Below are 144,179 nucleotides of genomic sequence, written 5' to 3'. Positions count from 1 at the left end.
CTTAGGATTCTCTCCCTTTCTGATCCCTCCTTTTCTCTCGCTCTCTCAACTTAAAAAAAAAAAAAAAAAACACTTTCTCTAATGAGGTTAAAGTTTGAATCATCCAGGTATTAGTTCAGCCCCAAACAATTCTTCTGGGTTGTAAATAAGCAGAATAAATCCCCCAAAGATCTAAACTATGGTTTAAAAATTGTGGGTCAGTGATTTCTGACTCTGACTTTACAGATATCTGCCTTTAGCCCTGCGAAAATTCTTGTTGTTCATCAATTATTTAGTTTTCCAAATCTACCACATGCATACATGATGCTATTGGATTAGATTTAACGGAAGACATGGAGAATTGCAGAATCAAATTTCTACCCTCCAGGAAATTATAATCCATTTATCATAGTATTATAATATAAAAAGAACAAATTCGGCATTCATACATGTTAAGACATACAGGCAGATGGAAAGAGTAAATGATACACTGACATTCCTCAGTGGCACCATTGCCCCTTCCCATGCACGCATATCTCCAAAGAAGTACCGCTTAAACAAAAGATACTGAGGATGTTTACCATGTTTTCTAGTATTTATATTTTTTTCCCCTTTTCCTTGGAAAGGCTCTGTGTATCACCTCTCCTAGTCTCTTAGCCACTCTATTTTTAACCTGGAAATGGTGATGAGGAGCAAGGCCCCTGGAATGTTCCTGGCTCTGTCTGTTGGGAAGCTCTGTGACCTGGAACTAGTTATTTACTCACTCTGCAACTCAGCTTCCTCCTCTGATAAATGCTGTTAGGATTAGAACTTATGGCATTTTCGTGAGGGTTAAATAAATCAATAGATATTAGATAACAGTGTTTGATATGTAGTAAGCATTTAATAAATGTTGAGCATTATCATTAATGTTGCAGTGGCTTGCCACCTCTATTAATAATTGCTTCCTTGGACTCAGGAACGAAATCACCACCAAAATGCACCGTGTTCCTGCAGCTAGATGATATGTCTTAAGGCAGCAACAACCAGATCCCTGTCACTACGCTCTGGTAAATGGACATCTAGCCATTCAGAGGGAAGAGAAATTGCTTTTTCAATGTAGGAGAGTCAGGTAAGACTTCACAGCAACACAAAATGTGTTACTTTCCCACACAAATATGTAATTACATTGAAATTCTATTTACAGTGCTGGCTTCAAAAATTTAAGATAGACGTGTTTTCAATACAGGGTGAAATGACTGTGTGTTGTATTGGTCAATGGCTCCTCTAACGGAAATAATTCTGATATGTGACCAATTTTATACCTTGAAATTTGACTGAAGTTTAATTTTGTCTTGTTCTTTATAACTCCCTTTAAATACTACATTTGGTTAACTCTTTGTTCTGAGAGCCTTATGTTGGCATTTAAAGGCAACCTCAAATTCCTAACCAGAGAAAGATCTCACAGTGGACGAGAAATTTGAACTTACAAGAATTCTTATCTCTTTAAGCACAGCCATCAGCAGCAGACCATGCACAAAAATATAAAAGAATATTATTCTACTTGTAAAGAATTTAAGTGTTTCCAACATCTAAAATGAAGAAAAGCTGCACAAAGGAGACCACAGCCTTCTCCGAAGGGACAGCAATCATTTGGCTTTAAGTGACAAGGATAATTTACATCAATTTACAAATTAACTACCAGTATGACAAACACTAAGCCAGTCTGTATTCGACGTGGGGATATTATTAAATAACTGTCATCTTGTAGTATGTTTAAATTAGTTAATTTGTTTCAATTCATTAATTTTTAAATTAATCAGTTCTATATGTTCTTTTACACAACACTGGAAGGATTTTCCTGCAGCTCAACATTGCCCTCCTATGGACTAAAAGCCATAATGTGGTATTTTGGATATTTAAAAAAGAAATAGGAAAATTCTACTCCTATAGCACAAGTTTTAGACTAAGCAGTCAATCTCGGAAAACTGAATAGCAGCATCGCTAACGTGACCATATCATATTTGAACTCCTCCTTCCACAGATCAGTTCTGCCCTGGGGTGGGGGGGGGGGTGGATTTCCCAACTTCAGACTACCCTGTGGTCTTGTGGGCAGGCAATCATTACAGAAAAATGAGCGACATCATGACAAGTTGGTTATTTCACTGAATCTGGCCAATAACTACAAAGACATTCCAATGTGATTTCGCTTACTGGATATCAGGTATTTTCTAAGCTAAAAATGTTTAAAACCTGGTAGATTTCTGGGAGGTATGGTGAGCTTAAAAATAAAGATACCTTTCCATTAATTAGGATCAGAATCAAAGTGTTTGCCAGTTTTACATAGTCCAGGCTGCCGGAAAGAAAGAAGCCCAGTTCTGCAAGGAATTCATCTGGACTGAGTTTGTGTAAGTGAGAGAGTCCAGCAATCGGGAAGGCTGGAAACAACCAGTGAGTCATCAAATGGGATCGAGCTGGATGAAGAAAAAGAAAATGGGAGGGGGTGAGACGATGATATTTTTAAAATAAAAACTAGTGGATTACACTCTCCTTTTTTTGAAATTACAATATTAAGAAAATGTGGTATACATACACAGATGGTGGAAAAAGTGCTCCAACAGCAGTCACTTTCATGCAAAGTGCACGAAAAGAATATTCCTAAGTCATTGTAAAATAATTACAAATAAGTCCAGGATAAGTTGTTTTGTTTTATTTTAATTTTTTTTTAAGAAGGCTCCACGCCCAAGGTGGGGCTTGAACTCATAATCCTGAGATCAAGACTCACATGCTCTGCCAACTGAGCCAGCCAAGCGCCCCACAATAAGTTCTTTTAACCTTTATGAGTGTCAGTTTTCTCATCTATAAAATATTATTTTCGTTCCTATTTTGCAAGTTGGAAGATATAGATAAGAAATAACCCAGGCAAAGTCCCTCACTTAGCACATATATTGGTACAGAGTAGCTGTTTTACAAAGGGCAGTTGATTAATAAACAGTAACCATAATCTTCACCTTAGATTTTAGAAAGCATATATATATATATATATATATATATATATATACACACACACATACATATATACATATATATATACACACATACACACACACATATATACATATATACCTACATACATACATATATACATATATATACACACACACACATATATACATACATATATATACATATATATAGCATATATAATTACTTATATATTAATTTATTGTATTAACTATAGTACTATCAATGCAGTCACTACTCAGGGGCATAGCTTCCCTAGAGTCTTCAGAGTAAAGAACAGAGAGACCAATCTAGCTCAGGAAATTTTAAGGAACTTAAAAAGAGTAAGCCCCAGATTCATCATCTCAAAACTGACTCACAAGAGCACAAACTTTAACCAAAGCTTTATGATTAAAAACCCACACTCATAATTGTACATAATTCACTAAATCTCTTCAAAACAGCTTTCAAAACCTGCATTCCTAAAAAAGTGGTGGGAGTCATTTGCAAGAGAAGCTAGAGAAATGAGTCTCTCTGAGACCTTCATCTCCGGGTCAAAGTGCTTGTCCTCAGGAGTCTTTTCTGGAAATCATCTTTTTTTTTTTTTTTTTTTTTTTTTTTTTTTACTGTTCTTATTGTGCCAGGATATGAAGCTTCAGCCACTCACTCTACAAAGCCTTCCTTAAGCTTAAAAATCTCAAATCACCTTGGTCCCAAGGACTATTTATGCCATATACATCCTCCTCAACACGTAATATGTTTAGGTAAGTCAAACACTAGTTACAAGCAAAGATGGGGAAGGTAGAGGTAAAGAGTCCAATTATTTAATTACATTCCAGTCACAGAAAGGAGCTGAGCATGTCTTCTGAGGCAAAAGAGAACAGAGTATGTTACTTGCAGCACTCCCCATAGATAAATTCAACATATTAGTGGGTATTAATGATCTGAAAGGACACTGTAAAAGAAAACAGAAAGGAAATGCAAGCCTAACCATCAAGTGGTTTGATATAACAAGAGTTAGTATTTAATTAATGCTAAGACACTGTTCTAAGGCCTTCACATGAATTGGCACATTTAATCACTACAGCAAACCTATGAAATATGAATGTATTATTATGCACATTTTACAAGTTTGGAAACTGAGGTCTACAAAGGATAGGTTCCTTATTCAAGACTACACATGTACTAAGTGGGCATACTCATATTAGAACCAAAGATAAAGCCAATATTTAAATCAAAGGTGTCCAATTCCAGAGCCTGAGCTCATACCACTTCCTAATATTGCCTTCCTAAATTAGTAAAATCGTCTATACATATTTTTTCTCATAAAATAGTCTACAAATCAGAAATCTTTGTACTGGTTAGAAGACCTATTAAGATTTATTGAGAGTATCTCCTAACATGAAGTAAAGCTTTCAGCCAATGTAAGTAGACTTGTACCTTATCAGGAAATGAGGCAATGAAAAATCATGTCTTCTGCTTAGGGGAGACAAGCTTATGAAAAATTAGTTTTCTCCTGACGGCTATAGTCTTTTGTGGGAGCAATATGGAAAGCCTGATCCTGAGTCACAGACCAAGGTTGCTTTGCATGACATTACATTGTCCCTGATTAGATGCTGCTCAGGGATCCAAATCTACCCTGCTTATCTCTCCGAGACCTGAAAAGGTAACTCTGTGTCCCTGAGCCACGGCAAGAGGGCATCACTTTCCACAGCTATGGAAATCAGTACTTGTCCCAAGGAAAAGAATGCCTGCCCCCTAAAATTAATGTATGCTAGGAGAAAGACAATGAAAAGATTATGCTTCTTTTATGTTTACTTATTTTTGAGAGAGAATGGGAGAGACAGAGCATAAGCAGGGGAGGGGCAGAGAGAGAGGAAGACACAGAATCTGAAGCAGCCTCCAGGCTCCAAGCTGTCAGCACAGAACCCGACACAGGGCTCTAACTCACAAACCATGAGATCATGACCTGAGCCGAGGTCGGACGCTTAACTGACTGAACCACCCAACGTCCCGAAAAGATTATACTTGACACTTTCCTCTTTGTTTTTAACACCCAAATACCCATTGTCCCTTAGTAAGTACCTGATGTAAAAAGTAATTTAGTTGATGCTTTTGTTTGGGGATGGAACAATTTACATGAGCTGGCAGAAAACTCATCACACTGGGCTGGAAGAGACCCTTAAACTGAGTCTCCCTAAGAAAATGCTTAAGCAGAGTGGGACTTGTCAGGGGTCAGACTAGTTAAATTAAGAACTGACTTTCCACAAGTAGAAAGTTAAAATCAGTTATAGCATAAATAAATGAGAATAAAATGAGACTCAGTTTTGTTCAAAAGAAAAGGAATAAGCATGAGAAAATAGCTTTTCAAAATCTTAAAAGATCTGGCTCTTATGGAGAAACTCCAAACCCCATCCGAAAAGTAACCAATTTCAATATAAATTTGTTATTAAAGACCGTTCTTGATGTCAGAACAATAATGAGGATGAATCAACTATAATCAAGAATTTTGTTCAGGAAGACAGCACAATGCCAGAGAAGGAAACAAAGCAGTAAATTAGAAATAATAGTAAAATTCAGGCCTGTTAGCTTTGAAAAAGACACATCTATTTCAAAGATCAGCAAAGGACTGAATGATACAGGGGAGGGGATATCGATTGTAGTCCGATGTCACAAGGTAAGTATTGCATAATAGCAAAGAGGAACACTGAAAATAGTCATGTATCCTAGAAGGAGAAATGGACAGTTTTCACAATGCTTCAAAATATTACAATTAGAAACAAAGAAAAGCCAGTTAGAGGATTTGAGCCTCAAACACATTTATTTTAAAAGTTCCCATAAGATTCATGATCCTAAACTAATCCTGCTTCTAGGAAGCAACTTTATATCATGGTCATGCAGATTCCTTTTATAAGTTGCATTTGAAAAAAGTTAACAGAGGGGCACCTGGGTGATTCGTCAGTTAAGGGTCTGACTCTTGATTTCAACTCAGGTCATGATCACATTGTTCCTGAGATCAAACCCTGTGTCATGCTCTATGCTGACAGTGCGGAACCTGCTTGGAATTCTGTCTGTGCCCCTCCTCTGCATGCACTGTGAGGCACATGCCCATATGCTCACGCTCTCTCTCTCAAAATAAATAAATAAGGGGCGCCTGGGTGGCTCAGTCGGTTAAGCGTCCGACTTCAGCTCAGGTCACGATCTCGCGGTCCATGAGTTCGAGCCCTGCGTCGGGCTCCGGGCTGATGGCTCAGAGCCTGGAGCCTGCTTCCGATTCTGTGTCTCCTTCTCTCTCTGCCCCTCCCCCGTTCATGTTCTCTCTCTGTCTCAAAAATAAATTTAAAAAATAAATAAATAAATAAACATTAAAAAAAAGAAACGAACAGAAAATGTTTCATCTTCAATAATACTGGATATAACTCCAATTTTGATTTTATATATATATATATATATGTATATATATATATATAATGATGTTGCAAGATGCATTGTCTGGTTAAAAAAAAAGAAAAGAAAACAAGTTAAATGTACCTATGGCCCTGAACTTAACAGGAAACATGGAAAAGTATTTGGAAACAGGCTCCAGGTGCCTGCCTTACCTCTTTGCTTCCTAATTCTCCTTCCTGTCACTTAGGGAGATGAGAAGGCAGAATGGAGATGAGGGTTGGCAGGGAGGCAGATAGTGCTTAGGGAAGAGAAGGGGAATGGAAAGAGGGAGACATAAATGGGGATAAAGGGAAGAATGAGGAAGAAAAGGAAGAAGTGTGTATTGGGTTGAAAACTGGGTGTGGAAGAAGAGAAGTAGATGGGAAATGGGGATGGAAAAAGGAAAACGGCTACCGATCTATTTCCCTAAAAGATTAGATCATCTGAGGAGCTATCTGAGCCGGAGTTGGTTAAATTATCAAGCAATGGCATCGTTAAGTTTTAAAGTTGTGTGTTTTGTAGTTCAAAAAAAGAATCAGGAGAACAGGAGACCGATTTTTTTTTTAAAATGCATCATCTGGTTATGAGGATGCGGCGGCTAAAGAGAAACTCACTGTGTTCAAAGGAACATGTGGAAAGATACATGATATAGAAAATCTGCCACCTACAAGGAAAATCTGGAGGAGAAAATATTTCTGGTTATGCTAGTTAAGTCTGGTCTTGTACTCAGGTTTTCCAGCTTATTCGCCAGGCTGCTGAAGTGGTGATATAAATAAGATGTAATTATTGGTTTGCCCTTGAGAATTACAGACTTTCTGAGATGAAAGGAAAGCATCAGAGAGATCATAAACCTGAAATCCCTTAGGTCACAAACCCGAGTATGTAGTGAGGTCAGAGACATTAATGTATGAAGGGGGCCCAGTGGGGTAGTGTGGTGATCAGCAAAGGTGTGCCCGCGTAAAAGGGATGGTTTAGCCATGCGAGAACCCAGGCTCCGCATTGCCAGATCTTCTATTTCGCATAAGAAATTGGAAACACAGATTTATATGTAAAATAACCTACTTTTCTCTTTCTCTCTGCCCCTCCAGTGCGTGCTCACTCTCTCTCTTTCTCTCTCTCTCTCAAAAATAAATAACCTAGTTTTCTTTTCATATTTACTTACTTTTCATACTTATTTTTAACAGACTGTTTTTAGAGCAGTTTTATGTTCACAACAAATTGAACAGAAGGTACAGAGATTTCCCATATACTCCCACGCATGTATAGTTTCAAATAATGTTTGTCTGATCCCGAATGCCATGTTATTTCCAATGCGCCACATGGCTTCTCAATTCCAAATACCCACCAACATTTTTTTTTTGATGTTTATTTATTTTTGAGAGAGGAGGGGAGAGGGAGCAAGCAAGGGAGGGGCAGAGAGAGAGGGAGACAGATCCTAAGTGGGGTCCGCGCTGACAGCAGAGAGCCCGATGGAGGACTTGAACTCACGAACTGCGAGATCATGACCTAAGCCAAAGTCGGACGCTTAACCGACTGAGCCACCAGGTGCCCTGGCCACCAAAAATGTTTTAATTAATAAACTTTACTTTTTGTAGCAATCTTAGATAAATGAAAGCTAAGCAGAAACAGAGTGGAAAGTACAGAGTTCCTGTATATTTTCTTCCCCCACACATGCCTAGCCTCCCCCAGTATCAACATTGCCCACCAGAGTGCTACATTTGTTACAACTGATAAACCTACATTAACTCATCATTATTCCCCGGAGTGGATAGTTTACACCGAGGTTAACTCTTGGTGTTGCACATTCTATGGGTCTGGACAAATGTATGACCTATTGTTCCCTCCCTCCAATCCTGACAACCACTGATCTTTTTATCGTCTCCATAGTTGTGCCTTTTCCAGAATGTCATATGAGTCCATAACCACACAGTAGGTAGCCTTTTCAGATTAGCTGCTTTCATTCAGTAATATGTATTTAAGACTCATCCATTTCTTTTTATTGCTTCATAGCTCATTTTCTTTTTAGCACTGAAAAATATTCTGTTGTCTAGATGTACCGCAGTTTATTTATCCATTCACCCACCGAAGGACATCTTGGTTGCTTCCACATTTAAGCAGTCATAAATGAAGCTGCTTAAACATCTGTGTCCAGGCTTTTGTGTGGATATCAGTCATCAACTCTTTTGAGTACATACCAAGGAGCCCAACTGCTGGGTGGTATGGTAAGAGTATATTAGGTTTTGTAAGAAACCACCAAGCTGTCTTCCAAATCGCCTGTACAATTTTGCACCCCTACAAGCAATGAATGACAGTTCCTGTTCCTCCACATTCTCACCAGCATTTGGTGTTTTCAGTGTCCTGGATCTTGGCTATTCTGGCAGGTGAGTAGAGGTATCTCTTTGTCGTTATGAGGAGTTTTTAAATGCTCCAGAATCTTTGATTAAAAGCAAGAAGAAAGGGAGGCAGGGAGGGAGAGAGGAAGAGCCCTGTGTGAATCAAATAAACCGCATCTCTGGCCTACCGGAATTCTGATCCCATGCAATATTTCAGAGACAAGGAGATAAAGAGTTTGACCCGTGAAAAGGCAAGGGTTCAGTCAAGATCACACAGTTAGTTGTTGGAAGAGCAGAGATCATCTTAGGATGCAGGCTTCCTTTCTCCCAGCTCAGAGCCTGCCTGGTTTGTGCAGCTTCAGATATTTTCACAAATTCACACTGAAAGTTTTATGTTTCTTCAGAGCTTGGCAGTGGCCTTGCTTGTATGCTTCCCTCAACTTAACGGCTTGGTTGAAACGTTTCCAGATAAACTCCAGCTCCACAGCCAGTGTTGCTCTGGCCCATCAAGTAAGTCTTCTCTCAATCTGGGAGGCAAGTTGGAAACAAAGGTTAAACACTGATGTTTTATGGAGGATCTCAGAGTCGGAATCGGTGCAATTGAAACCTTCACTCCATGCTGGGCCTAATGTTTTGGAATCTATGTCTTTTCTTTCTACTAAGCATTTCCAGTGTGTTGGTGCTGAGGTGAATATAAAAGCTATTCCAGGAATAAGGATTTAATAAAGCTTTTAGTTTAGGTTTATTTATTTATTTATTTATTTATTTATTTATTTTTAAGTACTCTGCCTTAACTTATGCAAGTAAACCTCGGAGCCAAAGATTCCATGAAAGAAACTAAGTTCTAAGGAGTTAGAAGCATAAAGATGGTGCAGAAAATGATGACAATAAAAGCCAAAAGGACAGAAAGGTGACAAAAGATGAGAGGGAAGAGCTGTGTGCTGAGAATAAAAAGGAAGTTAACACTACTAAGGAGTGGTATTATTTTATTAATCTATAAATATGGCCCACACGGTATTTTTTAGGAAAGGGATCCTTCAATGCATCTTCAATGACACACAGGAAAAAGAAGCTTTAAGGCAGTATTTGAAAAGTAATTATGTACAATAAGTGTCTACGGCTTATAGCCCCTTCAGTGTCGAAACTCACTCTTACAATCATTCAGCACCACATGTGTTTGATTTTTTTACTCTAAAATTGGCTCTGGCACAGAAACTTAGTAGACTTCTAGAGATTCTCACATAATCATGATTATTTTAGGAATCACGAGTACTGTGAGTTATAAATATTTATATCATATCTTCTTTTATACCAAAGCTGTTTACTATTTTAATGTGTGAGAGATCTGGGGAGGGCAATTTTTTATATTTTATAATACTGGAAAAGACTTGGTGATCCCTAGAACCCAGAGCACTATTTTCCTCTGGTGTATTGACGTCGCTATTGTCATTAGAAGCCGTCTTCAAAGACCTGGCGATTTTGATAAAAGCAATATAGAGCTACCCATACAAGAGAAATTCTTTCATGTGCTTTCAACCAATAGAATTTAATAAAACATGGTTCGTCTGTTTTGTGTTTTTTTATCCGAATCTTCAGAATGGTCTGCTATTGCTGATAGCTTTAGTCAACAAAAACAAACATTTTGGGTGGGAGGAGATGCATGCCATAGTATTTACCATTAAAATTGAGGAAGGGAGGAAAATAAAGGTCAAGGTAATTTGGGTTTCAATTATTTTTCTCTACTAGTATTAATAAAGACACAACTTTCCAATAATCAAATTCATTTCCATAAATGTCATTATAAAATTCAGAATACCTTTTATCACACCTCTATAGCAAAGTCTTTTCCTTCTCCCTTGCTTTCCTACCGAGGGGGCCTGTGGTCAGCCTGTGTGGGAGGAACCGAACATCCTAGGGTAACTACAAACACGGGGTCCTCTCCTCAGTTGGCACATCATTGAGAAATTTGACCTCCCACCCCACAAGTCCTCAGATTGTGTCATTAGCCCTGAACCCACGGAGACTGTTTTACGTTTTACTGTTTATTTACTTTTGAGAGAGACAGAGACAGAATGCGAGTGGGTTAGGGGCAGAGAGAGGGAGACACAAAAGCAGAAGCAGGCTCCAGGCTCCGAGCTGTCAGCACAGAGCCCGATGTGGGGCTTGAACTCATGAGCTGGAAGATCATGACCTGAGCCGAAGTCGGACACTCAACCAACTGAGCCACCCAGCGCCCTGAGACTGTTTTATACTCTTAACAATCTTCTTGGGGTCAGGAGGGTTGGTTCTCATCTAACATCGTGTTGGGAAATACTACCTTTATGCTGAAGACTCCCACATTTACCTCTTTTTAGGCCTCTGTCCTGAACTTAAGATCGTATGTCTAACTGCCTTAAAGTTACCTCAGATACAGCATATCCGAATGAGCTCATTATCTTCCTCTGAATCCCAGTGGACAGAACCATCCATCCAATTGCCTAAGACATAAATCTGGTTGTAAGCATTGGCTCTTCTCTCTCACTCTTTTCCCTGTAGCCAATTAATTACTCATTTCTGTTTTCTTCAGCAGTCTCGTTTGCCTCCAATTTGCCAAATTTTCTACTACTCACAATGAAGGACTCTATGATATGTTTCCTGGATTATTGCCATATCTTTTCAAATGGGATCTGCTCCTTCATTTTTTGAAACCCCCTACAACTAACTCATTTCCGTAGGCAGACTGACCTTTAAAAAAGTCATGCTGACCATACCCATCTGCTAAAACACGTAGGTAGTTTCTCATCGCTCTTCAGGTAAAGTCTGAGACATGCATGGCTTATGTGGTCCGTGCGACTGTCCCTCGAGAGTCTTTAGCATCCCTGGTTTTCCACATTCCACTTTATTCGGTCTCTTCTCCTGACCTAAACTGTCTAATTTATCACTCTTCAGAATTCAGCTTAGAGTATTACTTCCCTTGAAAGCTTCCCCTGAGATTTCCTACGTGCTTTTCTAGCAAACTGGACTTCCCTTATCTTCAAACCTATAGTACTGTACTTTAATTACATATTTCTTTAGTCAAAAGAGGTTTATTGAGTCTCCACTATAAGCCACGTGCCAAGGGCTATTCTAGTTATGCTCAGTATAGCAGTGAACACGACAAACAAGTTCCCATTCTCCAGGGCTATACTTCAATGGGAGCTATTAAATTAACACATAAATACATGTCAGAGAGTGGTGAGTGCCATGAAAAAGAACAAGGCAAGGTAATAAGATATAGTGTACTTGGAGCAAGAAGAAATTTATAGTTCATGGTAATTAGGGAAGGCGTCTCTGATAAGCCAGCAGAGTCATGAAAATGGGGCGGGGGGAGCAAGTCATGTGGATTTCTGAGGAAGAGGATCCCAGGTAACAGAACAATACACACAGACACACTAAGAGAGGAATGAGCGGAGCATAATCTAGGACAAGGAAAGGTCCAGGAAGGTTAGAGCCGACAAGGCAAGGAGGACAACAATAAGGGTGAGGCCAGAGTAGGGGGAGTCAGGGGCAGACGGCAACAGTCATTCGGCCATTGAGAGCCCTCATGTACACTTTGGGTGTTATTTTGTGTGGAATGAAATCCATAGAGTCTTGAACACAAGATTAATGTCACCTGACTTAGAAGGATTACTGACTGCTGTTTGGAAAAGACTAAGAGACACGTGTAGGGGAAAGAGAGTATTTGGAAGATTATTGCAGTCAGTAGTCTTGGCAAGAGCCAATAGTAGCTTAGACTGCTATGTAGTGTTGGAGACAGTAGGAAGTGATGTTCCTGGAACATGTTTTGAAGGTAAAGTCAAAAGTATTTGCAGATGTTTTGGACACAAGATGTAAGAGAAAGAGAGGAGTCAAGGATTATACCATAGTTTTCATCTAAACAGCTAAGAATATAGTTACTATTAGGGGCGCCCGGGTGGCTCAGTCGGTTAAGCGTCTGACTTCGGCTCAGGTCATGATCTCACGTTCCGTGGGTTCGAGCCCCGTGTTGGGCTCTGTGCTGACACCTCAGAGCCTGGAGCCTGCTTCGATTCTGTGTCTCCCTCTCTCTCTGCCCCTCGCCTGTTCACATTCTGTCTCTCTCTCTCTCTCTCTCTCAAAAATAAATAAACATAAAAAAAAAAAAGAATATAGTTACCATTATATGGACATGAAGAAGTCTATGCCAGGGCCAAAGTTAGGAGGCAGAAATCAAGAATTCAGTGTTGGGCGTGGTAGGTTTGAGATGCCCATGAGAGATCTAAGTGGAGACGTAGAGAACAAGTTGGATATTAATCAGAATGGATATAGTTGCCGTGGCTTAATCACATCCTGAAATTTTTAAAAAGTGAGGATGGAGACCTGGTTTTTGGTTTTGGTTTTCCATCTGCTAAATTCCTATCCTTAAGACGTCCTTGGTACAAGTAGGCATTCCATCAGTAATTGATATTTGATTTAAAAATGTATAAATGAATTTCTAGTTTCATGATTTGAAAAGAGCCTCAGATATTTTTAGTGATTTCTGAGACACGACCAATGATTCTATGATTTCATTTGTTTAATAAGAAACTATGTGAATCGAGTATGAGGAATTGTTCACTCCAGCAAAGTGTACTCTGAAATGACATCAACAAGACAAAACAATTCTTTTTCACTGGACAAACCATCAGGGGATTGCTTACTTGACAAATTTCACCTGTTCAAGGCTTAAGTGTCTGTGACATTGTATCCAAGAGATACTTAATCGGCTTTGTTTACAGAGTCCCCCTTATGATAGCCTAATCACTTTTTCTCTGTGACAATAAGGAAGTAGGGACAACTGCCTTCAGACTAGAGCTTGCAAACCGCCCTGACAATCTCAATCTGAGTTCATTCAGTGTTGGCCTATAGAGGGATAAAAGAAAATTAATTGGCAACAAATGAACAATGAGAGGATTTTATTTACATTTGGATTTCTGGGTGGTTGTTTTTTTTATCACAAAAATGATTAATATTGAGCCATACTGGCCCAGCTGTCTGGCAATGTGTTAACTGGCTGGTACCAAGGGGCTTCTCTAGGATGGCTGTGTGCTCATCGGCAACCCCACTTCAGCAAGTGATCTAATTAGCATTATATTAGACAAAGGTTGTAGACCACCCAGAAATTCTCTTTCTTAAAAATTAATTGTGAAAAAAAAAAAAAAAGAATCAGTATTGTCTGGGGGGGGGGGGGGGGGGGAATGAACCTCAACCCATATCTCACACCATAGAGAAAAATCAGTTGAGAAAGATCACAGACCTAAATGTAAAAACTACAAGTACGGAGTTTCTAGAATATTCATAAGGGTGTAAGAATATTCATAAGAGAATATTTTCAGAAACTAGGGGTAGGCAAGAATTTTCTAGACAGACTCTAAAATTAACTATTCTAAGCTATTTAAAAGACTATTTTTAACTATCAACTATTAAAGTATTAAAAATAATGTAACAGACTTTATCAAAATTTTAAATTTCTGTTTATTAAAAGATATTATGAAGAAATTGAATAGGAAGGTCATGGACTGAGAGAAAATATTTACTATACATATAAGCAACTCTAACTCAATAAGAAGTAGAAAGGGGCACCTGGGTGGCTCAGTCGGTTAAGCATCCAACTTCAGCTCAGGTCATGATCTCACGGCTTGTGAGTTCGAGCCCCGGGTCAGGCTCTGTGCTGACAGCTCAGAGCCTGGAGCCTCTTCAGATTCTGTGTCTTTCTCTCTCTCTCTCTCTCTCTCTCTCTCTCTCTGCCCCTCCCCCACTCACACTCTGTCTGTCTCTGACTCTCAAAAATAAAATAAACATTAAAAAAATAAAAATAAGAAGAAGAAAAATAACCTAACCTAAACATGGGCAAAAGGCTTATACAGGCAGGTCACAAAGGAAGAAATAGAAATGGCCAAAAAACACATGAAAAAATGTTCAACATCCTCGGTCATTGGAGAGATGCAAATTAAAAGTCACATTACATGCCCATCAGAATCGCTAAAATAAAAAAGCCTAATACTGCCAAATCTGAGTAAGGATATGAAACAACTGGAACTCTCACACATCGCTGGAGTATAAATTGGTAAATGAGTTTGAAAGTTAGTCTGGCAAGTTCTTATACCATTGAACATGAACCTATTCTGTGAAAATTCCATTCCTAGGTATTTACCCAAGAAGAATGAAAAATATATCTCCACAAAACAACGTATACAAAAATGTGTACAGCAGTTTTATTCTTAGGTGCTAAAAACTGAAAACAATCAAACATCCATCAGCTGTGAATAAAGAAATGGTGGCGTATTCATTCTAGGACTATTACAAAGCTCGTAGTACTCAGGCTCGGCTAGGAAGAATTTCTAGGGTGATGAAAATGTTTTACATCTTGATGATATTGGTGTATGCAAATATCCAAACTCTACACATTTTATATTTAAATCCATGCATTTTGCTGTATATTGATTTTACCTCAGTTAAATGTTTTTTTTCTTTTTTTATTATCAAAAAAAGGATTCTATTCAATTAACTAAATGTAACTATCTCTACCAAGCACCAAATTCAACATAAATGCCCCCTAAGCAAACGTTTAAAGAAAACAATATAGTTGCTTTCTGCACTTAGTATCACTTCCTCAGATATCAATTTAACAAATATACCTCCTTGTGAATTTTGAATACACTATTATGTTGTTTTAATAAGCTTATAGGGGCACCTGGGTGGCTCAGTCTGTTAAGCGACTGCCTCTTGATTTCGGCTCAGGTCGTGATCAAAAAGGTTTGTGGGATGGAGCCCCCTGTTGAGCTCTGTGCTGACAGCAGGGAGCCTGCTTGGGATTCTCTCTCTCCCTGTCTCCCTGCCCCTCTCCTGCTTGTGCTTTCTCTCAATACATAAATAAACTTTAAAAAAAAAAAAAAATGTGAGCTTATACTTTGTACATAAGAAAACCAAATTTCTGTGTAAGAAAACCAAACTCTGACAGGTCCAGGGGTTACTGCAGCTAAACACAGCTTCCATAAAGCCCCAGCAGAATTCCTCCTTCAGCGACAGAGGCGGGGGCATCAGTGAAAGCACCTACTCTTGCCAAACATCTGAAGTTCTGCTTCCATCAGTATTTCTAATCCACAACTCCCCACCTTCCCTTCCCAACTGGCGGAAGTTGACAGAAAATAACGAGGATTACTCACTATGTAAACCGCCCCCCTCCAAGTAAAAGCATCCCCCACCCCTGCGCCCCACAGCGTCTTAGTCCATTTGAGCTCATCTAACAAAATACTAATGACTGGGTGGTTTATAAACAACAAAATTTCTTTCTCACTGTTCTGGAAACCGGGAAGCCGGAGATCAGGGTGCCAGCGGATTCAGGGCCTGGTAAGAGCCCACTTCCTGGTTCGACCGGGAGAAAAAAAAAACCAACCCTGACCTTGCAGGGAAAAATTATGTTCTAAGATGGCCGACAGGACTGATAGGGAATTCCGGTCCCCGCCGGAAGACTCCCCTTCCGGGTTCTTCTTCCTGTCCCACTTCCCTGGCGCGCCAGATTGCCTCTAATGCGGAAGTAGTGGACTATAAATTGTCCCTCAGGCTTACGCTCGGGCAGTCAGATCTTTGGAGAGACCAGTTCCCCTGAGCCCGTCGATGTAAATAAACCTCCGATCCTCCAAGATCTCTGAGTGCCGGTTCTTCTGTCAGCGATCCAGCCTGGTTCCATAACAGGTTCTTCACTGGCTGTATTTTCTAGCCGTCCTCACCGGGTAGTAGGGGAGAATCGTTGTCTCCTCAGCCCCTTATAAGGGAACTCATTCCATTCATAGGTTCCATCCTCATGACCTCATCACTTTCCAAAGTCCCCACCTCCTAGTACCATTACATTGGGGGTTAGATTTTAACATGAATTTGGGGACCTACAATTATTCATTCCTAGGACCTCGTTAGAGAGTTCCCTGAGATTTTCCTGCTGTTTTCTAAAAAAAAAGGCCTAATCTATCCAAGCCTCGGATTTCTGATTCCTCAGGAAGCCTCTGAAATAAACGAAACTTGAAGTGCAATAGCACTTTTCATCTGCTGTCCTGAGGAGTGAATTTAACAGCCTGCAACTCTTAACAGCTTGCTTTCTGATGCAGGCACTTTCTGAAACAGCTTGTGTCTCTTATCACAGATGATTACCTTTTGAACAACGGTTTCAAACTAAAACTAAATGAGATTTTAAAAACAGATATGAAATGATTTTGTTTTTAAAAAATTGCTATATTGACTACCCAAAGAAAATACAACCTTTTTCTTGCTTACTTTAATTCTCAGAGACTAAAACCCCATATATTTTGTTCCATAATAAATAGAGGTACCATTTCACTGGAATCCAGGGCATCTCCACAATCTTTTAAAATTCCATTTTTCCAAAATATAAGTTTTGATCCAGAGGCCACTAGTCCTGGGTTGATGTGATGTCCCACCCAGGGAGGGTTGAGAAATTGACTATTTCCACCCCAGCTTTGATAGTGGAAGGAGATGAGAAATTTGAATGGCTCAGAGGCAGCCGCAGTTTCTATCTGCCCATAAACTGACATTCTGGATGATTTGATGAGACAAATGAGGCACCAAAATTTACAATCGGAAATGAAATTCTTTCATATGAGTACGGAGTGCATTAGCCTTTTGGAATTCAGTCTTTCACAAAAGTTTTGACTCTTCTAAGAAAAAGATGGGCTATGTAAATTGCTTAAATAAACATAAACTGGAGTGTTTGCAGAGTGCCTTAAGATAGTGTCCATCAAATGTTGTTTAGAGAGTACAGTTGATCTCTCAATAACACAAGCCAGATGTTGGTCAGATGCTAGATATAGCTAGACTTGACCCTAAATGTGACTTTGCTATTACTGTGGGTAAGTTTGAATTACTGCTTTCTATGCTTTATTTATCCTAGGCTTGTAAATTCGTAAGTAATGGTAGTCTGTGCTCTCAAAATGTATGCATGGAAAACCCCAGTACTGTCTGCGTGGCACAGACTACAAGCATATGGGACTGATAGATTTCCCTAGGGAGAAGTAATGGTGAACTAGGGCCATAATTAGAACTGGATTATAATGTGATGAAATGCATAATGATTACCTTTTTAAAAGATAATACTTTTTTTTAAGCTTATTTATTTATTTGGAGAGAGAAAAAGGGAGGGGGAGAGAGAGAGTGGGAGGGTGTCAGAGAGAGAGAGAGAGAGAAAGAATCCTAAGCAGGCTTTGCTCAATCAGTGCAGAGCCCAACACAGGGCTGGATCCCATGAATCATGAGATCATGACCTGAGATGAAATCAAGAGTTGGACGCTTAACCTACTGAGCCAACCAGACACCCCTTGAAAGGATGATTCTTGATCAAAGTTCAGACCTTTAGTAAATATAAGTTCTTCTACTTATTACCTTTTAAAGTAAAAATACAGATCAATAGATTGGCATTTTAATGACCCTGTTCTAGGATTGGATCTCTTTGTAGTGAATTTGAGATACTAAACATTCATGAATGAACATCCATGCTTTACCTTCAAAATATCAAATTCCTCTTTGTCTAAAGTTACACTGTCTTCATTTTCTCTTTTAATAAGTATCTCTTCTGCTCGCATTTTTGTTTACATGAACTTATTTACACAAAAATCTAAAGTGAAAGAGAGAAATGATTTTGAATTATGTCCAGTTTGACCATTAAGGGTAAGAAACAATTAGGAGTCCAACAAGAAAAATGAAGTTACATACATAAAATGTATTATTGTGTCATGTTCCTAAATTCTTCAAATTATATTTTAACTGAAAGAAGCAGGAGTTATAAATAAGGATTCAGATAACACTTTTCTAAGCACCTGGGCTGTGTCTCTAGTATAAAAAAATTGTACAAGTACACAGCCTGGATTTTCACTGCAGTACCCAGTTCCAAGAAGGTCTTCTGATTACTCTCACATGATAGCCCATGGCTTGAAAACTAAACCCTTGAACGGAACTTCAGAAAGATATCCAAATACACATTATTTTGTTTTGTGTCTGTTTCTTTAAAGCCTCATGTTCCCCCAAAATAACTTCTCTGTCTATAGCCACATGTCAATTGCTGAGCAAGGCTTTCAGTTTGACAGGTAATTAAAAAGGAGTAAAGGTTTTGCCAAAGCTCACAACACTCTTATTCATGTTAAAGATCCCACAGAGAAGAGTTTTCTAAAATGTGCTTATAATACATAATCCTGCATTTATTTCTGTTTGAAAGACTACAGCAAGGAAAATAGCTGGCAGAGAAGTCCCTAGATCTATTCAATTATTTCCTGGGAGTTCAAAATGTGCAGTAACCTCTCAGAGACTCTAAGAAGCCCTATTGTAGGGAAACGTGTTTAGCTTTGTTTAACGTGGTCCCAGCTTTTCAGGCACTGTAATATTTATTAACGTGGCAGGGTGTGTTTAGGGAATTGCCAAAAGCAGTAAAGTTGAGACGTGATGAAATGTTTTTCAAATTACATGTCTGTATTCAAAGGTCAATATATCACTATCATCACAATCGTAAGGTACCTTACAGTTTACAAAACACTTTGAAATACGCCATTTCATTTCATTTCTGTAAATATCTAAGGAGTTAGAAAGAGCAAGGACCCACCTTGAAGCTGAAATAACTGAAGTTTAACACAACTGAAGTGAGGGTTCCAGTTCCGGTGATGATGAAGGAAGCTTCTCCACTCTCTCTCTCCAACTGAAGACAACCAGAGCCTTCCACAGACCACATGGAGTGCATGCTCTACGAGAACTCTAAGTAAATGGTAGCAGGTGACTTGAGGAAGAAAACCAGAAAATCAAAGTACAAGAAATCAGCGGCAAGTTTCCTCATTTCTTCTTTTTTCCACCCATAACTTTTAGTTTTTGAGTCAGCACAAATCCCAGAGTGGTGTGGCAGGCACGGACAAAAAAGAGCTCCAAAAGAAATTCTTTTTTTGTTTGTTTGGTTTTTTTTTTTTTTTTTTTTTTTTTTTTTTTTTTGGTCTTAAGTACTAGAAAGTGGAGCCTTTAAAAGGAGGAGAGAGCGTGGGGAAATCCATGGTCTTTGTTTATTTCTCTCTCAGCTTTATCTCCAGCAAGCCTCACTCCTCACCCTGCAACCACGTGGTGGGTGGCGGTGGCAGTGGCAATGAGATGATACTTGAAGGAGTTGCGGGGCGGGAGGGAGGGAATCCTTTTCTCTAATCAGGGAAACTGTGTGATCCAAGGACCACGGAGGAAAATGTTCGTTTTTACTTTCCGACCTCCGGCCACTTGCATCTGGCAGCAGAAGCAGGCTCGAGACATGTATGCCGTGTAAGGAGACAAGCAGGGGACCAGGAAGCAGGGACCCTGGGAGCCAGACAGTCTAGGGGTGACAGTGGTGAAAGTAAAGGAGCCCAAAACATTTTAAATTCTCTTTAATGTTTATTTATTTATGAGAGAGAGAGAGAGAGTGCATGCGCGAGAGCCTGCACAAGTGGGGGAGGGGCAGAGAGAGAGGGAGACATAAAATCCAAAGCAGGCTCCAGGCTCTGAGCTGTCAGCACAGAGCCCGACGTGGGGCTCGATCTCAGGAACCACGAGATCATGACCTGAGCCAAAGTCAGGCACCCCAACTCCAAAACACTTTAAATGAACCATTTGGCCCAACCCTGAGATGAGTAATGGATCTGACCCTAGCCAGTATACCAAAAGCCTTGAGCACTAAAGTTCGAGGTAGACAACAACTACCCAGGCCTCAGCCTGGCCCCCCGGCAAGACACACGCAGAATGCTGAATAACATAGCAAAAGCTTTAAAAAGTATATGGACATTTGAACCACAATCCACATAGGCATTTCAGACATTGCAGCCAACTGGCTGGTAAACTGGCTACTAAACCAAACTCAACTGGCTACTAAACCAAAATAAAACGACAACAACAAAACACTCTCCATAGGACTTAATCAAGACCCAGACTCTCATAACTTCCTATTCAAAATGCCCTGCAACCAATCCCAAATTATTCAACTTATAAAAGAAAAAAGATCAGGAAAATCTGACAAATTACCAATGGAAAAGAAATCAACAGGCATCAGTTAATATGAGCCAGGTGGTCAATTATTAAAGACTTTAAAGAAGCTGTCACAAAATGCTCAAAAATGTAACATCCTTAAAACCAATGGAAAGATAGAAAGTTTCACCAGAGCAACAGAAGTTTTAAAGGAGAACCAGACACATTTTAGAACTGAAAAATACAATCCCTAAAATTTAAACCAAAAAATCACTGAATGCGGTACACAACAGAACTGGGGACAGTAGAGCAAAGAGTTAATGGACCTGCAGATCTATCAATAGGAATTATCCAATTTGAACAACAGGGAAGAAAATGTGTAAGGAAAAAATGAGCAGTCTTAAGACTGAGGACACATCAAAAAGTCTAACATTTGTGTTTGGAGTTCCCAAAAAAGAAGAGAAAGGTTATTGTTCAGAAAAAGATATATTTGGAGAAATCATGCCTGAAAACTTTCCAAATTTGGGTAAACACAAACTTATAGACAAGCAGTTCAGCAAACCCCAAACAGGAAAACTCAAAAGAATCCATGCCCATACACATCATCACCAAACTAATAAAAATCAAAGATGAAGAAAAATCTTGAAAACAGAGAAAAATAATGCATTATATATAAAAGAATACGTATTTAAATGATTGTAGATTTGTCGTTAGAAAAAAATCAGTGGGGCAAAAATGATATTGTACTAAAAGAAAAGAACTGTCAACCTAGACTTCCCTATCCAGTAAAAATAACTTTCATTCAGAAACTAACATGAGATAAAGACATTATCATATGAATGAAAACTAAGGGGATTCATCTCCAACAAACCTGCTATAAAAGAATTCCAAAGGGGTTTCTCTAGGTGTAAGGTTAAAGATATGAGGGAAACAGAACTTTGGGAGTAAGGGAAGAGCTACAAAAATCATAAAAACCTGCATAAATAGACTATTTTTCTTTGAAGTTCTTTAAAATGGTAAGTTCTTTAATTAGTTGAAAGTAAAAATTATAACATTGTCTGGTGAGTTGTTCAATAAACATAAAGTTAATGAATATTACAGTTGAAACATAAAGGGAGATAGGGTGGTAAAGTTTCTACATTCAACTGAAGAGTTAAATATTAACTGAGTGGACTCTGAAAACGTAAGTACATTTATTGTAACACTTGGAAAATATTCAAAGAGATATATTCAAAACTTAATTGACAAATTAAAATGAGATATTTAAAATATTTAATTAACCCAAAAGAAGGCACAAACAGTAGAATGAAAAACAAAGGAGACAAACAGAAAGAATAAAATGGTATAAACGTATCGGTAACTACTTTAACGATAAATAGTTTAGGCATACCAATTAGAAGACAGCATTGTCAGGTGAGAAGAGGGAAACAATTATATGTGGTCTATAAGAAACGCACTTTAAATATAATGATAAAAGTGGGCAAAAAGGAAAAGAATACAGTTATACTAGTATACCAATCAGAGGAAAACTGGAATGGTTATAGTATTATCAAAGTAAACTTCAAAGCCAGCCGAATTACCAGAAATGAGAGACACTGCATCACGATAAAAGGGCCAATCCTTTAGGAAAATGTAACAATGCTAAATGTATGCAACTCACAACAGAGCTTCAAAATATGTGAAGCAAAAACGGATACAATGGACGAAAGAAACACGCAAATCCACAATTGTATTTGGAGATTTTAACACTCCTTTCTCAACAATCCATAGAAGTAGCAGATACGAAACCGTTAGGAATTGAACTGAAGGACATCATCCAATAATTAGGCCAATAGACTACTTCAGCCACCAGCAGAAGAATTCCCATTCTTTTCACGTGTACAGGAAACATTCACTTTGAGAGACCACACCATGGGTCATAGCACCAAGCTTAACAGATTTAAAAGAATGGTAATCATACAAATCATGTACTGACCATAAACTTATTATATACTTACCACGTAATATAGCCCTCTCCCACTTAGCTAATTCTCTGGAGAAATGGAAACTTGTGGTGATGCAAAACATGTCCATAAATATTTAGAAGTTTTATTCATAGTCACCTAAAACAGGAAGCAACCCAAATGACCTTCCATAAGTAAATGCAGTTTAAAAAAAAAATGTAATTCATCCATACAGATGACTCCTCAGCAATAAAAAGGAACTATATGTATACACAACACTATTGATGATTCCCAAAGGCATTACAGTGAGGAAAAGAAGCCAATCTCCAAAGATTACAAGCTGTATGATGCCACTTACCTAACAATCTAGAAAAGGCAAAACCGATGCAGAAGAAGAGATTCATTGGTGTCAGCCATTAGAAGCAGGGAGAGGTTTTAAGTCCAAAAGAGCAGCTAAAGGGAATTGTTTGATGTGATGCTGCTATTCTATATTCTGATTGTGGTAGTGGTTACGGGAATTCACACACATGTTAAAACTTACAGAAGTGTACCTCAAAAACAGAAAAGGTTAAGAAAATAAACCTTTAAGTGAGTTGCCCAAGATTATGTGACTCTGATATGATGAGTCAGAAGAACGAGTGTTTGCACTGGGCCTTCAAATATTTGTGGAAAGAAATGAATTGATAAATGAACAGTACTCTACTGTCAAAATAGTAATTTGGCAATAAATGAATTAATTGTAAAAACTGAAATCACAATTTGTAATGTATTTAAATAACACCTGATACCTTTCAACAATTCTTCCTGCTTCAACAATCTCTGCCATGTGAGACTGCAGTTTTTCCTTCTAAAGGTTCCACGTGTATTTCTCCAGGCCTCCGTCTGGTTTCAGCTATGTGACTTGCTTTGGCAAAAGTATTCGGTAGAAGCGATGATGTGTCCGTTCAAAACCTAGACCCTGAAAGGCCTTCTATGTTTCCATTCGCCCTGTTAAACCTCTATCAATGCCATGAGAAACACCTGCTGGGATTAGCCCACCAGGCCTGGGGAAAATAAGATATTTGTAGAGGAAATCCCATGAAACTGAGCCCAGGAGACTCACAGATCCATGAGTCTTTTGTGTGGCAAAGGCTAACTCGTATCTTTCTAAAGCACAAAATGACCTCTAGTCCCTGACAGGATCCCAGTCTTAGGGTGATAGCAATGAGAATTAAGGTATCTAGGAAAGAATTCAAATAAAAGGAACAAGACATATCCAGTTCTAGCAAATGGAGTGCATGATTTCTCCACAGGCTCAAAAAACCTGGTTAACAAATCTGAAAGGAAAAAGTCAAGGCAAAATAAGCATCAGTGTTAACTTGTTACTTGATCTATGTGGGGCTCTTAAGCGCAGACAGGATTAGAACTGAGTTAAAAGAAAGACTGAATCTCTAGGTGAAGGTCTAATAAATACAGAGATAGGAAAAAAAGATGAGTAGCTAGGGAGAGAGGAATGCCTTTATTGCAATATAAAGAGGCCACTGTATGAGCATTGTGTTTCTTCTTTGGACTTGGCTAACATGGGAGCTTAATGATAAGTTTTATGTGCAATTACAGTAAACTTCTCACCACTTCTTCCAAATGATTCTGACCTTTCTTATCTCCATTTTAATAGTATTAACACTATTCCTTTAGGGAAAAAAAAACACTATTCCTTAGAACTATCTGTAATTCATTTTACAGATGGGTATGACAGATATAAATATCAATGTATGAGTTCTTAGCCTACAAACTAATGCCTTCCAAATTGTACATTATAGGGGTGCCTAGGTGGCTCAGTCAGTTGAGCTTCTAAGTCATCGTTTCAGTTCAGGTCATGATCTCAGAGTCATGAGATCAAGCCCCTTGTCAGGCTTTGTGCTGGGTGTGGACCCTGCTTAAGATTCTCTCTCTCTCTCTCTCTCTCTCTCTCTCTCTCTCTCATTTTCTCCCTCTGCCCATTCTCTCCTCACATGGGTGTGTGGGCACTCTCTCTTTCTCTCTCTCTCTCTCTCAAAAAAAATGTACAATATGGTCATCAACAATGTGCTCAATATACCAAGAATAATGGGGGATACTGCATAAGGGCTGCTCCTTATCTTTTAAATAAAGGGCCAGTAACATTGACTTTTGTGAAATTCTCATTCACTATACTGCAATATTCAGGCAATCATCAGAACTTGAAAAAAAAAGTCTTGCCAAATGCTTCAGAGATGCAAATTTAAGTAATTACAATTGTTTCTCTTAACTCTTACCCAATACTGTGATTAATTTCAGATGTCCAGACTGAAATTTTCTGTTGCCAAACTTTCTGAGAGAACACTCCTTTTAACAGCTGAAAGATCTCAAAAGCAAAGGAATAAGAAGTAGTTTAATTTGGATATGCCTTAAAACCCAGTGTTTTAAATAAAAAGAGCCAAGTAGCATAGCATTAATGCTTGTTTTATTTGGAAAGACCTTGAATTTGGAAAACCATCCTTTTATCCCATGCTTACTGGGCCATGTCATTTGCTATCAGTGATCATCCAAGTTTATTCGAAGTATGATCGTAAGATGTTCTTATATAGAGTACAAATTATGTTGTGCATAAATTCAGTAAGAACATTAAATTAAAATGAATTAATATTTATACTTTTTCAAAATCCTTTCTAAACTTCTCTAAACATTTTATGGACATCAACAGCAATTTTAATATTCTAATTTAGTTGAAAATTGACCTTATAAAATTGCATTTGGAAATTTTGGCAATCCTATTATTAGAGATAATTACACTGGAACAGAATAAAATCTGATATTTACATTCAAATAAAAAATTGCATTTACATAAAGGTTGAGAGAAACCTCATTTAAGAGCAAAACTCATTTTGTTACATATTAGAACAATCGCAACACCTTACAAAAATACCTACTCCTGGGCTTTTACCTCCAGAGGTTCTGGTTTATTTCATTAGGGCCAGAACATTAGACATCGGTATTTTTTAAAAGCTCTACCGGGTGATTTTAATATGCAGCCTGGATTGAAAACCACTGAGCTAGTATTTTAAGTCATTGTGGTAGTGATCCCTATAAAACCTGATAAAATCTTAGGTGATCTTTCTAGAAGTACAGTGACCAGACCAAGGGAGGCAATCAGAACCACTGCGGTAGTCTATGTCCCACTCAGATGACACACTGGGAAGTGTGATGTTGACAAAGGAGAAAGAAGCAGGGAGTCACAGAGGACAGGGCGGTGACATGGTTGTTAAACCCTGAAATGTTTACTTTGGAGAGCAGACTTAGGAAGATGATAGTCCATTTGCATTGCTAACTCATGGAAAAGGCATTCAACTTAGTCTGTGTTCCTCCAGAAAGCAGAACTAGAGCCAACAGGAAGAAGTTAAGAGGGCAACTGGTATCAGCTCGAGATAGGAGAATTCTGATAACTACAACATTTCATCCACAGATGGGCAAGCTGCAAAATCCTCAAGTAGAGGCCAAGTGATCTGTCATCTAAATGGGAAGGAGGTTGAACTAAATGATCTTTTCTCTCTCTCTCAACCTGACAGAACATCTTGAGACTTCATGAAATTTCTCAAACTGTGTTCTAGTATTTTGGGACATGAAGCAGAAGAAACAATTGACTGTGGGAACTTGGCTGGAACCAAGGCTGTCTATAATCATGAACTGTTCCCTTGTGTGATCACACTGGGTCCAACGTGGCCACCTTAGCACTGGTCAAGTCTCTGGATGTAGTAACCGAGGGAGAAGTTGGTTATTTTTGTCTTCCAATATAGAAGTTTTTAGATTTCATTTAGATTGCCATTCAATGATTGATTAGACATTTTTTAGTCACCATGGTTCCACTAATTAGCTGGAAATCCTCATTCAGTAAGCAAAGCATAGGTTATAAATGTTGTGTAGGGATAGAAATAACATCTTTGGTAAAGAAAAATTATTTGATGACACCTATTCAAGCACAGTAAGGCAAACTTTATTCAGGACCATTACAACAGGTATAGGGACCACTGCAGTAGGATGTTGCATTGAGTGGGAGAAATTGGGCTCAACTTAGAATATAGCGTGGGCCGTGGGAATTTATAGCCAAGGAACAGGGTGGAGATCAGCTGATGGAAAATTCCTAAAAACGAACATCAGGGAAAGGGGGAATTCTGGCTAACCCAACCTAACAGGATTCTTGCTGAAGTCTGGCCAGAGTGATCAAATACCCCTGGGGAATGGTGGGAGATGAGGATCTCAATCAGAAATCAAAGGTGATCAGATATCAAGCATCTGGTGGAGGGTGGGGAGGGGTCTTGTTAAACTACACTTTTTTAAGCTTATTTATTTTGAGGTGGGGGAGGGGCAGAGAGTGAGGGGAGGAGAGAGAACCCCAATTCCAACCAGGCTCCGCACAGACAGCACGGAGCCTGATGCAGGGTTCGTGAGACCATGACCTGAGCTGAAATCAAGAGTCAGAATTTTAACTGAATGGGCCACCCAGGCACCCCCAAAACTGCATTTTACAAGGAAGGGCACAGATTGGCTTAGGAGAAGTTTCAGGAGCCTGACTAAAGTTTGGCCAAGCAAAGCATCTTTGTCACTTTCAGGGGTTAAGCTAGATCCCGTCTTCCCAAACTTTGCTGTATATTAGACATATTTAGGTAGCTTTTAAAATTAGCTCACTCCCCCCACAAAGGTAATTTTATATTAAATTATATTGACAAAAATCTAAAATATGAGCACTCTTCACTTTGTTTCTATAGCACTAATACTTTACCTATTGAATTTAGATCTGGGCACCACCATGAATATATGGACACATGTCCGTGGACATACTGACAAATCATTCCAAGAGGAAAGGAGAGTGTATGTAGTGATATTAACACTTTGTAAGATCAGGAAGCCACACTGGGCAGGACAGAGGTCCAAAGGTGGTCATTTATACAAGGACTATGAAGAATCTGATACTTTAAACGTGGAAAAGATGAACATGGTGAGCCAGAGGGGGTGGAGGGGAGAGAGGGAATGTTTGTGATTACTGCTTTAAATGTTTGAAAGATAGGCCCATATTAAAAGACATTAATTTTTTTCACATCATTCCCAAATGTACAAATATAAACTTTAAGTAGAAATTACAAAAGACAGGGGAGCCTGGGTGGCTCAGGCAGTTGAGCGTCCGACTTCGGCTCAGGTCATGATCTCACAGTTCATGGGTTCAAGCCTCGCATCAGGCTCTGTGCTGACAGCTCAGAGCCTGGAGCCTGCTTCGGATTCTGTGTCTCCCTCCCTCTCTCTGCCCCCTCTCCCCACTCATACTCTGTCTCTCTCACTCTCAAAAATAAATAAACATCAAAAAAAATTTTTTTTAAGAAATTACAAAAGACAGATTTTGACACAGTTAAGATAAAGCTTTGCTGTCTCTGTCTCAGGATTCAGTGATGAACCCATCACTGGATTGTAATGGAAGGACAACATCTAAGTCATTTCAGGTACAAAGATGGGCATGTAACAGGTACTTAACAAACATTCACTAAATGAAATTTTCAAGTGTAGTCTTGGATAATCATCAACCAAGGAAGCTTGAAAGGGATTTATTTATGGTGGGAACAAGGCAGAGATGGGACTTCCTAGCTTTTAAGACCACTTCCAACCCTGAGAGCCTATTGTCAGATGAACAAATTAAACCACAAAACCCTACAATGACTCCAGTTTTTTTATTATTTTAAAATCAATACATACCTAAGTCTATAATCTCCAAACAAAATATGTATCATTTTCTCAAATATATGATTGGTTTTATTAGCCAAGTAAAAATAAGTTATCTTATTGAAACTTTAACATATCAAGCTTCATTTCTTTTTCACATGCATCTATTGTGGGCCTGGCACCTGTTAAGGCAAACCCCCTTCCAAATAGTGACTCAGGACCCAGACATCTCAATATATATGCTTCAAGGGTCACTGCTGTGGGCTCTTAAATGGGAGTGCTCTTAAATTGGCCTTTGGAGTGATCATCACTTCTGCTCATAAGTCACTGGCCAAAAGCAGTCACATGACTCCACCTAACTATGAGTGAGAAATCTGGGAAGCATATGAATGTTCCATGAAAAGCACATGAAACTGTCACAAAAGTAAACCATCACTGAAGATTTATATTCTGAGCTACAAGCATCTGAGAGTGGATGCAAATTAATCATGTCACATAGACAAGTACATATTCTGCACTTCTTGTTCTGTCCTCATTTTAGATGTTAAAAAAATAGTGCAACATTGGACTAAATATTTGCAAGAAAGCCTGTTGAAGGATGAAACTGGAAAACAGGGCACACAACATACTTTCCAAAAATAACAGAACAATCTGAAATCTTAACATCAAAACAAATGTCCTAAATTAGTAGCTATAACCCCTCCAATCAATGGCAAGTTAGATGTGGGTTCATGCCCGCTTGTCACATTCTTATTTTGAAATATAATTAGATTGATTATAACTCCTGAACCTCATTGCTCTCTCTCAGTTTTTTACACACTTGAATTTACTGTTCGTTACCTTTCAAATGGCTCAGATCTGCCAAATCCTTTACCAATTTTACGCAGTTAAAAATATCTTCTCCATATTTGTATAAAAATACTGCTTGCTACCCGAGTCTGCTTTATTCAAACTATTACTTACACGCAGTCAAGAAGTTTCTAAGGTCTGGATTTTTCTGACATAAACTCCATTACAGCTCTCCGAAACAATTCATTTTTTTTATCAGATTTATACCGGTCCATACTTCTGAAATTATAAAGTTTTAATTCCATTATTCATTACATTTCTAGGATCACACTGAAAAGATGTTAAAATGGCGCTTGGTTAAAGTCAACAAGCTACACCCAACAGCAGTGTAATCTGTAACCATGGCAGCAACAGTGGTTCCAAGGAAAATACACATCAAGGCCACACTCTCCTTGGAGTTTAAAAATCCACTATTTTCACAGTTTTCTATTTTATAGATAAAATATAGAGATGTTAGTCACTAAATAAGATAATGCTTCTTAAAGCATTTTATTAAAACTGTCTTAAGATAGGTAAAACCAAACTCATGCAATTCAAAATACTTTCTGAAAGCCTAATAAACATATGGCCCCTAAGCAAGCTACTCATAAACTGACCACTCCCTGCCTCAGTCCTTCAGCACAGAACGCTGAGGATAATAGTGATATCAGTTTAATATTACAACACAGCAGTATATCATTCTATCCAACTTGAGGCCACCTATATATCCGTTTATTCAAGAACAAACTGTACAATCTTTCTCAAGTCTTTCCTTGAGAAAAAACACCATAACCAAAGTACACATTATTAAAAGCACAGATTTATTTTTATTTTTGGTCTATTTGTTAACTTTAAAACTCCTATTCCCTTCAGCAATCATTTTGATTCAACTACAATAAAATCTCAGACATAAAACCAAGTGTCCATTACTCACTCACACATAAGTACATATTATATGTCAGGCTGTATGCTAGGGTCTAAAATGGAAAACATTAAACAAGGGCCAATCCCTTTCCTCAAAGAGCTTATGGCCTTATTGAGGAAAATGAAAGGTAAATAAACCGGTGTGTTAAGTGCTCAGAAAAGCAGGCCCAATTAGAGAGCCAGTATAGATGATTATCCCTGGTTCAGTTATCTACACTGCTATGTAATAAACCACACAAAACTCAGTGGCTTGAAACAATGGTAATTTTGTTTCTCATGGTTCTGTGGGTTGACTGGGCTCAGCAGGTGGATTTGCTTGGGGATTCACATGTGGTAGCAGTAGGAAGTCAGCCATGGAGATAATAGCCATCTGAAGGTTTGACTGGGTTCATCATATCCAAATTATTTACCCACACGGTGCCCAATGATACTGTGGATCATCTTCAGCTCTCGGCAAGAGTACTTGTACACGTCCTCTCCTTGTGGCATAGGCTTTCTACAGAATAGAACCTGGATTCTAGAGGGACCGTCTAAAGAATGAATGCTTCAAGAGAACCAAGCCACAAGGTCTCCCATGACTTAGCTTGGAATATGCAGAACTGCTTCCCAGTAGACCCGCCCATATTCAACGTGGGAGGGAACTGGACAAAAGCATGAATCCTGGGAGTCATGGCTCATTGAGGACCATCTTTGGTGACTTGCTCTCACAGGTGCCAAATCATTTAGGTTTCAATAATCCATATTTATTTTTATCTCCTCTCCTCTTAGCTCACAGAAGATCAATAGGGAAACTGTCTCGGGATAATGCGAAAATCATTGAAGTCACTCTAGAGTCAGAGTTAGTTCAGGAGTACCTGAATTCAGCCAAGCAGTCAGAGCACAAGGTGATCCCCCGGGGAGGAAAGGCAATCAAGAAGGATATGTGGGCAACATTTGAATACACGAGAGCTGGAGTAAATTAGCACTATGGCAGTACACCTCCCTTCAACAACTTAAGCAGGAACAAATTGCATTCATCCTCAAAAAATCAAAACAGAGATTATTAACTTTCATAGTTTGTCTGAATCACCCAGTTTTTGCACCACAGGAATCCTGTCCTCATTGCTGCACTTACTGGCCCTTTACTGATTATGAAGAAAAATATTATTATGACTTCTCTTTCCCTACCACAAACACATTTTTAAGAATATATTTATTTTTACAATTAAACTCTCTGGAACTGTTCTAATGTAAGTTATTTTGTCTACTCAAAACCAACTACTGTATCAGTTGTAATGGAGTCTGACCACTTCTGTAGTGATTTTATTTTTAGTTCAGGCCCATGTCCACTAGTGAACACAGATTAGCAGTTTACAAAGTAGATAAAGAATAGAAAACAAATTATTTCCTCAGTACTAACTGGAAATAATGCTAGCTATCCTTTATTTCAGAAATAAGGTATCCAAATCCTTCTTTTAAAATATTATACTATGTTACCAAAATAAAAAAAAGCAATTCCTGAAAAAAACATTCAACGTTATCATTTTTGTTCATATTAGCCTTTAAGAAAAATTTTGAAAGCATGAATTTTTTTAAAAAATTAAAGTTCCTGCTTTTTTGCTTAAAATTTAGACCCTATTAGTTATCTACATTGACCACAAGATGGGGCTGTGATGTCACAATTTGGCGAGATTTATAAAATATATAAACTATGTGAATACAGATGAAAATAATTTAATGAAGCAAAGTTTAATAGGATAATCTCATTTTAAATATGCATATATCTTCAATTAATCATCTAATCATTTATGCTCATCAAGAGAAAATCACACTTTAATTTGTCCGTTTCTCACTTGGAAGTTATTGAGCTTTTTCAAACACAAAATTCTCCTGTGAAGATGCAGAATTAAATATCACGATGTGATTTCTTTAAGGATTCTACCATTTCACATTGCATTTTTAAAAGAAAAGTTACCGAACTTAAATCAGTGTTAAGAAAAATGTCGTTTAAAAGTATTTTTTTAAATTATTTTATAATTAAGCACAAAGAAATTCATTCCTCATCAAAGCTTCATGAAATTTTTTCTCCTTTTCCATCTCTTAATTTTTTTTTGGTAATCTAATATAGTTGACCCTTGAACAACATGGGTTTGAACTGCACGTGGTCACTTATATGTGAGGTATTTTTTACATACAGTACAGTGCTGTAAATGTATTTTCTTTTCCTTATGATTCTCTTAATAACATTTTCTCTCATTTTCTCTAGTTTAATTATAAGGATACAGTATATAATACATATAACATTTTAAAAAGCATGTGTTAGACTATAAGGCTTCCAATCAACAATACGTTATTAGTAAATTCTTAGGGGAGTCAAACGTTATACGGGGATTTTCCACTGTGTGGAGAATGGGGGTTGGAGGGTGGTCTTGGCATCCCTAACCCCTGCATTGTTCAAGAGTCAACTGTATTTACTTTCGAGTGAGGATAATTTGAAAGAAACAGTATATTCTTTATGATACTTATGGCATTCGTGATCTCTCCATTTCATTTGTTGAAACTTCTTTAAGTTGATTACTTCTGTGTTTTGCATCATTAAATAGGCAAAAATTCCTTTCTATTTTGAAAAGATTATAAGGAATCTGATTTCTTAGTCAACCATTTTTCAGTAGAGACACAAAAGCAGGCCAAAATAATCAGTTAGCTGATTTATTAAAAAAACAAACACCACCACCTCAAAAATCAGCAAAGACGTTAATTTCACGAGCATATTCTAATCTATTTTAATGTTAACAATGATACAAAAATATAATTTAATTCTTAAAATTTAAAAAAAAGCTGTAAGAGTTAAGATTTATAAAGTATATACATCCCTCGTGTGTCTCATCTTTCTTGTTCTAATTCCTTTTATTAGAATAAGTTAGCTATGTTGCATTTTTAAAGCATGTCTCCATGTAGTGTTCTACTCTTTTCACTACTTATTTCTTAATGTATGTCTTCAAATTTAATGCAAAACCCATTGTGTTATTAAAGAGTTTTATACATTTTTCCTCTTCTTTTCCCCAAGGGCCTTTTCTTATTAAAGAGCTATTCTAAAAGAAGCATGTAGCTTGCTATTCTGAAAGTCCACAGATAAACGGTGCTGTTTGACAAAGGGTGCTTTCATGAAGCCTCCAAGACTTTAATTTTCCAAAGTAGTTGACATCTAGTCAAAGAGAGCTATTTGCAGAGACTGACTCTCAACTGTGACTAAAAATTGTATTTGGCTTTCCTGCAACTTGAAGAGATCTGTTGAATAGGCCACGCCATATTCCAAATGAATGACAGACCCCTAAAATGTCATACAAGGGGGACTTCACGAGCAGAGAAATTAGTAAGTGCAGATGACAGACAAGAAAACAGAGGAGTGAAGGAATATACAGATTCTGTCATCAGGATGGACAGAATGGACTCAATTCGTATGTTAATTGTTTTCCATACTTTGATTCTGTAAACAGGTATTTGATCTCTCAGGTAAGTTACCAACACAAGTAAATTATTAGTGCTTTTCAAAAATGAAGCAGAATCAAGAAAATTAATATACTGGACTACTACTAAAGTATCTGTATTAAGTGAAAATATTCACATTGATTCCTATGCACATGAAGAATTAGAAAAAAAAAGCCACTATGATGAGCATTTAAAGCTTTTTGGGAATATATGTTATACACACACACACACACACTCACACCTGTAAACACAAATAATTACTATTGATATCAATACACTTCCATTCAAATTAAATCAGTTATGAGAATTCTCCCCTTTTCTTTCTACTGGTTTTTTCTTTCTATTAAACAATTAATACACAAATATATATCTACAGCAAAAGATTTCAGTTCCACAAAACAGTAAAAAGAGCAGTGATATGATCTAGCAATTCCACTTCTTGGAGTATATCTTATTTGAGATAAAATCATTATCTCAAAAAGCAATCTGCACCCTTGTGTTCACTGCAGCAGCAGGATTTATAAAAGCCAAGACACGGAAACAGCCTAAGTGTTCACTGGTGGATGAATGGATAAAGAATATGTGATATGTATACAATGGGATATTATTCAATCTTAAAAAAAGAAGTAAATATTACCATTTGTGATAACATGGAAGGGCCCTGAGGGCATTACAGTAAGTGAAATAAGTCAGAGAAATTGAAACACTGTATGATATCACTTACATGTGCAATTTAAAAATAAGAACTCAGAGGGGTGCCTGGGTGGCTCAGTCGGTTGAGCGGCCGACTTCGGCTCAGGTCATGATCTCGTGGTTCGTGAGTTCGAGCCCCGCGTCGGGCTCTGTGCTGACAGCTCAGAGCCTGGAGCCTGTTTCAGATTCAGTGTCTCCCTCTCTCTGACCCTCCCCCGTTCATGCTCTGTCTCTCTCTGTCTCAAAAATAAATAAATGTTAAAAAAAATTTTTTTTTAAATAATAAATAAAAAAATAAAAATAAGAACTCAGAGAAACAGAGAACAGATTGGTGGTTGCCAGAGGTGAGTGTGCTTCAAGTGACAGTTTTCCGGATCCAACCAATCCTGCCTATTTCCTGTATCTTTCAAATTTTCTGACCTACTTGGGAGAAGTTTTCACACCTTCCCTGATTATGAATTATTCTTTTTAAAAGTACATTTCATATCATTTCATGAAACCTGAGATAAGAGGGAAGATAGAAAATGCTCAGTTGACTGCCTTGGTCCAATTTCTGAAAACATGGCACGAAATTAAAAGTTACTATAGTTGCCGTTCATGTATACAACAACTAAAAAGAAACAGGATCTTGTAGATGTCTTTCTTCTGAAGTGTATCACAAGGGATATTAAGCTGGTTTGCACCGGTAGATTCTGTTTTTTGTAACCAGAATCTGCTCTGATTGGCTGGCATCAATACCAGTTGTTACATATTTAGAATACTATCCCTGAAGTACAGTAATGTAATTCAGAAAGAATTACTAACATGTCTCTTCAACAAAGTTGATGGACTGTAGGAATTTACTTTGAGTATTAAGTGCCACCAAAGAAAAGAGGTAGAACCCAACTGCCTTATTTCCTCGGTCCATCTTCCAGTATTTATATTATCTTGGTTAAATATTATAATATTTATATTAACTATTTCCTCAGTGCCTGGAACAGTTCATGGCCCATAGTAGGCACTTGAAAAACACCACAGAACAGATATATTGAATATATGTTTTGTCTCTATTTCGTCACTTGTAAAATAACTACGTCAATCTCTAATCATTTTCAGATTGAAGATAATTACAATTCAATTCATAATTCAATAAATAGAGTTTTCATTAAGTTATTATAATATCAGTAAATGTACCAAGCAAAATGAAAAATCACAGCCTTTTATATCCAGATATTTGGATACCCCATCATATATTCTCTTCTAAAGATAAATCACCAATAATAAAGAGACCAAGAGAAACTTATTTTAAATTACTTTATTTTTCATAAGTTTCTAACACATGGTGTTAGAAAAATGAATTTTGGCACCATGACTTAGAACTTTTTTTTCAAGTTTAACCTTTAAATTAAAAACAGTAGCTACAATAAGTATATTTAAACTGCACTCAGAAAAATGGTGAGAACTCAAGACACAAATTTTTTTGTGCTGGGGAATTTTTTTTAAATGGGATCAAGAAAAGGTAATCAAAAAAGTAAGAAGGAGGATAAAATGGGAACTAGGCTGGGAAGACACAAAGGTGAATAACTCTCTAAAAAAGAATGAGGAGGGAGACAAAGGGCGAGGAGAAGAAGAAAGGCTCACCAACTTTATTTTCCTGATATATAATTCAAGTACTTAACAAAGTTTTTTTTTTTTTTAAATCATAAAATGCTACTACTAATCTCATGAAATTTTCTTTTCCTCATTATTTTCTAGAATTAAAATCAAAAGTCTGTTTTGACTTAAAGACACTTGCTGATCTTAGGTTGATACCTGATATACTTTCAGTAATGGAAAGCTTTGAAAGCTTTCCTAAATCTAATACCGACTCAATATAATCCACCTTGGAAAATTCATCTGAAGGAATAGAGGGCTGGATTTGTAATATAAATGTAACCAAAAAAACTCTGTTCAACAATATAAACAGAAATGTTTTCAACTGGCTCTGTACCTCAATTGTGTTTTATACTAAGTGTCTTGAGGAAAAACATTGTGTGATATTTATTGTTCTCTGTATTCCTTCAGTAACTACTAGAAAAGGTACCTGCATAGGTCATCAAAAAAGTACTTACACAATTAGTTGTATACAAATTCAGTTATGACTCCAGTTTTCCAATGATTCAAAAATTGTCAATATTCATTTATATTCATTTTGTCTACATGTTGATAAATAACATTCTTCCCGAGCTTTCTTAATAATAAAATATTATTAGTCTCACTTGTCACTTGTACATTTGTAGCTGAGTATCTGATCAAATGAAACACGAAATCAGAAAGTTGCCATTATTCTCAGAGACAAAAGGCATAGAAATAAATATTTGCTTTTACTTTTTTTCTTTTCTTCTTCAATCTGTGTTTTAAGGCTCAGAGCAGACATTATGAAATATCAAACAATTTTTTACAAAAAGTTTTTCAAACGTTTGGCCCAAAGTGAAGTTGTTCTGTTGAAGTTATTTAAATATTCCTTTCATCTTCTCAAGCACAACTCCAAAGACATGTTCATCCATTCCAAAAGAAAAATTCATTTCTATGAAAAGTAAATAACTTAGGGGTCTATAAATGACACTGCAATGTATCTCGTTCCATTTTTAACAGGAAGTCCTTCATGCAAATGTGTGAGTCTCCCTGGATGCATGAAGCTCCAGCCTTTTCTGGGTGATTCAATAGAGCAGTTGTACCTCAGAAATTTGCATCCGCCTCCCTAGAAGAGATGGAACAAATAAATGTATCAGCAGAGAATAAAAAGTGGCCTTGGAGAAGAGTTAATAGCACACAATAGCACACAAGTAATAGTACAATAGCACACAATACCATTCCAGCCTGGAGACACTGACCTTTAGAAACTATCCAGTGTAATTGTATACATAAATGAGAAACTGAGGCCAGATGGATTAAATTTGTTTAATTAAATTTGTTTAATTTCTAATCGGTGGCAAAATTCAAATTATGCCCTCTGAGCAGAATTTTTAAAAAATAAGGCAAAAACCTTATCGTAATGACATATTTCTTTTAAGAAATGTAAAAAAATAAAAGCCATAATTACTTGAAAATCTTCTCCCACGTTATTGAGTGCAATGTTGATGGTAAATGTAGAAGCGTCATGATGAGGGCGAAGAGAGCGTTGCCTTTCAGGGGAGTATTTTACTACAAAATTCAATAGTGCAAACCCCTAAAAAAAGCAAAGTAAACCAATGGATTTGCTTATTAATAAAAATATAAAATAGCACGTTTGTGTAAAAACTAGTAGGAGGTAGACGGGAGGAATGGGAGCATAACTACCTTCGTATAATAACCTGCAAAGACCTTCAGTGTAACGGGTGCAATAAACTCCCGGATAAAATGAAGCCATACATTCTCCAGATCAATTTGCTTCATGTGGATATCATCAGTTGGGACATTTTCATAACCACCAGATATACGGCTATCCTAGAAACAGCATTAATGATGTCATAAAGCGTGGTCCACATGCAATTCACATTTATATTACCTTGGAATTTGTTTCAACCACAAGATCATAATAGACAATAAAAATAACAGTTGTTCAATTATGGTGTACCATCTGCTTTAACTGCAAAACTATCAAAATAACTTAGATAACATGGCTTTGCAAATGTATCAATGATGAAGCAAAGTATTGCAGGGTCAATGGACTCCTTTCTTACTTACTAATATACATTTGAGGTCTGACTATCAAGTAAATAAAACTTATTTCCAAAGCCTTCCTATGCCCTCTAAAAAAATTAGTTTTTTACAGTAACCCTTCAGGCAGTCTTAGATACTTGATGGATAAAGATTCTGCCAGTCTGCTCTTTGGATCCCCTATCACTGAAAACAGGCCTTCCCTGCTATGTTCCCCACTTCAATTTTATGACACCTCAAGTCCTTCCATGATTGCTTTTTATTATCCTACAACCTGCTGGCTTCAGGTTCCTTCTCATACTTTGAACTTCGGCTAACTAGCTGGGGTATGAAGTTGAGCAGAGGCAGTAATATTAGAGAATTCTAGAATTCCTTGGTATTGTCAAGGAGCAGGCATGTGCAAATTCTCAGAGGAAAAGAAACACATTGAACCACCAACAGTAATACTTCCTGCCAAGTCTTTGACACTGAATGTAAATCCAGTACTGAATTACACCAATGGCGTTCAAACAGATTTCTTCTTCCAACGTTTACACACAAGAAAAAGCTTTGGCAGTGAACCAGATAAACTTTGTCTTGGTAAACTTTGTCACTACAGCTCACTGTGAAAACGCAGAGAATAAAAAGTGGCCTTGGAGAAGAGTTAATAGCACACAATAGCACACAAGTAATAGTACAATAGCACACAATACCATTCCAGCCTGGAGACACTGACCTTTAGAAACTATCCAGTGTAATTGTATACATAAATGAGAAACTGAGGCCAGATGGATTAAATGCAACCAGAGTTCTCTTGACAGCCTTGGCTAGCCCCTGCGTTGAGGTACATAAGTCAGAGATATCTGACAAAACAGACAAATCTCCTCTAAATTCTCAAAATATCCACCCCCCGCCTCCTATCCAACATACACATGATAGTTCTTTGTGTGAAAGTACAACTCACATGATGTTTCCCCCCAGACCACTGGCCATAATGCTCCATTTCTTCCACCAATTCATCACAGGCTTTTTCAGAAAAGATGGGAAACCAAAAGACATCGGGACAAGGCTATAAAACAAGGGATCATCATTAAGAGAATAATATTTTGTGTCTTTTAACTAATAAATAGATTGCAAAAGTAATTGCATGGAATACTCAATACTCATCTCACTTAGATGCCTTTTTAAGAGGTTTGCCCAATATTATTGACATAACTGTTACAAATGTTAATTTTTTTTAAATGCTAAGACTTTTTCCTTTTTGCATTTTCACATCTGTAAAATCAAGACATATCTTGGACTCACATTTGACCAGGCAACCACTATGATGTAGCTGTAATGCTACAGTGTATGTATACTTGATCAAATTTTCATAGTTTCACCTTGTGTGTATGTATATATCAGTGTGTGTGGATGTACATGTGTGCATTTACCTGGTGTTGCACTTGAGTTGACTTGCCCTTTAAAATTTTTTTTAAATAATGTACACTATGATTTGCCATTGAAACGGAAATTATTATGCATACAGTGCCCTACGACATATGATAACATCTATACCTTGATAAGTCTAAAACAGCTCTTCCAATATGTATAAAATTAAAAATTCTAAATGAGTAGAAAACGTTATGTTATAGTTTAATTGGCAGTATTCTGGTCATTTCTTACAGTACACAAAATAACAGAGCATCTCAGAATCAAAGATGCCTTACATTCTCTGAAATAAGGTATTAGCAACAGTTTGGAACACTAACCTAAAACAGAGTTCATTTTTTAAAAGACATGTTTGAGAAGAGACTCTTAAAGATCAATTTCTTGCAAAGATACACTTTTATTAAATGAGGGCTACCTCAGAGATTTGCCAAAGGTTCCTTACTTTTAGTGGTTTGGGACAGCTATAACATTTGAAAGTATGGCCAAAAAAGGGAATGATCTTAAAATTATGGTTGATCTTCATGTTCTATATTTTTACAACTATATGATCCTTAAGGTTAATTAAGCCACATGATTTTTATCTACAAGATGGCTTCTCCACTTTCACAACACCTCTGATAAAGCAATATTGCATTAATATTGTTCCCTTCTGGAAAACATAGCAAAAGTACTCTACACATCATTGAAATTATTAATACAAACCTGTTCAACTATATTTTCAGTGAAAATCTTTGAATAATCCCGGTTTATATATTTTTCTTTCCAGTCCTATCAAAAAAAAAATCAATTGCACAAATCAAAAGCAAATACCTTTTAATAAATAATAGAAAATATAAAGTGTATGCATTTTAGAAATTGCTCAATTTATAAATGACTAGTGTATTGGACAAAAAAGGAATTTTCAGAAACCACAGGTTATGCTTGTTAAACTTTGTCTGACTCTATATGTTCACATCATTCTATGAAACATGAAATTTTTATTTATGAATTTTTAGACCTCAGGATTTTAAAATTTGTATGCTGTATTCTATGCATAAACACAGGGATAGGTAAATATGGGCTTAAAAGTTAATGGTAAAGAACAAAATCCTAACAAATATTAGTAAAAATAAGCAAATTAATCAACTAGGGTCTTATATATACAGGACTTTGAGAGTGAATTACTCTAAAATAGTTATGATATTTTAAAATGTATTTAAATTTTCTCTCTTCACTTCTGTTTTTATTATGTATCAAAGAATGATCATGGATTACTAATACTTTCATTTCTTTTAGTTACTGAAATTAAGGTATAGAACCATACATTAAGAGAAAACTTGTCTTCATGCTAACTCAGGAGTCTGATTCTTCTTTGACTAAGCTCTGATACATAAACCACATACTAAGGTATCTCAAGTTGTGTCAGTATCAGCTAAGGAATTCTCTTCCTGAGTCAAGTGTTTAATTTAAAAATCACATATTTAGAGAGTATAAATGAAAATGTGGAGACATTTCGTATCAAAAAAAAAATCTCTTGTATTTAGACATGTTTAACAAAATTCTTAATTTTCTCTTTACAAAGTATAAACATGGGGAACCAGAAGGGAAGGCTTGAGGTATAGACTCAAAATAATTCCAATCAAAATATGTTTCAAAAAATATTTGTCTGAAATACATCTTTTAAGCCATATTTCAGAGAAACCCTGATAATGTGTATGCCATTCTTAGATTTTGCACATCTCTGCTTATATGTAGATCATATGAAAGAACCAAGGTTATCTTCAAATTCTTTAAATAAATTTCATTTATACTTGGTATATAATTGTAAGAATCAAATTATTTTATTATCTCATTAATCCCTTTAATACTGATAAGTTCTCTGATTTCAGAATATGGAGGAAATTAGAAAAAATCATTTATAACATTTCAGAATCTTTAAGTATTTTTTATGCATCATTATCGATTTTTTGAAATTAAAAAAAAAATTCCTAAGATCTCACATTAAGGCATTAACGTCTCATTTTAGGCCACCTTTCAAATATCATTTAACAAACTCTCACTTGACTAATTTTTTAGAAGTTCTGATAATAGGACAATGGTTGAATATTTTGCTATGGGACATCCCTCATGAGGCGCATTGATCAGGGTAATCTACCAAAAACAAAACAAAGCCATGGAAAGAAAAGCAGTTCCTACTTACTTCTGATGTTTTCATTTCATATTCTCCAAAGTTATGAATCCTGACACAAATGTCTACAATTCAGGATATAATTTGGGACATTTTTTCAGGAGCTAATATTACCCAACAAATATAATAATTCTATTCCTCAAAATAACCAAGAGGCTCAGCGCCAAAGTAAAATATGTAATTCCACCCTCACCACTTAAAAAACCTCTTTTTAATTACACTCTTGTGAAAGATGAAGATATGTAGCTTAAATGAAACAAAAATCCTTTAACATACAAAAATGTCAAAAAATGTTATTTTTCTATTCAACAGAGTCTTCAGAGACTTTGAATTTACTATTCCTGGCTGTCAACTACCCCTACGAAATAAAAGGCAATTCTGATCAGGTGGATTGAGTCTTTGTAATTTAAAACTTTTACTATTGACAAGGGGAAAGCTGTAAACAGCATTCCAGAGATGAATACCAAAGAGAGTATTTTCCCTGGAATAAGCATTCCAATTTGACTGAAGAGAATAGCAAGACAAAAAAGGAATGAATTCCTTGAGGATTCAAATCTTTAAGATAAGAAATAATTTTAGAGTTTAGAAGGAAATAGTTTCCTCAATTTAAGACTTTCTATACATGCTGAACCCACTTACTCTGCAATTTTCTCTGGCTGTCTTTGGTGTACATTCAAAAAATTGTTATAAAAAATAAGATAAAATAAAATGTATTTTCTCAAACTAACTCCTTGAATTCTCTTCTTGAGCTACTTGTAAACAGTTTTTCTGAAATTACAATTAAAAATCTGATGATGCTTTTGAATATATAAAATAGAAATATTAAGAGAAACTGATCATTCCTTTCCCCATGCATAATATACATCTATATTTTAAAAATTCTTGGTCAAGAAATATAATCAATTGTAGCTTTTAAAAATATTTATTATATTAAATTATTATAATTAACAGAATATTAATTATAATTAATATTATTATACTAAATTATATTATTTTTGAAAGCTACAATTGATTATATTTTTAAACTGTTTTTTAAACTTTAACTTTTTAAAGCTTCTTATCACATTTTCGTGTTATTAACCCAACTGATTTACATCTGAAAATAAGAAATAAATGAAGTTGAGTATGAAGTACATACCACAGGATTTTCAAAAATCTGCCAGAGGTCATTGTTATAATGTGAAGTATTGTAATTAGCAGTTGATAAAAGTCTTCCAAATTCATGTCTATTAGAAATGTACATAAACACACCCTATGTGCCAAAGAATAACAGTATTAACAATCTTAGAGGAAAGTACAAGAAAATAAACTTAACCATAGGAAAAATATATAGGAGATATTAATTTCAACTTTTATATCTCATTCCTGAACATGCATTTTATTTCTCATATAAAAACATGCATGATTTAAAATAAAAGAGATAAAACTTTTATTAATTATAAATTCAGGCACCACACAAAACTAATTGATAGCACTGACACTCAACTGAAAAAAAGAAGAGGAAGAATGACTGTTTTTGTCCCTTTCTCATTGATCCTAGATGTAGACATCAGGGGAAAAACAATTCCTGTTTGAAAGCAGAAATATTTTTGAGACACCAAGTGCAATGAATTGTACCTCTTTCGGCTTCTTTCCCTTTCAAAGAAGATGTCACATTTTTAAACAAGATTTCAAATGTCAGTATTTTTACATCAGACTATTTCATTCTCTTATTGTCCTGATGTTTAAAAACTGAACACAGAAATTATTTGTTCATTAAAGGCAGCTAAAGAAAATCAGTCTCGTATCCTTGCCTTAAACGAAATAAACTTGGCAAAAACCACCATGGTAAGGTTGTTTCTTTTTGTACCTGTTTTAATGGTAAAAGAGTTAGTTATTAATAAAAAAAAAATAATGATGAAGGGTACCCAGATCTCATTTTAATCAAGATATACTTTATACTTACACCTATTTCTTCTCTCCCTTTAAAAAACAAAACTAGAAAAACCAGCGAAAGAGATTTGGGTTTAACTTTCTCATCTGTCAACCATAAAATGTACATCAGCCTGAAGAACTAAGAATTTAATATCACACGATGCCCATCCCCAGCACACAAAATATACATACACATACACTAATTAAGAACCAATGAATACCAACATTTTACCATGCTAAATGGAAAGAAGACTGTTAAAGAAACTTTACTGCTAGGCAATATACCATATCTAGTATTAATTAAACAAACAAAAATAAATAAAAATAAATAAAAATAACACCTTTGGGGGGCTGAGCATTTGGAATGTTTCCGGAGTAGGGGAGTCTTTTTCCCTTTGTAAAGTCTAAAATGAAGAGAAGCATTGGGTAAGTTGACCTGCACACCCATACTCTCTCAGGTATTCTTAGGTAAATAAAATTAGCAGCCCTTGATCAAAAGCTGACATTCTGAAATGTCCTTCATAGACAACATGCATAACAAGCAAAGCTTATAGTGCACACAAAGAAACAACTCCAGCCCAATTTTTTTTTTTTTTGGTCAAACATAAATCCAAGCTCATTCCTTAGTAGAGTTTTCATTAGACACAAAATTAAGACAAAGGGGAAAATGTGTAAGACAGGCCATTCCAGGACACGCTGTTGAGTCAAATTAGCAAAAGATGAGCACAAGTTATAATCACAAGTACTGAAGATACTCGATATAACAATGCACACAGGCTTGTAGGAAAAACACATACACTCCAACAATACATGCCTTATTAAACTAGAAAAAAATACTTGCCAACTTTTCTGATTTTTTCCAAAATCACATTTGTATATATAAATTTGAATAAAATAACCCAATCATTTCTAAAACAGAAAACTATACAAACAGGCTTTACAACATTTACACATTTTGAAAAACAAACTATTTTCCACGATCATTAAAATTCTACAATGAAAGTGTATTTGTAGAAAAACAATGTATCGTTACTTTTCACACAGATCAAATACACTCCGTAACTCAGTCCTTCTCCTAGTATAGTGGTGAGGAGTGCCTTTTGAGCAGTGTGCAGTTTGTAACAACAGAAATAATGGAGACATTGATTTCAGAACAAAAGTGTGTTCTTCTTAAATGTGTAAAGGATTGTTTCACCCAGACTTATCTAATTAATTTAACTAGGTCAGGTTTCCACTATAAAATTTTGAATGAAAGTAAACATGATTTCTTAGAAATGCAAAGCTGATTTGCAACAAATCCATGTTTGTGACTGAAATCTTTTTGTTGTTTATGACTTAGCCTAAGCACCAAAGCTAACATTTTTCAAACTGTTTCTACAGACAAATGGTCACAAATTATGCTCTATAACTGCTCCCAGTTTTTTCAACACAGAACCAAAAAAATTGGCTAGTACTTACAAATTAGAAAGAAAAGGAGCATCAAAACAATGACACATCAACTGGTAAAGCAGGCCACTTTATAAGAACATTCAAGCAAGCCATCATTGTATACCCTACCATTTCTCTAGCATTTCGGCACAGAGCCATATCAGGATCCAATTTATCACGAACAAAATAGTTCCTTTCATTCATCTCTGATCGGAGCGTCTTTCCCTTAATTAAGTACACGTTAGCCATGTATGGGACATTCCATATCCCTCTGAAAGTAAAGACAAAACATTCCAAAATACCAGAAATTAAAAAAATATATATATATATATGTATATATATATTTAAAGGTTTATTTTTATGTTTTTAAAATAAGTGCCCTGTATGTTTTTAAATTTTGTATATATAAATTACTGAATCAAATTACATGCAAATGCAAACACATTTTATGATATTTAAAATATACACACACACATCTATGACATTACTTGTTACACACTACATGTTTATTTGACAAATACTAACTCCTTATATAAACTTCACTTTAAGACTATTATCTGTTTAGCATTTTGACTATAATCCTTCATGTCATTGTTAGAGTATAACACAGAAAGTATTTCCACTTAGGATCAAGCAGAGTGATAGCAAAAATAATCACACACACACACACACACACACACACACACACACACACACCCCCTATGGTGTACTACAACCAGCTCACACTGGCTCCCAGAACACTTAGCTTCACTTCCCAAGTCTAGACTCAGTGACTTCATGTTGGAAGCTTGAAATCAGCCATGGCAGGGGCATTTACATCACAGAAACTGGCAAACACTACAAATCAGGGCATCCCTCAACCCCAAGACCCAGTTGTTACACATTCACCAGCACGCCACTGAATACAACCGAAAATTTTCCTAAAATATATTCTCTTGAAATTCACTAAGCCAACTCAAATTTCTGTAGAAAGAGAAGATAAGAAAAAATATATCTAGAAGTACATGAGTGTTGAGAGACACTATTTTGTCCTTTATTCTTCCCCACATTTGTCTTCTCATTCTGAACATGACTCATTTCCTAAGAACAGCAAGTAAGGTTTCGCCTGAAGGCATATGCCTGTTGCTTTTAGAGAACAAAAAGGAAAGATCTTGACCAAGGAAATGTAGTTAGATATTAAAAGGAATATGATTTCACTTAGTCTTGCTAGATGAGCCTCAAAGGAGACAGCCATAAAAATATACAATGTGTCATCTGATTTCAGAAATTTATCACTGGCGGAGTAGGCAGTGTCTCAGTTTTGAAGAAACACACACACACACACACACACACACACACACACACACACACCCTTACACGTGTACGTGTCATAAGATGTCATTCCTTCATGTAGCTTTTGGCCATGAAGTGCATTCTTGTATTAACTAGATCAAAAGCCTCTCCCATATTCTTTTTCTTACACTTTAAACAACAGTGACAGGAAGCTGCACAAAATATCACCAGTGCCTAAAGCAACTTAAATGAAACATAAATTCGCTATTCCACTTCTGTGAGCCCTTATTTCTGCTATACCCACAGACAGTATCAGGCATTTGGTCTATACAAATCCTCAGAGAAACAATAAAAGTACTTTGAAACAATAGTATATGATCTGAATAGTGTTTTCTCAGCTATCATGCTCCTTAACCGCAGCTAACAAAAGCTTTTATCATATTTGTATTATTCAAATGTATTACTATTTTCACAAGCGAAACATCTTTTTCATACTCAACTGTTCAACAATAAATGTGTGGGGTTTTTTACTCTAAATTTAGGGGCACGTATATTTACTCATTAAAGAATGTTTTAGCTTTTAAGTGGGTGGATGCATCTGAGAAATTAGGCAAAGCCCTTAACACTCAGTTAAGATGGCCTCTGGTCCATCATCTGTAGAAAAAATAAAAGATAACATGCCTCTCTATATTACCTTAGCAAAACCACACTATTACATTTGTGATATTTTTTAGTCTAAAAAATACCAACTGTTGTCTCTGAAACAGGTATCAATCATGCACACACTTTGTAGCAAGCATATTCTTTTCAAACTCTAGAAATGGAAACGAGGTATTAGTGAAGAAAGTGATCTTTAAAGTAGAATACTACCTATTTCACACAAAACTCTTGCAGTAGGAAATGTGGGAAAGTTATGGCCTTTGGTATTGTTTTTGTTGGTTTACTTGTAAATTTTAAAAGCTATCAAAACAATTTTCATCCTGGGTGCTAGAAAAATCAGCTAAACAAAATTCCTTTTCTAAACTTTGAACTAAATACTACCCCTCCTCCTACAGCTATCTCTGGCTGCCCCTATTAACCATGTAGTGTCTCCTACATTTCCCACAGCAGTAAGTTTGTTCCTGTGAAGATTTAGAATTTCAAAAACAGATTCTTTTAATATTAATTTTACACTAGTATTTCAGGATTCCAGGTTTTCAAATTTCCATTAATCACAAAGTAAAGAGGAATAAAAATTCAGGTGATGTTAACAAGACCACATTTTGAGATTATGGCACTTTTACAGTAAAAGAGTAGATCAAGTAACTTACACTCTATTCCCTTGAACAATATCTACATAATCTTCCGATCGAGCATAGTATCCATCAGGACTCAAAGCTCCCCAGAAGTTGGACCACAGTTTTCCATGACGAGTTACAAGAGGGGCAATAATCTTTCTAAAGACAGCGTGAGAGAAAAGCAAATCCAAGAAATTATTTATACTTAAGTTACCACTGAATTGTGTGTTTTGGGCTTAGCATGACACCAAAACACTAAAGTTCACTTAATACACACATAGTAAGTCCAAAACACTGAATTCTACTCCTGAAACCAATATTGAACTGTAAGTTAACTAACTAAAAATTAAATAAAAATGAATAAGAAATGAAGAAAAAAATAAAAGAAAAACGAGAATTTCTTTCCACTTTTTCTTAAGCACACTAATTTTCTTAAAACAAGTAACAAAAAAGAAAAATTGAAAATGCTAATGAAAGTCTAAAAACGACTTTTAAAATAAGTCAAACTACTTCCATTATTTAATTATGTTAAGTAGTTCAGAAATTACGCTAAATGAAATCAAATATTTCCACCGTCACTGAGAAGACATAACAGTCCCTGGTATATTCAATTATTCAATAAATATTTGTTGAGTGAAAAAATGAATAAAGATGAGCTTAGATTTTTATAAATATGCCAGTTTTCCTAAAGTTAAGTCCTGAATCACTTTAAAGTACGTTTCTTTTTTAATTTTTTTTTATAACTTATGAAATGGGTTGTGCTCGCCTGGGAACACTGAACATTCTTCTGGTTCTTCAACTACTGTAAAAAACAAAACAGGTGGTAATTGCCATAGCACTCAATCTGACTACCTACCAGAAAAGTAGTCCCTTTGAGAAAAGCACATATTATAAATTCAAAATAAGTCATATTTTTCTTAGGAAAATCTAGTTTATAATGTGTTAACACTTTCCAAATGAGGTAACAAAATCTGAGGCTGCTCTAGAATTACTTTTAAAATGAAATGAACTATAGTCATGGCCATTTTTTTTTAAGTTTATTTTGAGAGACAGAGAGAGGGTGCACAAAGGGGAAGGACAGAGAGAGAGAGGTAGAGAGAAAATCCCAAGCAGGCTCTGCGCTATCAGTGCAGACCCTGACGTGAGGCTGTATCTCAAGAAATGTGAGATCATGACCTGAGCCAAAACCAAGAGTCAGGTGGAAGCTTAACTGACGAAGCCACCCAAGCACCCCTGGTGGTGTCAGTTTTTACCAAAATCTCACACGTCTTTATCCATTCAACAGTTGATGGATATTTGGACTCTCTCCATAGTTTGGCTATTGTTGATAATGCTGCTATAAACATTGTGCTGTATGCACCCTTCGAATCTGTACTTTTGTGTCCTTTGGATGAATAACTAAGAGTGCAATTGCTGGATCATAGAGTAGTTTTATTTTTAGTTTATTTAGAAACCTCCATACTGTTCTTGAGAGTGACTGCACCAGGTTGCATTCCCACCAACAGTAAGAGGGTTTCCCTTCGTCCCCATCCTTGTCAACACCTATTGTTTCTTGTGTTATTGATTTTAGCCATTCTGACAGGTGAGAGGTCATATATCATTGTGGTTTATTTGTAGTTCCCTGAAAATGAGTGATACTGAGCATCTTTTCCTATGTCTGTTAGCCATCTAGATGTCTTCTTTGGAAAAGTGTCTATTCATGTGTTATGCCCATTTCTTAACTGAGTTGTTTGCTATTCAGGAGTTTAGTTTGGTAAGTTCTTTACAGATTTTGGACACTAACCCTTTATCAGATATGTCGTTTGCAAATATCTTTTCCCATTCCATAGGCTACCTTCTCGTTTTGTGGATTGTTTCCTTCACTGTGCAGAAGCTTTTTATGTTGATAAGGTCCCAATAGGTCATATTTGCTTTTGTTTCCCTTGTCTTTGGCAACGTGTCTAGTAAGAAGTTGCTGGGGCCAAGGTCAAAGAAGTTGGTGGCTGTGTTCTCCTCTAGGATTTGATTGTTTCCTGTCTCACGCTGAGGTCTTTCATAAGCCATTTTGCATTTATTTTTGTGTATGGTGTGAGAATGGAATATTACTGGGGTACCTGTGTGTCTCAGTTGGTTAAGCATCTGACTCTTGATTTCAGCTCAGGTCATGATCTTACACTTCATGAGATCGAGCCCTGCATCAGGCTCTGAGTTGACAGCAAGGAACCTGCTTGAAATTCTCTCCCTCTCTCTCTGCCCCTCCCCTGCTTGTGCTTTCTCTCTCTGTCAAAATAAATAAACTTTAAAATATATTTAAAATTTAAAAAAAGAATGGAATATTACTCAGCCATCAAAAAATGAAATCTTGGCATTTGCAACGATGGGGATGGAGCTAGAGTGTATTGTGCTAAGTGAAATAAGTCAGAGAAAGATAAATAATACATGATTTCACTCATATGTAGAATTTAAGAAACGAAACAGATGAACGTATGGGAAGGGTAGGGGTAAGAAGACAAAAGCAAACCACAAGAGACTCTTAATGATGGAGAAACACCAATGGGTTGATGGAGGGAGGTGGGTGGGAAATGGGCTAGATGGGTGATGGGTACTAAGGAGGGCACTTGTTGGGATGAGCAGTTGGTGTTGTACATAAGTGATGAATCACTAAATTCTACTCCTGAAACCAATATTGCACTTTACGTTAACATTTAAATTTAAAAAAAGGAAAAAAGAAAAAAAAGAAAACCTCACACAACGCCTCCATGAGGAAGTTTATGAACCAGGTATTCTCAACAAAAAAACTATTTCATAACACTCCAGTCTTGAGAAGACCAGGTGTGCCCTTTCTCTTACCCACAGAAAAGTGAAACACAGTCTATAAAGACATATCATACAAAATGGTTATCTTGGTTTATTTTTCCTGGTTCCTTTTAAAATGAAATGTTAACCAAAAACACTTATATTCTGTTTTGTTTAGAATATTTACAATATTAGATATATTGTGTTGATTTAAGAACATATATTATGTTGATTTAAGAAATAATTCAATGGTAAAAAAAAGAAATAATTCAAAGGTAATAACTGACAAGATCAAATATATATTTAAAAAATCTTGTAATTTATAATCCCAGCTGCCTCCCAAAGAAGGCTGGGCAAAGAAATGGAAATCAAACTCTGTCTGCAGTGTGCCTCAATATTTTTGAGTATTGAAATACAGTAGGCCCCCTTACCCATGGTTTCACTTTCCATGGTTTCAATTATCCTGGGGTCAACCATGGTCCAGAAGCAGATGATACTCCTTACGGTGAATCATCAGATCAATAGAAGCCTAACACTACATCACACTGCCTGCGTCATTCACCTCACTTCATCTCATGCGCTGGCATTTTATCATCTCACATCATCACAAGAAGGGTGAGTACAGAACAGGAAGATATTTTGAGAGAGAGAGACATCATTCACGTATGTTATTTTTATTACAGCATTTTGTTATAATTGTTCTATTTTATTGCGGTCATTAATCTCTTACTGTGACTGATTTAGAAATTAAATTTTTGCGTAGGTATGTGTATATAGGAAAAAACATAGTATGCATAGCGATTGGTACTATCTGCAGTTTCAGGAATCCACTGGGGTCTTGGAACATATCCTCTGTGGATAATGGGGACTCCTGTATCAGGATAGCAGCTAGGGGATGCTGAATTACACAATATTACTGAAGGAATAAAATTTGGAGCAAGGCAGTAAATGGCAGAGATAGGAAGAGGAAAGGGAAAAGAGCTGATGAGATGCTAGAAAGCTACATGCCCTAAGATGTGACCCATCCCCATCCCTCTAACCTTCAGTCTACTAAATCTCACAACATTTTTGGTAGATGTGAATTTTTTCTGAAAATTACATGTTTGGATACAGGAGCAAGAACCACAAATGTCATACGAACCAAAACCTTTGATCGGTAACAGAAATTTATGGAATTGGAGAAATATCCTGAGTTTTACTGGCACTTCAAGAACAATGGCCCCAGATGGCAGCTGAGTTACTTATGAGGTAATTTTATTTGTTACAAGGTTTAAAACATTAGGTTAACATTAAAGGGGATATATGTTTAATCCATAGTATAAATTCATTAAATAGTTCACTAAAAGAATAGTAAGTACCTACAAAAGTGTCATATAGTAAGAACATACAAAGATTATTTTGAAAATGTGCATTCCACAATATTGAATTTAAGTCAAAGTAAGAGGCAATTAACACTACAAATTCAAGATAATATTACTGAATTCCACTAGGTTTTAAGAGTTACAAATTACAACTATAGCCCTTCCCTTATCTCTAGGATAACCTAAATGCTTTTCCTTGCCTTATTTCCAAATCCTTATTCATACGTTTTGAAAATTACTTGTAACTTATAGATAGTTATCTTAGATAGATAAACATCTATTGCTAGATATACAGTGGGGCTGTATATAGAGATTAATACTAAGAGATCTTGGATTTTGAAGTAATAACTAAATTCTCAAATTGGCAAATTATATTACATATACAGTAGGTTAGAAGAGCATAACAGATTTCTTATATATTTTACTAAGCAAAATAAAAACAGTAATTCTAACATTTCACTGTTAGCCATTCTATTTGCTAATTGTGTTCATATATACAAACATACTTAAAAACAATACTGATCATTTAATAAGCACATACTGTGTTAATATATATAAACACACTTAAAAACAATACAGGTCATTTAATGAGCACATATTAAAGGTATGCTACGCTACTGATAAGAGGATTAATAAGTATTAATAGGAATAGGGGTAATATAATAAATAATGATTAATATCACTATAAGCTGTTAAAGATGGTGTCTTTTTCATACTTCAGTAAATAAAAATAGGTACTGCTGAGTAATAATTATTAGTTCAATACTAAATAAAATCACAGATCTCTGAAATTTTTTTTCAAATTCTAAGAACTTAGATCTCTGTTTGCAATAACTTTTCAAAAGATCGTAGGTTTTATGAATTCTAATTTAAAAATACCTACAGAGAAAAAAAATTCCAAATTTTCCAAATAGATCATAATTCCATCTAGCTTTAAACCGAAAAATAGTCCAACTATAATTGATAAACATTGCGTTTGTGATTGTAACTAATATTAAATACTTCTAATTTTCATCAGGTTGTTTTCTTTTTGACTCCTTTAAAAGAAAACTAATCAGAATTGAAAGTTATAAGGTATAGAAAATAACTTCATGTGATTCCCCTCAATTCACTAAACACAGATAAGTATAGTGTGCCCACATAGACACAGAAAATGATTGCCATTTTAAATAAATTGACATGAATTTTATGTAGTACCTGTTTTGTTCAATCAAAATTTTTAAGGTCCTTGGATTTGTCAAAACAACATCTGCATCGATACTGAAATAATAATCACAGCTTTCATCCTGACGGCAAAAATCCCTAACATTGAAAAGGAAATAGTAATTAGATAAAATATATATTTGCTGGTTAGAAAATGTCAACATAAAGCTTATACATAAAATAAGGTTTCTCTCACATATTTTTTTCTTTTTTTTTTTTTTTTAATTTTTTTTTTTCAACGTTTTTTATTTATTTTTGGGACAGAGAGAGACAGAGCATGAACGGGGGAGGGGCAGAGAGAGAGGGAGACACAGAATCGGAAACAGGCTCCAGGCTCCGAGCCATCAGCCCAGAGCCTGACGCGGGGCTCGAACTCACGGACCGCGAGATCGTGACCTGGCTGAAGTCGGACGCTTAACCGACTGCGCCACCCAGGCGCCCCTCTCACATATTTTTTTCTAATTAAAATAGTTAGACAATATCCAAAGGGATAAATATTGTCTTAAATTGCAAAATAGTTTGTCAACATACATATTCATATGTAAATCAACACCAAAAATTTTAGGTTAAGTGAAATACATTTTCAAGCCACTAAAAGATTTAAGACATAAAATATCCAGTCAGAATGACAATTTAGAATTTAGTATTTAGTCCTCTCTGAAAAGGAAACACAATTTATCTCCATGTATTTATCAACAACTTTTTCCACAAATCAAAATGCTTTTTGCACACGCGCGCGCGCGCGCGCACACACACACACACACACACACACACAGTGCAAAATCTTGCTTATCCAACAACTTAATTTTAAGTATATTTGGAGATACTAATGTATAACTCTTTAGGTATCAATAATTTTTAATCTTGATTTGCATGGAATTCTAAGATATCTACTCCCCTGCTTATTATCAGGGGTCATGGACTATGATATATGTTCTTCTTGGTAGTGTCTGTAGCATTATTATCAGGAACAACAAAGAAGGAACTACTTGTTATACACGTGAAATGCTTTCAAGTATTATGGTTTTTATATTTGGGGCCCTCTGCTTTCAAGCTCTTCTCCTTCACTGTTAATCCTAGTCCTCACTTTCTGCTACTGTCAGTATGTATCCTTATACCACATTTGTTTCTAAGCAACTGTCATATAGGACCGCAGACATGAAACTTTGCTAAAATTGTGCAAAAATTAGAGAAAATTTTCTTTAAATTTTGTAACTATGTATGGTGACGGATGGTAACTACAGACTTATGGTGGTCATCATTTCACAGTGTATACAAATATTGAATCATTATGTAGTACATCTAAAGCTAGTATAAGTCAATTATATCTCAAATAAATGAAATAAATAAAATAAAAACAAAACAGCCAAAATTATTTTAGAAAAAAAATTGAAGGAAGTTTACTACTTGATTTCAAGATTAATATAAATCCCTGGTAATAAAGTGTGCCATTGGTCTAAGATCAATGAAACAGAAAAAAGAGTTCACAGTCACTCATAAATATTCAGCTAATTGATTTTTGACAAAGCCAAGTCAACTAAATAGGAAAAGAAAAACCTTAAAATAAAAAAAGGGTGTTGAAACAACTGGAATTTCATTTGTAAAGAATAAAATTTGATCTCTACTTCACTCCAAACACAAAAATATATTCAGAATGAACTGTAGATTGAAACATCTTAAACATAAATGCTAAAACAATAAAGCTTATAAAAGAAAAATTCCAAAGAACAGTTTCATGACATTGGAATAAGAAAGACCTCTTAAATAGAAAATAAATTCAATAAGCACAAAGCATAAAAGAAAAAAAGAGAGAAATGGAATTTTATTGAAATTCACATTTCTTCTCATCAAAAGACAGCACTAAGAAATTAAAAGACCAAGCCACAGAATGAAACACATATTCACAAAACATCGTACACATAGACACACACACATACAACCCTCTTCTAGACAGATTATATAATGAACTCCTACAAATTAATAACAAAAAAGACAACCCAATGTAAATGAAAATGCACAAAAAGATTTAAATAGATACTCCACAAATGAAGACATATGAATTAGTCTTCAGGGAATTAAATTACAATTACAATAAGATACACAATAAAGTGGCTAAAATAAAAAAGATGGGCAATATCAACTGTTGACAAACGTGGAGCAGACAGGTCTGTTACACTGCTACCAGGTGCGTACAATGGTACAACTATCTTGGAGGACTATTCAGTCGTTTCTTATAAAATTAAACATACATCTACTCTAACCCTATGTCCTAGTCTACAACTTCATATTTTCCTAAAACATACTAAAGCCAAATAGGTCCACATACACATATACACCTCTTATAAGGAATCTTCATTAACAATCTTATTCAAATGGCTCTAAACTGGACATGACCTAATGTCTAGCAACAAGCAAGTGGAAAATGCACTTGTGGTATATTCATATGATAGAATATTAGTTAGCGATGAAAAGGAATGAACTGCTAATAACTACAATGACATGAGTGAATGAGAGAACACTGTGCTGAGCCAAAGAAGCCAGACACAACAGAGTATATTTTAAAAAAATAAATAAATAAAAATAAGTTCTGAATTTGGATCCAAGGTATTCTCCAGTGAATAAACTATGAAACCATCAGTTTGGTCTTTCTGAGGCTTGCTTTCCTGCCTATCCCTTTACTCCCACATCAGGCACTATCCAGCACTCTGAGCTCTGAGCTTCCACAGCACAAGATGAGAAGTCACCATGACTCATTCACCTTTTTCTCAGCAGGACTTAACCCACTGCTGGCATATCCAATCAACATTCATGGAGAAATCATTTTTTTTATTATTATCAGAATTTTACTAGTAAAATTGCAGTCTGCAGTATTAAAGGGGCTAAACAAAGGACCTAAAAAATTTCTTCTGAGGGTTACAGTATTATCTAGATCATTCGGTGACTAGAAAGGAGGAATACCCTTTTCAGTCTGAAACACACACTTTTACCACACAAACCTTCAGATAGTCAACATCTAAATCACTGTTATATCAGTCATACTATTCATTTGTCTGAATCACTTTTTTATTTCTTATTTTAATTAACCTCTACCCCCAATGTGGGGCTGTAACTCACAACCCAGAGATCAGGGGTCACATACTCTTCTGACTAATCCAGCCAGGAGGACCTGTCTGAGTAATTTTAAAAATCTTGATCTAAAGTCCAGATAATAGTCTGATTAAATATGTTGACCCTTACCCATAATATATCTTTCCATCTCTCTATATATATAATATCCATTGGCTTTTACACATAAATACACACAAACACAGATAGAGTCTAACATTCGAGGTGTGCTCATGAACATACGCAAACAGACATGCACACAAGACAGTCGAGACACCCAAGTTTAGGATACTAATTTTGAAGAAAAGTTGTTTTTCTTTAAGCTTCTTTAGTAGAAATTGTTTAACGTAAATTGATTAAAACATACATTTCTTACTTGACACATCCCCAAAGGCAAGGGAATTAAAAGCAAAAATGAACTACTGGGACCTCATGAAGATAAAAACTTCTGCACAGCAAAGGAAACAATCAACAAAACTAAAAGGCAACCAATGGAATGGGAAAGGATATTTGCAAATGACATATCAGACAAAGAGCTAGTATCCAAAATCTATAAAAGCTCACCAAACTCCACACTCAAAAAACAAATAATCCAGTGAAGAAATGGGCAGAAAACATGAATAGACACTTCTCTAAAGAAGACATCCAGATGGCCAACAGGCACATGAAAAGATGCTCAACGTCGCTCCTCATCAGGGAAATACAAATCAAAACCACGCTCAGATATGACCTCACGCCAGTCAGAGTGGCCAAAATGAACAAATCAGGAGACTATACATGCTAGAGAGGATGTGGAGAAACAGGAACCCTCTTGCACTGCTGGTGGGAATGCAAATTGGTGCAGCTGCTCTGGAAAACAGTGTGGAGTTTCCTCAAAAAAAATAAAAATAGACCTACCCTATGACCCAGCAGTAGCACTGCTAGGAATTTACCCAAGGATACAGGAGTACTGATGCATAGGGGCACTTGTACCCCAATGTTTATAGCAGCACTCTCAACAATAGCCAAATTATGGAAAGAGCCTAAATGTCCATCAACTGATGAATGGATAAAGAAATTGTGGTTTATATACACAATGGAGTACTACGTGGCAATGAGAAAGAATGAAATATGGCTCTTTGTAGCAACGTGGATGGAACTGGAGAGTGTGATGCTAAGTGAAATAAGCCATACAGAGAAAGACAGATACCATGTTTTCACTCTTATGTGGATCCTGAGAAACTTAACAGAAACCCATGGGGGAGGGGAAGGAAAAGAAAGAAAAAAAAAGAGGTTAGAGTGAGAGAGAGAGCCAAAGCATAAGAGACTCTTAAAAACTGAGAACAAACTGAGGGTTGATGGGGGGTGGGAGGGTGGGGAGGGTAGGTGATGGGCATTGAAGAGGGCATCTTTTGGGATGAGCATTGGGTGTTGTATGGAAACTAATTTGACAATAAATTTAATAAAATAAAATTAAATTAAATTAAATAATTAAAATATAAAAATTTTTAAAAATTTAAAAATTTAAAAATAAATAAAAAAGAACATGGCCTGTTTCTGACCCTATCACAGTCAAGGATTGCTTTTCAGCTTTTTCGAATTCTGTCTTCCCATTGTCTCATTTGAAAACTTTCTGTTCTGTTTCGTTTTTTTCTAGGTTTATTGAGATATAATGGACACTTATCATTGTATAAGCATAAGGCAGACAATGTGTTGATTTGATACTTTTATATATTGCAAAATGATTATGACCATAGCCTTAGCTATGACCTACATCCCGTCACACAGTAACCATTTCTCTTTTGTTGTGAGGTCATTTTAGATCTACTTTCTCAGCAGCATTCAACTATGTGATACAGAATTATGAGCTATAATCATCATGCTGTACATTAGCTCTTGGTAGTTTAATTTGATTGGTGCTGATGAATTACTACTTTGTGCCAGGCCCTGTGCTAGGCACTGAGACTTAAAGAAAAATGGGACACAGTTCCTGCCCATGAAGATTTCTAGCTCCTCCACTAGCTGGCTGGGCAGACTTGCTTAACATATTTAACCTCTCTGTTTCCTTGTCTAGAGACTGAAAATAAAAAGAACCAATTCAGGGGCGCCTGGGTGGCTTGGTCGGTTAAGCGTCCGACTTCGGCTCAGGTCATGATCTCACGGTCCATGAGTTCGAGCCCCGCGTCGGGCTCTGTGCTGACAGCTCAGAGCCTGGAGCCTGTTTCAGATTCTGTGTCTCCCTCTCTCTCTGCCCCTCCCTTGTTCATGCTCTGTCTCTCTCTGTCTCAAAAATAAATAAACTTTAAAAAAAAAAAAAAAAAAAAAAGAACCAATTCATAGGTTATTGAAAGGAATAAATAAGATACTACATGCAAGGTATTTACCACAATGCCTCACACAGTATAAGCACTCATATATAGTAGTTACTATCATACGAATTAATTACTCATATATAGTAGTTACTATCATCTGAATACTATCATCATCATCTAATATGGTAGTTAATATTTTATTAAGGGCTCACTGCAATGCTGTCTTCTTTAAAGTATCTTCACCAATTTTGCCTGTTGAAAGTAATTTCTCCTTTTCCTTTTCTTAGTACTTTACATCCTGAATTACTTCTTCCATTCACTTTTGTTAAAGATAATTGCACCTGTATCGTTAATGTCCACTAAACTGTGGGCTCCTTGAGGGCAGAGACTATTTCTCATTTATTTCCATTCATTCATTATTCATCATTTATTCATTCATTTGACAAGCATACATTATAACCATCTGTTATATACCAAGCATTATGCTAGCCACTGGAAATATAGCAAAGAACAAGAAAGTCATAGTCTGGTCCTTGCTATCAAGTTTGGTAGTAGAGATAGAGAAACAGGTGATTACTGACCAGCCTATAAAAGGAGTAGGCATAGGGATTTATTAGGAAAACAGAAAACAAAAAAACATACATTCCCATGTTTCTGGCTTCAGCTTGACTTAGGTTTTCTTCTGGTCCTACTATTTTTATAGTACTGATTTCATGTTTAGCTTTATCAAAAAATACCTTGATGTCCTTTTCATGATAAACTTCCTGTAACATATTTTAAAAGTCAAAAATTAGTGCCAAAATGACAATAGGATGACTGAAGTGTTCATACACAGGGATGGCATCCCATTCAAAGTTGTCAATTCCACAATTCACATTATTTCCTCAATTAGAGATGAAATGATAACCTATATTAAACAAATTCAATTTCAATATCACATGAAAAATCTAAAGTAGATACATAGCAATATTTTTTTCAATAGAAGATATTTCAAAATTCTTCTGATGTCCACTCCTAGACAGGTCCTCGAATCAATATTTAAATCCTGGCTGCTATAAAATGCTCTAACTTAAAGGAAAATGGTTTGTGGCCTGAGAATCTTAGACATGTGCTTTAAAATATCCATAAAAATGCCTACTAAACGTAATAGATATTAATCTAAGTTATAAATACAATCATATTTTATAAAATAAATATTATAATACTCTTTAAAGCCAGAGAGAAAAATTAATGGTCACATATGAAATTGTGTTTTTACAAAAAGAAGGTAAAGTTTAACAAAATTTTATCAATAAGGAAATATAATGGGAAAATTATCAACATATAAGTCATCAAATTAGTGTGATTCAACTGTGCTAAAATTTAGATAAGATTATCTAACATAGATAATCCAACATTAGAGCATTTCAGAGCTTTTTATGTATCAAGTCTCACTAAGTATTTTTGAAAGCTTTCCACAGCTTGTTAAAACTACTTATAAAGCATAAAAGCTACACAGAGTTCATTTTATATATAAAAAAGGGGGGGGAGGCAAAATCCTCTGCCATTAAGAAGGTCCTACAAAAGGAAGAAGACCTAAATAAAAGACACAATACATAAAAACAAAACACTTTAATGTATATAAATACATTACAAAGCTTTTTTTTTTTAATTTTAACGTTTATTTATTTTTGAGACAGAGAGAGACAGAGCATGAACGGGGGAGGGGCAGAGAGAGAGGGAGACACAGAATCGGAAGCAGGCTCCAGGCTCTGAGCCATCAGCCCAGAGCCCGACGCGGGGCTCGAACTCACGGACCGCGAGATCGTGACCTGAGCTGAAGTCGGACGCTTAACCGACTGAGCCACCCAGGCGCCCCAACATTACAAAGCATTTTACAGAGCAAATGCTCAACGATTTACCCTTCTAAACTTTTTTTAGCTATGAAACTTTTTCTATGAATTTAAAATATTCCCTGGAAAAGGCAAATGATAAACTGACATGAACGTTAGGAAGAAAGAACAATATTAAACCAAAAGCATTAGGACAATAGGGAGAAAACAGTATACTTCACACCTATTGCATTTTTCTAGAATATGTTAAGTGTCAATTGTTTTAACAGGAAAGAGACAAATATATGGGAAAATTCTGAGAAAAGGGTCTTTAAGTTTAGATTACATGTGGTAGGGTTGGGGAGGTTCTGTATATTTTTGGAGGAAATGACAGTATCAAAATCCTTTGGGGAGAACATGCCATTGTGTGATTAATCAAAACAATACTGTATCTGGAAGCGATTTCAAGTTCTGATGCTATGGTATTAGCTTAAGTTGCAAACAATTTAATGACCAGTTCCATAAAAGAAAATTCCATAAAACCCAAAGGCAAGGAATACAAGGACCTTTGACATTTCTTCACATATATATTAAGTTGAGCCATATGAAATGAGCTGATATTCAACCATTTTTGATCTACAAAACTGAGTTTCACGTGGCTCATTCCAATATTATGATAGTTTCCAGATTCTAAAATCCTTAGGTTCGACATAAGCAGGACAGTAATTACTCCAAAAATCCCCCACTAAATTTATATAAGTAAATAATAACACATATTTCCAAAGAAGATAAAAAATAATTTTCACATAAAATATTCATCGCTCAAATACTTACTTTATTATGAATAAAGAGTTTAAGTGCTTCTTTTGGGTAATCCAGTGTCAACAATATGTCCAGAAATCGAGGTAGGAAAGGGGTTGGTTGTTCAATAAAAACGCCTATTGTTACATTTGGATGGACCTTTGTTTTAAGGCAAACATGAAAACAAATTATTATTATTTTAGATTTATTCTTAATTTTATTTATTCTTAATTCTTAATCTTAATCAATATTAATCTTAATTCTTAATCAATACAACATAAAATATACGGGCAATATCATTTCAATATAATCTGCTAAATCTGAATTGACTCATGGCAATTCGCTAACTTGTAAAATACAATCTTACGGCCTCCATCAAAGTGATTTTACTCAATCACGTATTGGCATTATGACTTAGGTTTGAAGAGGAAACTCACTATCCTATTTACTACATGGATGTAATAAAGGATATTGCTTACTCTATTATTCAGTGCTTCCTTTATGATAGTCTTTAAAGAAATGTCCTTCAGTTCTGAATCTATTTTGACATCTTCATCTAAGAAGCCATAATGCTAATTGTGTTTCTCTTTTGGTTTCCATGGCTTGGAAGTCCCGCATTTAATTTGTAGCTCAAATAAAGCAACCATGGAGTTCTTGAGCCTTTATTTCTATCCTTGAATATTTCCTTTAATCTCACTTTATGGACAGTACTTTATTTTGCTTCATTATTATACACGAGAAAACTATAGTTTACCTTGTTCTATTTTTATAGATTTTCAAAAACCTGTTTGGGTATGTATTATAGGATAGTTTATCTTTCATTCATTGCATGAAAATTTTGAAATACTCTTTATATTTGTCAGTCCTTGTGATAAGTAACATTTAGGACAAAGAGTGAAAGTTCCTGTCTTGAAAAATTTACAAATGGTTGGGGAAGACAGAAACATAAGTAAATGACCATGTAATAGTGTTATTACCAAAACTATATGAAAGATTTCTTTACAATGCCTTTTTTAAACATGTCTTGAGGCAGCTGGATGGCTCAGTCAGTTGGGCATCCGACTTCTGCTCAGGTCATGATCTCACAGCTTGTGAGTTCAATCCCCACATCAGGCTCTCTGCTGAATGCTTGGAGCCTAGAGCTTGCTTTGGATTCTGTCTCCCTCTCTCTCTGCCCCTCCCCTGCTTGTGCTCTGTCTCTCTCTCTCTCTCAAAATATAAATAAACATTTGAAAAAATTAAGAAAATTAAAAATAAACATGTCTTAAAACCTGAATTTAAGGATTAAAGTTTTTTAGAAATATCATATATGTTAAGTGCTGAATGAGGTACCTCATTTCCCATCTTTTCACACATGATGCCTCATATATTTCTGTTATCTGGATTATAAGTTAATATTTGTTTGCACTGAAGTATACCTTGTACACTTTTCTACTTCTTTATAAATTCATTCACTCACCCAAATATTTATTATTGAATAAAAAAATCCAAACAAATAAAGACAAAATATCTACCCTCTGGGAGTTCTCAATTTAATAGAGGAAATAAGTGAAAAGTAGATCACAACTCTCCCTTATCAAATGATATAATACATTTCATTTACATTTCATAATAACCTTAAAAGTTATTTATTATTCCAAATTTACACATGAGGAAAATGGGATTTAGAGAAGTTGAGCAACTCAGAACACATAATTAACAGGTAAAGACCTGGGTTTCAACATGCTACAATTTCATTATCCATCTAAGTTGGCTTTATATACTAATGATAATACAACAGTTAACACTGATTGAAGGCTTAGCACTGCATATGTATATACAATTTATAAATATAAATATCATTTATATATGTATAAAGGTTCATTTAACCCTCCCTTTCTTTATATAGAAAGAACCTTACCTATGGCCCACATCCAATAATATGGTAGACCTGAGATCTTAACTACCCATATAATTTTAATTTTTATATCCTTATTGCATAGTAACTAATATGTAAAACATATAAAAAATCTGTCTAGCAAAATATAATAGCTTTCCTTTCTAACATATTTTATCAGTCTGTCAGACAAAAGAGCTTAAGAAACAAGTGATTTACTCCTATATGCAAAAACTAATAGTGATAAGATAAAAAATTTTAAAGTAAATATTTTTCTATCTTTGCACCAGAAAGTTTATGTAAAAGGAGACAGAACAGATAAAAAGCATTAACCCTCCCTCCAAAGGACAACAACACTACTTTCTGCAGAAAAGATCAGGTTGAATTTTTAAACATCATGATGCAGCTTCATTCAAAAATATTCTGGCATTCTTTCCGGATAGGAAACATTCAGTTTGTTATTTGAGAGACCGGCCAAAAAGTCTTATTTTCAAGGAAAGTAAGGCTCTATTCAGAAGCTCCTATATATGCACAAGTTACTCTTTGTCCTCCTTTCAGACAGTGATAAGCATAGAAAGTAGTTAAATTCAGGAGCTTTGGTTCTATACAGTGAGAGTATTTTATATTTGCATGGACCCAGGAGTTGCCAGAACTACATTACTGGGAATTTTATTTTTGCTTATATTGGTTCTACTTATCTGGCATGCTGTAGAGACTCAGTAAACCTATGATGAATGAAGGAAAGAATCAGCCTTAATGACAAAATCATCCCTAGAATCCAACTGCTCATATATGTAATAACAGTTTTCTAAGTTACAAGAGCAATTTTTTGGAAGAAATACGTTACTATAGAATACACTAGAACTGCTCTGGTGGATGACAGAAGAAGAATGCATGCAAATGTTCTACAGATAAATATTATTTCTTATTGCTCGTTTACCCTCAAACTAGTTATAATTCTCTATGAAATATGCCTATAAGTAGCACTGTGTCTGGCATATAATGTGTATATGACATCTAGGCGAAATTGCAGTGGTCAAGAATACAGGGTCTAGGGCCAGGCTGCCTAAATTCAAATCCCACCTTCAACGCCTAAAAAAACTGTGTGCCCTTAAGCAAGTTACTTAATCTGTGTGTCCCTCAGTTTTTCATTTGTAAAACTGTGTCAACAGCACTACCTACTTAAGAGATTTTGTGAAGTTTAGTTGGAGTATTTTATGTAAAATACTTAAAACAATTCTTAGTTATATAATCATATATTATTTTTTAACTCATCAAATTTAAAAATCAAGCACAGATAACATTAGTCAATACAAATGCTGAAGCATTTTTTTCCTCGATGCTTTGACTAAGTTGGCAGACTAAAAACAAGGGCAGCCAATCATAATAAGATTAATACTAAATATTAACAACCAAGCTCCTTTTATTGGGATCAATTACTAGCCAGTTTTACTCTCAAAAACAGTTCAGAAATACAAAACTCTAGCAATTTTCTGTGTCATCCTGTTTTAACCATATAAATGCATTATCTACCATATATCAAAACTATAAGCTAATGTTCTTTCAACAAATCACTGCACTTCCTGACACTATACTTTTTATTTCTACATTTCACACATTTCCACTCACATCTACTGTAGACAAGTCAATTGTATCCAAGTCACAAAGAGTGCAGCCATTATCCTGTGTCCATGCATTAGGTACATAGTTTCCAAAATAATTCAGGAGAATCTAGTAAATGAAGGAAAACTGTATTAAAGAAAGTAAGCCTCTCCCATCAATGTGCTTTCATTCTATAAACATCTAACTTCAAAGCAGGTTTTCTGCATTAGGTATATTCTTTAATAGTTCTACTAATATGTAAGACCTAGAGGTTTATACTGAACTAAATTCGTTCCAGACAATGAGTCATAAAACCAGGGCAAACTTTGTCTAGAAATGCCAAAAACTGCATTATAAATCATAAAGGTCATTGTATTTCATTATGTAAGAAACAATACCAGATGAGACACAATTAAAGAAATATGTAAATAATGAAACACAGAGATTTAATTGAGCTAATGAGACTTACCAAAAACAACACTAATGAGAACAGTCACATGAATAGTAATTTAGTAATAAGACATATATGTTTAGGGGCGCCTGGGTGGCTCAGTCAGTTAAGCGTCCGACTTCAGCTCAGGTCACGATCTCACGTTCCATGAGTTCGAGCCCCGCGTCGGGCTCCGGGCTGATGGCTCGGAGCCTGGAGCCTGCTTCCGATTCTGTGTCTCCCTCTCTCTCTGCCCCTCCCCCGTTCATGCTCTGTCTCTCTCTGTCTCAAAAATAAATAAAACGTTAAAAAAAAAAAAAAGATAATATATGTTTAAAGGCCCAGGGCAGACACCTATGGTGAATGGGGCAGTGCCAGACGATCGTCACTCAAAACAAGTTTTATATATACTTTATCACCAAAAAGCACTAACCTCTTCCAGGAAACCATGCTACCTACCATAAACTAGGCTTCTGGGCAGTGGTTCGGGGGGCACTGACTTCAGGAAAAGAAAGTCTGCAGTTTAAAACAGATCTACAACAAGGCCCTAATTACTGCCACCCCACAATTATTAACAGTAAACTGAAGTACACTACTGCTTTTCTCCCCCCACCCCCCGCCCCCGCCCTCTGCTACCCCTTTTAGGTCACTCAGGGCATCTCCTTTTTAACTTTTCTCCCTCTGCCCTTAGGCATCATTGGAGATCATTTCACCTGTAAAATCTAAGTCCCTTTGTGTGTTTTGGCTGAAGAAGAAAGTGAGGGAAGGTAGATGGAGGAGAGACATAAATACACTAAAATATGCTCTGAGCCCTCAAACAAATCTTGAGTATCCCCAGAATGTAAACATTTTCAGGAAACTTGTGCGGATTTACTTATAGGTAAGATGAACTCAAAAGGGAAATGTGTTAATACATTAAGTATGATGGCCAAAAATGTACAGAAGTGCCTACTGGATTTTTCTAGCTTCCTAAGTCCCTGAAAGATCTTATGGTGCAGAATAGATGAGGTAATTAGTACCATTTTACCAGATTCCTCTCAAATATATGGGATGCCATCTAAATATCTCTATTGTACTAAAACAAATGTTGTTGAAATGATACAGTATTAATTGCAATGGGAAAATCTTTGTACTATGCAGATATTGTAGATATAGTTACATTCAATTTGTAGATTACAATCATAAGACATCGAAAGTAATTCATTCACATCTCTTTTGAACTACATGATAATTCAGGAAACAAATTACAAGGCAGGAAACATGTACTTATTAAATTCATTAATGACATTTCAAGAGTCAATGTGGTCATTTTAAGGTGCCTCTAGCGCAAAAAAAAAATTACTGTTGTCAAATTACAAATGCAAACATTAAACATTCATATTCCATACAATAATATGGTTTTGAAGGAAGAAAACAGATTCATGTGAAATTGGATCCTGTCCTAAATATTATTTCTAAAAGAAATTTTAAGAAATTTAAGGCTAGAGAAAAATATAACTTATTTTAAATGTCCTGGAAAAGAGTTTTTCTTTAAAGGGAGAAAAAAAATCCCCCATAGTTGGCCATATCTAAAAGCCCCATCTCTGTGTAAAGGCTGGCACTTTCCTCATCTCAGAAATCTCATAAAAATTAAATATTTATTTCATGAATTATTGATCAGTCTATTAGAATCCTTATGTGAATATGAAAATGATCAATATCTTTTCAAAGGTTAGAGCATAAAAGGTATTACTTTTAGTTTTCAGAATTAAAACTTTATTTTCTAACCTTTCCACATTCTACTCCTTACCTCAATTTAATTTTCATAGATAATTAAGATATTTTAAAAACATTACTTTTGACTGGAAACCTTTCTCTTTTGGATCGCTCACTACACAGGCAGAAGTTATCCATCGCCAACCCCCACCTTCCATTTACATCTGTTTTCTTCATTAAAATCTGCAGACATTTATGCTGGCAGCTTTGGAAAGTGCAGAAAACTGTTTATGTAGTTAGGCTGTTCCAGGCAGTCCCCAGCTACTAGGTGGTAGTACTTTCCTGATCCTTCTTTCACAATATCAAAATGTTTCCAGATATGATGTCATTTCATTGGCAGAGAAACTTTTCCAACCAAATCTTTTCTTTCTTTCTTTCATTTTCCCAAATCATCCAATTATTCAAGGTCATAGTGACCCAAGCATTTGTGTTTTTATGTACAGAATTAACATCCCTATTTTTATTGTAAATCAAATTAGTTTCAGAAATGTTTGTTTTCACGTGCAAATCAGGTGATCCGATCTTCTGTTCAATTTTAGCTTGTATAAAACTACCACCAATTTCATGATTACCTTAACAGGTATATTATCTGATATGTAAAAGAAAAGGTTAGGTGTTAAAGTAAGCATCTTTTAATGTGTTATGAACAATAAATGAGCTTCAAAAATAAAAAGTAAAACTTCAAGCCAGAAATCATAGTTTCTGTCTAAAAATTTATTAATATTAGATTGTGTGTATCAAGTGAGAAAATAATTATGTAGAATACAGAAATATATTGTAAATAAAATGTTACTTAAGAAACACAAAATTATTTACATATCATTATGAAAATAAATGAAAAGTATAAATGCTCACAGATATAGACTAAAAAGACAAAAAAACCTGAAAGCAATCATGAATAAAACAGTATCAAGGGGTAGTGAGATTATAATTGATTTTTTAAGCTACTTATAATTTTTTTTTAGTGTTTATTTATTTTTGAGAGAGAGAGAGAGAGAAGAGTCCAAGCTGGGGAGGGGCAAAGAGAGAGGGAGACACAGAATCTGAAGTAGGCTCCAGGCTCTGAGCTGTCAGCACAGAGCCCAACATGGGGCTCGAACTCACGAACCATGAGATCATGACCTGAGCTGAAGTCAGATGCTTAACCGACTGAGCCACCCAGGCGCCCCTAAACTACTTATAATTTAAAAATTACTCTTACTAACAGCATGAGATTTAGAGAAATTAACTTTAATAACTTTGGTCTGTAAACATATTAAAAATAATTTATCATTTCCAGATTATGCATATATTTTTAAATGAAAAAAATGGCTTAAATATTATCAGTTAGGTCATTGTTATGGTTCAAAGCCACTGGCATTATAATCACCCCTTAGCTAAATAAAATAGTAAGTAAAATAAACTTATAAAAATTCATAGAAAATATCCTTTTGCCTTTAATGATGGTTTAAAAAAAAAAGTTTCTATCTAGAGAATAATCTGCTTTCTTTCCCATTAGCCTGGACACAGGGGAAAATGTAATACATTCATGTGCCTTTAACTTTAACATAATATTATTAAATTAGATATTAGCGCTAAATAAATGCTTATTTACATAATCTTTTCTCAAATGTTTATGTTATCACAAGTTTAATTTTTATAATAAAAAACTTGCTTCATTCTTTGTTGTCAAATAGAATCACAGGAAGGTAGACCAGATAGGATCATGTCAGAGAAAATATAATAGGATCATCACACTGCTTGAAATTCCAGAAACTGTGACAGCCCAAACTGAGAATGTTTCTTAGAAGACCTAAAACAGGTCTTTCTAAACGGACTAAGGATTAGGGCTCCTTTTCTCATGAGAAGTCCTAAATTAATCACTCTGTAAAACTTTAGGCAGTATCATCCTGAGAATTCAGGAGAAACTGGTGATGACATCACAACCACTGAACATCAGGGCTTGCCCACAAAAGCTTAACGCTCAGGGCCATGCCCCCTCTTTAAAGACATTTACATTTGATTTAGAAAATTACCAAGAAGACACAGCACCCTATGTGGTTATAGGAGATGTCTGGTTGAACAAGCCCTTGTCTAAATGGCACCAAGGATATCAGACAGAGGGCTAAAATAGACACTGTGTGCATGCACACGTACAAACACGTACGCGCACACACATGTATTGCAAAGGACGCTTCATAGACAAAAGATGTGCATTTATCTGCTTAAGGAAAAGTTACAGGGATCCACATCAGTTTTATGACTTTTTTTGCCCTGCCAAAAAATAATCTGCCTTACCACTCCCAAGAATAATGCTAGGTCATTAGATTGTTTATAAATTCCGACATTTACTGAAAGGTTAATATATGCTAGATACGTGCTGGAGCCTGCGGAAACAAAAAGTAAACAGGATAGGTATGGTTTCTATAATTCCTAGGCTAAAGGCCCAGTAACTAAGAGAGACAAAAAAAAAAAAGTAAATCCATACCTGTCTAGCGTGTGGTATTAGATATTGTGATGGACAAAGTTCCAAATACTATATAAAGCATGCAGGAGATCTGAGAAGTAAAGACTAAGCTGATGTCTACAAAATGAAGAGGATTTAGTAGGTGGGTAGAGCAAGTGGGATTAGGGGCAAAGGATTCCACGGTTCAAAGTTCAAAGGAATTCAGTACGTAGGAGTGGGGGGAGAGAAAGAGGGAGAGAATGAGTATGAGAAATGTTCGTGTAGATATCTGTAGTGTCAGGAGTGGGGAAGTAGACGGAAGAATGGACTGGTGATCACTAAACCAGGAGTGAAATTTTAAAAGAGTTTTACAAGGCAAGGTGAGAATTTGGCTCTTTACACCTAAGTCTACAGAGGGCATTATACAGGTGACTGATGTGACTGACTTTCTGCTTCAGCACAATGCCCTAGGTTCCAGGCTTCTGGTGCGTGGTTTGCTAGGGGTGGCAGGGTGCAGGTGGCCTGAACTAAGGAAGCTGGCACTGGCACTGAGAAAATTAGACAAACCACCACGTACAGGAATCAGAAAAAAACAGCTCTTGGGTTGGGAGTGGGAAGCACTTAGAGCCAAAACAAGACCCACGTTCCCATGAACCAGCTGGCCAAAAGAGGAGGCAGAGCTGAAGGTCTTGAGTTCAGGTCTTCATATGATACACAAAGCTACCAACTGGGTATTCAGACCTGGAGCTTGAGAAAGATACAGGAGCTAGAGCAAGGATTTGAAAATCATCAGCATCACAAGAGGATTGGCTGACATAGGAAGGAAGCAAATTAACCAAGAATTAGTGTAGAAACGAAAGGTGTCTCAGAGAGATACCTATGGAACACTTAATTCAAACAAGAAAGGAAAAAGATCGCTCCCACCACCCTTGAGCTACCCCACCCATACGATGTCTTAGTTTGTTTTTTTTTTTAATGTGTATTTAAAAAAAAGAAAAAGAGAGAGATTTAAGAGGCCAGAAAATCAGTAGACAAACCAGCAGAGAATGGTGCAAAGGGAAAGAGTGTTTATTTCAAGTAGGATCAAACGGGATCAACATGGTCAAATGTTATCTCTGAGTCAAGTAAAATGAGGGCTAAAGAGGATGTCTCAACAGACCTTGGCAGGAGCATTTCTTGGTGTGGTGGGAAGAGGAACAGAGGTGGCAGTAAGTTGCCTCTACTTTAAAGTGTGTGGCTGTGAAGGGGAGGAAAAAGGCAGGCAGGCTCGAAGGCAAAAGGATTGAGGAGGATGGTTTAGTTTGTGCTGCCTTGGCTTTGTTTTAAGATGGGAAAGACTTGAGGGTCTTTACATTGCTAACGAGTAGGAGAGGATAGATCTGGGAAAGTGATACAAGACAGAGAAAGGAGTGCCCCCAGCCAGACTGCAGGAGGGCTGGAATGGGACAATACGCAAGTTGTAAAGATTAACTAGAGGGGAAGAGGAATCTTCTTCTTCCATTTTGAGGGTGAACAAGCTGCCAGTGTGAGCTTTCCCTTGCCCTGCTTCCCATGCATATAGCTTTTACTGGAATTCACACTACTCAATCCTCTGAAACAGCAGAGGACATCTCCCCATCCCCTCTTCCCACAGTGCACATCTGTTCATCTCTTTTCTAGGTACTTACAAACTAGGCATCTCGGTTTCTCAGAACACTGTTTCAAGCACACATCTGTATCTCAAACTTATCTAAACATTTTGCAGTCAATAACATTCTCAGCAAGCTCAATGATGTATATCTGAAAAGCATCTAAAATTTCATTAGTCGCAATATGTCTTTCTCAACTATAACCCATCAACCTTGGTATTAAAATAAGTGCAAGAAGAAGCTTCCAGCCACACAGTGACACCTCAATATTTAACAGAGTTGTTAACTCAGAAAATGGTGCATTGGGGCGCCTGGGTGGCTCAGTCGGTTAAGCGTCCGACTTCGGCTCAGGTCATGATGTCACAGCTTGTGAGTTCGAGCCCCGCGTAGGGCTCTGTGCTGACAGCTCGGAGCCTGGAGCCTGCTTCTGCTTCTGTGTCTCCCTCTCTCTCTGCCCCTAACCCACTCACATTCTGTCTCTGTCTGTCTCAAAAATAAATAAACATTAAAAAAAAAATTAAAAAAAAAAAAAGAAAATGGTGCATTAATGACCTCAGCATCTCCTATTCAGATAGGATATCCTGTATGAGGAAAATATGGCTCATTCTCAAGTTTGCTGTTATTCTTAAATGGTAATGTGTCAAAAATAGAACGAAAAAGTATCACTTTGCTCAAGAAAAATCATCATTTGATTAATCTGAAGGAAACCACATAATACACAGTGTAAAGATGAAGCCAGTAGATTGCTGGCACTAAAATAGAGACTCTTAAAGATACTAAAAAAGAGAAGTAGAAGGAGGAGAAGGTAAAGGAGGGGGGAGAAGAAGATGACACACTACATACTGCTCTGTAGTAAGGAAACAGGGAAAAGTCACTGTGACTCACCTTGGTGGGTCCATTTCCATTAAGTGCCACTGGTAATGTTTCATAAAATACATTCTTAGCTCTGGCTTTGCCATTTTCAAATTTTAAAACAACTTCATCTGGGTTAAAAAGGAAAAAAAAAACAGATTGTAGTCATTTAAAATGTGTGTGTATTCATATGCACATATACATGTCTACATCTATCTATACCTTCTTGTTGTTATAAAATTTCTCACGAATGCTATTCCATGTGCTACAACACTTTTAGAAATTTTGCCTACTTTAGGTCCGCAGAGCACCTCAACCACTCCAACCCGGCACCCGCAAACTGAGGTGCTAAGACACTGACCGGGGTGTCTGGCCGGAGAAAAGTATCTTTGCCATCCTGCCTCCAAGGGCTCTTGATAGTAATGTGATCCCAGATGAGCTAAATTATTATCTCAATTTATTCAACTATAAAAATGGGATCTTTGCCTGCCTTTCAAAGTTATTATGAAGATGATAACAATACAAATATGGCAAATAGAACACTGCCAGACATAAGCAAGGTTTCTGCAGTTGGCCATCATTGATAGTATTTCCAGTTCTTGAAAATCAGGCCTAATGCAAATACCAGGAATACACAAGTCAGATGGGAGCAGGAACAGCTGTTTTTTTGTTGCTGTTTCCAGTTCCTTTCCTCACATTTCCTAAGCACTTCAAACTAAATGCTTTCCATTCTGAGAAACTTTTTAGTGCATGAACTGCCTTGAAGAGTTGTACTGAATTACAATGTATTTTTAATCTTTAAAGTATTAATGCATTAGTGAATTAGTGTATTTTTATTTTCAGTATATTGGTTAATTTAATGGATTAATGTATTTTTACCAAGAAATATGTCTATCTAGGAAAACACACACAGGCATACCCACACACACACACACACACACACACACACACACACACATACACACACAAACACACCCCCCCCCACACACACACACACACACATACACACACACACACACACCCCACAGTATGTGTGCCTGGTTACCAGTTACCATTTAAGCTAGGTAAAGTACTCCAATACTCTAATATTCCTCATTAATTCAAAACACAGAGAACTTACACAGAAAACTGTGTAATAATAAGGTATCATTAAATTAAAAATATATCTCCAGATGGTGAGACACTAAATTCTAAATTACCTAAAGCTAGAAGCTTATCTTTTTTACACTAGTCTTAAGAAATGATTTTCAGTAAATGTATTTCACGATGTCAAACTAAGCTCAAGTCCATTGTTTTTTAAAAGTTGTAATATCTACACAGTAAACCTTAACCACAGCCCCAAAATGGATATAATACAGGACAGACAGTTGAAAACACAGGTGTTCGTTTGTATTCATGAACAATTCTGTATTTAGGAAGCATACCTACAGCTCCATTTAAAGTCTGGAAAATTTTGCATTTGTGATCCAATGTGATGTTAATAGCCTCCTAAAAATGAGAATAAAGATACTATTGAAAATGAGAACAAAAATAGCAAACAACACTATCGTGGTAATATAGTTTATTCTTTGGGGGAATTTAAGATCCTATTTGTAAATTATTCCAGCAATATTCTTCAGAAAGACAGAAAGACTATAGAGAGTTGACTGAATTAAAGGATAAAGGGTATGTTAAAGCATTCATGCTATTCTCCTAGTATTTCCACTTCACTGCATTATGACTAATTCTGACAAGTGGGTTTTCAGCAGAAGTAAAATGAATCACTTCTAACCTGGAGCATGGAACTTCCAGTTTGAGACCCCAAGTGGCACACAAACTAGTAAGGTCTATGATGGCTGCTCCATCAGCCGGGGTCCCCAAGTGACTGCAATAGGCAGAAACCCTCTGCTGACCTATCATTGACATGTAGCAGGAGACACAGACCTCTGTTGGGTTAAGCTCTTGAGGATGGGTAATTATTGTGGCATACTCCCCTACCTGTCAGCTACAATAGGCATGTAATCAATCAACATAATTATAAAGATTAAACCACTTTGCAAACTTTATGATTCTCAACGTACCAGTTTTTCAGCTACATTTCTCTGTCATAATAATATTCCTAAAATTATCTTTGTGTATTGCTATAGATTGAATGTTTGTGTCTCATCAAAATTCATATGAAGCCCTAACCCACAATGTGATGGTATTTGGAGACAGGGCCTTTGGTAAATAATTAGGGTTTAACTGAGGTCATGAGAGCAGGGACCTCACAATAGAATTAGTGCCCATGTAAGAAGAGACACCAGCGTGTTTGTGCATGCTCTCTGGTATGTGTGCATGCCTCTGTGTCTCTCTCTCTTTACTACGTGGAGGACACAGCAAGGAGGTGGCTGCTGTCTACAACCCGGAAAGAGAGACTTTGCTAGAAACCGACCATGCTGTTGCCCTGATCTAGGGTACAGGGTATGTCAAAGCATTCATGCTTTTCTCCTAATATTTCCACTTCCCCACCATATGACTAATTCTGAGTTCTTCCAGAACTCTGAGAAAATACATTTCTGTTATTTAAGCCACCCAGGCTAGAGTATTTTGTTATGACAAACCAAGCAAACAAGGACATGTGCTAACCAGATAAAATCTTACACTAAGAGAAAAACTTAAACAGGATTTACACAACTAAAAACATTACAAACTCAGTAGTGAGATTTCAGGGAAAGCATCCTGAAGCACAGACAGCTAAGTAAGACTCAAAGTACTTTCACAGTTGAATTACACAAAGGCAGACAGACATCATGCTGCACAGGCTAGCACTCATGCCAAGAGCAGGCTTCTCCTCCTGGATGAAAGAAGTCCTCAGGCTTGCTATGTCAGACACATAAGAGGGAAAGCAAAAAAGGGAGCCGAATAAAAACAAACATTTTAAGCATAAAGTTTCCTAAGTATTAAATATCTAATGAAAACATTTAGATAAGTGAAATGTTTATCTAAGAAACAGAAACAGCTACAGTTGCAAACTCGCTGTAAAATATACTTTAAAAAAAAACTTGTTTCTGGGGTGCATGGGTGGCTCAGTCGGCTAGGCGTCCAACTTCAGCTCAGGTCATAATCTCACAGTCTGTGAGTTCAAGCCCCACATTGGGCTCCATGCTGACAGCTCAGGACCTGAAGCCTGCTTCGGATTCTGTGTCTCCCTGTCTGCCCCTCCTCTGCTCATGCTCTGTCTCTCTCTCTCTCTCAAAAACAAATAAACATTTAAAAAATTTTAAAAAAACTTGTTTCCAGTAACAGCACCCACAAATTATATAAATTCAGTACATTCTAGAACGATTATGTTACCTACGGTGAATTTATGAAACATTAACTTACATTATGTAAATATACTAACAATTTTCTAAAATTAGAGAACTTTGGTTTTACTTTTCTCCAAAGTTTCATTTAAATCAATCTCAGGAATATTCTCTTTAGGGTCCATGCCAGACAGCTATTGTTCCCTGCATTCCTCCTCCTTAATAATAGAAATCCGATTTTTTAATAGGACACTTACACTTGAAACAAAGGACAACATTTTCTTTGCATATTATGCGTAGCCACATAAATATGTTCTGGTCAAAGAAAAGTAACAGAAAGTTTTTTCTAGAAAGATTATTTAAAAAGAGGTAATGTAACTCAGATGGCCCCTTATTTACCATTCTGTCTGTTAACTGCCTAGAACATGGATACAATGGCTGGAGTTCCAGCAGACATCTTAAATAAGGAGGTTATGTTAAAAATGCAAGCTATTACATACCCTCTTCAGTGGATCAATGTAAATTTTAGTGTAAAAGAGCTGATCATCATCATTATCCTGGAGATTCCACTGCTGGACTATACGGTTGATATATGGAGCATAGCCAATAAATCCTGCAACATAACAGAGAGAGATTAGAGAATTTAGTAATCAAAGACCAAAACTGGTTTCTATTAATTCCATTCATCAGTTGCACAGAGGTGTAAATCCATCAGGCCTAATACTTAGGTTAGAATTTTACAGATTACCATGGAAGAAATGAGTTATTGAGCATCCTTTATTTTATATATAAACTACGAGAGTGAGTTTTTACCAACTGCAAATCAAAGACTTTTTTTGAATAAACACATTCCCAAAATTAATCGACACAAGAGAGGGAATAATGTTTTCCAAGGCTCCTAAGGGAAAAAGTTACTAGGAAAAGAACAGAAGAAGACAGAATTTTCTTCCTGACCTTCTAAAATGATCTTTCTTGGATCCTTTGAAGAGGATTCACTGTTTCTGGAAAAAAAAAATCTCTACTATGGTGATTTAATGTCAGTGCAGGATGCTAACAAAATCAAAGGAATGTTGGAAATGTCACTGACTGCAAACATGTCAAAGAAATTTTATATCTAGGACATTTTGGGAATTTTTCCTTTACTTGAACTGGTCATAATTGTACCTGCTAAACCATTTTCTGGCTAGATTTTTTATGTCACAGTCTGGAGAAAGGAAGTCTAAAATTGGATTGTTCCCCTTGGCCTTCGAGCATAAGCATTAAATTTGCCAATAACAGTTGTCTATAAAAGACACAGACAACAGTATCATTTTTCTCCTGTCTGAATCTTCCTCTGACTTTCAGAAACGTAGCCAAGCTGTTATGTTTCATTGACCTGTAGTACTTTTAAAAAGGGACCAAAGTTACTCTTGTGAATTGAAAGAAAACCTAATTTTTTACCCTCAAAATTAAAATTTCCTCATAGGAATAAAAGAATGAAAAGAAATAGGTCCAGAAAAATTACTGTTATCTAGAGAAATCAAGAGAAAATGAAAACATGCTTAAACCAGTCACTGGTTGCTCCTCATTTGTTATTTTTATCAAATTAAAAAAATCTTAAAACACTGAAATATAGTCAATTTTTTAATTCCTATTACCAATATACTACAATGAAAAATATGTCCAAGTAATGGCATATGACATTTTCCAATAGTTTACATTACTCTTTTTCAAAATTTATGTTTCCTTATCCTTTTTATAAATCCCATTCAAAAATGAAGAGAAATTTCATCTATTTTCATAGTATGTGATATATACTTTATATGATTTATATTTTTCTATTAAATTTCCATATTATTTCAAACCAATAAAGTTTATAATATTCTGAAATCTTCCTGATAAGGAAACATGGTTTCTTTCCATAATTTTTTAAAACTAAATGATATAATCATAAACGAAACTCATGTCCCTTAAATAACTCTCAATAGTCCATTCATGAAATTATATAATCTTTTATTGAATATATTTAGATTTTCTAGCATCTCTTTAATAATTATGACTACAGAAGGCATAGGAATCATGTTTTGATCTCTTTCCCACTTAAAAACACCTTTTCCTTAATTAAACTTTCTCACAAAGGCACTCACTTGCTGGGTTTTTGCTGTTTCCACAGCACTGTGCATCTGTCTGAAATTTAGATTCTTAAACACATATACTCCATCTAGATGAATTTCGCCATCTCAGTGAATCATTACATAATTCGTATATAAATTACATCTAGATGTTTGACTATATATATGTTTAGAAAAATTAATAAATATAAAATAAAACTTCTCCCAGAGTCCCTCAGCTAAGTGGTTTTTAGACTATCTAGGACTTCAGATAAGTTAAAAGCCAGCCATGTGCAACTGACAGGCTGACAGTTTGGGGGTGCAAGTGGCACCAATCCATAATTGAGGGTTAAGACAAAGAAGTAAAAATTGGGAAACAATCTTAGGGAGAGGCTTTGTCAGTGCATAAACTATAAATCTAAGAAGGAAAGACTACTAAGGTAATGAGGTCAAGTGACTAACATGAGAAAACCTAGGTTGTAACTTGATTATGGAAGTAAAATCCAAAGGTGGTAGATAGATTAGGAGAAAAATAAAATGGTCAAGAAATCCCCGTAACTATGAACTGCAGTTGGACTGAGATAGAGAGAAAAAGTGAGCTGAAACTAGGCAGTGCAAACTGGAATTTAAGGTTTCAGAAGTGCAATATTTATATGGGCTGACAAAATTCCAAGGCATAACTATGGGAATATATTGCATAAAATACATTGCAGGTAAATAGAGCTGGAATTGAGGCCTCCCAGAGAAAGTAAATTACTTGCGAAAGGTTTCGTTGCCATAAATGCCTTGATCAGAGCCTAGAATCCAAAAACGCTGCTGCTGCTACATCAAGTAGGACTTAACCTGAACGAAACTAAATAGTATCAGTTTTGTACATGTGAATCATCCAAAAAAAATTTGTTTTCCCAACGTGGCTTGGAACTTTCACCGAACTTATTTCTCTAACATGTCTCCCATCCTATTTGGTTATGTCTTCGGGTCATATGTTTATATTAATCTCAGTCTAAGGAAAACATTTTGGAGTCATCATAATGTCCAAAGTCAAGTTTATTATTTTTTTTTGAAAGGAAAGGGAAAATGTGATAATTTGTTCCTTTAATCCATGGTGGAGTAGCTAATGCAGCACTTTACATCCACTCAGTGTTGAACCTTTTTGACTAGTGATTTCAAGACAAAATCATTCACTTACTGATATATTTAAAACATAGATAAAATTAAGTAATGCCTATATTTCATAGCTCCATGATTACAGCTTACACTTTTTCCTAAGTAAGGGAACTTACTTAGAACTTATTAGACAAACCCATTATCTAATAGCCAGAAAATTGTCAATGAAACTATAATCAGACCAGAATCCATGCTGTTTTTCCTTGAACAACTGAATGTCTCTAGGAGAAGTCACTTAAATTTGGGGAACATAGGTTTTCCCACTTATATTCTGGAAACAATAACATTTACACGGCTTAGTTCTGTTAGGAGCATCATATGATATAATACATGGAAAATATTTTGTTAACTAAAACACACCATGGATTCTAAGCTGATACAATTTTTCATAGTAATAAGAAGATAATGGTTCATGTCTATAGTTACCTATACAAAAAAAGGTTGTTTCATCAATATTTATAATTTTCTATGACTAGCATTTAACTTCTCTGCCAGTATCTTACCCACCTCCCGAATTCAGGTAGCGTTTCCCAAAGTGCACAACGGGATACTTGTCTGCTAGTCTTTTGTCTGGCCACAGAATTCCATCGGCTGCAAAGACCACTTTATGGTTTGACTTTTGGAACTTTTTCAGAACTTCTTCTGGACCACCAGCAAATATGACATCAAAGCTGTTTAATGGGGGGGGGGGGGGGGGGGGAGAAATTTTAAAATACACTTGTCAGAATTTAGGCATGTAAACCAAGAAATAGTCACTAATAAAAATCAGAATTTAGAATCCAACATAAGATTAATACCAACTATTTACAGAATATTCCAATTTTCCTTCAATTTAAATTATATGGGTTATACTAAATTATTAATGTTTACATCACATCGGCAGATGAAGTCCAAATAAAGACAATGTTTTTTTAGCGCCAGTCTTGATACCTTTTTTCAATAATCACATATTCCCAAAATCAAAATGTTCAATCAGTATTGAAAGGTTAAAAAAATCAATAACTTGGGTGCCTGGATGGCTCATTTGGTTAAGCATCCAACTCTTGATTTCGGCTCAGGTCATGATCTCATCATGGTTCATGAATTCGAGCCCTGGGAATTCAGGGCTGACGCACAGAGCCTGCTTGGGATTCTCTGTCTCCCTCTCTCTCTGACCCTTCCCTGCTTGGTCTCTCTCTCAAAATAAAAAAATAAACATTTTTTAAAAAGTCAATAACTAACTATATATAACAATAATATAGACATAGTCATTGACAGAAGCTGCCATTATAACTGCCTAATGTTTCAATTTAATTTGTATCCAACCATTATCTGATTCTGAAGATTTCTGATTCTGAATTCTGAAGATTTCATTATCTTTGATAAAATGTGTTCAACTACTAAAAATCACCATTATAAATTTATACTTAAATCACTATTTAGCCTAAAATCCTAAAATAAAAGTTAGACAAGTGCATCTTTTTTTAAAAATTTTTTTAATGTTTATTTATTTTTGAGAGAGACAGAGTGTCTGCCTCTGCATAGCTTTAAAAAGATGCACTTGTCTGTGCATCTTTCTTTTAAAGCTCAATAAAATTGAAAAAAATTATCTAAAAATTGACACTATAGGACACCTGGGTGGCTCAGTTGGTTAAGCATCTGACTTTGGCTCAGTTCATGATCTCAAGGTTCACGGGTTCAAGCCCCGCATCGGGCTCTGTGCTGACAGCTCGGAGCCTGAAGCCTGCTTAAGATTCTGTGTCTCCCTGTCTCTCTCTGCCCTTCCCCCACTCACGTGCTTGCTCTCGCTCTCGCTCTCTCTCAAAATAAATAAATATTTAAAAAGTTTTTTTTTTTAATTGACATTATAATGTCAATGGTTTCATTGAGTTTTCTGAGGACATTATTGCTCATTGTTCATTCACAGAGTAACAATGACTTAACAAAACATGAAGTGTAAAAGCCACAACCAGATATGCTTCCACTCTGCAATAAATTCTTTATCCTTGTTACAACCATAAATTCTTTTGCATCGTTTTTGTTCACATCAGAGTACTTCAAGACCAAAACTTTCCAAAGATGATAATTTAATGACCTAATATCCCAGGTGGTAAACAGTAAGAACAAACTAATGCTCCTGAATTCAGCACCAAGTGTTCATTCCCAACAGCCAATAGTGCAGATACACTGCTGTGATATCTGAATGGAGGAGTAAGGAGACTATTCCACATGCTTTTCCCAGCCAGACTTGCTCTCAAAAAGCCTGGTAATATGCCAAGGCTGTAGTAATGCATCAGGCAACATTTAATAACTTTTTATATATGAGTTATTTTGTAAAACAAGCCACACGATTCCTCATCTCTATAAAAATAAAAACCCCATGAAGTTTTAAAAATTATTTTAGAGGGGCACCTGGGTGGCTCGGTTAAGCGGCCGACTCTTGGTTTTGGCTCAGGTCATGATCTCAAAGTTTGTGGGTTTGAGCTCCGGGCTGAGCTCTGAGCTGACACTGCAGAGCCTGCTTGGGATTTTCTGTCTCTCCCTCTCTCTCTGCCCCTCCCCCGCTTGTGCTCTATCTGTCTCTCTCAAAATAAATAAATAAACTTGACAAAAATTTACTTTAGCAAGAATAGTGTAAGTTTATACTTGTGGCAGAGGTGCTAACTGACCCTCATATACATTCCCTAGCCTTTATTTCAATAATGGAATCCCCCTGTGTTAACTGGGCACATGGTCACCTTATTAAAGACTACTCTGAAGCTAGATGTGGGCACATGTCTAAGTCTGTCCAGCGGAATGTGAGTGGAAGTGGTGTGCTTCTGTAATCTCCAGATCCTGTACTTTAAAAAGGAAGTTGCCTTCCCTCTGTTCCTTTCCTCTCTTTACCCTTCACGGTGAACTACACTTTACAAGTAAAAAGTACTCGACACACACAAACCCTCACCATATAGTACACTTCTGAGTCTTAAACAAAACTAAACAAAACACACGAGAGTTAAAATGTTACTAATGTGCAACTACACTTAGTAAGTTTTTTAGTGAAGTTTTTTAGCCAAGTTTTTTAGAAAGAGAACATAAGGTTGGGATCAGAGACGTAGACTACTTCTTTTCATTTTTATATTGTTCTAGAAAATTTAAATTTTATGATTTGTTTTTATTTGTTACAGAAAATATCATCTCAAAATTAAAACTTATCTATATCTATACCTTTCCATACATGGCTTCTTCTTTCTTCCAGAATCAATAGGCAAGCTTCTGCTAATACTATTAATAACATAATCATGAAGGGACTCAGAGCATACAGTTTGAAGTCTTCTAGCTGTGTGTCTAATTTCAGCTCTGCCATGTGCTGAGTAACCTTAGACAAGCTACTTAAATTCTTAATGCTTTAATTTCTTTATGTATAAAATGGGGGAGGAGGGCAGTACCTACCTCATCAAGTTACTGAATAAAAAAGAACAACTCATGGCATGTTATAAGCACTCAATAAAGTTAAAAATTAACATTATTGTTACTAGATGAAAGGGACTGTAATAACGGGAGAGGCAGGAGGAAAACTCACTTTTAAGTTCACACCAATCTGTAGTTTATAATAATTTTATTTTTATATACACATATGCTAAGATAAATTTTAAATCAGAATACATGTGTTCTGACTAAAACCTCAAACTATCTTCTCCCTGCCTGTTGATTGAAAAAGCTGAATTAATCTAACTGTACAAAATAATATTTATAAAAATACATCTATTTCCTCTTTTTCTTATAAATAAGTACAACTTAGTTCCTCAGCATGACCACTTTAGATTTGACCACGAATCCTATCTTACTTTCCTGAAGTAGGAAAGAAGACCAGTGTCATGGGTAATTCAGCCATGAGAGGCAAGACAAATAAATCAAACCTTCTGAGACACAGACTGCCCTCCAAGTTGCAGAAGACTCCCAACACATTGCCTAGAGATGGAAAAAAGGGATTATTATGTCAGAGAATCACATGATTGGGAGATTTGGGCCAACGGATTCAGAAATTTTGTAGGTAGCATCACATCTTCAGAGGTAGAAATGCACATTTGGAAAGTGAATATTTTCTGTCTTTATAAACCTAGTGAAGACTACAGTATCTACCCCATCTATCTGAAACTATTAGCAGAATCCAGTAGCTTGAAAGGGAGTTGTAGCAACTTCTACTTTTATGATTTAGTAGTTGATAAGCAAGCATTACCTTTATAACACAAAATAATTATTTTCAGCTTATTTATTTATTTTGAGAGAGACAGACACAGGCTGAGTCGGGGAGGGGCAGAGAGAGGGAGAGAGAATCCCAAGCAAGTTCCACAACGGCAGCACAGAGACCGATGCAAGGCTCAAACTCACGAACCATGAGATCATGACCTGAGCTGAAACCAAAAAGAGTTGGACACAACTGACTGAGCCACCCGGGCACCCCCCCAAAATAATTATTTTAAAGCAAAATGTAAAGGCAAAGATTATGTTCACACAATTGAAGTGAGAATTTAACTCTGAATAAAAATTTAGGTAGCTAAAACTTTCCCATTTTATTTTAGTGGCATTGTTATTTCCATGTTTAAGGATTTTTGAACAGTTCTCTGAATTGATTTAAAACTTTTCAAACAGCAAGAAAGTTTTTCTACTTAAAATTACGTTGGCCACAACAACCCAAATAATCAAAATTTTTAAAATGCACAACGGTCATAAAAATAATTCTCACAGGAATTTGGTCCATTTAAATACGAAAAATAAAATAAAATTTTCCATAGTTAACTGTGGTAAATATTCCTGGGTCCTGCAAAAACCATAAGGTCCCACCTTATGTGGTCATACTGAGTTCTCTAACAGACATGTCAGCATTCTATCTCTAACAGGTCGTTCAAACTTTTACAAGTGTTTGCCCTTCTGTGTTCCCTGTTTCTGTGGCACCATCAACCACACAGTCGCCCAAGCTGAAAATCTTTCATCCAGCCTTACCTCCTCCCTTTCTATGCCCTCTCGAATCAAATATTTCACCAAATCCTATTGACTCCATCTATTTAATCTATTTAGCATTCAAATCTTCTCCACCCTTTCTAGAAGACACTGGACTAGATTAATTCCAAAACCCTACAAGCCTCTGCGTTACCTATCTCCTCACTTCTGATAAGGACTCACGGACAAACTCTCCTGAAAATCATTCTGTGCTAGTCCCCAGGCTGGATCAGTAGTTCACAACTAGGTCTAAAGCAGGACTCTGCAAATATTTACTATCTAGCCTTTTACAGAAAATAATTTTGGCTTTGAGGGCAATATGGTCTCCATGGCAAGGACTCGATTCTGCTGTTGTAGTGCAAAAGCAGCCAGAAACAATGACCATAGCTGTGTTCCAATAAAACTGTTTATAAAAACAAGCAGTGGTCTGGCCCCTGGCTTACCAGCACCTGGCCTACAGAGTAAAGTCTAAAAGAATCAGCATCACAATAACTTTCCATTAAGTAACCTGTTCCGAAACCAAACTGAACTATTTGATCTGTCATTCGCGTATTTTCTCAAGATGTTTCCATCTGCTTAGCACATCTTCTCCCAATCGGGTCCAAACCATTCCCATTTCAAATCTCCCCTCCTTTAAAAACTTCTATTTGATTCACCTAAATAGAAGAGACCCTTTCCTTCCTTCTAGTTCCGACAGATCTTTTCCCTTCTCATTTCATGAAACATTTTATTTCTTGCTCTTCACACTGGGACTGCCTATCTTATACTAGACTGCCTATTCTTTCTTCATATGCCAGATCCGCATCGTTATTCACCTGTGTATTCCTCTAGCTTTGTATCTGGGAGACAGTCAATAAATATTTGTTGAACAAATGAATAAACACATGAATGAATGAGTCATCCCAAGTCTTAGTAAGAAGGAAAAGCTACTGGGTAGCCAGAAAAGAAAGCAATACAAGTGTTTCCTAATTTTATTTGTTCCTCCCGAGTACACTTTCTTCATCATCATGGACCTACACTTAAGCCAAAAGTTATAAGCATTCAATCTCTTACCAGCTAGTCTAATGAAACCAAAGCACACAAGGAGCAACGCACCTGGTACTTCTGTCTTTAATCATGTCCTCATCTTAAATACCTATCTGTATTTTCATAGATAATACTGCAAACTGATGCTACGAGATCACTCCTTCTCTCTCTCTCCCCTCACAAAAAAAAGTTAAAATGTCAACCAGGAGATGTCTGGCTGGCTCAGTTGGTACAGCTTATGACTCCTGATCTCAGGTTCATTCATGAGTTCGAATCCCACATTGGGTATGGAGCCTATTTAAAAAGAATGAATGAATGAATGAATGAATATTTTTAACAATGTCAACCCTGTTGAACTTGCAAAATAAATCACAATAAAATCATAGTATAAAATGATAAATACATTTTACAATAGGAATTTTGAAGGAAAGGGTAGGAATTAGCTCTTCTTAAAAAGCAGGTACTCTTTTAAAAAACAAATAATTCTGGGAGCATTTTCCTTCAAATGGTATCTACTTTCATTTCCTGTACAGTATTCCTACTGAGGCTGGGTAGAGGCAGGAGTCAGTCAGGACACTGCTTAGCTAGAGAGTCATTTTCTCCAGACTGTTTCCTGAGAACAGCTAGGAGTAACACCTAACAGAGAAGGCAGCCAAGGTAGGAATGGTGGCAAGACGTCAAAGTAGCTCAAGCTGCCATAGCTCGAGGCACCGCCACTCGCTTTTCCGGGTCAGTCTCCTTATTGCTAAAATCAGTAGTTAAAAGATGATTAAGTAAATGACAATTTTCCTTCTACTTTTAAATAATGCTTAAGTTTATCTCTGTAACGTTAGAACTTTCAAATCTGACACGTACTTAGTACACAGCAAGTATTCACTAAATCAATGAGGGGGAAAAAGACTTAAAAATCGCCAACATTTATTATGCAGCTCCAGCATGCCAGATACAACATATACAGAGCTATGTATGGATAGAAAAATATATCCAGGGGACAAGATCTCTGTCCCACTCAGCACTTGCCGCCCCCCCCCCCCCAACTCCAGTTCCAACCACACGACCAGCACTGTATTTTGCACATAACAGATACATGTTTACTCAAAAGAACAAACTTCAAGGAGCAGGCAATCTGGTTCGGGGAAAAATTATACATATGCATTATATATTATATATTATATATACAAACACATATAGTCAGGCAAGTTAGTGCATACAAGATTATACATATCAATCGAGAGACAGATGATATATACATATATATAAACATCCAATGCTTCTTTTGTGTACAATTTATTTCTTCCTCATTCCAACACACCAATTAATATACTCAGTACAAATTAACAAGAACATGTGAACAATCTGAAAAAAACAAAAGTCACTCATTTCCTACATAATTCCTAAACATATTTCAGGCTATTCTGGGTAAGCCAGAAGACCGTGCAATATATTTACATGACAGCTAATGATTTTAATCTTTCCTTCAAAAAAGGAAAAAAGAAAAAAGCAGTACTCAAACTAAGAACTCTGATGTATTTTGGCTTTCCTTCATACTAATATAATGAAATGTTGTCCATCGCTAATAACTAGGTTCTTTGTGTCTGCACAATTAAATTGTCATCGCTGACAGGAAGGAGGAGTCCATCAAATAAATCTGCCGTAGTTGGTTAAAATTATAGCCATCATACTTGAAAAGCTTTGCTTTCAGAAAATTTTTTTTCTATCTTCTGAATAAACTATGTAAGACAATATAAAATGCAGGCATTTTATACATACTGGGTATGTAACGAGCTATGAAAAGTATAAAATATTTATTTCATAGAATAAAATAAGATAGGATCTGGTCATCTGTAGAATTAATACACATAATGATACTTATGACTTATATGACTTATATAAAATAATTTTATAAACAATTAGCAGAATGATATAATAAAACATAATCTTTGACAATTTTCTAAAAGTAAATGATTCTAAAAAGATTATGTCAACATGCAAGTTTTTCTGAAATCATATTATTTCTTCCAAATTAGATTTGTTCAGTTTTGTTTGCAGAATTAGCATAATATGAGAATTCTTTGAGCATGGGATCTGTGTTTCTCTCTTTTTTTTGCAGTGTTAACTTTAATGCCTAGATCATAGTTTGTACTCAAGACACGTGTACTAAATACAAAGTAAAAAAATCTGTCCACTTATCTTACTTTTTCAGCAAAATAATATTTAATCAGGAGCCAAAGAAACAAACATTAGCTTACATGGGAAAGATCAGCAACAAGAACATCATTATTTTCATGGCTTCTGACAATCAAAATTCATTTTTTTTTAAATAATTGCAACCTTTGAGATCTAGAAAATTTGGACACTTCTTGGCCTTCGCCAATCGTTTTAGTATCTCCAAACGAATGAAGAAAATCTATCTTTAAAAGCAGTTTCAAAGTATCTACCATATTTCTTCTAAGATCTGTTTCTTGCTCTTTTAATGCCAGTTCCTGTTACCGAATATTTATCGATACCTTGCTGTTTACCCAGACAATATTTAAATCAGGTACAGCCCTCAGCCTCACTGTCTGGAAATAAGGACAATTACAATTCAACATGCAAGGTACATGGAAGCTAGCAATATACAAGGGGTAAGGCATATATGTTAACAGAAAAGAATTTGTGACTAAGATTATTCCTGGATTTTCAGCCAGTGCCCTTTATCCTGGATCAATTTCCCAGGCCAGAGACTTTACTTTATATTCATTTTAATTCTATATCAAGTTTTGCATTATAACAGTAACTACCATTCTAGTTTTTTAAATTCAATCTTCCTTACTGCAATCTTTAGTGAGTAAGAGCTTATAAACTGCAAAGTCAATTCCTTTATCTTACCTCAAAATCATTTAATCATCTTTAAACAAATACTTTAATGAACCAAGCAGTTTCTATATACCCAAATCCTTGGGTAGTTATTTTAATAGAGGAAATATTCCTTTTGGTGAGGCCAATAACCACCCCTGAATATGTCTTTTAAATATTTCATATATTAGGAGTCTTTCAAAATGTAGCCCATCAGCATTCTGATTAATGGCATTATATTCATCACCAAAAAACAGAAATTTATGCTCAGTCCAAATTCAAAACAAAATAATTACATCACCTTTATTTCTAACAACTTTTCTTCTAAAGAATTTTCTCAAATGTATAAGAAAAAAATAAAACAAATAACTAAAGTTTTATTAGATACTGACACCCAAAATAGAATTCCACCACATGCGTATTCTGGGGTCTGGACTCTGGCTGGTTTATATTTTATTATATCTAGTACAGAGCAAACTTGTGGGGATATTCAATTTGTATCACTCACAATAAAACACTTTTTGTTACTTACTGGCCTACATATTATTTAAAAAAAATACTACCTACTATATAATAATAATTAGGCCTGACCATATGTCTTCAATGTGACTGAAGTAAAAGAAATACATAATTTACAAGGTAATTCTAAAAGTAATGCAATGTACCTTGTATTAAAACTCAAAGTGCTCAGTTACTTTGATTAAGGTGAATTATAAAATCTTTGTGGAATAATTCTTCTCCATACGGGAATGTGCAGCTATCAAGTTACAATACTTGTCCTCAAAATCTTCATGAGCCTAGTTCAAAAGAACTCATTGCACTCCATCCATTAAAAGTCATCAAATTCATTATGATTGGAATTATCCATTACAATTATATTAAATAAATTCATCTAATCAAGGAGAGATGATCAGCTTTACAAACCATCTAATTTATATTAACACACACACACACACACACACACACACACACACACTCCAGCATCAAATAACTTGAAAAAAAGTTTATGGTACTTTCTCATATGGATAGCTTCAATTTTCATTTTAAGAACGCAAACCCTTGCCAAATACTTGTTTTTATCTAAATTAAATATGATAAATCTTACTCTATATAGTACATTTATAAACATCTTGTCTCTAATTTTAAATTTTCATCCAAAAGTCAGTTTAGAATACATATTCCCATGGAGGCAGTGTTATAAAATTGTTCCCAAATTAATTCACAAGAGCGTGTCTAAACAAACACAAGGGATTATTTGGAGGTGTTAGAAATGCTCTAAAATTGAGAAGTGATGATAATTGCACAACTCTAAGATGACTAAAAATCATTGAGTTTTACACTTAAAATGAGTGTATGTAATGGTATACAATTTATACCTCGAGAGAGGTTTTTTTGACAAAGCCTATCCAAACTATACAAACCATTAAGTACATAAATGTTTGTATGTTTTCATACAGTGGTGACCTATGCTTCCATAAAATGAATTATTACAGTTGAGTTGTCCTAAGGAAACCACCTAAGGGGCACCTGAATGGCTCACGTGGTTAAGTGTCTGACTTGATTTCGGCTCAGGTCAGGATCCCAGGATTATGGGATGGAGCCCTGTGTCAGGCTAGGTGCAGAGCGTGAAGCCTGCTTAAGATTCTCTCCCTCTCTCTCGGCCCCTCCCCCCGCTATTGCTCTCTAATAAAAAAATATTTAAAAGAAAAGAAAACCACACAAGAAACAGGGATTTGATTTATAAAAAAATTAATAATTCTACCTTTCTGAATTCTACCTTTGACCAAAGGTAAACTTAATTAGGAGATTAGCAGTTTTGTTACAGAACAGGTATCCTAGTTCAAGTAATTTAAAAATAGCCTTATCCATTTCTCTCAGACCTTAGATTATGCATAATTTTCAACTATATTCATCACTCTGTACATGACACTTTTTTTAAAGGGTGCTGTTTAAGCAAATAAATAAGAGGAGAAAAAAGCTCTAACGTGGCAGCACCTGCCCATCCCTCTTTACCTCAGTTACTTTCTCATGATCCCTAGGCTCTTCCAGCAGAACAGACATGCTGGGTCAAGATAGAGAACATGTTACCGATCCTTCTCAGACAGTGGCTCGGCTGAGTTGGGTCTGCATATTTTCAGTTACCTGGCTGTTTTCACAGAGGAAAGTGTCAGAAATTTTGTCTGTTTGGTTCACTGATATATCCCAAACACTAACAGTGCCTGACACACAAGTCTTCCATTTAAAATGTTACTGTTGTCTCTTTGTCATGCTGGGTCTTAAAATATCATCTAAATAAATAAATGCAACTGCAGGCAGCTTTCAGATATCTCGAAGTATCCCTTTCCTTAAGAAAAACAAACTGGCACCTTATTAAACCAATTTTTCCCAAGGCTAAGTCCTGGATTGGGGGATGGGGGAGGTGGAGTGGGACAGGAGGGTAAAGGTAGAAGGAAAGGGGTTCTTCCGAGTTTACAAAAGGAGGCTTAAGAACCTAAAACCATTACTGGCTCATATGTGGTAACTTGTACAAGGAGAATTTTCCTCGAAATGAAAATCAAAACGTACATGTGGCAAGTTCAAGCTGACCAAATTGGCTATTTGAAGTCCACCGTATTTTAAGTTTGTTTTTTTTTTTAATTTTTAAATGTTTATTCATTTTTGAGAGATGGAGAGAGAGCATGAGTGGGGGAGGGGCAGAGAGAGAAAGAGACAAACAGAATCTGAGGCAGGCTCCAGGCTCTGAGCTGTCAGCACAGAGCCCAATGCGGGGCTCAAACTAGCAAACCAAGAGATAAGGACCGGAGCCGAAGTTGTACGCTTAACCAACTGAGCCACCCAGGCGCTCCTCCGCCATACTTTTAAACCAAAACATACTCAATATTTAATCTAAACAGTTATTGTGAGCTTTCTACTCTTTTCCAAAGGTAAATATATATATAATAATAGATTCTGTATAAAAATTCCCAGTACTTAAGCTGACACCAGCTATCCTACATCTCGTGTTGTAAGAAGAGGTTAGCTATAAGCAGAACTTTATTTTTTTTCCTCCAAGATATTAAGGAAATTCTATGGGGCACCTGGGTGGCTCAGTCAGTTAAGCGTCTGACTTTGGCTCAGATCATGATCTCTCGGTTCATGAGTTCGAGCCCCACATCTGGGTCTGTGTTGACAGCTCGGAGCCTGGAGCCTGCTTTGGATTCTGTGTCTCCCTCTCTCTATTCCTCCCCCGCTCATACTAGCTCATTCTCTCTCACTCTCTCTCTCTCAGAAATAAAGAAACTTTAAAAAAAAAAGATATTAAGGAAATTCTAAAGAAGCAAGTAATGTAGACCTTCTCAAAACTTTTAATGGTTCATGGCAGCGGGACTTTATTATGTCTATTTTCATTTCAAAATTTATGCCTTTCTTATATACATATTTGTATGAAATACATTACTCTTACTTTTATCTGCAGTAGTAATGGTTTGGGATTTTCAAACTGAGGAAGAGATTCAAATAAGCTTTCCTAAGTTAGAGGAGAAAATGCATGGGGATTTGAAATAAGCAATTAATGACCAAAACATAAAAATAAAAAGGTGAAGAAAATGGAAGAAAGAAAGTAGCAAACACTAATGACTCATGACAATCTGACATTATAAAAACATGCAGAAAGAAGGTAAAAGAGGACAGTGGGCATTCCAAATCAAGGAGAAGGAAAATAAAACAGTATACAAAAAGATACTCACACACTGAAAAGACTTTTCTTCCTTAAAAATAGACTTTATTATTTCTCACTTATAACTTTTCATGATCCGTTTCCTCCTGGTCAGCCAGGACCCACTGAGTTATTTTCCTCAACAGAAAACCTCAACATGATCTTTCTTCCATCTCAAGTCAGGATTAAAACACGGATTTCACAAAAATGCTAGCTCATGCTGTATTTTCTCATTGTTGCTTATGGTAAGTCATTAGATTTGATGCATTACACAACTATGTTAGATGATGGTTTTCTAATTATGAGTAAAATCTACTTTTTAAGTTAATGATTCCTTGTGAATAAAATAAAAATAATCTGCAAATATGAATTTCAGCTTTTTAATAATAATTTAATGTAGCCTTAAAAATTCGTAAGTTATTTCTCTTACCATTCAGTAAACAAAACAACCAAATCCTCTTGATTAGCATAATGTTCCATGACTTCTTTCATTAATCTCACTTTTTGGCCCCCTCCAATACTATTAATTCCAGCACCACCTCTCCACTCTTCTCCTTGACCAAGGACCTATAAATGAAATCAACATTTTGTCACTGAGCAAAACTCAAGTTATAGCAGTATCACAGAAGTCATCAGCAACTTGTACAATATTACACAGTATCCACTCTTCAAACATTTCACTAAATCACTAAATCATGATGCTACAGAGAAAAAACACTTGATGCCTAGTTCAGGTCTTGATTCTTCAATGTTATCCATCCCATAAAATGTCATTCCTGATTTTACCATTTCAAAAGTAGAATCTAATCCAAGGAGGTCAAGGGGGTAAGGAGCACGGAAAATATTTTTCATATCTTATTTCTACTTGTTCAGACTAAAGTGAACAAGAAAATACAGAAACTTCCCATAATGCTTTTCAATCTGACAGGAAATCTGTATGATGAACACCAAAGCCAAGTCCAGAAGGGTTTTGGACAGGACTCTTAAGTGATTTACCTACTGAAGCAAATCAGCTGTTCAAGGAAACACAGAGGGCATCAGGTCAGATGTCACCTTCTTTACTTTATAAAGTTTAAATTTACATTGCCCTCAAAAACTTAATAACAATTCATTAATGCAAGGAATTGCCTAAGCACAATTAATCAGAGCTAAACTTGTAGCTGTTCTCCTCACCGTCTGCCTCAGCCTCAGTAGCTGTCTCCCATATTGGAAGTGCACGGAACCACACCTGGCTGTGAGGGAGCAGCAAGTATAGGTTCCCCTCCGCCACACACACACCCTGAATTTTAATTCCATCACAAATTCTGATGTTCCCAAGATAATGATCTTACTAGGAGATTTGTGAAATTAAGGGAGAATGAAATTAAACACAAGAGAAAGGGTAAAATAAATTTAGAGAATAATTTTTTATATCTAAGATAGGTAACAGACAAAATGGACTTTATTTCTTAATTTATTTATGCACTATTTTATTTATTTTCCCCATGATAAGGGTACACTTTAATCTCTATCCCCTATTTCCCCCACCCCTCACTCACCTCCCCTCTGGTAACCATCAGTTTGTTCTCTATACTTAAGAGTCTATTTCTTGGTTTGTCTTTCTCTCATTTTTATTTTTCCTTTGTTTATTTGTTTTGTTTTTTAAATTCTACATACGAGTGAGATCATATGGTATTTGTCTTTCTCTGACTAACTTATTCCTCTTAGCATTATATTCTCTAGCTCTATGTTGCTGCAAATGGCAAGATTTAATTCTTTTTTATGGATGAATAATATTCCATTATATATAATTACCACACCTTCTTTATCCATTTATCTATCAATGGATACTGGGCTGTTTCCACAGTTTGGCTACTGTAAATAATGCTTCTATAAACACAGAAGTACATGTATCTCTTTGAATTAGTGTTTTTGTATTTGGGGGGTAAGCGCCCAGTAGTAGTATTTACTGGGTCGTAAGGTAGTTCTATTTTTAATTTTTTGAGGAAACTTCACAGCGTTTCTCACAGTGGCTATACCAGTTTGCATTCCAAGTTTATATTACAGTTTACCATGCAAGAGGATTCCTTTTTCTCCACATCATCCCCAACACTTAACGTTTTTGATTTTAGCCATTCTGACAGGTGTGAGGTGGTATTTCATTGTGGTTTTGAGCTGCATTTCTTTGATGATTAGTGATGCTGAACATCTTTTCATATGTCTGTTGGTCATCGGTATGTCTCATTTGGAGAAATGTCTGTTCGTGACTTCTGCCAATTTTTTAATTGCATTATTTGTTTTTTGGGTGTTGAGCTGTATCAGTTCTTTATATATTTGAGACACTAACCCTTTATCAGATATATCATTTGCAAATATATTCTCCCGTTCAGTAGGCTGCCTTTTAGTTTTGTTGCTTGTTAGAAAATAAACATTAGCTCCAACTTTGCTAAACATTGAACCAAATAAAAACTCTGCTGGCAAAGTCCATAGGGCTCCCAGCCTCAGATTTCTAGTTATCACTTCATCACTGCACTCACTACTCTACTGCAGGTTGGGGACAAGTGCTAACAAGAAAACTCAAAACTGACATGTATCTGGATTCATACTGGGGCTAGTCTAGGAGAATTATTGGTCTGGTAGAACTATTAGTTTTTACCCTAAAAACTGGCCTCCTATGGCCCATGATTTGCTACACTTCCATTCCAAAACCCTCTGGGCTTCTCCAATACTGCACTAATACCAGGCCCAGCCATATCCAAGAGCCTATTCTGTGCAGTGCACTATGCTAAGCTCTATTTTCTATTTTCTTTCCACTCTATCAGTATGTCAAACTTCAGTGTGCATCAGAATCATGTAGAGGGCCTGTTAAAACACAGACTGCAGAGTTTGTGATTCAGTAGATCTGAAGTCAGGCCTGAGCATCTCCTTTCTAACAATTTCCCAGATGATGCTGATGTTGGTAGTCTGGGGTCCACGCTTTGAGAACTACTGCGTTTCATAACGGGAAAACAGCAAGAATCACTCAAATGGGCTGAGGTCCAAGATTTAACATTTCATAGCCATATACCCTGGGGCAAGTTTTCCTCACCCATAAACCAAGTAATATCTAACATACATGGTTTCAACAGCATACCACATATAAAGTTCCAAACAGTGCCTCACACATAAGGAACATCCCACACCCTCCCCAGTACGAACTCTAATGATCCCTCCTCATTGTATTTCAGTATTATTCGGCATAATTTTACCCTGATTTCTCTGTTACTTCCATAATGCCTCCCATCAGTACATACTACTATATTTCTCCTCTATCCTAACAAACGTCTAACAGACTTCTCATTTATCCTGTAATAAATATCTGGTTGTTAACACTAGATCTCTTTTCCAGCAGAGTTTAGCCTCTTTACTAGCTGTTTTATATTATCATCCATACCTAGTCTCCTAGGGGTTATGTAAGTGAATACTACCTTCCTTCTACATTACATACTAGAACAGCTCAGTTTTCCCTAAGCGAAACAATCTTTCCTTCTTCTTTTTTGTTAAAGTTGTTTTTTGTTTCTTTGGTTGGCTTTTTGTTTCTTTGTGTGTGTTTTGCTTTTTAGTTTTTGGTTTTTTTGTAAATGTCTTCAGTTTGTTGGTTGGTTTGTTTTCCTACCTGGGATACCTCCCCATCCGCCTCTTATTTGTGGAAAAGACCTGGCTGACAGATCCTCATTTCTATAAAAAAATAAATAAGTAAATAAAAAAGGCAGGCCTTTCACAGCTCAGTTTACTAGTTCTACTAAATTCCCCAGGTTTCCTCTGATCATTTATCAATGAGATATTCCCCTGGAGATCAGTCTTCTAAAAAACACCTTTTATACTTTTAATGTTCTCAAATTCCTCTAAAACAAACAACAAGAAAAGCAACTCTCAATAATGAAACAGAAAAGGTATCCCCTTCACAGCCATGTTTCCCCTTCTCTGTAAACAAAGAAACATACTATGATAGACATACCCATTATAGAAAAAAAATTCTTCTTAGTCATGAAAAAAACTACTGTCAAATCTGCTATGCTGTGCTTGTACATGGCCCCTCAAAAGAAACATAAATATATATAAACATATTTTTCTGTTGTTTCATAGAAGATGTTTATATAAAGCATTAGCAAATATGAAGAAATCATTGTCTAAGTGGCAGAGTATGAATAAGGCCAAAATGTATCCTTAAAACAATCAATTATATACACAAACTCAGTAATTATGTAACCAAATTTCAACTTCCTTGTGTAGACTGCAGATTGTGGCAGTAGGATCGTTGGTATTTTTATGAAAAATGTACTTTAGTCACATATTCTAACATGTCTGCGAATTAAAAGATATACTGTACCTTCACAGTATAATTGAAGTATTTGGCTGACTGCATAAATCGATGGAATCCATCACTTTCTTTTGTTGCTACAGTTATGACTAATAATTTATCTGTAAAGACAGAAGGGACTAATGTAAGATGGTTTTGCAAGAGGTTAAATGCTCCCACTTTACAACCCACTACAGTGATTAGAGTCATTAAACCTACCCGCCTACCTCCTATTCATTTTCGTAATGAAAAGTCTTAGTAGCCACAACAACATATACATCGTCTTCACTGCGTTGTTGTTTATTTAGCAAATAAAGGAACCAAAATCAGGGCTGCCCTAGTAAATACACAGCTTTTAGTCACCATTCTATAATGGACAATTATTTTCAGTCCAACATAAAACCATTTGTCAGTAGGAGGAGGCAGACTTAAGCAATCATTCAAAACATCCATAAAAGCTATTAAGGAGAATGCTTATCAGGAAAAGGCATGCAGAAAAATGTATAAAAGAACAAAGTATATTAGCAAATATCAAAAGTGCTGGGACATTTCTTTTAACCTGAGGACACAGGAGGACTCACGGACTAAAAAAGCAAAAGTCAACATCTTTATAACATTCAATGCATTGAGCTGTACCGTTTGTCACCTGCATGTTGTTACCAATAACACAAAACTCACAAGGTATTAAATGTCTGCTAGGCAATAGGCAATTATTGGAAATAGCACTAATGCATTACAGAATTCAATTAGAAATAATTTCATATAAATCAAAGTAATTTTGCATCAAATTTTAAAAATAATTAAAATAATAAAATATAGACAGGTGCAATACACATGAAGAAATAATAAATTCAAACATTCACTAGTCAACTAAAGAAAGGAAAACATTTCCATAAAGATAAATATCAACGTCCTTAGATTTTTTTCTGGAAAAAGGTATTTCTCACATAATTTTCACCACTATAAGAAATAAATATTCAAGGAAAAATAAGTTATTTTCATAAAGTTGACGGCAGCAAGTAAATATTTTTTAAGAACACTTTTGTAATTATTTTTTTTTAAGGACCAAGTTGTCTTTTTTTTTTTTTTTAGAGAGTGCGCGCACGCAAGCGCACACACACACAAACACACACCCTTGCACGCACACGAGCAGGCGAGGAGCAGAGAGAGGAGGATGGAGAATCTGAAGTGGGCTCCATGCTAACAGCAGCGAGCCTGTCGTAGAGTTCGAACTCACAAACCATGAAATCATGACCTGAGCCGAATCAAGAGACAGACACCTAACCGACTGAACCATCTGGGTACCCAATTAACTGCTATTTTTTAAGAAACAAAATTTATACCCAATTAGCTGTTATTTTTTAAGAAACAAAATTTAATTTGTAAAGTTTCAAGCAGGGCTTAACTGATTAAGAAAATATGACATGTTACCATTCACAATAAATTTTAAAATGGAGACTACCAGATTTTATAAGAGTAAAAGAGCATACTTTAAAGTCTCTTTTCTCTGTAATAAAATTACTGTATTTAAAGATACCTTTCTTATCTTAACCTTCTATACATAGGTCATAAGAATTATCTACGAGTTTACATTTTGGTTAGATGGATTTTTACGCTTACCATTTTCAGTATAAAATTAGCAGCAAGGATTTCATCATCCTTAATAGGAAAAGTAATGTTGGCCAGACCACTGAGTAGACAGAAACGTTACACTAATCCAATGACTCAGAAGCCAAATTAAAAATGGGTAGTCTATGTCTGGCAATCTTATGCCAAATAAGGACTCCTATTGTTTCATTATTGTTGCTAATTACAAAAAAAACAAATAGTGAATTAGTAACTTTGTTTTAAAAAAATGTATGATTCATAGCATTACATATAAATTTCTGTTTCCTTTTATCTGCTATTCAGTATCATTACTGTGATAAGAAACAAGTCTTATTTATAATAAATATATAATAAATATATTAGTATATTTATTATATATTAATATATTAATATATAATTTTATATTATAAAATATAGTATACAATAAATATAATAAATATTAATATTGTAAATGTACTCTATAATATTACAGTAATATAATATATAAAATATAATATATAATAAATATATTTATTATAAATAAGATTTATTTCTTATCAGTTCAAAAGTCTAACTTCTTCACCATTTATGAAATTTTCTTGTCAAAAACTTTAACCTAAATTTGATATATACTTAGATTTCACAATTAACCTATAGAATCAGTGACAAAAGGGAAAAAAAATGGAAGGTAAACGGATACAGTATATTAACAGAATTAAGAGACAATTCAACCACATGTAAACCATGAACTTTATTTGGGTCCTGATTTAAAAAACTAACTGCAGAAAAGTATTTCTGAGAAAATTAGGAAAATCTGAACATGAATTGGATATTTGTTGACATTAGAAATTAGTTAATTTTTTATCATGTTAATGGCATTGACTTTTTTAGAGTCCTTATAATTTAGAGACACATACTTAAGTATTTACCCAATGAAATAATATACAGTATTTACAATTTGTTTTAAAATTATCTGAGGTTGATGGGAGACAATGGAGGAGGAGGATAAAGATTAAACAAGACTGGCCATATGTAATGACTATTAAAAATGGATTCTTTTTGTGTATGTTTGGAAACTCCTACAATTAAAAGAGAGTTCAACTTCATCTACAATCCCTCATTTTCCAATCAAAAAAATTATAGAAAAATATGCAATAGAAAACTTTTAACGGTCTAAATCATCTAAGTAAGAGGAAGGATGAAATAGCAGAAATTCTAACCAAACCATATTGTAATTTAAGCAACTATCGTGAGTACATCACTCAATCCACCCACCACAACCAAAACGATAATATGAGATGATTGAGCAAGGAAATGAGCTTGAATAAAAGGTATCCATCAACAATTACCAAAATCAATCTACAATGGTGTCAAAGAAAAGGCAAATGGAACCTCAACTGTGACCAAATGGAACCTCTGTTGCCACTGTCTGATCCTATTACAAAATAGATTAATACAGTTTGCATGGGCAAGAAACATGTAACACACCTATAGAGTGTGGTAGATTAGAACAACCATTTATCAGTGAAAATCACATCATGGCAAAAAACAAAAACTTCCGTCCTCATCTCTATAATCCCCCAAATGCCTATCATTATAGTAAGATTTAATAAATACTGAAGTGTTTAAATATATAGCACTCTATAAAAATTCAGGTGAATATCAGAAATTCTCCAAAAATCAAGTTGTCAATTTATTTAAAAATGCCAAAATATGCTATATTCTCTCTTATTAATACACTTCTGGGGGCTGTGGGAATGCACTGTTAAAGAGCCATCTTTTGGGGCACCTGGGTGGCTCAGTCGGTTGAGCGTCCAACTTCGGCTCAGGTCATGATCTCACGACTCATGAGTTCGGGCCCCACGTCGGGCTCTGTGCTGACAGTTCAGAGCCTGGAGCCTGCTTCAGATTCTGTGCCTCCCTGTCTCTCTGCCCCAACCCACTCACATTCTGTCTCTTTCTCTCTCAAAAATAAATAAACATTAAAAAAAAGTTTTTAAAAATAAGAGCTATCTTTTTTCTCCAAATAGTTATTTATAAAGAGCAGAATATATCAATATTTAGTGCAATTTTTGTTTTCAAAGACAAAGCATGAGTTTAAAATAGAAAGTGTTTTGTTAATATATCCTGTTTCCAAATTCTAAAGCAGCACATAAAATTCATCCGAAATTCATTATCTTAATGACAGACATCACATTAAGTAACTCAGCACCAGCCCAGCTGCTTTTGATCCCAATATTGAAGGATAACTCTCCTATCTTTCCAAGAAACTACACAGTCATACCAGTCCTTAATTCTAAATTGGAAAATATCAAGAAAAATAATTCTACAACAGGACCTATGAGTATACTGTTTTCACTCTGCAACTAACTCATTTTATGACCAGATATGTCCTTCGTCTATAAAGATCAGTGACTCTCACTGATCTACTGAAGGAAGGTATCTTCTTAGTAATGGTTAGCATAGTGCAGGGGCCAGCAAACTTTTTCACTGTAAAAGGCCAAATTGTAAATATTTTAGGCTTTGTGGACCACATATAATCTCTGTCATGATTTTTTCTTTTTTTAAAATACTTTTTAAATGTTATATTTATATATAAATATACATATATATAACACATATAACATACATATGTGTATGTATTTGTTTTCTGGCTGTCTTTACAAAAACAATGGGCCAAATTTGGCCTAAGAGTCATAGTTTGCCACCGCAGTTGGCCATATGAATCTGAAGACAAATACCTGGGTTCAAATCCCAACTCTACCATTTATTTGTTAGAAGTTGGCCACCTATGTGTGTCTCATCTGTATCTCATCTATAATATGTGTGTAAGAATAGCTCCTGCCTGACAGGTTTGCTGTGATAATTAAATTAGTTAATATATGCAAAGTGGCTGACACACTGTAAGGTCTACATATATCTACATATATAGTATCTTCTTATTCCTACTCAATAGATGCATAGATAAGGTGGGCTATATTAGTGAAATCTCGGCAGATTATAACTCCATCTCTTTCTCTACTAGAGTTATACACTCACGAATCTGGTATCTCTTCCAACTCTAGATTTTATGATGCTAGTAATGACTGAAGCACACATACCCAACCTATATAAAAACAGTCTGCTTAAAAGTATTCATTCAAATATTTTAACAAGAAAATGCAGATATGCCCTCTCAAATGTTCACATGTCTCTCCATCTCCAACCAAGCTATAATACTAACTCAAATTATGGTCATCACTAGCCCAGGCTTCTACAATAGCCTCCTAAACCCACTTAACCCACTCTAGTCATATCTCCACAAAGCAGCCAGAGTGAACTTTTCAAAACACCTAGATATCCAATCATGTCATTCCACTGCTAAACACCCTTAAGTGGCTTTCCATTGCTCTTAGGATGGTGGTCAAGCTCTATCACTTCAATGTAGTCCTTGACTGTGGCCCTCTCCAATATCATTCATTACCTCTCCCTCCTTTGTTCTCTCTGCTCCAACTGCCCAGGACTTTTTTGGTTCTCCAACAATGCTCGCTCCTTCTCACCCAAAGAGAAGAGCGTATGCTACGTCATTATCTAATTCCCCTCTTGACCTCTTGATGGAGTCACTGCCTATTGAAATCTGAGGTTCCTACACATAAGCCATTTCCTTAGAGAGACCATCCCTGACCACTGCACTGTCTACCTCTCTTTCAGAGAACTTAGCACAAATTGTACATTAACACTCATGATTATTATTTGAGATTAAAGTCTCTCCCCCCCGTTTGACTCTAAATGTCTAACAAGATGTCTTTTTCTGAACACTACACTCCAGGGTCTATTAGTGTTCAGCACCTAGTAGGTTCTTAATACACATTTGTTGGATGAATAGATTCAGGGATAAGTAATACTACACTTCATGTAGATGTGTGTATAAAGCAACCTGTTTTCAACAAAATCCCTAGATTGTTAGCTTTATTATCTCCAATTCAAAAGTAAAGAAAGTAAGTTTTAAGTAAGTTAAACAATTTGGGGTGCCTGGGTGGCTCAGTCGGTTAAGCATCTGACTTTGGTTCAGGCCATGATCACACAGTTCGTTGAGTTCGAGCCCTGTATCAGGCTCTGTGCTGACAGCACAGAGCCTGCTTGGGATCCTCTGTTCCCCCTCTCTCTGCCCCTCCCCAACTTGCTTGCTCTCTCTCTCTCACTCTCAAAAATAAATAAACTTTAACAAATAAATAAAGTTAAACAACTTCAGTGAAGTCACTCAACAAGTTACTAGTAAAGCCAGGAGTAGAACTTTCGCTATTCCTCAAAGTCCATTTCTTTCCAACGTTTCATGTGGACTTACTTGCTAGAGAGAAGTCAAGAGGCTAGAAGCAAACTTTGAGTTTTATTACATGTGTAGAAACGAGATAACTTGGCAAGCCTGAAACTTCTATCCTTAGACCTGCTTGCAGGTTGGTCCTTGGCTGCCATCTGGAAAACTGAATTTGGGGAAGTTCCTACCATTCCCAGTAAGAATGGTTCACTGTGCCTAAATTGCACTAACAATGTACTTATGCTGAACACCTGCTTTCTTTCTAGAAGTTTGGAATTTTGATACAGCACTTGCCTGTATGAACAGTCTCCATTAAAAACCTTGGGCAGTGAGTCCCTAATGAGCTTTCTTAATGAATAACATTTCACATGTGTTGTCACAGCTAGTTGCTGCGGGAATTAAGCAAATTTTGTGTGACTCCACTGGGAAAGGACTGTTGGAAGCTGTATCTGGTTTTCCTGGATTGACCCATGTGCCTTTTTCCTCTGCTGATTTTGCTTAATATTCTTTTACTGTAATAAATCACAGCCACGAGTTGGACTTATATTCTGAATTCTAGGAGTCCTCCTAATGAATGGTTGATTCTGGGGACAGATGGCCTTGAGGATGCCAGACCCAATATGCTTCTAGCTATAGGCAACAACTCTTCATCTGAAAAAGACATTATGAGCCTAATTGGTTATGTGCCTGATAAAGGGATAGATATTAGATTCAGGCTTCAGAGGCCAGGCTAGAGAGATATAGAAAAGACTCCAAACACACTCCAGAGAAGTATTTGGTACATAAAGCAATCACAGTCTGCTCCTCCACCGACAGTTATTTTATTGTAATGTAAATTGTGATCTCATGAACAAGCTAGCAAAGTCCAATTCCTTTACAGAGGAGGGAACCAAGGCCTCAAGAGAAAACAAGGCTTGCCCAGGGTCCTGCAGTTCAGCTAGGTGGTAACCAATCTAGGACTGGAACTCAAGATTCCCAATTACTAAAAACATGGTTTCCCTAGGTCTTACTGAACAATTTTGTTGCTTTCTTAAAGTATGGGGTCACCCAAACACTATGACAATTAAACCAAAGCCAAGGTATGTAGGTAGCAAGGAAACTAATTTTATTTTGTGGAACTGTTGAAAAACAAAACAAAACAAAGATTCTTCAAGAACAATTAATGCCAAAATTTCAACAAAGAAAAAAACTAAATAAATAGGATGTGTCAAAGAGACATCAAAGGATTCCGTTGGGTTTTCACAGGAAATGGAGGAGAAATGAGAATACTAAAAAAAAAAAAAAAAAAAAAAAAAAACGAAAAGAAAAAACAAACAAACAAAAACCTCCAACCACTAATGCTGTATAGGGAACAGCTTTACACATCAGCATTCAGATGAATGCCTGAGCTTCCACAGACCACTCTGGACCATGCACAGATATACAGAAAATCAGGAGATACACCATGAGGTAGTGGGAGAAAGGGTGGCATGTAGGGTGACCAACCACTCCAGACTGCCCAGGACTAAGGTGGTTCCCAGAACACAGGGATTTCAGTTGTAAAACCTGGAAAGTCCTGAGCCAACCAGGACAATGTGGTCACCCTAACAGTATGTGCAGTGGGATTAGAGAAGGTGAATATTGCCAGTTAGGTATAAAAAGACGAAATGGCACAAGGAGTCAAATAGTAGGAAGGCAATAAGTTAAGGATAAACTCTTCTAGAACCAGAAGGTCAATCAACACAAGACATCAAGTGAAGCAGGACCATATTAAGACCTCCAGAGGCCTCAGGCACCTAAAAGGACAAGCCACTGTCCTCCGTGAAGCCCACGCACAGAAAATTACGAGATGTTTGGCATGGTACATTGAGGAAAATTTTGACAAACATGGAGTTTGACCAGCATAGTTAGAGGTCTGGCAATTATTTCATACTTGAATAGTTGAGGGATTGAGAATTTTTCTAGCTGAAAAAAAGATTCAACACCTCCGTTATCTTATCACATTTGAGGAGAAAAAAAAAAAAAAGATTTCTTCTATCTTAAAGAAGATAACTGGATGGGGAAGAATTAATGGAGAGAAGGCAGATTTTATATCAATATTGTTTTAGCCCATTCAGGCTGCTATAACAAAATACGATGGACTCGGTATCCTATAAACAACAGAAATTTATTTCTCACAGTTCTGGAGGCTAAAATCCAAGATTACCCCACGAGCATGGCCATACTGTGGTGAGGGCTCTCCTCTTGGATCACAGCCAGCACCTTCTCCTGTGTCCTGTCGTGGTGAAAGGAGCGGGGGTCTTTTTGGAGCCTCTCTTATTAGAGCATTAACCATATTCATGAGGTCTCTACCCTCGTGACTTAACCACTTCCCAAAGGCCCCACCTTCTAATACCATCACCTTTGGGAGCTAAGTCTTCCACATATGCATATGGGGGAGGGAATGGGACACAAACATTCAGACCATAGCAAATATGAAGTATGATTAAGAGCATCCAGAATGAATGGACTGTCCTGGAAAAGCAGTGTTTTCTATCTTTACAAACATTAATACAAGGAGTGTAAGTCCACTTGCCAGGATTTAGACTCGGAGGACACACCTGATCCAGTTGAAATATGATATTTACACCTTGGATATAATTTTAATGTCAAAGGGAAAAGGTACTGCACCCTTCACAGACAGAACAGATTTTAATCTGTAGAATCCCAAGGGTTCAAAGGTTACAGCAACCTCCAAAATAGAAAGATGTACCAATAATTAAAACCTCCTTTGAGTAGGATGGGATAACCCATCTGCTAGCCAAATGCTTTAACAGAGACTATAAATTGCCTGCCAGAAATCTGGTCCCAAGGTTATGTAGTTTGTTCAAACAAATTTGATTTATTGCTGTTTATTCCATATCTTACATAGGCACTAAAAATATTTCCAGACTTATAAGCAAAGAAATCAATAGTAAAGTTAACAACCAGTACAAAACAGCAGAGGCTGAGAGGATATATTTCTGCTAATTCACCTACAAATGAAAAGAAGAGGTACCCTAGGGCAGAGACCAACTTGAGATGGACTTGCAGCTAAGCAAGCCCTGTGCTAAGAGAAAGTTGTAAGGAGGAAGTGCCTGAATCAAAATATCTTTTCTCCTCCAAAATGGAAAAAGAATCTTGCTGAAGTCTGCCTAACCTAAAGGAATAAAAATAACTGGCACGCAAAATTAAAAGCAAGCCTGATAAAGTGTGGAGTGCCTGAAATGGAAAGTCTTAACTTTATTCATCATCTTCAAGTATAAACATTTGCTTCTTCTACTCTACACTGCCATGAACACATTATAAATTCATTCTTTAAAAGAGGGTATTTTCCATCGTATCCATCTTGCACAAAATGAGTACAATTAATCCGAGCAGCAGCCCATTCTCACACTGTCTGGAAAGTTTTACAGTATGTATTCCTCCCCCAACAACACACTACTTCTCCACATCGTTCAACAAATTGAACTTGCCATGTAAGAGGTTACTAAAAAGTTGAATCAGTATATTTAGACCTTGGGGAACATAAAATTAAGTGTAGATGAATTGATTTCTACAACTATGGATATTTTCTTCTATGGAAGAAGACTCAAAAAAAAAAAAAAGAGCCTCATTGTTTAATTTGTGTTGTAAACTGTCATAAACTTTCATCTTTACATAAGAGAAATGTCCTATTTTTTGGAAACCATGTCTGAGAAAACATAAAAAACATTCTAGCATTCACTGTGCCAAGTTAGAGTTTTAAAACATATACACGTGACTGATTTTTCCCTCCCCAGCCACTCAAATTAGTAATTTCATTTTTTGGACTAGGTGATAAAATAGGAAGTGATATGCCTTCCCAGACCTTTCTCCCAGACCTCTACGTAACTTTCCCTCAGGAGATATCAATAATGTTGTTCTTATGGATGCTTCAAAAGATGTCATTGCAAGGGTGCCTGGGTGGCTCAGTCAGTAGGGCGTCCAACTTCGGCTCAGGTCATGATCTCACAGTTCATGAGTTTGAGCCCTGCGTCAAGCTCTGTGCTGACAGCTCAGAGATCAGATTCTGTGTCTCCCTCTCTCTCTGCCCCTCCCCTGCTCAATCTCTCTCAAAAAATGAATAAACGTTAAAATTTTTTTTTAAATGTCAATGTATATGTTAGCAAATACTTTATATTCTACACTTTAATTTTGCATAGTTTAAATTTTTTATTATTCAATTTATTTAAATTTTTTTTTTTTTTAAAGCAAAGAAAACTTCACCTATTTCTCCTACTCCTCCATCTCTGACCTCTGGCAACCACCAATTTGTCTACATCTATGAGTTTGGTTTATATATATTTAGTATGTTGCCTTTTCATTTTGTTGGTAGTTTCCTTTGCTATAAAGAAGCTTTTAAATTTGATGTAGTAAAACATGTTGTTTTTGATGCTTTTCTTTTTGCTTTTGTTTATTTTATTTTTGCTTTTGATGCTTTTACTTTTGGTGTCAGATTCAAAAAATAATTGCCAAGAACTATGTCAGGAGCTTACCACCTATGTTTTCCTCTAGGAGTTCTATAGTTCAAGCCTTACTTTCAAGACTTTAATCCATTTTGAGTCAACTCTGGTAACCCATGGTATAAGATGGTGGTCCAGTTTCGTTCTTTTGCATGTGGATGTCCAGTTTTCCCACAACAATTGATGGAAGAGACTGTCCCTTCCTCACTGTATATTCTCGGCTCCTTTATGATAAATTAATTGACCATAGGTATACAGGTTTATTTCTGGGGTCTCTATTCTGTTCCACTGATCTATGCATCTGTGTTTATGCCAAGATCATACTATTTTAATTACTACAGCTTTATAATATAATTTGAAATTATGGAACATGATACCTCCAGCCTTCTTCTATCTCAAGTTTGCTTTGGCTATTCAGGGTCTTTTATGGTTCCATACAAATTCTAGGATTGTTTGCTCTATTTCTGTGAAAAATGCCACTGGAATTTTGATAGGATTGCACTGAATTTGTAGATTGCTTTGGGTAGTATGAACATTTTAACAATATTAATTCTTCCAATGCATGAGCACAGAATATCTTTCCATTTATCTGTGTCTTCTTTAATCTTCATTAATGTCTTACAGTTTTCAATATACAGATCTTTTACTCCCTTAATTAAATTTATTCCTAGGTATTTTATTATCTTTGATGCAACTGTAAATGGGATTGCTTTCTTAATTTCTCTTTCTCATAGTTCACTAGTATATAGAAACACAATAGAATCAGTATGGAACTGTTAGTTCTAACAGTTTTTTTCATGGTATCTTGGTTTTCTATATACACCATGTCACTGGCAAATAGTAACAGTTTTACTTCTTCCTTTCCAATTTGAATGCTACAATGTACATGGGGGTGCATATATACCTTTTTGAATTAGTGTTTTCATTTCTCTTGCTAGGACTACCAATACTATATTGAACAAAATCGGCAAGAGTGGGCACCCTCGTCTTACTCCAGATCTTAGAGCAATAGCTTTCAGCTTTTTACACTGACTATGATGTTAGCTGTAGGCTTACCATATATAGCCTTTATTATGTTGAGGCATGTTCCCTCTATACCCACTTCGTGGTGTGCTTTTATCATATGGATAAAATGTATATTGAATTTTGTCAAATGCTTTTTCAGCATCTATTGAGATGATATATGACTATTACACTTCATTTTATACATGTGGTATATAACATTGATTTGTGTATGTTGAACATTCTTTCATCCCTGGAATAAATCCCACTTGATTGTGGTGTATGATGCTTTTAATGTATTGCTGGATTTGATTTGCTAATATCTGCTCACATTTGCATCTATGTTCGCTAGGGATATTGGCCTGTAATTTTCTTTCCTTGTAGTATCCTTCTCTGGTTTTGCTATAAGAGTAATGATGGGCCTCGTACAATAAGTTTGGAGGAGTTCTCTCCTCGTCTATTCTTTGGGAAAGTGTGAGGACTGATACTAATTCTTCTTTGAATGTTTGGTACAACTGACCAGTGAAGCCTGGTCCTGGACCGGGTTTTTGATTCCTGATTCAGTCTCCTTACTAGTAATCAGTCTGTTCAGATTTTCTATTTCTTCATAGTCTAGTGGTAGTAGGCTGTATGTTTCAAAGAATTTATTCATTTTTCCATTTGTCCAATTTGTTAAGAAATAATTGATCATAATAGAGTTTATGATCCTTTGTATTTCTCTGAGGTCAGTTGTCACTTTGATTTCTGATTTGATTAGAACCCTCATTTTTACCTTTTTATTTTTTATGACTCTAGGTTTGTCGACTTTATCTTTTCAAAGAACCAGCTCTTAGTTTGATCTTTCCTATTATCTTTTTAGTCTCTATTTCATTTATTTCTGCTCTAATCTTTGTTACTTCTTTCCTTCTACTTTAGATTTCATTTGTTCTTCTTTTTTCTAGTTCCTTGAGGTATAAAATCAGTTGTTTGAGGCTTTTATTGTTTCTTGAGGTAGGCATTTATTGCCATGAACTTCTCTTACAACTGCTTTGGCTGCATCTTATAAATTTTGGTATGTTACATTTCCATTTTCATTTGTCTCGAGGTATTTTTTTATTTCTCTTTTGATTTCTTCTTTGGTCCATTTGGTTGTTCAATCTCCACAGACTTGTGAATCTTCCAGTTTTCTTCATGTAATTGATTTCTAGATTCATACCACTGCCGTCAAAAAAGGTGCTTGATATGTTTCAATCCTCTTAAATTTATTAAGATTTGTTCTGTGGCCTAACATGTGATCTATCTCAGAAAAGGTTCCAGGTGCTGTTGACAGGAAGGCATATTCTGTTCCTTTTAGGTGGAATGTTCTGTTAAGTATATCTAGTCTAATATCTGTTAAGTCTATCTGGTCTAATGTGTCATTTAAGGTTAATGTTTTCTTATTAATTTTCTGTATTGATGTAAGTGGGATATTAACATCACCCACTATTATTTATTGCTGTCTATTTCTCCCTTTAGATCCATTAGTATCTGCTTTATATATTTATTTATATGCTGGGTACATATTTACAAATGTTATTTCCTCTTCCTGGAGAGCCCTTTAACACTATGTAATGTCCTTCTTTGTCTCTTATTACAGTCTTTGTTTTAAAGTCCATTTTGTCTGATAGAAGTATAGCTACTCCAGCTTTCCTTTGGGTTTCATTTGCAAGGAGTATCTTTTTCTATCGCTCCACTTGCAATCTGTGTGTATCCTTACATCTAAAGTGAGTCTCTCATAGGCAGCACACAAATGGGTCTTGTTTTTTATTCATTCAGCCCACTCCATGTCTTTTGATTGGAAAATTTTGTTCATTGATATTTAAAGTAATTATTGGTAGGTATGTGTTTATTGCCATTTTGCTAACAGTTTTCTGGCTATGTTGTAGTTCAAAAAATTTTTGCACCTCTTTCTAAAATCTACATATCTGTAAGGTATTTTCAGATGTAATCCAGCTACACTGTATTCCATCATAGAGATAAACCACAATTTAACTAAACACCATGCTACTGACAGGTATTTACACTGTTTCCAATCCAATGGTGTACTAAAAAATAATCTGTAATGGATAATGATATATATAAATATTTCTTACATATAAGATTGTATCTTTAGAATAAATCTGAAGTCGAATTTCTGGGTCAAACATTTTCCTCCCATTTGCCATTTACCCTTTGACTTTGTTTTGATTGCATGAGCCTTACCAGGCAGAATTTCCTTTTATATAGCAGTATTTTTATCAGCCATTAACTCTTATGTCCTCTAGGTTTTAGAAAGGCCTTCTACCTGCTACAGTTATACAACAAATCTTTCTTATTTTCTTTTAGTACTTTCATAGTTGCATTTTTTTTCACATTTCTTTCTTTTATCATATGGCTCATGTTGAACAAATGAAATGCTGAACGTGCTGAGATTTTCTCTCATATCATTCCAAACAAGAAAGTCCTTAGGTTCCATTCTGAATTATTAAAACTTATGATGAATTAAGACAATTATGCTTTAGGAAAAATATTACCTATCTCAACTATGACAGGAAAGTGACATGTGATTGCTCTGAAGACTTAAACCAAAGAGGAGTTTCTACGTCTCCAAATATACAAATCCCAAAACACTAACAATAACAGGAAGATAATACTATTCCATAAAGGCTTTTTCTAAGTAAAATTGGCTTTCTGACACTATTTTCATTGGATATAAAGCTCCATAGAGAAGGTTCTCTATGTGCTCCCATCTGCCACACTGACAAAAATTCACCTAAGGTATAATTATCTCTGTCCCAATCAGCTCCCTATTGCCTAAGTGCCTGATTTTCCTTCCTTCTTATTTCTTCTCTCAATTTTGAATAGTGACTTCCTTGAATTTTGAACCAAGCCATATGTTAAAAGACACACATGGATGATTCAGACAAGTCATTGTTGGGTAAGTCTGGCCTGTGTCTGATTAATCTCACAACCTTGAGAAAGCCATACTCCAGGTAAGGCCTCAGTCACACCAGTCATGGTGCATCAGAACCTCTGTACTACATTCCCAGATCTAAGCAAATTCCAAGGGGGAGGGGGGGATGGTGTGGTGTGGGTAAGTATGCACCTCAACATGGGGCTTAGAAGGCTTGAAGGACCACTGCAAAGAAAGCCTACCCAATTGAATGTTTACCTTATTTCATGTACAACAATATAAAATCCCAAACATACTCACTTTTTTTAAGTTTTGTGCCCATGATAATATGTATGATAAGTCAGTTTTAGCAGGGAGCCAAAAGTATTTCTGAGTATGTGCTTATATTCTCAGTGATTGAAGCACAGTTTTATGCAAGTTCAAAGTTGGGGGAAAGTCCAAGAGATTGAAATCACATTGTAAACACATATATATGATTAAAATAAGCCCTCATAAACAGCAAGATATTAAAGTCTTTGATTTCAATCCATTATCATTCAGACAATGAAGTCAAAAAGATGTATAATGTATAAATCACCTGTCTTCAAGTAAAATATTTAATTGGATACACAACACACAGTAGACACCTTCTGCTGACCTTAATGATTTGTGTGATAACCAACCCCTCTAAACACCACCCCTGAGGCCATTTAATCTTGTTCCAGGAGCTCACACTAACCTATTCTCAGTCCTCAGTTTCTTCCAATTCCAAGCTCTTTTGTAGAGATGTATTCCTTTCTTAATAACTGGGTTTCTTGTCCTTTTTCCATCAGGGGTCAGATCCCTATTATGACATATCATTTCAACAGATGATCAGAATTTGATTTTGTACCCTTTTATTTAATTTTAGTTCCTGTCAAAATATTCCAGTCTGAGAGCTGGTACCCCAAATTCTCACCACCCAGAAAAGGCCATATGTACTACCTTAATCTTTGCATGGCTTACCATTCTCAAGATCTGCCTAATGCTAACATTCAACTTCCAAGTTCTCTGCTAACCATCTATTTTCCAAAATCTACTCAACAAGAAAGTCTTTGACAGATTTCTATTCCCTTTAGTATTCTTTATCTTGAGACACATTTCCTGGTTTCTGATACATTTGAGAGAAATGTTTTTGTTTTCTCATTCTTGGAACCTTCTACCTCTGGTCCTCCTATAACCAGTTTAGTTTCCCTCCACCCCTGGGGATCACTGAGCCCTGAAGATCCGACTGGATCCTTAATCCAGACACTCTCAATTAGATCCATCATGCCAATGTCCTTGTCCCGTGGTTTTCAAACATTAGCATGCATCAGAAATACCCAAAGTCTTATTAAAACAAAATTTTCCAAACCCACCCCCAGAATTTTTGATTTGGTACACCTTGGGAAAGGCTCAGGAATAATTTCTGAGCACCAGGGGATGGTAATCATTCTGAAGAAGTATGCCAATGAATATACATACTTAGGTCTATTTACAGATTATAGCCCAATGAGGAGGTTAAACAATGAAGGAAGAGATCAAGAGTAGTTGGGAGTATTCCCACATAAGAAAAAAATTTAGGTGGGCCTCAAAGATGAGATAAGACTGTTATCATGGAGTTTACACACATGTGGTGGATGAAAACCAAACAAAATATTTTCATCTAACTTACATGGCTAAAGAGAAGGGCGGGGGAGAATAGGGAGTCTTGAATATGCCACAGTTTGGGATAGCAGAACCAAGTTTCACTGAGAGGGTAACATGAAGCATAGGAAGTGAGTTAGCCATGCAGACACCTCAGGAAAAGCTTTCCAGTAAAAGGAAACAATAAATGCAAAGAACCTGGCTGAGCTGAGTCCAGTCCTCATATGTCCTCAGGGGAGGAGGAGAGGACACCAAAATCACCAGAAAGGGCAAAAAAGCCTAAGCAAGAGAGAAAATGAGATGAGTTCAGAAGTCAGAGTGAAGAGATTGTGTAGGGCTTAGTGGGTCATTGTAAAGATTTGCCTTTTGCTCCAAATGCAATGGGAAGCTATTAAAGGATTTTGAGTGAAAGGATGACGTAACAGTTGCTAAATGGTACCTCTACTATTACTACTATTCCTATTATTAGTACTACTAATCACTTCTGTTAATAACAGTGTCTACTATGTAGATACTATTAACTAGTATAATCCAAGTACTACAGTGTGATATAATGATCTATCAGAAATACATATTTGGTCATTCAAACAACTAAAACATATTTCTCAGATATATTTCGCCTTCATCTACACATCCTAAAAATGCCTCCGAGCCATAAAAGTGAAATGGGATTCTTACTATTAATGAAGGTGACTTTTTGGACCTCACCCGGGGTAGGGATTGGTTACCAGGGAGACAAACCATGTGATTAGAGGGTTTGAACTGTCAGTTGAACTCTGGGGAGGGAAGAGGGGCTGGAGGTTAAGTCACACAATGGCCAATAATTTAGTCAATCATGAGAATGCAATGAAGCTTCCATAAAAATCCAAGAGGACTGGGTTCAAAGAGCCAACAGGTTGTAAACACATGGAGATTAGGGAGAATGACAGGCCTGAAGAGGGCATGGAAGCTCTGTGCCCTCTCCCTATACCTTGCCTTAGCATCTCCTCATCTGATTGTTGATACATATCCTTTACTATGTCTTCTAAGAAACTCATATAAGCAATAAGTGTTTCCCTGAATTCAGTGAGCCACTCTGGCAAATTAAAAGAACCTAAGGAGGAGTTCATTGGGACCCCCAGTCTGTAGCCATTTGGTCAGAAGTACATGTAACAGCCTGGGGCTTGCAACTGGTGTCTGAAGTGAGGTGTGGGAAGCAGTCTTATAAGACTGAGCCCTTAACCTGTGGAATCTGACGCTATCTTGAGAATACACGGTGTCAGCTGGTGTTTGAGAATTGCTTGTGTGTTATGGTGGGGGCAGGGGTAACCACCTCATTGGAACTGGGTCCAGAAACACCAAAAAATAGAGTTATTCCAATGTTTCAATTAAATATGTTGCCCAATATCAAACAGACTATAAATGGCCGGACCTGGATTTTAACTCAGGCAATCTGGCTCTCAAGTCTGTGCTTATGACTGCTATACAATACTGTCTCCTGTAATTGGACTGAAGTTTTAACAGGATTACTCTGGTTGCTATGACTGAAAGAAGTCAAGGATAAAATCAGGAAGCCTGAGTGGCAGAGTGTTTACAATAATAATCTAGGGTAGAGGCCATGGTGATATGGAACAATGAATAGCAGTAAAGAAGGCAAAAAGTATTCAGTCTGGATATGTTCTGAAGACAGATTAAACAAGACTGACTGACAGATTAAATGTGAAATTTAAGAGAAGGAGGGAAGAAGAACTCCAGATTATTTAAGAAGACTAACTTTAAAAGATTAGCCTGCTGTACGGGTAAAGTGGTTAAGAAAATGTTTAAATTAAAAGTATTTACTACAACCTTCTAGATGATAAAAATGCCACATACCCTATCCTGAAGGGGATACAGTCCCTGTAACTTCTCTGGTACTTGTTTGCTTGTAAAGGACTTATAGATACCAACTATCAGGCAACCTAAATGTAGATTAAGTGTTCTATTATAATGCACAGAACAGGATAGTGACCGAGTTCATCCTAAAATGTGAAGCTTTTCTGTACTCTGTAATATTTTGTTTACATTTGTATTGGTTTCAGGCAGAAATAAGTATGTAGAGGTTTTCTTTTTAAAGAAAAACTTATTTGTAGAATAAGTAAGGCATAATTGCACATTTCTACATAAATGTCATCACTTTGAGTCATTAGTAAGAAATGTGTTACAAGGATTAGAACACGTACATTGAAAAGTAACTTGGGAAAAGAAACATCAACTGTTGGCAAAGAGCATTGTTAAGAGGATGGTCACTGTGAAAAAGTTGATCTCTCCCTCCCTCCCTCTTTCCCTGCCTCTTGTACAGTCATATTCTATTAATACCTAGCTGCAAGACATCAGAAATGAATGGTTCACCAACTGGTTCTTCAAAAAGAACAAAAACATAGCAAGGCATTAAGCAGTCATAAGCAAGATGCATATTTAAAGCAGATGTTTATAAAACAGCTCTCCTTTGAATGCAGTCTAATCTTATCAGTATCAGTCCCTACAGGGCCAGGATGCTCCTGTATACTGGGTCAGGTTGTATCTGAAGGAGTCAGCATTTCAGTCAGAGAACTTGTGTAATAGGAATAAAGACACCCTGGTTGTAAAGCTTGGCCAGTGTCCATGGGAACCACTGATGTGAGGAATCCCCAGAATTCCAAGCTCTCAAGATGCCTTTACACTCCAGAGTCAAACAAAGAGACATTCCCACTGCTAAAAGGGTTCCTGGCATTACTCATCAAGGCACAGCTCCCTAGTAAAGTCTGATTTCACTGTGACCTACAAGCAGCAGTAAGCATTCAGTAGTTCGTAGGATGGATGATTTGTCCAGCACTCTTCACTCACTCTTTTTTTTTTTTTTTTAACTTTTTTTTTTTAAATTGACATCCCAATTAGTTAGCATATAGTGCAACAATGATTTCAGGAGTAGATCCTTAGTGCCCCTTACCCATTTAGCCCCCCCCCCACAACCCCTCCTGTAACCCCCTGTTTGTTCTCCATATTTAAGAGACTCTTATGTTTTGTCCCCCTCCCTGTTTTTATATTATTTTTGTTTCCTTTCCCTTACGTTCGTCTGTTTTGTCTCTTAAAGTCCTCACATGAGTTAAGTCATATGATATTTGTCTTACTCTGACTGACTAATTTCACTTAGCATAATACCCTCCAGTTCCATCCACATAGTTGCAAATGGCAAGATTTCATTCTTTTTGATTGCTGAGTTATACTCCGTTGTATATATATACCACATCTTCTTTATCCATTCATCTATTGATGGACATTTGGGCTCTTTCCATACTTTGGCTATTGTTGATAGTGCTGCTATAAGCATGGGGGTGCATGTGTCCCTTCGAAACAGCACACCTGTATCCCTTGGACAAATGCCTTATAGTGCAATTGCTGGGTCGTAGGGTAGTTCTATTTTTGAGGAATCTCCATACTGTTTTCCAGAGTGGCGGCACCAGCTTGCATTCCCAATCACTCTTAATTCCAGAATTTCTCAAAGTAAAGAAAACTCACTACACTATTGAGGTGTCATTTTTCAGAAATACAAAACATGGCTTAAAATAAGACGAGAAAATATTTCTCAAATTCACAAATTACCGTTAGCATTTTTAATCGTTGAGCATTCCAGTCAGTTACACCATGGAGTCTGGGATCTTCCTCTAAACGCTTAACAAAAATCATTCTATAAAACACTATAATTAAGCAGAGGACACCAAGTGTAATCTCTTCCTGATGTGTCATGATCATTCCTTACTATACTTTCCAGTGACACAGGAATTCCCCAAAACACATCTAATTCTATACAGCTATTTATCCCCTTAATAAGTTCTTCACATTCTGTTTTTTACCTTTAACTTCTTGATCTCCATTTTGATGTCTGAATGTCAATATGCCTGCTTCTATCAACAACACAGTATGTTTCTACAGTTATTGCCCTCTTATAATTTTTATAATGTATTATGTGCCGAGAGGTAGAAAACTCATTTGTTCATACCACGTACTGAATAAAGTCAGTAAATGGTTTTCCTATCTCCAACTATAAATAACATAGAGAGAGAGCTGGGTGTTTAGATAAACTATGTCCAAAAAGAAAAGTACAAAGTTAACTACATTAAAATAGATACTATTTTGCATCTTACTTAAACTGTATAAACTCATCAAATGCAGTTTTACAAAATAATATCTAACATTAGGGAGGTTCTAGTTTGTAATGGAAAAAAAAAGTTATCCTGACCTAAAACATACTCAGGCTGAGGCAGTGAAAAATATCTCGGGCTTCCATGGTATTTGGTGAAAATTTGTGATGTTCTGATAATTATCAGAATGGCATGGAAACAAATTCAAAACTCCTTCTGGAGAAAAAAAAAACACACAATCATACATGCACACACCCTAGCTAAAAACTCTGCTGCCAAAATAAAACAAGCAGTATTTGAAGAGAGGAAAATCCTCTCACCTCCATACTCTTCTTCCTTGGGGATAGTAATTTTGGACCCTGCACGCATAATACAAAAACGTAAAGAGCTTTAAAAACAAAAACAAAACCTTATGCCCCAGACCCACCTCAGACCAATTAATCATTCAGAATCTCTGGATTATTCTTATGTGCCTTTTCAGAGAAGTAGATCACTGCGGTCAGAGAGAAACCCTTGTGCACCAAAGGAGGACTACACAGTCAGAGGCACTTGGAAATCTCAGCCTGTGATAGGGGAAAAGAGTCCCAGCCTCAGCAGAAGTTTATATTCCTCACGGACTCCATTCCACCTTTGAGCCCTGCAAATAATCCTCAATGGTTTTCATTCTCCCAACAGTTATTGATGGTTCTCTATGAACTAGGCACTATGTGCTAAATGTTAGAGATCTAAGCAAACACCAGACTTTAGGACAATGTAAACTTTAGGAGCTGTATCCCTAACTTCTAGTTGACACCCAGTAGTCACTCAGTAAATATTCTTGGAAGAATCAATCAGTGCCTTCATGGATTTTACACTATCATAGGGAGTGGGGATGGGAGCGGGGTGAGAGACAGTAAGCAAATAATTCAATAACTAAGTACAAGTGGATATTGCTGTAAATGCTAAGAATGAATTCAAAGCAAGAAGGAGATGAGAGATTTTAAATTGGGGGGTTAGGGAAGAACTCAGAGGAATTCACTCTAAAACTGAGCCATGGAGAAAAGATGAAATCAGGTGAAAAAATGTGCCGTGTGTATAGGGAGTCAGATTGAATATAATCCCAGGGACCCCCTCTTTGCCAGCTATTCTAGATTTCTTCATTTCTGTCCCTAGACAGAGGATTTGTAACAATGTCCTCCTACTGCATGGTTTACTAAATGTTCCTCTCAGAAAAGCAATTACCAAGTTACAATTTAACACAATAAGAAAACAGCCCTTTGAAAGTAACTGTAAATAAACCACAACTGAACTACTATCTACTACTATTAAATTTCCTTCATTAAAAGAAACTAATTTTTTTCTAAACACATTTTTGTCACCTTAAATCAATGTGTGTTTGGTATTTTCTTTTTTTCAGTAAATGGAAAATTATGTAATCCAACAAGTTTCCTTGTTTGATTCAATTAGCAGAAAAGTTTAGTGCCAACTTCACTGTCCAGCTGTATCAAACTATTCCCTCCAGATATTTGTCTCCATTGTTTTTTTTCTCCTCTCGTTGCTTATTCATTTTTGGTGTCTGTTTTCCAGTTTTTCTCCCTCCATTTCCTTCTGAAAACTAACGGTGGCACATATCAGAAGCACTGGGGGCCTTTTTCCAACTACAGGGTAGCTGCATGTTTTATGCAAAGGATGGTCAGTGAAAATGCTACAAAATTCAAACCTCTCATACTACCCAATTAATTTTCCCATTGAACTAAATGGAAAGGGAAGTATTTCCCAAGTACACAAATCTCCCGGTGCTTGCTTTTAAACAGATGAAGCATGATAAATAACAAACACTTGAAAGATGAATTCAAATAAAGCTTTTTAATTAATATATTGCACCAAACCCTAAGAGAAAGGAACCATCAGCACATTCCGATCTCTTGTCAAACCAAACACACTGATGCCTTGGTGCAAACCACAGCTGACTCTGCAGGAGCACTGACTGATCTTACAGTCATGAAGCCAGAGACCCACCCCCCACCCCCCCCCACCCCCCCCACCCCCAAATTTGTTCCCATCTTCCTTGCTTTAGTTATATGGCAATTTCTATAAACTTAAAAATCTGCTTCAAGCTGCCCTGCAATTTTTCAGCACTTGAACGATCATTTTTGTGGAATGCTCCCTCCCAAACTTAGTGAAAACAGTTCAGTGAATCACAGCAGCTGTTTTGGACTTCTTCCTAGAGTTTAACACTCTGACTTCCCTTGCAAAATTTCTGTAGTAGCAGGCCTGCTTTTCAGTACCAGCACCTTACTGAATAAACGTTTGGAGAGCAACCTTAGAGACACAAAAAAAAAGACTATAAATTTTAATCACGGTGATTATTCAAATAACTATATAAAATAGTTACCAAAGTTCCTTAAAGAAGTTCCAATCCATGCAAACAAAAGTGAGAAATACATGGCACCTAGACTATATTACTAACATAAATTCAGGCAAATTTAAACTTTTTTTTCTAGTTTTATTAAGAAATGACTGACCTACATCACTGTGTACGTTTAAGGTATACAGCATGACAGTTTGATTTACATATCCAGTAGTTGCCCCTTATTGGTGGGGGATAAGTTCCAAGACTCCCAGTAGATGCCTGAACCTGGGGACAAATTTAAACTTTTAACATGAAAAACTTCAGCCCCTCTGTTCTGCTCACATTCCCCACCCAATCTATCTGCAAATTCTATCAGCACTGCAGAATTCAGCCTTACCAACACCACCATCTGTGACTGGCCTAAATCTGGGCACCATCATCTCTTCCCTGGACTACTGAAATGGCCTCCAGAAGGATCTCCCTGCATTTATCCCTGCCCACTTCAACCTATTCCTGACACCACCCCTGAATAACAAGTCTACAACTCTACCAGCTGAGGGATCAGTGTACTCCACATAGCCATACAGCAAAGGGGCTTGTTCTCAATAAAATCCAAATTCCTCGTCATAGTCTACAAGTCCCTAAGGGATCTGGTCCTGTCACTCTGATCTCCTCTTCCACCACTAACACCACTAGCCCTCCCTGCCCCTCCTGCAGGCACATGGGAAAACTTGCTGTTCCGGGGACAGATACATCAAGCACATTCTAAGGTATTGGCACTTGTGACTCTGGCTGCCTATAATGCTCTTCTTCCAGTGACAGTTCCTCCCTTTGTGTCTGTGCAAATGTAACCAATATGAAAAGTCCTCCCTGAAAACACTACCTGAAACAGCACTGCCAACCTCAACAGTCTTGCCCCTAATCCCATTTTATTTTTCTTTGTAGTACTTGTATCTCCCTGATAGGTCTATTTATTGTTCCTTTCTCACTCCACTAGAATGCATACTTCGTTGATATGAACATGCAACTCACAGAAGAAATCGCAGGGGCAAACAAATGCTTTCATTTTGGCAAGTTAAGAAATAAATCACTATAAATTGGACAAACTCGATTTCCCATAAAAACTAGAAGAAATTCTTTTAAAAGTCGTGCAGCTGAGAATTCCATGCAACAGACCAGTTGGTACCCTGCCGGTGAAGATGACAAACCATATAACCTCTAAGAAGCAACTCGATAATATGCAACAGGAGTTCAAAGAGTTCATTTCCTTTGATTTCAGCACTTTGTTTCTTGGACCTATCTTCTAAAAATAGGAAACCAAAACTCATTTTCAAGAATATCCCTATAATATTATTTCCATTAATAAAAAGTAGAAAAAGAAACCATATATCCAATAATAAAATGGTTATAGAAATTATAGCATTATTGGGGCACCTGGGTGGCTCAGTTGGTTAAGCATCTGACTCTTGATTTCAGCTCACGTCATGATCTCGCAGTTTCGTGGGTTTGGGCCCCACATCGGGCTCTGTGCAGGCAGCGTGGAGCCTGCTTGGGATTCTCTCTCTCCCTCTCTCTCTGTCCCTTCCCCACTCATGCTATCTCTGTCTCTCTCAAAATAGATAAATAAAACTTAAAAAAATTTTAAAGAAATTACAGCATTCTCTCACATATCAAAATGTTACTTAAAAACCATAACTTCAACAGTATTTAAAGCCATGAGAAAATACTTACAGTGTAGTGTTTCATGAATATGGTAGAATATAAAACTATCTCTTTATGCTTGTCAATATATGTATCCTGATTTTGTAAAGAAAATGTATGAAGAAATGTGAACCAAAAAAGGGAAAAAACTATCAAAATGTTTTACATTGTTTACTAATGATAGTAGGATTATGGACAAATTTAATTTATTCTTTTTAAATGCCTTCATTTTCATTTATATTCAGATATTTTCATTGTAACTAAAATACAATTTTTCAGCGAGGTTATACCATCTTCATGAAGTCTGTTGTGTTGTAATTCTTACTGATTCCTGCTGTTTCACCATGTCTTCAAAAGATTTGTCACTTCTTAGGAGTCTTCAGAATGATTTACAGATGAAAAACATCTGTAAATGTTGAGACTTATCATTTTAAACATACACACATAAAACCCAAACGCTAAAATTTCCATGGTAGCATATTCAACCTATATTGGCATTTATTTATTAATCTAATCCATCCATATCCAACCTAGCTTTTGTTAGTTTGTTCATTTTAACATTGAAATGTATGTACTTAACATCTGGAGTTGTCAAAAATAAGCAAAACAGATGTAATTTAATAATAAATAAGTGCCATGTGTAGTTAGGGAAGAGCTTAGAGCCTAGAGAAGTCAAGTAATATGAAATATTTGTATGTCTCAACTCCAGATAATCTTGAGAAAGCCCAACATTCTAATTATAATGCAAGATACTCGTGTAGATTTGCTCAGCAGAAGTTTCAGGCACAGGCTTATTTATAGTTTCTGCTATGAGCAAAGAAACTATAAAAGTAAAGAAAAAAATTACATGAAAACCAAACTTTCAAATAAAAATCATTAAAAATAAGTCTATAATTGTGAAGTATAGTTATGGTAATCCACAAAGTTTTCTCTTGTACTTTTGCTTTCATGAAGACTTAAGTAGTGGAGTCAAATTAAATCCTTCCTTCCTAAATGAGCCAGAATTTTTTCCGTTATCTCTTGACCCTCTCAAATTCCAGAAGCCTTAAATAAGCCCCAGTTGTTTCATCTCAGAAAAGTGACTTTAGTCAGCTAAGTATTCACTGAAATCTAATAGGGTGTTGTGTAAGATGAAAGTACCAGAAAAGAAGAAAATGAACAAACAGCCGAAAGTCAAACAAACACTATAAAACTGTAATTAGAGATAAGTTGCCCTATACTGTTCTCCACGTAGGTTACGATCCACTACAAAAAGGGTCAAAAAAAAAAAAAAAAAGGATAAGAAGAGATAAATTCCTACTACTTAGCTGCCCCTATTTTATAGTTTTATTTCCTTTTTCCCATGACTTTCCTCAGAAGTTGGTTCTTAAAACTTGAAAAAGCATTCAAAAATCTTAGAACTTTATGACAGACTTTCGTGTAAGTAGACCATATGTTTCATGTAATGCTGACCCCATACTTGCATCCCTACTGCCAAAAAGCCATAAAATTCTGAAAATACTGAATGATTTGTCAAGCTTCAAGAACGATTACTGAAAAAAAGTCGTAAAAAAATAAATGTTAAAGCCATATGTCTCCAACTCCTTCGGAGCTAAGCTTCTAGATGAAAATTATGCCCCATCATCCAGATTCAGTTCTATGAGATGTGGAAGACAAGTGGTCTTCTCCCCGCGATTTCTGTCTGTTTCCGTTGGTAAGCATGGTCAAAAAGATGTGGAGTTACTCTACACCAGTGTTCCAGTCTTCCATTTTATACAGCTAGAGAGAAAGGGAGAACAGAAGAGAGGGAGGAAGACAGACACACAGACAGACATACTGCAGAGGAAGGAGTTGAATTCTGCTTTCCAGAGTCTAGTTACCAGTTTCGTGTGAATAAGGAGTCAATGGAGACAACTTCCTGATCTCTGAATTATATTTACGGCAGCATATTCCCATCTACCACCCATTTGTAATTGAGGTAGGTAACGTCCTACTTTGGTCAGCTGCTCTGCTATTCTAGGAGTCAAGGCTAAAGGGTCAGCCTAAAGCCTGCTCTTCCAGCCTTTCCTGTAATTGTAAGTCCATACTTACTTTTGTTAAATCCCCTTCTGCTCCAGATATCTAAAATGGCTTCTCTTTCCTGAATGGAACTCTGACAGACATAGTTACCCACTTCTCTCATTAGTTGTGACTGAGGTGAGCCATGGGTTACCAGACTACCCTTCCGTAGGGCTCCTGGGCAAAGAAACTTCCAGAGGCTTGCAGTTGACAGGCATAGCAATTCATAGACATGGTACCCAAAATAAGAGATACTGTCAATGTCCTCCTGTAGGTAAATCCAGCTGAGAATTTGAAGTTAATTCATATGAAAAGATTTAGAATAACATATTAAATACCTAATTAAGTAACATGTATTAGCATGGGGGGGGGGGGGAGGCAAAGAACAAGGAGACGCCTTGGAAATATCACTTAATATCTCTAGATTCAGTTTCTTGGATTAGAGAAGCAGGGACGGTAATAAGGGAAAATGTTAAAATAGGTCATCTTTTAAAAAGTCTCCAGAAAAAAAAAAAAAGTCTCCAGTTCTAATAAAATGATTTTTGGAGAATACTGTGATAAGGTGTCATCAAAGACAACTTCATGAATGGGAAAGATGGAGGTCTTAAAAAGGACAAGAGGGATTCTGACAGAGAAAAGGAACTGAAAAAAGAGATAGGACTTAAGAAAGGCAAAAGTGTATTTTGGGTGGACACTGAGAAGTCCAGTATGAATACAGAGTGAAAACTGGGAAGTATTTCACACTTGTGAAAATAGGGAAGGCACAGGAAGCTTCTGAACAGGGCAGTGAAATTTGAAATTGGAAACATTTGGAGCCAGGTAATCCCTTCTTGTGGGGGAATGTGCTGTGCATCGCAGGATGTTTCAGCAGCATCCCTGGCCTCCACCCACAGGATGTCAGGAGCACCCACCACTCATGACAGTCAAAACATGTCTCCACACATTACCAAGTATCCCCTGGGCCGGGGGCAAAATCACTCCTGGTTACGAGCCACCGGACTCGAGAAAGAGGACTATGGAAAGATGAGACAGGCGTGATAACTTAAGAAGCAATTATAACTATTTCATCCTGTGATGTGTGCCCAGAGCAGGAGCTGCAAACACATATTAGTGAAGAGGCCAGGTGCCAGCTGTGGTGAACACAGGGGCACAAGCACCAGCCACAGGCAGAGAACCCTCAGCATCAGCCAGCTGTTGTTGCCACGTGGGAAGGCAAATCCAGCCTTCCAGGTCTTCCTTCCCCACCTCCCTTCAAGAGAAATAAATCCTGGACTTCAGGTAAAATTTCCTGATTTTAAAAATATAGGACTGGGGCGCCTGGGTGGCTCAGTCGGTTGGGCGTCCGACTTCAGCTCAGGTCACGATCTCACGGTCCGTGAGTTTGAGCCCCGCGTCGGGCTCTGGGCTGATGGCTCAGAGCCTGGAGCCTGCTTCCGATTCTGTGTCTCCCTCTCTCTCTGCCCCTCCCCCATTCACGCTCTGTCTCTCTCTGTCTCAAAAATAAACAAACGTTAAAAAAAAGAAAAATTAAAACAAAAAAAATATATAGGACTTAGTTCAAGTTTTCTGGGAGACAGCAAGCAGGGTGGATTTAACCCTCAAGCTGCCCAAGATCTGCAGCCTGGACTAAGTTGGTGATAGCTTGGAGAGTGTTTAGCAGGAGAAATTAATGGACCCTGATCAAACCAACTGTAAAAGCACAGATTTTTTTTTTTTGTAATGTTTATTTTTGAGTGAGAGAGAGACAGAATGTGAGCGGAGGAGGGGCAGAGAGAGAGGGAGACACAGAATCTTGAAGCAGTTCCAGGCTCTGAGCTGTTGGCACAGAGCCCAACAGAGGGCTCAAGCTCATGAACCATGAGATCATGACCTGAGCCAAAGTCAGATGCTTAACCAACTGAGCCACCCAGGTGCCCCAAGGTTTTTTTTTTAAAGACAATTTTGAGAAAGGTGCAAAATTGATCTTGAATAAGCATTAGATGACGCGAAGGAATTACTATTGAGTGTGATAACAGTATTATGATTATCTCAAAAAAGTTTTATCTTTTTGAGATAATTACATATTATACACAGATACGCTTTCCATTATAAATGAAACCAAGAAAAAAAAAAAACAGAGAGAAAATAATGAGTGAAACTCAACACATTTCAATTTCAAGAATAAATCAGAGGAATGAGAAAAAGTGACTTCAAAGATTTGAATTTGAGTAAATAAGGAACATCACCAAAGAGACTGTGCCACTAAATTTATTATTTATTTCCTTGGGGTTCCCCTGGGGAAAAAAAAAAGTTGTCTTTATATCTTAACTTGTTAAAACTTATTCTCTAGAATCTATTGAGAGCCTATAATTTTTTTCCATTGCCAATCAGAATACAAGAATTAATTCAATTAATTCTATACATTCTAGGTTCTACTTTAGGATAATGTTAATCAGAATTATACTGTGTAAAACAATAACATTAGTTAGTAGCACTTCCTGAGCATTTTCTGTTTGCAGACCCTGTGCTAAGCCTTTTACTGGCATTATAACATTTAATCCTCAAATCAACTTTAGGAGACAATCACCTTTATAAAGAAAAGAGGATTCAGAGAGGTTAAGTAACTTATTCCAAGGATAACCAGCAAAAAAGAGAAAAGAGAGGAGATTTAAATTCAGGCTGTCTGATTCCAAAACCCTCTCCCCTTAACCATTACCCTACACTGTCTCAGGCCACAGGGCATCTTTTCCTAATTAGCATGTAAGCAGCTTATTAGCATCTGACTGTATCCCAGTAAGCCAGGCGAGCTCATACACACTTTAGTTAATTCATAGTTAGAGGTGTCCAACCTCCTCGCTGTATGGTGAACCCTCTTTGGCTATATGTAGAAAGCAAACATTCTCTTCTGTATTGCTTAACGTTTGAAATGCAAAGGAGTATCGCCCTCAAATTCTTAGTAAAATATCCAAGATGAAAGTGGGACCAATATAGCTTTCCAGATAATTCAAGGCACAACAGGCTTCTACCATAGTTTATGAGAAATACTAAGAGACGTGAAGCACCCTCTTCTGCCATGTGGTCTTCAGAGTCACAGTGTCTATGTTTCTGAACCTCTACTGATCCCCAAGGCAACCAAGTGAAAAACAAGCCCAGTACTGCACACTGTCTCGGTGCGCATGTCCGGGTACACAGGACTGCAGGCTGGGAGTCATGCATGGCAAGAATGGCTGGGATATACAATTTATTGTGAATAATAGGAATGCTATGCCATCAATTAGCATAATCCAGATAAACAAATCCCTAAGTAGGAAAATACTCAAACCAAATTTGACATAATTTTTATATCCAATTTTACATAAGCAAAGTTCCCTTTTGCCAGCATTGGGGCAGTGGCTTCTAGTTCAGTTTTTTGAATTAATTGTCAGAACACATTCGAATCACGTATGTTATCATTTTCTAGCATGCTTGCAAGCAGTTTCACCTTCTCCACTTACCTTCTACCTCCCACCACCTCTTCACACTGAATAGGACTCATTTTCAAAAGAGTTTTCTACAATTCAAATATGCTTGAAACTAATTCAAGTGTGGGCTATTCTGACACGTGTTAAGAAAAATTCACATCTTGCATCCAGTTACAGAAAAGATGTTAACTATGAATTGTAGTCATTTCTTAGGTATGCATGTTTGGTATAAAGTAAGCTTCTTAGTTTATCTTTTACCCTCAACCTGAAAAATTTTCCCTATCCACTCATCCATAAATAGTAGCCCACAATGGTGCTGCTCGTACCACTGCCATCGAGGCCATTCCGTGACTTGCTATGGAGAAGAGGGGCTTGGCTGCTTAGGATTTTATACCCTACGAGAAAACCTTATGCTTATGGGACGTGAAAATACCAATCGCTTTGTGTTAAATAATAATACAAAGGTTAGTTTATCAGTTTTTAAAAGAGATCTTTCTTTAACCTTACCTACTCTATAGGAAAAAACATCTGCTAATGCTTACTTTCTTATTCAATAAACCACAGTTAATCTCCAAAAACAACATCCAGGCTAAATGGTTCTGTGATTTTTGGTAATGTTGCACATGAAAAAGTAACAACTGTAAATATTTTCAAAATTAAGCTACCCTTTTCCCCCTCCAATTGTTTTATCTGAACTGCTTCCTTCAATTTACATAAAATCTCTGCAAACAGTAACAGTAAAAGCCAAGAAAAGAGAAAAAGCATAGGGCACCATCTCCTGAAAAGATTGGGTCTAAGACACTACCACTCACAAGGTATACTCCATTCCAGAGGCGCAAACACACGTAGAATAAATGGTACTGTGACAGTGATTGAGCAATATACCACAGAAAAGTCCAGATCAAAAGGCATTCCAGCTTTATAATCCATTCTTAAGGCTTAACTAATCTCCATGGCTAGAGACACATGCAGACACAGAGACATACACACACACACAAATACTTTTACCCTATAAACTGATTTTCTTTTTATTTACCATGTTTCCAGTTTACTGAATGCAATCATATTTTAAAGGTATTTAGTGAATCTAAAAATTAGGTGATTTGATGACTGTTTCGGGAACAATTTGGAAGAGGGCCTCCAATTTTTTACAATCGCTTCTTTTTAATTTTAGAGAGTTACCAGCATCATTTTTATTAACCAGTAGGACTTAAACAGTCAAGACTGAAGCAGAGGAATATAAAGCCATTTTTCAAAACAGCTTCCAGTATTTAAATGTACTGAAGAGTACATGATTTCTCTCAGAAGACAGAAAACACCTTCATATCAAACACTAGCCTAGTTTCTCCTCTCACATAAAAACGCTTTGAATATTTTTAAATGTAAATTTAATTCTAGTTATTCTTGGGCTTATTTTCTTACCTCTAAATCAAAAGTTAATTAGGGAAAAAAGCAGTATCAAGGTCTGTCCAACTCCAGCTCCTGAGAGAACTAGAATATTAACATACAAAGCAACTTTGTGTCTATGCTTCCTTTGGCATAAGGGATGTATTGATAGTAAGTTTCTTCAGATCTGTTTTCTGGTTCCTGCAGCCTTTGTCTCCACTCCACTTCCTGACACAATTCAAGAGACATCAAATAACGGAGCTATAAAGAACATACATTACAAAGGAAGTCTGGAGAAGCAAGATAATTGGCTCAAGGTTGGTGAATGGAGGGGTTAGAACTTAGATCAAGGTTTCCTGATACCCAGATGTCAGTGCTATTCCCCACAGGCCAGGCTGCTTCACCGTAAGTGCTTCTTTGATTTGTTCAGTTTTACATATGCATCATTTCTCCTGTAAGAATCTCAGAATTTCAATATGGAACAGGGACTGAGTCTGGTGTGTTTTTTTTGTTTGTCTCGTTTTGTTTTTCTATTTCTCCTTCCCATAAGGCAACACAGAACACAGACTAGACAATGAATACTCGAATTAAATTTTGAAATATTAATAGTCATGCTTCGTAATATTACACAATGGGAATTATTTCTAGCATACGTTTGTATCTAAGAAGTTACAATAGGTTAGTTGCCTCTAGAAAAAATGTATTCTGGGAGAATTTTTAAAGTTAAATTAATTAAATAAAATAGATTTATTAAAGTATGTAGACTCATAAAAGCTAATGTAAACTGGTACTCAAAACCAAGAATTAAAGCGATACCAAAAGAGTTGTAGGCAAAAATGCATTAAAACTCTTCCTTACAGAAGAAAATAGACTGGCCAAAGCCTAGGGTTATGCTGATATGACCCATGAAACTATAAAAATACCTAGTGTACTTATGTCTAGGGAAATGCAGGAATGTTTCTCTTCTCGTACTACACACAGTACTTCTGACACCAGATGTGTGGACTTTTTCCCCACACTGGCCAATTTTCCCAAACCAAATGAGTATCCTGTTGTTCAATTCAATTCAACCAGAATTAGCACAGATCCTAAAAGTTAAGGGCTCATTCCCATAAGACTGTTCCCACTTCAGATGCCAATCACAAGTAGCAGGTCCCCAGGTAACCCACAGCTTCTGTCTGACTTGACTACAAATAAGAAGTTACTAAGAGCTCCTCCTCGGGTTTGATCATTTGCTAGAACAGCCCACAGAACTCAGGAAAACAACTTACTTACTATTGCAAATTCATTACAAAGGATATTTTAGAAGATGCAAGTGAAGAGTCATATGAAGAGATACATAGGGTGAGGTATGAAAGGATCCCATGTGTCCCCAAAGAGTTGGGTTGCACCACCTCCCTCCATATAGATGTAATCACCAACCCAGAAGCTCTCCAAACTCCATACCTTAGGGATTGTTATAGATGCTTCACCATGTAGGTATAACCAATTAGTAACTTGTTTTCTAAACCCTCTCCCTCTTCAGAAGACAAAGGTCAGGGCTGAAAGCTTCAAGCTTCTAATCGTGGCTTGATTTTTCTGGTGAAGAGCTCCCATTCAAGAGCCCATCAAGAGTCACCTCATTAGAACAAAAGACATTCTTACCACCTAGGGAATTCTAAGGGATTTAGTAGTTCTATGACAGATACTTCTATCACTCAAAAATTACAAGGGTTTTAGAAGCTCTGTGTCAGGAACCAGGATCAAAGACCAAATATTAGCAGGAACCAGGGGCAGAGACCAAAATATATATTTCTTATTATTTCACAACCTAGCAACACTTTTGGAAATATAAAGTCTGTGGACTTTATGGACTCCAACCCTGGAGAAGAAAGAGCTGTATGTATAAAAGAACATGGTGAGAAAAAGTAGAAATGGGATTGAAGAATGGAGAAAGAAAAGCTGAGCAAGACCCAGAACCTAGAAACTGCCCAAAAAATGCCAGGTATGCAGGTCTCTAACTATACTTAAGTCAGAGTGTAGTAAGAACTCTGAGTCTCTACTTTGTAAGTCCGTTCATTTCTTTGCTTTGGTGGTTTTCCAGTTCGGAGTTTTGTTTTGTTTTGCCTTTGGTTACCTAGTAAAGTCACTGTTTAAAAAATTCCAACCTTGTTTAAACTAAACTAAGAAGAAAAGGAGAATTGTCCTTCTCTAGATGTGGCTGACAAGAATTTTAGATGGTCTGGACAAGCAGAGCACTCTGGTCACAGTTGTGGTGCCAGCTGGAGGCCAGGAAAGACCTAACATGGCTTGAGCAGAAGAAGGGGGGGGGGGGGGGCTCTGAAGACAAGGGGCCTCATTGCTGGCTTGGGCATGACTGGAAAATCCCATCAAAGGACCAGTTTGCTTCCTGCATAACAGCTCTGTGAGACTTCCCTAGGTGATTGAATTAGGGAGGTCATTTTAGTCTGCCTGCAAACTGTTTGCCAGGTTTTGTGTGTGTGTGTGTGTGTGTGTGTTTTTAAGAAATGATTTAAATTCTGTATTTGCTGATTTTTTGTTTTTGAGATGTTGAAATGGCTGCTGGTGTTTATCATACTGATAGAACCAGGAAGAAAAGGAGTAAATGTTTAAAGAACTAGTTGGAGAATTAAAATACCTAAAAGTAACTGGCTCCCTTCTTAGCCCTATGTGTATGTAGTAACTGTAAGTAATCAGCACCCTAAGCCCCATAAGGCTTCAAACCAGTGAAACAGACGAGTCAATGTCAGAGCCTTGCTAATAGGACAGTGGCTCTGTCCTGAGACTTTGTGGCCACGGGAATTAAGGAGTATAGCTTCTGGAGTTTTTCCTGAACAATGCCCAGAATGAAGAACCTAAGACTGCTAGGATTCCACATACCTCTTCCACTTCCTGCTGTGCCTGCAGGAGGGTGAAGCTGTGTGGCATGATGTATAATCAACTTAGTGTACTTGAGTGTCTGGGACTGACTGGGGATGGTAGGGAGAGAGATAAAAATTGCATGTGCTTCGGGCACCTGTGTGGCTTAGTCGGTTAAGCGTCTGACTTCAGCTCAGGTCATGATCTGATGGTTTGTGAGTTTGAGCCCCACGTCGGGCTCTGTGCTGACAGCTCAGAGCCTGGAGTCTGCTTTAGATTCTGTGCTTCCCTCTCTCTCCCCCTCCCCTGCTCAGGCTCAGGCTCTCTCTCTCTCCTCTCAAAAATAAACATTAAAAAACATTTTTTTAATAAAAAATAAATTGTATGTGTTTGAAAGTTGCTTCATGCCATAAGAATGTTTACCTTGTAATGTCCACAGCACAGAGGAGCAGAACCACATTAGCATTTAAATCAGAGGAAAGCCCTCTCTCTTTCTCTTTGGAAGGAACTTTAAAAAACATTAGCAGGGGCACCTGGGTGGCTCGGTCGGTTAAGCGTCCGACTTCGGCTCAGGTCATGATCTCACGGTCCGTGGGTTCGAGCCCCGTGTCGGGCTCTGTGCTGACAGCTCAGAGCCTGGAGCCTGTTTCAGATTCTGTGTCTCCCTCTCTCTGTGACCCTCCCCCGTTCATGCTCTGTCTCTCTCTGTCTCAAAAATAAATAAACGTTAAAAAAAAAATTAAAAAATACAAATAAAAATAAAAAACATTAGCAGTAACTAGAAATAAATAAGAGAATTCCTTCTAAAAGCTTGAGACTGTAATCCTAAAGAAAATGAACAGAGAACCGGTAAATGTAATACACACTGGGATGTCTTATGCACCCACAAACAATGAAAGCAATTATTAAAATCAACATAATGATCAATATAACAAATGAGATTTAATTCTAACTCTGACCTATTTTACTAACTTAACCACATTTGTTAGAAACACTTTTCCTGACCATCCCCCCATTTAGTCTCATTTTAATTGCATGTTCACCAAAACTCTTACTTGTATTAGAAGTTTTACATAGTATATTTGTATACTTACTATAGAGTAAATGTAGAGAATATAATTTTGCATGTTCTTTCAACTGTATTAAAATTAACATGTGGTGGTTTTTTTTTTTTACCTTTCTAGTGAAGATTTTGATCAGAAACCCAGTCATTCTCCAGAAATATGAACCTTCAGCCTAAAAGGAGAAGATACTCAGATGTAGCAGACCCTGCCATTCCATCTTAATAATGGAGTGCTCCCATCATTCAGAAACTTGCATAGAAACTGATACTCCCTTGTAGGAAGAATAAAATTTGAAAGAACGGTAAAAGAAAAGATATCACTGTTGATCTTAAAAAGGAAAGCAAAGACTGTCTGTCTACTACTCATTCTTGGTTTAAAGTTTTTCCCATGTTAGACAAAATTTAATTCTAAACCTATACAAACTACAGTTTAAAACTAATTCCTTATAGAATAGAAATAGTAAATGAAGTATATTTCCACACTAACAAATTAAGCTTCTTCCTCAGTCACATCTCTTTTAAGATATAAATTTAAGAGAGAAAATATAAACAAATTTCAATAGGAATAAAAAAAGATTGCTATTTTCCCAAAACTGCTACAGTATGCTACTAATACAATTTAAGCTCTGAAAAATACTTGAGTCAATTCAGTAACCAAGCAAATAAATACACTAGCCTGAATTAGGTTTTTTAATAAAGGCATTTATACATAAAATTAAGTAAAATTATTAACAGAAGTCAATTTCCCTCCTCTAACGTGCAAAAGAAAACATGTAATGGAAACCATTCCTCTGTGTATAAAAATAACACATGTCCACTCTTTGAATTGTATTTTAAAATAAAGTTATCCTGAGCGGGAGATATTGAAAGTTATTTTTTGATTATAAACAATAGTGTTTGAAGGGGCATTCCTGTGACATAGTTAATAGAAAAGTAATAAATTCTGTACTGCTAGACCATCCTCAGTAACATCATTTCCAAACACAGGCTGTAACACTGTAGGCCTTAAGGTAGTAAATAGTACAATGATAACAAATTACAACACAGTCTATAATTCTACTACTCAGGATAAGTATATCTTGGCTAATATACTCTCGATGGTTTTTAAGTTTAATTTAGTGAGGCAAGCACACCACTGCAAACGCAAGCTAGTAAAGTGTCAAAGAAAAATATTTGTCACTTTAAAGGCCACCAATTTCTCAGTTCAGTCTAATTCATAGCAATTGTTGAAGAAAAATGAAAGTACTCATTGATAAATGTGCGAATCATTTCCTCCCAGGAACTGAGCCACAAATTCGTAACCAAGTTTCTAGACCAAAATACTAGAACACCCACTAGCTCCGAAGAAGATGCATCTCCTTTCCAATCAGCCATTAGTGTTTTATTCCTTTCTGATCATAAGTACACTATAACAAAGTACATGTCTAGTTAGCATCAATGCCATGTTTAAAAAGAAATAACAGAGAAGCCCTAAAACTATATTAAAGACACCACAGAAATCACTGGAAAGTCTAAAATGAAAAACAGCCCTTTCAAATGCCCAGAATCAGCTGCTACTGTCCAGAATCTGGCTCATTCCAAGAGAGCAGATCTGTTTGAGCCACAGCTTAAACGGGAATGTCATCTCCTAAGACAAGGATCCGCAAAGTTTTTCTATACAAGGCCAGATAGTAAATAATCTGTGCTTTGCAAGCCATACGGTCTCTGTGGCAACTACTCAACTCTGCCTTATGGCACCAGACCATTTATAAATAAATAAGTGTGGCTGTCTGCCAATAAAACTTTATGGACCCTGACTACGGAATTTCAAATAACTTTCACATGTCACAATGTCCTATTTTTCACTTGGTATTCTTCAATCATTTAAAAAGGCAAACATGATTGTTAACTCACCAGCCATACAAAAACAGGTAGCTATGGTGCCACCAGATTTGGACCAAGAACCATAGTTTGCCACCCTGGCCTAGGGCCCAGTTTTCCCACAGCCCATGCCAATTCCTTTCCCCCACCATTTACATAAACCTACGAATATGTGTTTCCCTTTTAGCAAAACATTCCTTTCGTTTCTTTAGGTCTCTGATGCCTGGTCTCTATTTCTTTCCCCCAGGTCCCGAAAGTCCAACAGAACAATAAGGAGGTCAGGAAAGACACGGAGCACAGCCTGGAGAAAGGACACAAGTTCCTCCTGTGTAGCTTTCCAGCTATGTGATTTTCTGCAAGTTATATAACCATTTCAAGTCTCCACTTCACCATCCATAAGGTTTTTTTTGAAAAATCATGATATCCAATCACCTGAAAGTAGTCCTGAAGGTGTGACTTTATACTAAGTAAGGTAAGTAGAGCAGAAAGATATAGCCCATGGAGAAGAGTTGCCAACCACATTTCAGAAACAAGGCCTTGTCAGATATTTCATTGATAAATTGCTACATCATGTTAGTGTATGGGTCCCCAGGTAGAGAAAGGGAGGTTGGTGAATTCAGTCAAAATCCTAGGGAAATGAGCAACTAGCAATCTCACTGACTGCATACTACTTTTCAAAATTCTACAAGTGGGCCAGAAACTCAACAAATATACATTGAGAACCTTGGTGACAGAACAGGGAAGATACTGTGACGAGCACAAAAATGAATAACTTAGTCCCTCACTTCAAAGAATTTACAGTTTGTTAAACATAAAAATCAATCATACAGGGGTGCCTGGGTGGCTCAGTCAGTGAAGCGTCTGACTTCGGCTCAGGTCATGATCTTACAGTTTGTGGGTTTGACTCCCATGTCAGGCTCTGTGCTGACAGCTCAGAGCCTGGAGCCTGCTTCGGATTCTCTGTCTCCTTCTCTCTCTGCCCTTCCCCACTCATGCTCTGTTTCTCTCTGTCTCAAAAATAAACATTAAAAAAAAAGCAATCATAAAAGTAGGTATTATTTATATAAACCAACTGCATTAAAAAGTGAGAAAGTGAGCCAAACAAAAGACAGTAAGGGGAAGGATCTCCGAGCAGCTAGACTTACCAATGAATAGAATTTCAAAGAGAACAGACACAGAAATTTGAGAGTACTGTACATGCAGACCTGCCAGGTATGTGAATTATCAATTCCACTAGACGTTACTCAACTGTCCTCCAAGGATGATGCACTTCAACCAGTAGTTTGCAGGTTCCAATCGTCAAAAGAGTTGTTATGATCAGAGTTTATTCTTAAAATGTCTAAGTTGGTGTGATGGGAAGAAAGGGGTATTTTAATTTAACTTTCATTTACTATCCTCACATTCTCCAGAGGTGTTTTCTATGTCCCTTTTTATATTACGAAATAAAAGGCACAGTCTTTTTACGCATGATGAGTTGTTCCGTGAGGCTGGAGCCCAGGACACAGAAAATGTGCAGAAGGACAAGCCTCTCTCTGTCTCTCTCTCTCTGTCTCCCCCTTCCAGAGGTTTCTCTCCCTCTCTCTCTCTCTCTCTGCACCCCCCCTTCCAGAGGTTTCTCCAGGACCTTGGTCTTCCCTTCTCCACCCCCCAAATTGCCAGTTTGCATCAGCAGATCGGACAAACCTTTGCTTTCCTCCCCGAATGCGCCAGAGTAAATTAAAGAGTTTATAAATGAACATGGTTGAAAAGTACTGGTCTTGACATAAACATCTGAAACCATTTCCTTCATTTTTGCCCAAAACTTGGTTTCTGCCCAATTTAGATCAGGGAATAGTCAAGGTACCTCAGAAAACACACAAAAAGTTTGATCCTGGCCTGGAGACCTGGTTGTAAATACTTGGTGGAAATACATCCACACGTCTCCTTCTCTCATCTGGAAGGCAGAAAACTATAGGAAAGATAAATGAGGGTTTTAATCTGATTTGTGGAGACTCATTAGGAGAGTTTTGCCTCAAAAGCTCCCACAGGGATAAAATTTTATGGTAAAATCCCTATAAATAATTCTAGGAGAAAATAAGTGTTATTAACCAAAATCTTACTTAGATTCTTTCCATGCTAAAAGCAAAGTGGTAACCAAAAAGGAACGAACACAGTACACAAGCGAACTCTCAGTAGGTATAACTAAAAACAATGTTCTCAACTCTGGTCAACGCACAGCATCAAACAGAGCTAAGAAAAACTAGATTCCAAAACTTGATTAATGTGATTCAAATAGCACACTCCTTACTACAGTGGAAAAACGGAAAATCACTATAAACATTTGCTTTCAAAAAGGAGTTGCTATTAACATTCCAGTAACACCATAATGCCACACTGCCTCCGATACGCATAGATTTTTCTAATCCAGGTGTTTTTAACCTTGGGCAATTTTTCCCCTCAGGAGACATTTGATCCTTTTACATTTTGAGACATCTTCCATTCTCACACTTGGAGGAGGGTGCTTTTGGTATCTAGTGGGTGGGGGCCAAGGATGTTACTAAACATAGAACAATGTGCAGGACGGCCCTTTTCAATAAATAATGATCTGGCTCAAAATTTCAACTGGGCCAAGAAAGCCTGGTATAATCCATTTCTTCATGGCTAACTGGGACATGGTGACAAATACAGTTGGAGAGAAATGATAAGCACTTTTCTTATAAAGACCTCCTAGTAAGCCAGACAAGTTCGAGTTCTAAAGTTCACTTGATGCTTAGATAGATAAGGAAGTTTCCAATTTAGCTATTCTCAGTTGTAATATTTTAAGGGAGAAAATGAAACATAGTCCATGACTCTGGCCGTATTATCAAGCAGTGTACCGTCTATGTTTATCAGCTAATCACATTTACCTACACAAAAGTTCAAACTGGCTTCTGCTGCCTCCACGTATTACGAATTAATATCTTCCTGCATGTAGGCGCTAACTGAATTCCCCATGCCTACCCACCAAGATCGACCAGAACTCAGATTTCAGCAGTGGGTTTTATGTGGTCACTTTCTGAGGAAAACATTCGTATCTACAATTCCCTCTTATGCTACAATCCATTAAATTTTTACTGTCCAGGTCCATGAAACTTAAAAGCCAGAGTGGGAAAGCAAGATGACTTTGTAAGCCTAAAGGAAGGTACAGAGATACCTTCTATTAAAAATGGGGGGTTGGGGGGAGACGGTGTTCGTAATGCAGTGAACTAAAATATACAAAGCCTGAAGAGGTCCCTCTAAAGGAAGAAAAGCCCTTCGAGGTTATTTTATTTCCCGGTAAGGTTTCCTTGGGTGTTTCAACAAAGAAAGTCATTTTTTCTAGGGATTTTTTTTTTTTAATGTCCCTATTTCCAAGTTTGCTGGAGGCATTTACTTGTCTATTTTCTAGGTGTTTTACTAGAAGGAAATGTTAAAGTTATGAAAAAAAACTTAGTTCAAATTTAAAAGAACCACACAGGTTTCAGAAATGCATTGTGAACCAAACACATTCATCTAGGAGAAAGAAAAGCATCATGTAACTGACAAAACTCCATCTAAATGCTGAAGTTTCTCAAGCTCACAAAGCAAGTACTGTTTGGCAGGAATGTAGAAAGATAGGCAATGCAGCCCACTGAAGCCTTCTGAAACACGTAAAGATAAAGACAAAACTATGGCTTAGATGGACTACCTGGGTTCTACATCAAATGTCATTTTCTGACTGTAAACCTGAAATAGAAATTTCTGTCCTTCCGCTTAAAGTTCAAGCAGAAAAACGCCCTATTTGCTTACAAAAAAAAAAAAAAAAAGACAAAATGATCCTAATTTAAAAAAAGAAACAGTACAGCACAAGGACATTTAAAGGCAAGATCTAATTTCAGAGAGCTGACCATAGAGCCAGAGCACAAAAGTGGAATACTCCAAGGGTATCTCCTGAGCAGCAAATGGCACCAGAGTGTGTTTGGACAAACATGTGGTGAGGCTCTTTAAGGCCGCTAAATGTAAAAAGTTTTGTTTTACACGAACTTGACTGCACTCTTCGCCGCAGTTCCAGCTTCTGAAAACAAGAAATGGCACCAGGCTTAGGAAAAGGGTGGCTAAGGGGAGATGTGTGTCCACAGCTTCCCCTCCAAATCCCCAAGGAGGAAAGCTGCCGCCTGGAGGTACTGGGTAGCCAGTCCGCCTTAGAGAAAACAGCCAAGGTTTTGAGCGTTGTTTTTGGCAAGAGGTAGGTGTTACCGGCTGCTTCCTGGGGCGCTGGAAGGAATGTGTCACCATCAATCAGAAAGTACACTGAGCCCCGTGTTTAGGTCACAGAGGGAGTACTGCCTCTTCAAACACGAATAAACCATGCCCATTCCAGGACAGGAGGAGAAAGGAGAGTTGCCCGAAAGGTGTTGGTGCCCCGTGACCTGCAAGACGAAAAGGAAACCCCAACTGGTGCTGAAGGAAAACTTCGTGCGCTCCCAGGTTACGGAGAACTCCGAGAACCCGCGAGGGCGGGTGCTTCCCCGGGGACCAGCGCCGCCCTAGCGCCCTTCTGGGGAAGACCTCAGCCGTCCCGAGGAGGAAGGACGATCACTCACCTCGGTGGTCCTGGCGAAGGGCAGGCTCCCACCTACTCACCTCTGCAGTCCTGGGGAGGGACGCCCCCCCCCCCATCTACTCACCAGGCCAGCCCCGCACGAGGGGCCAGTGGATGAATGAACTGCCCCCACCCCCACCCCCGCCGGCCGAGCCTCCCGGGACACGGGCAAACCGCGGGAGGGCTCACCTGTGGGGATGCTGGAAGGCCTCTCCGGGTCTGCACCCACGCAGGGGCCCCAGAGCTGCAAGACGAGCGCCAGCAGCAGCAGCAGCAGCAGCTGCGGCTTCCCGGCGCAGCACCCCATCTTCGGCCTCTCGAGGGCCGGCGCCGGCCCCGGCGCCCCCACTACCCTGAAGCGGCGCACTTCTCGCGAGAGCGCGGGGACCCCGGTCCGCCCGGGGCCGACGATTGCGGTCGGGAGGCGACGGGCCAAGTGCGCGCGGCGGAGCGGCGGGAGGGCTGCCGAGACCAGGCCGGCGCGGAGGAGCGGGCGCCCCCCGGCGTCGCGGGCAACTTATAGGCTCCCCGAGGGGGAGGCGACAGGGCGGGCCGCACCCCGGCTATTGGCCGCCGGCTGACCCGCTGCGCCGGTGCGGTCGCCTCCGCTCGCCTTCCCGGGCCCCACGTCTGGGATTGTTTGCTCAACTCCGACCTATTTAAGGAGCTGTCTGCGGCTACGTGTAGAGACTCACGCAGGGCTCTGGCTGGAACAGGGAGCGTGTGCTTAAGTTTGGGAGTGGGGGCCTGGGAGAGTGGGGAGGAGCCGCGGGGAGGCTGGCGCGCGGGCGGCGCTCTCTTCTCTGCTGCCTCAGCACCAGAAGCTTCCCGGGAGCCTCCGAGGGTGCGAGTTTGCCCGAGTTCTCCCAAGTGGGTGTCAGACACCCTCTAATCAGAAGCGGCTGCGAACCCTCAGCAACCTCGCCAGACTCTGAGTCCTGGAAACGGAGCGCCCCCACCCTTCACCCCTACCCTCAGGGGGGCGAGCTTCTTCCCTCTGCGGAAGGAGGGCCCTGTTTTTCTTTTACTCTGTAACCTAAAGTTTTTTTTTATGGTCCGGCGAACATTTCTTCCTCCTCCCGCCTGGGCCAGGAGAGCTCTCCAGTAATGGCTTGTAAATCCTGCGGAATGGCAGTCCAGCGTGTGTAACCTGAGGCTGTGCCTTACAAGATCTTCCTTCAGTGCACATGGAAAATTACTCCCAGAGTCGTCCGAGCCATCTCTCAGGTCCCTGGCGCGTCCTCCCCTGCTTCCAGTTTTGACTCACGTCTAAGCAAATTCACTTTCTGTGTACTCCGTCTCGTCACATTTTAGCTAGCCCGGTGTTCAAGCTGTTGGGATGAGCAGGGGCGAAAGCACGGGCGTGACAGTTGTGCTCCATATATTTCATGATATGAGTGAGCTACCCTACGGGAGAAAAAGAATCAGACTGGTAATACGGCAGTATTCTGTAATCTTTTACCGTTCTTTTCCTAAAATGGAAAAAAAAAAAAAGATTGGAGCCAACACCTTCTCCCAACTCTGAGCCTTTGAAGTTAAAACAAAATGATTGGGGCGCCTGGGTGGCTCAGAGGGTTAAGCAGTGGACTCTTGGTTGCTGCTCTGGTCGTGATCTCAGGGTTCGTGGTCCGAGCCCCTCTTGGGCTCTGTGCTGACAGCAGGGAGCCTGCTTGGGATTCTTTCTCCCTCTCTCTCTCTATCCCTCCCCCACTCATACTGCCTTTGTCTCTCTCAAAATAAATAAATAAACTTAAAACAAAATGATTGAAAAAGATATCCCATTATGATCAAATTTTCAAGATATATAGATGAGTCACCTCTATATAGATATAGTCGCATGTCAATTTAATGGTCGCGTTAAAAACAGGTGGAAAAACCTGCAAAGAACTGTTGCCTGGGTGTGACGTTTTAGAAAACCATTTCCTATGCCCAGAACTAAGCCAGTTGTTACTGTGTTTTGAAGGTTTGGTCTCAGCATTTTAAGAGGAAAATTGGAGAAAGTTCAGAGAAGGGTAACAAATAATTAAAGAGATGGAAAGTATGACCTGTGAGAAGAATGAAATAAGGTTTATTCAGCCCGAAGAAGAAAAAGCTCAGGGATGGATTCCTTAATAACATCCCTCATTGTGTGGCCAGCGCCACTCCATAAAACCAGGCAGAAAACAAACAACATCAGTCCTCTGAATCTGAGGACTCAAGGGAATGGCCGGTCGTTGGGCCAAATCTCAGTCTCCAGAATTCCAAAACCTGGCTACTGCACCTGAACTCTGCCAAACTTTGTGAACTGGACTCCTTGCTTCCCTGGTTGTTCCATATCTTCAAGAATTCACCTGCTTAGAGCCTAGCTTTTTGCCCTGCCACAAAAGCCTAGCTTTCGCTCCCGTGCACACTTAAACAGCGTCTCCACCTCGCAAGTGTGTGTGTATTTCAATTGCAAAGTCCACCGATGACTGCAGGTTACGACGTTTCTCCTCTATTGAGAGTCACAAGGTCAGGGCTAGAAGGCTTGTATAAAGCCAGTGTTTCTTGGGGATTTTCAGATAGCCAGGCACATTTATCGCTGTCTGAAAGAGCCCCAGTTCTGAAACCAAATCCTTCCTGCCTTCTTATATTTCCAGCTGTCTGCTGAACGTTTCTGCTTGGACATTCCACTGGCACAAACCCCAAATGTCTTTAACTCATCAAATCCAGATCCCACTCACGGCTTCCTCATCTCTGTTAATGATACTTTTCCTCTCTAACTCACATAGCCTCAGACATTTTCTACTTCTCTCCTTCCACCCCCGTAACACACACAACTAGATTCCAAAGCCTGTCATTTTTTCCCTTGGACATTTTCACTCCGTCTATTCCTTTCCATTCTCACTGCCACCTCACCAACGCACTCCTGAATATATCCTAACTGTGCTGCCTGAACGGTTTCCTAACTGGTCACCCATCCTGTACCCCCCCCCCCCGCCCCGGTACAATACCACTGTATCTATCACAGGTAGTTTCATCATACTCAGATATCCTTTTGATTACTTTATCCCCAAACTCAGAGATTTCATAAGGAATTTGGAAACAATCCAAATCCCTTAACATAGAATTCACATTCTGTTACTATCAAACCTAATCACCTCTCCCCCCATACCCTATACACAACCAATATGGTTTGCTTTATTATCTCCCAAAGCATACCAAAGACTTTGTCATTTTTATTCACTAGAGTTTGGGTAAAAATCACTGTATTCATCTGGCTTTTTCCAGAGGCCAACCCTGAGCCACGATTCAAGGATCAACAGTTTGTTGGGAGTTTCAAAGGAAAGAAGTAGCTGAGGATGAACTGGCAGAGGAAAGGGAATTTAGTCCATAATGGGTGCATTATTAAATCTACAACAGTGAGTGACTGGAGTTCAATCCAACAGAATTAATGTACTTACCCTTCCAAAATAACCTGGCCAAGGGGGAGAGAACTGGGGTATATATACCCTAACACTCATTAGTCATTAAGAACTGAGGGAAACTTGTTAAGTCTGAGGCATTCCCAGCCTGGCTATGCTGTAGGCATAGCAGGCTCCCAGTAATGATGCAGCTCTTGGCCGTAAGTCAGGTTGGCATATTCAGAAATGGTAAAAAGCTTTGAGGAAAAATGAGAGGAGCACTAACAGCATCTACTCAGCCACCATGTCTCCGTTCATGTCGTCCCTCCGTCTAATAAGCTCGTCTCCAAACCTTCCCTCCTCCTTTCATTAGGCTAACTTTTGTCAGGCTCAGGGGCTACCTCCTATAGGAAGCCCAACTTTGGTGCCTCATCCTACCTCAGGCTGGGTTAGGTACCCCTGTTCCAGGCTTTCTAACTCCTTAAACAAACCTCTCTCATTTTGGACAGATTTTTTATCTGACAGTTTGTTTATTGAGGGCAGGATCCAATTCTTCATCATTGCATATTAAGTAACTGGCTCATAGTAGTATGTATTCATTCATTCGTTTAGTCATTCAAAAAACATTGACTGTATACTTACTATGTGTAGACACTGTTCTAGATGCTGGTAAAACACATATACCCATGAAAAAACAAACATCCGTATCCATTTACTCTTACATAAAGAAAGAGATAATAAGGGCGCCTGGGTGGTTCAGTCAGTAAAGCGTCCAACTTCAGCTCAGGTCATGATCTTGCCATTCAGAGTTCGAGCCCTGCTTTGGACTCTGTGCGGACAGCTCAGAGACCGGAGCCTGTTTCAGGTTCTGTCTCTCCGTCTGTCTCTCTCTCTGCCCCTCCCCCACTCACACTGTCTCTCTCTCTCTCTCTCTCTCTCTCTCTCTCTTTCTCTCTGTCTCTCAAAAATAAATAAACATTTAAAAAAAGAAAGATAATAAATATATATCATGGTGATAAGTGGTAGAGAGAAAATATATCAGGAAAGGTAACTAGGAAGGACCAAGGAGGGGAGGGTATGCTGAATTTTTGTATAGGAGGTCCTAGGAAGTCCTCACGGAGAACATGATGCTTGAGCAAAGATCCAAAAGTGATGAGGAAAAGAGGTGATTGTGCTACATGGGGAAACTGTGTCCTGGGAAGAAGAGACAGGAAGCTTAAAGATTCTGAGGCTAGAACATATCTGGAGTGGTAAAAGAAGGCAACATAGCAATGAGCAGGAGTTCAGTGACTGTGGATGAGACTAGTAGGAGATGTAGCCTGAGAGGAAACAACAAAGGCAAAGGTAAGCAGATATGGGGGCGGCGTGAAGTCATAGAGCCTGGTAACATCTTTGGTCCTAAGCCAAGTGAGATAAGCCACTTACATCTAAAATAGTCAAACTCATGGAAGCAAAGAATAGAATGGTGGTTGCCAGGGGCTGGGGGAGGGGAAAAGGGGAGCTGCTAATCAATGGCTGTAACATGTTAGTTGTATAGGATCGATAAGTTCTAGAGATCTGCTGTACAACACTGCATCCGTAGATAACAATAATCTCCTCTACGTTTAAAAGTCTGTTAAGAGGGTCGATCTCAGGCTAAGTGGTCTCACCACAAGGGAAAAAAGAGAGAGATCGCATCATTTGGATTGTTGTACACATAGCAGTGACATGGTCTGGTGAAGGGTTTGAGAAGGATCACAGAATCTAGATGCGTGGTTAGACCAAGCGGCATGAGTGGGGAAAATGAATTGCAAAGCCTGGAGACCAGTTTGGAAGTTAATGCAGTGGTCCAGAAGATAATGGCGCTTTCAGCCTGGTTGGTAGCAATAAAAGCAAGTCAGTTTCTAAATAGACTTTGAACGTAGAGCCAACAAAATTTGATGGTTTCAATGTACATGTAAGAGGGAAAAAAGGAGACAAGGATATTTATTCAATGAGTATTCATTAAATGAATGAGAAGTTAAACCTTGGGAACACATGAAATAGCCTTTGGGGTGGAGGGGGAGGGACAGATTAAATGAAATCGATGAGAAGGAAAAACAACCAGATAGCCAAGAGCTGAAACTTGGAGAAGACATACACTTTGAGAGGAAGTGAGGGAGTCAGCAAAGTTGACTGATAAAGTCAGAAAAATAGCACAAATTATACAGAAGAGAGACCTGGGGAATAGAAGAAAGCCTGGGGAAAGTGAGTGCTTTTAGCACTGTGGCCATGAGTTTAAGATCAAAACCTTAGATGGGAGCAGAAACCACAATGATTGCAAGATATAAACCAGAGATGAGGGAACGAAGGACACAGTGAAGCAGAACTTTCATGCTGTTAAGTCTTTAGTCTGCAGATGTCAGGGGGTGACCTTTCTAAATTTAGGGGGAGCAAGTTGCCACCAAGCTAAAGTACCTTCTACAAATGAGAGGCTCGTAGCATACTGTGGGCCCCAGCCATTGTCTTTTTAAATTCTTTAAGCTGCAGTTTGAGGGGAATGATTTCCAAGGTGACTTTTCAAGAGTTGGAGATCCAAGCAAAACCCGTATGAGAAAAATAAACATATGCTTAACATATGGTAAGCAAAATATTTTCTTCGCTGAGCAAAAATATTGATCTATCACAGGGGAAATGTGTGTGGATTATTTTCTGAAGCTTTTTACTTCTCTGGTTTCTTTTTTATCCTCAGGAAAAGATAGGAGCCCTTTATAAATTCTAGTTCTCATTCAGCACTTCCAGCCACTTTTTTAACTTTCATTATATGATTTAGGCATCTGAGCATGACTGTATAGAATCTCCCCCATATGAATTGTGAAACCCTCATACCTAGCAAAATGATGTCAGACATAAAGCTAAACTCAGCCAGATTAAAGTAAGAGGAGCAGGCCAGGAGAGTAAAGAGAGCCAGAGAGCGCACAAATACTCCAAAGATGATCCTAGCAGATGTTTTGTGACTTTTTGCACCGATTGAGACAGAGCTCTCTGGGCCGTGAGTCACCCTATAAGGTCAGCAGCAGCAATCTGTGGCTTCTGCATTCTTTCTTCCAATTTTACCAAAGTTCCATACCAAAGCTATGACATTATTTGCTGACATAAGTGACATCAGAATGACATTAATGATGATAGACTACAATATAGTTCAAAAATTTCTTGTTCAACAATAGTTTCTAATGAGACTCCTTATGGTATCTCTTCTGGTCCCTCATGCCCCTGGACCCGCTTCTTCTCAGGACCATTTAACTCCTTTCGTCCTGAAGCTAATCGAGTGTGTAAGCCTCAGTGCCCTCCCTCTCGAGAGTCTCTGTGTATTGGCAGTGTCTGGGAGTTGTATAATGTCCTGTGTTGAAAAGGAAGAAGGTTGTAATGAGGAATGATTACTAAAAAAGCATTTCTCAGCAACTACCTAAGGAGATCTTAGGAAAAAAAGTAGAGATCTGACCTCTAAGCGTTTCATAAATTGTTAGGTTTACTTTTCTTAACCTAAATAAGTATTCACTCCTTTAACTTATTTTATATTTGTAAGTCTATAGTGTCTTTCTTCTTTAAAATGCCTAAAACGATACAAACTTTGGGCCCCATTAAACCTTGATTTACTCCTTGACCTACCCCTAAATCTAGACCCAATCCCTTCCATAAGTATTGAGACTATCAGGAGTCTATAATCAACATTTCCTGATCAGCTTGGAGTTGGACCTTCCTGAGTCAACTCTGATCGTATACTGTTTCCAAAACTGATATTGTTGCTTTTTTCCTCTGTGACTAAGTTCTTCTTCGCATGCATTAGCTCAAGTATTTAGTTATTATCTTGGATCCCTGTCTGATAGCCTACTTCATCTCAGACTGAGATCTTTCCTGGTCTCCTCATAAATCTCTGGAGAAGAGTTTTTAGCTTAGCCAACCTCAAACCTCCCCAAGGCCTCCTGCAGGCACTATCTTAACTACCTGCCATTGGGTGGTTCCTTATGTGCTCTGCCCCATGACTGGTTGGTCTGATTCTGGCCATCCCTGTTCTGGCAGAACTGATTAAGGCAGAACTGAACTTAGCATACATCGATTATGAGTGTTTGATTCATCCAGAATACTATGAGTAAAATAATTATGATAGAATTTCACTTAGTGAGACCTCCAATGATGTTAATTGCAAATGAAACATAGCCTAAGACATACACAGATCCATAATGCAATAAAACAGATATAAATAACTCTAATATCAGATGCTATAAGAAGAACAGAGAGAATAAAATTATTGAATACTATAAAGCTTTGGCCCCAGAGAAATGGATATCGTTTAGAAATAGGCCATGAAAGTGCTAGTACTATTTTTAATTCATCATTCCTAAGATCTGGAAAATGAATTTTGAGACATACATTAAAGGAAATGTTTTCACAGTAGAACTGAAAGAAAGAAGGATTTGCTTACAAGGTGTATCAGGAGAGAAAAGCACAGCGTTGGTCAGCATGCCATGCCCATTCTGAGTGCAACACCCTGAATTATAAGTGTTGCCTTCTTCAGAACATTTTCCATTACAGGTTTCCAAAAGAGATGATTGGCATCAGATATAATTTTCTGTATTATAGACTCAGATCACACTTCACAAAGTACCTGCATACTTTTTGAAGACGTAAGGAAATGCAGCCCCCTTGCAGACTGCTTGTGAGCCCTTTGCATTATGTGTGAAATGTTGGGTGAACCCCCCGCAGGCATCATATTTTGCAGAGTTCCCTGACATTATCTCTGACACGATTCTGGTATCTGAAGGTAGCCATTTGGTGCCTGCCCTCTAGTTTATCTTTCACTTCAACCACAGGGTTTTTCTCAATAACC

General features: G+C 37.0%; 1 protein-coding gene across 4 annotated transcripts; it reads right to left on the bottom strand.

Annotated features, from left to right (window-relative positions):
- Positions 1-35,609: 35,609 nt before the first annotated feature.
- Positions 35,610-136,440, bottom strand: PLOD2 (procollagen-lysine,2-oxoglutarate 5-dioxygenase 2). Of its 4 annotated transcripts, none has more exons than XM_042955910.1 (20): positions 136,161-136,381; positions 94,690-94,781; positions 90,772-90,908; positions 78,335-78,498; positions 75,071-75,183; positions 72,729-72,792; positions 71,338-71,435; positions 64,242-64,343; positions 60,770-60,895; positions 58,767-58,888; positions 52,723-52,827; positions 47,423-47,548; positions 44,970-45,111; positions 43,754-43,816; positions 42,637-42,750; positions 40,034-40,099; positions 38,865-38,969; positions 37,562-37,708; positions 37,326-37,451; positions 35,610-36,983 (listed from the first exon to the last, which is right to left on the bottom strand). In XM_042955910.1, the coding sequence occupies exons 1-20, from the start codon at positions 136,276-136,278 to the stop codon at positions 36,828-36,830; spliced, it is 2,286 nt and encodes a 761-aa protein (XP_042811844.1). In that variant the 5' UTR covers positions 136,279-136,381; the 3' UTR covers positions 35,610-36,827. The 4 variants fall into 4 exon arrangements, with proteins under 4 accessions (XP_042811844.1, XP_042811845.1, XP_042811847.1 ...); XM_042955911.1 differs by lacking the exon at positions 136,161-136,381 and adding an exon at positions 94,887-94,901; XM_042955913.1 differs by lacking the exon at positions 43,754-43,816 and having other exon boundaries at positions 136,161-136,440.
- Positions 136,441-144,179: the final 7,739 nt, after the last annotated feature.

This window comes from Panthera leo, chromosome C2 (genome assembly GCF_018350215.1).
Source record: "Panthera leo isolate Ple1 chromosome C2, P.leo_Ple1_pat1.1, whole genome shotgun sequence".
Lineage (NCBI taxonomy): Eukaryota > Metazoa > Chordata > Mammalia > Carnivora > Felidae > Panthera > Panthera leo.
Note: the sequence above shows the minus strand (reverse complement) of the source record. Positions and strands in the feature narration are given on the sequence as shown.

Bases quoted from the DNA above. Each gene is read 5' to 3' on its own strand.
- PLOD2 (XM_042955910.1), bottom strand. From the start codon at position 136,278: ATGGGGTGCTGCGCCGGGAAGCCGCAGCTGCTGCTGCTGCTGCTGCTG. The intron at 72,793-75,070 runs GTATGTAATAGC...TCTCATTTTTAG, and splicing joins ACATTGATCCACTGAAGAGG to GAGGCTATTAACATCACATT. The intron at 42,751-43,753 runs GTGTTATTTTTA...TTTGGCACATAG, and splicing joins AAATGCTCAGCCCCCCAAAG to GGTGTGTTTATGTACATTTC.